Raw genomic sequence first — 121574 nt, 5'->3', positions numbered from 1 at the left:
TTCTATTTTACACATTCACTTTTACAAAACACCCACATCAGTTCATTTATTTTACAAGATTTTATAATAAAATATTCATTCTTCCCAATTTTTTTATTATTTCTCTCAACTTCCTATACATACGCGTTCTCTCTCTATCTCACTCTCTCTACCCATTTTTCTGATCTGTTGCTATCTCTCTCTACTCATCTCTTTCTTTATCTCCGTCTCTCCACAGCTTCACTTCTCAAACAACAAGACCCAATCTCCAAAAAAAACCGGTCAGATCTCCACAGCTTCACTCCTCAAACAACAAGACCCAAACAAGCACCGATCAGATCTCCAAGCATCGATCAGCTTCACTCCTCAAGCACCGATCGGTCAAATCTCCAGCAAGCACCGATTGGTCATCTCTCTCTTTATCTCCATCTCTATACCGGTCAGATTTCCATAGACAGCTTCACTTCTCAAACAAGACCCAATCTCCAAACAAAACCCAACTCTATACCTGATCAGATCTCCAGCAAGCACCGGTCAGATCTCCGAGCACCAATCTCCAACAAGCACCGATCTCCAGTAAGACCCACTCCCTCTCGGTCAAGCACCGATCGAGCAACTGTAGCGTGGGTTTGTCTGTGTTCTTTGTGTGTGGCTGTGTTTGTGTTTGTGTGCATTTGAGGAGAAGAAGATGAGGAGTTGATGTAGTTGTGCACGGAGAGAAGAGAGAGAAAAATTGGTGCGAATTTATATTAATAAAATAATAAATACATGAGCTACAGTAACCGTGTATATATACATGGTTATTGTAGCTCATGGATAAATATAGATGATTATACCAGACTTTGGAAGCATTGATGTGGAGCAATTTTGAGATAAAATGTGTAAAAATGATAGTTTTTTCTATTATACATGAGTTTCCATCCACTGATGTGAATGCTCTAATAGTGGGGAAATATAGATAATGAAGAAAGAGAGCCGCCACTCGGTGATATACTGAAATTGTTTATTAGGGGATATAGAATACCAACGTGGAAATTGTCTTATCAATTCTAAGAATTTTGGTAAACCACGGCTAGAAAGAATTAAATATAACATATAAAAATAAAAAAAATGATATATCCACAATATTTTTACAACAAATCCTAAATGACAGATTGTTACTGGTTGTTATTGTTGGGGCAAAAAAGTAATTTTAATGTTAGGTTCAAATTTGAATCAATAACAACTAACCACCTATGATTTATTGTGAAAATATTGTAAAAATATTGTAGACGTAGCATCTCTCATAAAAATATAATATTATTCTATTACATAGTATAATTTGAATAATTTGGCATTTATTCTATTACATAGCATGATTTTTTATAGTGCTTAATTTAGATGGGCCAAAATGGGGATATACCAATTTCAACCAAACTTTCTAGCAAAATACCCCCTGTCTAAAACTATTTAGGGATATGCCCTTATTTTAAACTTGATTTTCTAAAATTTGAGTTTCAATTAAAAACTCAATTTGGCAAAAATCGAGTTATAGGCAATCAAACTTAAAATATAAAAAAATAAAATAAAAAACTTGCATGGAACTCGAGTTCCATGCAAGTTTTTTCAAGCAACTCGATTTTCGCCAACTTGAGTTTTTCATTGAAATTCGATTTTCTAAAAATTGAGTTTCACAATAGGGGCATATCTCTAGTTTTAGATAGGAGACTATACGACCCCGTGATGTCCATGCCCCATTTTGGGCCGTGAACTGGAGTCAGCAATATGGCCCAAGGGCCCAACCATCGCCCTACCCAAGATCTCGGCCCAAGCCCACAAAAGCTACGAACCCAAGGCTAAGTGTCATTCTGAGGCCCAATGAGCAACCATCTGATGCTAGCTCAAACCTTGCCTTGCCGACATGGTCTCTGCTCGGCAAGTCGTCCCCGAGAAAGGCTGCGTAGTTCGACCTTACCACCCTCTACATACCCGGCAGTGTCTCAGTAAACGTCCATGCTGAGCATATCTCTGGGAGTGGGAACCAAGTTCCAAAGCCATTCTCACCGCTTTCCACTACCACCTAACCATCCACTTACGGTTAATAATATTGGACCTTACATTGCATTACCCATGAAATTAATCATGATCCTTCCACTAGTTTTGAGCTATAAATATGAGAGTTAGAAGAAGAAATGGGGGGGTAGGGTGGAAAAAGGAGAGAAAGAGAGTAGAGAGAAAAGTGGTCTCATTGAGTCTTAGTGTCGAGAACTACCTGAAGTAGGAAATCCTAACCCACCATACAAATAAGTTGTGAGCCCAAGTGAGATCTTAGCCCAATAGCCTCATTTTTGGTGTGCACAATTGGCGCTGTCTGTGGGAATCTCCTATAAAGCCGTGGTTCAGTTGAGACTTGCACACGAGAGGATGTCTGGGAGACATTCTGGGAGTGATGCTAAAAGTGGTTCAGTGGGATCTTCTCAGGGATCCTTCTGGCAAGAACGGAGGTAAAAGATGCGTGAAGATAGGAATCACGAATGGGAGGAAGAGAGGTCCGGCCTCGGAGAAGGTCGTACCAAATGCAGCGAATGGTATTCGTTGCTTCAAGGCACAGGCAACTCGACGAAAGGGACGAAAAGCTTGAGCGGCTGCACAGGTTGGTGAGAGATCTGGAGTTGGAAGCAGAGAACAAGCACCGTACAAGGGACAGAGACAATCGAGAAAAAAGACCTAATACAGGGGAAGATCGTCACGAGACGGGATCCAATCAATCTAGGTCCCACCACCGCCGAGAACGTTCCCATTCACAGGAATCTCGTCGACGAAGGGAATGTTCACATTCGTAGAAATCCCATCAACACTGAAATCGTTCGCGGTCACGGGAATATGCAGACCGAGGTTCAAATTCCCTAGAAGAACAACGGCCCCATAATGCGGCCATGGATACAATGAGCCGTGCACTACGTAGAGTTGCTCAGTCTCTATTTTCGGCTGACAGTGAGCGGGCCCCTATGCTGGATAGATTCATGCACCTTCCGTTCAACTCCTACGATGGAAAAATGGACCCGACAGAGCACATTAGTCACTATATCCAGATGATGTCTCTATATACCCACAATGACGCACTGATGTGTAAGGTTTTTCCCTCAAGCCTTGGCCCTACTGCTTTGAGATGGTTTAATGGGTTATGGAAAGGCTCCATCCACAATTTCACCGAGCTGATATAGGAGTTCGGAATCCGATTTGTAACTTGTAGCCAGGTGTCGCAACTGGTAGATGCATTGCTGTCCATGAAAATGAGGGTAGGGGAAACCCTTCGTAGTTATGCTAGTCGATACTAGGAGCTTTACAACGAGATCGGCGGAGGGAACGAGAAGATTGCTGCGAGCACTTTTAGAATGAGATTGGCCAAGGATTCCAGGCTGAGGGAATCACTAACTAAGAAGCCTCCCGAGGATATGTGGCAGCTGATGAAGTGCATTAAAGAATACAAGCAATTGGAAGATGACCAGCTTCAAAACAAAGGCAAAGCACCAATGGAAATCGTCCTCGGTAGGGTGGCTTTCAACCAAGGACCCGGGGGGATTTAAGGATTCATGAGCTAGAAGCGCCAGTAGGGGAGGTAAATGTGACGTTTAAGGAGCCTGTGCATAGGATTATTGACAAGATTAAACACGAGCCATACTTTAGGTGGCCAAACAGGATAGGTGGTGACCCCTCTAGGAGGAATCAAAACTTGTATTGCACTTACCATAAAGATAAAGGCCATACTATTGAGCAGTGTCGAGTGTTGAGAGACCATCTCGGACAGCTGGCCAAGGCAGGGCACTTAAAGGAATTTGTGGTAGACACAAGGGACCGAGGAACGGGGCAAGGCACTCCACAAAGGGGCAACCCTCTCCCACCCCCTCTCGGGATAATTGAGGTTGTCCATGCTCCTCTAAGGAACCTCACTACGGCAAGAAAGAAAAGGATGTTAACAGTAGTGCCGATTAAAGGTAACTCGGATACGCAGCCGTCTGGAAAAAGGATAAAACTCGCTCGGGAATCTATTGCTTTTGGTGATAACGTTTTGGAAGAAGCGATTCAACTGCATGATGATGCCTTAATAGTCACCGCCCGGATAAATGACTTCTTGGTGAAGAGAGTGATGATAGACTAGGGAAGCGAGGCCGATGTGATGTATCCGGATTTATTTAGGGGGCTTGGGTTAAAGAACGAGGATCTTTCCAAGTATACAACACCTTTGGTCGAGTTCGATGGCAGATTGGTAGTTCCCGAGGGGCAAGTTTTCCTGCCCGTGAATATGGAGGGCAGAGAGGTGGTGGTAATGTTTATAGTGGTCCTTCGTTCTCCCCATACACGGCGATACTAGAAAGGCCGTGGATCCATGCAATGGGGGCTGCATCGTCCACCCTGACGTGAAAGTCAAATTTCCTACCGAGCATGGTATTGCTGTAGTACAGGGAAGCTAGTAAATGGCCAGACAATGCTTAGTCGCCATAGTCAATTAGGAAAAAGGGCGAACTGGCTAAGGGGATTAAGCTGAGCAAAAGGACCCATCACATGGGACCTCTTTATAGCAATTATAGGATTTGTAGGAGGGAAAGGGGGGTGGAGTTGCCGAGGAGATGGTGAAGGTAAGGATATTACCAGATGTAGGTAGGTACTTCCAAGTAGGAGAAGGGCTAAAGGGTCAGGATAAGGTAGAGATGTTGCTATTCTTTATACAAAAATGTGGATGTGTTTGCATGGAGTCCATATGAGGTGCTCGGAGTAGATCCCGAGTTTATCGTTCATAGGCTTAACGTAGACTCCTCGTTCCCTTCTAAGAAGCAGAGGCCAAGAAGGTCAGCCAAAGAGCACGTTGAGGCAGTGAAGGCGGAGGTTCAACGCTGAAAGAGGCCGGGGCGATAAGGGAAATCTACTTCCCGGAAAGGTTAGCAAACATTGTGATGGGGAAGAAGAACGAAAAATGGAAGGTTTGCGTAGACTTTACAGATCTAAACCGAGCATGTCTGAAAGATCTGTTTCCCATGCCTAAGATTGACCAGTTGGTAGACAACACGTATGGACACCTACAAATGAGCTTTCTAGATGCCTTTCAGGGGTACCGCCAGATCACTCTGGCCTTCGAGGACCGAGAGAAGATAGCATTCATCTCCCTGGATGCCAATTATCATTATATGGTGATGCCTTTTGGGTTGAAAAATGCTGGAGCCACTTACCAGCGGATGATGACGATGATGTTCTGGGATAAAATAGGATGGACGGTTGAAGTGTACATTGATGATATGGTAGTGAAAAGTAGGTAGGAGTTGCAGCATATAAAGGACCTCCGGGGGGTGGTTGAAGTTCTTCGGTAGCATAAGTTACGCCTTAATGCCGAGAAGTGTGCTTTTGGGGTGGGGGCTGGTAAATTCTTGGGATATCTAATTACCAACTAGGGAATAGAGGTAAACCTGGACTAGATAGAACCTGTGAAGCGTCTAAAGCCGCCGAGCAATCCGAAAGAAGTGCAAGTATTGACCGGGATGCTGGCTGCCCTTAATCGATTCATCTCCAAATTCGCCGATCGCTGCTGACCATTCTATCAGCTTTTGAAGAAGTGGAAAGGATTCCAGTGGAATGAGGAATGTGATAGAGCTTTTCGAGATTTGAAGGAGTATTTAGCACAAGCGCCCATGTTGACAGCCTCGGAGCCCGGGGAGGATTTATTCATGTACCTGTTAGTGTCCGATCATGCAGTGAGTGCCATGCTACTCAAGGACAAGGGAGTGCAGCAACCCGTATATTACATCAGTAGGACTTTGGTTGATGCCGAGACAAGGTACTTACCTTTGGAAAAGCTAGTGCTAGCCCTAATACATGCTACAAGGAAGTTGCCGCATTATTTTCAAGCCCATATAATGTATGTCTTGACTGAATATCCCTTACAGTCATTACTGAAGAGATCAGATTTCACGGGTCGAATAGCTAAGTAGGGGACCAGATTGGGTCCTTTGACATATGGTATAGGCCACAAAATTCAGTAAAAGGGCAAGTCCTCGCTGATTTTGTCACCGAGTTTTCTCCTAAGGATGGCAGGGAGATGATTTGTCATGTGGAGAGTCGCCCATGGAAGGTGTTTGTGGACGGAGCTTCAAGTGCCCTAGGGTCTGGCCCCGAGATTGTCATTATCAACCCCGAAGGAATACATCTGGAGCATTCTTTTAGCCTGGAATTTCGAGCTTCTAATAACGAGGCTGAGTACGAGGCTTTACTTGCTGGATTAAGGGTTGTGTTAGAACTGGGAGCCCGGAATGTGGAGTCATATTTGGATTCTTGGCTGGTAGTTAACTAGATCCAGGGAACCTTCGAAGCCTGAGACCCCCAGATGAGGGCATACTTACAATCGGCAAGGCAGATTATGAACAAGTTTGGCATGACGAAGGTGTCCTAAGTGGACCGGACGCAAAATAGGCATGCTGATTCCTTAGCCATGCTAGCATCATCAACAACAGAAGAGGTTCCTCGATTGATCAAGGTAGAACTGATAGAAGAACCAAGCATTGCTATAACGGATGGCACAGGCGTTGAAGAAGTAGATGTTGCTGTAATTGCAATGACCGGACCCAGCTGGATGGATCCGATCATTGAGTTCCTTGTCGAGGATCGACTCCTGAACGACGAGAAGGAGGCCAACAGGGTTCGATGAATGGCGCCTTATTACTGGTTGTCGGCAGACCACCAGTTATACCGGAGGTCTTTCAAGGGGCTGTACCTTTTGTGTCTGCACCCAGATAAAATGAGCGGACTTCTTGTCGAGCTTCATGGTGGAGTGTGTGGCAGTCATGTAGGGGGCGTTCATTGGCGCATCGAGCGATGACTCAGGGATTTTGATGGCCACGGATGCAGAAAGATGCCATCGAATATGTACGAAAATGTGACCGGTGTCAAAAGCATGTCCCATTGATCCATCAGCCGGTAGGTCAGTTGAACTTAGTCAGTAGTCCATGGCCCTTTGCATAATAGGGGGCTAGACATTCTTAGCATGTTCCCCCGAGCAACAAGACCGATCTCATCATCCCCGCTGAAGATCGTCACTGCCGCTGAAGACCGATCTCTCTTTCCCGATCTATCTCTCTTTCCCTCAATCTCTCAATCTTTCTCTCTTTGATCTCTAATTTTTTTGTTGTTGTTGTGGTGGTGTTTTGGTGGTTTTTGTATTGTGTGGTGGTGGATTTTGTATGGATAGTGGTGGATTTTCTATGGGTGGTGGTGTGTGGGTGGTGGTGGATTTTCTGATATAAAATTTGTTTGGAAGTTGAGAAAATGGTTGAGAAAATGTGAAAAATTTGTAGGAAAATAGCATTTTCAGAATGTTACCAAACATTAGAAATCGTTTACCGGACTATTTTCCATTTCACACCCAAACGCTCGGATTTTAATTTTCTTACTGGTCTGTTTGGATGACATGAATTTGGATTTGGATTTGGATTTGGATTTGAGGGGGCCCAAATTCAAATCCTTTGTTTGGGTAAGTTAAAAGAAATGAATTTGGATTTGGTCCCAAATCCAATCAGAATTTGATAAGCTTAAATCCATTGATTTCAAATACTCATAGACATGGTGGAATTTGAAATCTCTCCCGCACTATGCTCTATTTCTCTCTCAGAGCAAAGCCCTCCTCCGACTGCATCTCCGACGGCGGAGGCAAGGTCGGGTCGTCCGATGCACCAAAACCTCCATCAAAGTACTTTCCGTTCTGCCCTGGCAAGAAATTAGAGAATCCTCTACCATAGATCGATGGTAGAGACAGAGTTTACGGCCTCGTTTGTGTAGAGAACATGTCGTCTATGTCGCCGGCGAGGAAAGACTGTTTGGCGAAGATCGGGGGTGAGGGTGAGTCTTAGGCTGAGTCCTTGACCGAGTTGGCGTTGAAGTTCGAGAACGATTCCAATTGCTGCGATGCGAGGTGTGGATTGTAGCTTGTGTATCCATCATCATCAAACGACAGGGTCGAAGTGAGTGAACTCGCCGCTCTGACCTCACCTCCGGTGACTTGGACGTACACGTCCACCACCTGTAAGGGATCGAGCTTTGGAGGCATTTTCAAGTCTCTAGTGGTGGAGCTTAGTGAAATGACCAAACTGTCCTTGGTTTTTGTAGGTTGAATGAAATTCTATTGGCTGGAGTTGGTGTACATCCAGTGATATATTGACACATGTGATGTAACTATGATGTTGAAGGATTAAGAAAGATAATAATTAAAAAATATATTTTATTGATCTTAAATTCAAATCTAAATCCAAATTCAAATTTAGGTATCCAAACAATGGAATTTCAAATGATGAATTTCAAATCCTTCATTGTTTAAAAAGATCCATGGATTTTAAATCAAGGCATTTCAAATCAATGGATTTCAAATCTAAATCCAAATTCAAATTTAGGTATCCAAACAATGGAATTTCAAATGATGAATTTCAAATCCTTCATTGTTTAAAAAGATCCATGGATTTTAAATCAAGGCATTTCAAATCAATGGATTTCAAATCTAAATCCAAATCCAAATATTGTCATTCAAATACAACCTACCAAAATTTATTTTTCTTCGTATTCATTTTACACTCGAAATTCGATTTACATATACATATGACCATACGCAACCTTAGTAAACCTATAAATACCCACAAAGAAATAAATTGTAAGCGAGAAGATAACCTTAAACCCAACAGTACCCATATATATATTCTGCTTGATTCAAAAACTTGAAGGCAGGCCGAGCAGCTCACACTCTCACTGTAAGTTTTGCAATTCACTTCTTTTTCCAACACTCACTCTAACACTTCTGCCAATCCTTTCCTTTGATTCTATTTTTCTTCTTTATCCTCTGCTTGGCTCCGAGAAAAATAAGGGAAAAAATAACATAAATTTGAAAACCACCTTTATCTTCCATTACTCATCATCCAGAAAACAGAAACCCATTCTCAATTAAGCTTAATACGTGCGTTGCCCCATTTTCTGAAAACCATAACAACATTGAATAGATGAAAATTTTATTTTCTTTTACCTTTTCTCCTCAATTTTCTCGGCGACCAAACAGGGTTCTACTCTTATCCTTGATGGGTTTGATTGGAAACAGCGTGAAGTTGTCTGGGTTTTGTATTTTTTTTTTTTGCAGAATTGTCTTGTTTATAGTTACGTGTAGAAGTGTTCTATATCATTCATATAACATAGTTGGGCTTATACTATGGTGAAGTTGTAATTTTGTTTGTCACCTACTAATACTGGAAGGAAATTATATTTTTGTGAATTTAAATTATATTTTAGCGTTGAGTTTTAAAGCTTGGTTGCTCTATTCACAGAGGGGGTTGCAACTAACATGTTGGGTTTTTGGGTGTAACAACTGTTTGATGAAATGCGTCAAAGAAAAGAAGCTTATAAATTTATGGATTTTTTTAAAGAAATTATTTATATATTATTTGTGATTGTTTTTGGTGTTTTGACAGTTGCTTTGAAGTTGAGGTAATACATATTGACAATGGAGAGTGAAGATGATGTAGTGAAGAAGACAAGGACGATGGAAGCCCGGGCAAGAAACATCAGTCACAATGTCCGGTGCACTGAATGTGGGAGTCAATCCATTGAAGATTCGCAAGCGGATATTGCAATTCTTCTTAGGAAGGTAGTTTGCTTACTTTAAATGATTATCTTTGCCTTTCTGAAAACAGACCAATAATATGCTTCTAATCCTTGGTGTTATAATATCACAAGGAATTACACTATGTTTGGATGGAGGGAGAGGAGAGGGCCCCCTCCTCCCCTCTCCTCTCCCTTCATTACAAAAAATTACCCTTGGTGTTATATTTAGGTTAATGTTTAGATTTTTTCTAAACTTCTAGCTGTAATCAAAGTTGTGAAATCTTTGAATTTGAGTAGGTACAAGTCTGGTTTGAGTTACACAAAGATTGGAGCACCTGCTAGTGTCTTTAAGTTGATTTCAATAAACTGTATATGCCTATGCGTGTCTGCAGGCACGCTAACCCCCACACACACACATATGAAAGCACATCTCTAAAGGGACCTATTGGATTGATAACCTGTGTGCAACTGGTAAAAAATTTTCTTTCTTTCTACCTCTTAACTTTTTGCTACATTTGATTAACCTCTGTAGATCACTGGTGGAGATTAATCAGGGGCATCCTGCAATAAGCCTCTTATTGGTATCAAGGTTTCCATTTCTTATTAGCATGAACAGGGGTTCCTTTTCTAATAGATCTCATTCTAGTGTCAACAACTGGATTCCTTTTGATTTCTTATTTTTTATGGAGACAATGCAATTCTTTCTTTTCCCAATCAAGTTATGAGTTTACATCAGATTTTGGTTTTCTTTGTCAAATACAAATAGAGCTTAAATTTTGATAGATGAGTATTTTAACAAAGAACAAACTTCCAGTTTTCAATTAGATATTAATTGTGACTTCCGACTTCTAATTTAGTTTTTCCGTGTAAAAATTTGAAGCATCGTAAAGAGGACCTGTTTTAGAAATTATAAAACACATAAAAAAGTCAACTAATTTCAGATAATTAAATAATAAACACCATTCTACTCGTATAAAGAAATTATCTTAAAGAGGACTTAATATTTCCTACATGAATTTTTCTGTCTTTATGCTCTTTTGATAATTTTTCTATGAACAACCTTGTAAATGAAAAATTCCAATTGGATACTCATGATGCTTGCAATGCAGTTAATTCGTGATGAGATTCAATCTGGGAAGACTGACAAAGAGATTTTTAAAAAGCTTGAGGATGATTTTGGGGAGACAGTACTTTATGCCCCAAAGTTTGACCTGCAGACTGCAGCACTGTGGCTCTCACCGGTTAGTTTAAGGGCCTAAAAGCAACATTGTCATAGTGCTTAAACTATTAATTTTACTGATATTAACCTGTTGAGTTTTTGGAGCAGCTTATAGTTGCAGGTGGTGCTGTAGGAGTATGGGCTTTCAACAAGCACAGGAAACAGACTAACGTACACATCATGGCTTTAAACCTTGTTAGAGGGGTTTCATTGACCCCAAAAGAGAAGGAAACAATGCTAGATCTCCTCACACCTCCTCCTTCAGAAGGAACTACTCGCTCCTGGTGGAGGAGATGGCAAGGTCAATGATGTCCATTGCTCCCATTGTTTTTTATTTGTCTTGGCTAGAAACTTTGTGCTGGAAATTTAGAAACCGTGGTTAGTCCCGGATTTGCAAAATCTGAGAAGCAACTTGTTGGAGAGTTTGTTTTGCTAGGCTGGAGTTGGTCATGACAAAGAAGTTTGATTGCTGTGCAATATTGTACTGCATAAGAGGACTTTGTACATTGAGGATATCATTCTATAGTTGATTTTATAATATAAAATATCTGATCCTTATCATGTTTGAAATATTTCATGTTTATCATGAGGTTTGAATATTTCAGCATTCTTGTCTGATTGAACTGTATGGACTACTGATATTCATTTTGTCAAACGTTATGTTATGCATGTAACCAAACTTCACAGACTGGGAACCTGTTTACTAAAAACTGTCACCTGATAAAGATTTCCTGATCATGGGATCAATTTAAAACTGCAATTAGCTTTTTTTTTTTTTTTTTTTTTTTTTCAAAATTAAATATATGTTTTTGTTAAAGGGAAATAGTCATCATCAACCGGTGGGTTCCATGGTTTTACATGCAATGGCATGGCCTAGATGCAGAATAGAATTGCAATATGGCTCATCATAGATAGCAGGGCCATAAGATAATGGAAGGCAAGCAGTTCAAGCCGCACTGTAAAGTCATAATTCAAAGATGGATGGGAAAGCAATGATGGATTGACTTGAAAAAATGGGATTTAGAAGTTTGTGAGGTACAATAGTCTAAATTGGTTTGCAGACCTTGGATGGGCTTTGGAATGTTGTCGAAGTACATTGGTCTATCCTCTGACAAATGGGAAAATGGGTCCCGTTAAGTATTGTTTTTCTAGCTGAACTTCCATTGGGGTAGTATTTCAAGCACATCCTATTGGGATCTGAAGTCAAGGATCTTAAAATTCTAGAAGGCTAATGTCATTTGGAATGGTAGGAACTGCACTTCAGTGTACACATCCTGTGTATCAAGAAAAAAGATATATAGGGAGGAGAACGTAGTGGGATCACTCAAATGAGGTTGGTTGACTTGACTGACTCTTCATACTTCAACTTGTGTTCAGAAGGGTTCTTCAAGTTTAAATCCTATTGCTTCCCTCTGAGTGTCCATTGTCCAGTAATCATTTGCAAGATTTCTTAAAAAATCAGGCTATTAATTACAAGCCTAGTACATTCCCACTCCTTGTCCTTCAGAAAGCAAAGCAACTCGGCAACTAAAGTACTGATCAAATGGGTAGGGTTGAAGCCACCCAGGATGGAGAAATACCCCAACTTGGTGAACCTATTGGTTCATTTACTCCTAAGTTTCAAGGACAGGAGAATCAGGCCATAGGAAGCCCCTGGAGCACGGGATTATTCGACTGTCATGAACACCAGACAAATGGTAATATTGTTCTATAGTTATATTTTTTGGTTTTGTTTTGTTGGTTTCTATATATCTATAGTTTGATGTGTCTGCTCAAAGCTTTTTGCTAAAGACAAACATGTCCAAATCTTAGAAACACTAGGAGAAGATTTTAAAACATCAAGTCGAACTCACTTTTTAGTAGGTTGGTCCAACTCATGCTTGGTCCAACTCTTTTTTTTTTTTGCTTGAAGGAAAGAGTGATTGGTATCATTAATCCATACTAATGGGTTCAGATCAAATGGAAAATAGCACATATATCAATAATTCGTTACACTCACCAAAAAAAATACTCGTATATTGTTACAGAAAGATCTGCTCATGATCCACCAATTTTTCAACTGGCCTATGTATGATATAGCAATATGGTACAAGGCAGAACGATCAATCTAACTCGTTATTTATTTATCTTGGCAGCCATTATGACAACCTTTTTACCTTGTGTGACATTTGGGCAGATAGCAGAAGTACTTGATGCTGGAGAAATGAGTAAGGATCCATTACCATTACCCTACCTTCCTTATTTCATACTTCTTTCTCATCATAAACACTCAATTAGTTACATGGTTATGTACTTCTATGCATAATAATGGCTAAAAATATTGTAGCTGTTGTTTTCCAATATTTCCTAATATAAGGCTGTATCATATTTCATGTTCTGTTTTTCACTTTCATCTTCATTTCAAGATAGTTGGCCACATAAATATTATATTCTGTCCATTATAACTTAAAACCATGGCAATAGTTAATTATGGTAGAGTCTCCCATTCACCCCCCCCCCCCCTACCCCCCCCCCCCCCCCCCTCCTCCCTCTTCCTTCTTTTTTTTTTTTTGCTTACAACAAGTGGGAGAAAGGGATTTGAACCCAAGTTCGTTTAATGAAATGAACTTGGTAGTTTGATTGAACTATAAAGCTCTTATCAAGTCCCCTATCAGTATGACTATTAATTCTATTTTGATAGGAGACATGGTTGCCACCTACTAATTAATGATGACATATTGGTGACTGCAGCTTGTCATTTGGGGAGTTTCATTTACCTCTTGATGATGCCTGCCTTGTGCTCTCAATGGATAATCGGCTCAAAATATAGAACAAAGCTGAGGAAGAAGTATGATTTGGTAGAAGCCCCATATACAGATGTGATCTCTCACATCTTTTGTCCATGCTGCTCCCTTTGTCAGGAGTTCAGAGAGCTCAAAAACAGAGGACTTGATCCTGCTCTAGGTAAAACATACCCTCTTCTCCTTCTTCTTTATTTATTTATAGGCCTCTCTTAGCATAAAAGTGCAAATGGAGTTTAAAAAGAGTGCTTAAAGACTGATTTCTCTAGAAGCTTTATTTTTATCTACAGTGAAGAATGACTCCTAAAAGGCACTAGAATGATTTAACAAAACTAGTTTTAAGTGCAAAATAAATATTAGCTTGCACTCGGAAGTATATTCAAGGGAGAGAGTGACATCTAATGACTTTGATATATGCTAATTCTTGACGACACATTTCATATTATTTTTCTTGAGAAAGTCTTTCTATGTCAACTTCCTTAGTTTAATTTGATGCAACTCCACCAGGAACATGCTGATGTGATTGGAGATAATATTAACCACATCAATTAGAACTAAGAAGTTTAAAATACACACTGACTCTGATTATAATTTAAATTTCTGATTAACTAAAGGAAACTTTTTTTCTCTCTTCATGTTGTTGAGGGGTCAGAGAAAGACAATTTACACAAAATAGTTGAATTGCCTTTTCAAGCTTCAAACTTTAATCAGTTTTACTTCTCAAAAGATTAAAGAAAAAAAAAATCACATTTCACATTCAAAGTGCCAAAAGAACCTCAACATCTACTTAGCATAACAAAGGTGGCGTTGCAAGTCACATCATTACTCAATGAGGCCAAAACATTAGAGCCTAAAGAAAATTTTGGTTTCAAAATATGTTATAAAATATTTTTTTTCAAAAATTTTCAAATGGAGTTAAATTGGAGTTTGATAATATTGTATGTAGGATGGAATGGAATTCTTGCTGAACAAGAAGGAAGAAGGTATCATGATCAAACCGTAGCTGTTCCTCCTCCAAAGCAAGCCATGTATACCTAAGAGTTACAAACTCACATGGAAAGTTGTCAAATCTCTATAATTGTTTTTATTTTGTATCTTGTATTTCCACATATTGAAGATTAAAAAGTTGTGTTGGGCTCGAGTTTAATTACGACCCCTTTTTAAGCTTGTGACCATCCTGTTGAATCAAAGAAGTTATCGAAATTTTTAGTGTGCCTTTTATACGGGTAATACCTAGAGTATGCAGATTTATGTGTGAACTTGGATGCACTAGGACTGTTTTGAGTTCTATTTCAAGCCTGTATTTAGTTCGATTTGTTTTTTAAATTGGAGTTTGATAATATTGTATGTAGGATGGAATGGAATTCTTGCTGAACAAGAAGGAAGAAGGTATCATGATCAAACCGTAGCTGTTCCTCCTCCAAAGCAAGCCATGTATACCTAAGAGTTACAAACTCACATGGAAAGTTGTCAAATCTCTATAATTGTTTTTATTTTGTATCTTGTATTTCCACATATTGAAGATTAAAAAGTTGTGTTGGGCTCGAGTTTAATTACGACCCCTTTTTAAGCTTGTGACCATCCTGTTGAATCAAAGAAGTTATCGAAATTTTTAGTGTGCCTTTTATACGGGTAATACCTAGAGTATGCAGATTTATGTGTGAACTTGGATGCACTAGGACTGTTTTGAGTTCTATTTCAAGCCTGTATTTAGTTCGATTTGTTTTTTGAAATTCATAAAAAAAAAAAATTTATAAAGAATTATTTTTAATTTCCTTAATTTTGAATCCTCCAATATAGAAGTTAGGGGTCTATTGGCCTAGGGTCTGCAGCTCCCCCACGGAGAGAGTACAAAATCCTTCAGGAGGGTAGGAGACCATCTTATAAAGTTATAAGGCATCTTTTTCATATTTGGTGGGCTCACACACGTGAAATCTTCATATTTTGAGAGGGGTGAGCTTTATGAGACTGTCCCATAAGGACATGAGACATTTCAACCATCAGCTCTGACAATTTTGTTGTTATTGAATATAAACAATAATCCTCTTTTTAGATATAATATATTTTCAATTTATGATATTTATTTCATGATTTATTTTTTGAGAGGTACTTAATGATAACACTTTATCGTTAGATCAAGATATTAATTGATTTTTTGTGTAAGTGAAAATTAAACCCCAAATCTCTTATTCAATTATAAAAATTTTTACCAGTTAAGCTAATTGAAACTCACGATATTTTTTATCATCAAGTCAAGACACTCATTGATTTTTTAGTATAAATAAGGTTTGAACCTTAATTTTCTTATTTGACCATAAAAAACTTTAGCAATTATATTGACTGAAATCCATATAAGCAATAATTTTAATAATTGATACATGGGTGATGCATGTGACAGGGCTCTCAATAATGTTGAAGGTCAAATGTAATGGAATCATGGTCCCCTAGTAGTGATGAGGCATGAAATCTCAATAACTTTGAAGGTACATTGAAATGGATTTATGGTTCCCGAGCGGGGATGAGATATGTATTAAAAATTAGAATTTTGCATTAAGTGATTTATGTGTACCAAGGCAATTCTAAGAAAATTATGGCATTTACATCCACGTTGAGAAGTTTCCTAGAAACCCCCCACAAAGTCCCCAAACCTGTTTTTTCTACTTCACTTTTTCAGTCATCATTTCCTTTCAATTGTCCTTAATGGGGGTTGCAAATTACAACTCAGTGGCATCCTTGCCCCCGTCCTGCCTTTACTTGCCAAACCCCGCTTCTCCTTAAATTATGATAACGTTAAGTCTGTAATATTTTTACAATATTTTTATGATAAATTATAGGAAGTAAGTTGTTACTAGTTTTAATTTTAATTTATAATTAAAAGTACTTTTTTGCTAACCAATAACAATCTACCACATAATATTTTTTGTAAAAGTATTGTAAAAATGTTATGACTTTAATATTTATTATATTTTCGATACGCCCTGTTTGTTTTGGCAATAATATTTTCTAGAAAATGAGTCATTTTCTAAAAATATTTTCTATAAAACTACCTCATTTTTCTATGTTTGGTAGTAACCTTAAATAAGTTAAAAAAAATCACTTAACTTCTCTTATTCAGCTTACTGTGAGATAAAGTTGTTTTTCAAAAAAAAAAAAAAAAAAATAGTGAAAAGCAATCTTTAAAAATAAGTCTTGTTTTTTATGTTGATAAAAAATAGTTTTCCTTTGACTAATTTTTTCTGATGCTATTAAACACTAGAAAACATGAAAATTATATTTACACAAAGTTTTCCATCGAAACAAATAAAGCGTATATTTTTTTGTGACTTTCATCCTCTGAAAGCTATTCCAATGTAACAAGGATAATATTATATACTTGGTACAAAATCATGCATATAAATGATCAATTTTTCTCTTTTCTTTTTTATGCTGTATAAAGAAAAAACAAGAACAAAACACCTGTACATTGTGTTTACTGGTTAGTGTGACTTCGTGAATTAAAAAAAAAAAAAAAAAAAAACTTCATGTAGGGTTAGGATTTGTGGCCCAAGCCCAAAAACAATAAATTTGTAAAGCGTGAGTGATAGAGTTAGGTTAACTATGGAGCTAACAACGGTTGATCACAGCTTACAAGTATAAACCAGCATAAAAGTGTACATAAAGACTAAGTAAGTTCAAGTCCGAAGAGGCTTATGATAGATTGAATACAGGTTACAATTCTTTTTTGTTCTCCCCCCCCCCATTCCTTCGGAACCCTTCTTTTTTATATATCTTCCTCCACTACCATCCCCATCGTCCACTTGTTCTTCATCCAGCTCCATACTTGAGTGCCTGTCATGTTATGTATCTCCCTTAGTTTTTGTGAATGACGGTAGCTCAAGTTGTACTGTTCAGAGGTCCTCTCCACATAAATGCAGCCAGAAAAGTTGCTGCTGTGCATTTTATACGGTGGTGGCAGCTTTTCCTTTTAGATATTTCATCATTCCTCTTATCTCCAAGCGTGTCTAAAGTTTATCCAAATTGCTGAAGTCACTAGTAAATTCATTTGGACCCCCCAGATATTTATATGACCTAAAAATCCTTTCATCCGAGAATGATCGTCTCTTCGGAACACTGAGGCTCTCTTCGGACAGAGTTTCTTCGTCCCCATGTATCCTTCTTTCACGCGAAACACCCCTCGACAATTTTATCCTCCTCGGACATACACTAATCTTCACCTTGGACTTTAGGCCCACTAGGTATGGTTGGGCTTTACCCCCCTACACTTCAGTCAACCTGTTATTTATTGTTATTAAATCAAATGATCCAATTATAATAAGAACGTGTCATTCACAAACAAAATATAAACAAATTTCTTCAATATCATAGGCTAATTTTTTTTTTTTTTAAGAGAGTTTCAACTTATGACGTTTGCTCCTAATGATAGCTTTTTATCATCAGACCAAGACACCAATAAGTTTTTGGTGTAAGCAGAGATTGAAACTCAGATCTCTTATTATATTATTAGAGATTTTGTCAATTGAGCTAATTAAAACCACATTTTGGTATCATAGGCTATTCCTATTCCAACTTCAAAGAATCATTGGTTAGCAAATTAAAAAGGAAAAAAAATCAAAAGCTACAAAGAATCCTGAATATATGCAAAGAGGAGGTACCTTTCTTTTTCAGTGGCCAAATTAATTTAGTCCCCTCATAAAAGAACCTTAAGCTTGAAGGCCCATATCAACTCCATTTTTTCTTACAACTAAAATAAGAAACCTTTCTTTTCTTTTCTTTTTCCCTTTTTCTCTCCTAATTTTTTTGATGTTTCAAAAATAACAATGGGGGAGCTTATTAAAAGAGGATTTTTATAAAGCAGATTTAAAAGAAAAGGTTTTTTGTAGGCTCAAAGCAAAACAACGCATAAGATCCATAAGAAAGAAGATTCAAAAGCTCATATTAAAGGTATGCATCATTATACTCATTTCAAAGAAGATTCAAAACTAGTTCTTTACGAATAAAATTCATCACATGCCTCCACAAATAGATATATTATGACATGATTGTCAAAATATTTTGTAAAATGCAAATAAATATAAACAATTAAATCGTATTTTAGAGCAAAGTAAATCAAATAATGATTTTATGGATTTATTGGAATTGATCCCAAATTCTCAATCTCATTGCCATCAAGCATGAAATTCATTCAAAAAAGTTTTTTTCCCCCTCTTGTGACAAAGGAGGAGGATTAAAACTAGGACTCTCTTCTTTAAGACAATAGCCATTAAATCTTGGCATAAGTTAGTAAAATTTGTTGAAACTTCTTTTAAATTTTAATGAAAAAGTTAAAAAAGAAAAACATCTGCAACCATTCCTTTTTACTAAAGAAAAGTCTTCATGAAACCACCTTACGTGGGACTTAACTTTATAATGTAATTTTCTTAATATTGAGAGAGTAATTTACTATCATCAGACAATTTTATAAGATAAATTTCTTATTTAAAAAAATATATATATATAAAAATTGAGAGTTTTTATAAGTTTGCATTATATTTGCGATCTAAATTTACATTGCAAGTAAAAAAAACTTTTCAAAATACTGTTAAAAAAAATTTTAAAATAAAAAACCTGAAATTCCTTTCCATGATTGCTATATCAAAAAAATTCCCTAGGGAAGTAGAACCATTTTTGTTGTTTACAGAGCCGTCAAAATCACACAAATGACAAAACATTAAAACCCCACCACCACCACCTTTGCTTTTCTGTTTTACTGTCAAGCTTCCCTTAATCCTTTCTTTCAATCAGGAACTAAGCACACAAACCCAACTTTGATACTGTCTGTCATTCATGATTGTGCCAAAAAAAAAAAAAAAAAAAAACACCAGCTACCGACTTGAAACAGTCACATGACACACCACACATAATAATATTGAAACCCAACCAAATCCCACACGCAAACCTATATTTTTCAGCACCCATTATTATCACACAAATGACAAAACATTAAAATCCCACCACCACCACCTTTGCTTTTCTGTTTTACTGTCAAGCTTCCCTTAATCCTTTGAATCAGGAACTAAGTTCACAAACCCAACTTTGATACTGTCTGTCATTCATTGATTGTGCCAAAAAAAAAAAAAACACCAACTACCGACTTGAAACAGTCACATGACACACCACACATAATAATATTGAAACCCAACCAAATCCCACACACAAACCTATATTTTTCAGCACCCATTATTAACTGTCAACTACTTTCTTCAGCAATGAATTGTTCATTAATAAATAAATCTTTCAACTACCAGTTATTTAGGCCCCCTTTTACTTCTTATTCGCGTTTGGGAACTACTTTGTGTTGTTGTCTTGCTCTCTCTGTAAGGCGTATCAGGAGCCAAGCTTGTTGTTGTCGTGTCTCTGCACCTCGGTCTTACTCCTGTGAGTGTTCTTTTACTTGGGTAATTATCAAAATGAAAACTTGGGTTAGTGAAAAATCATTGAAATGAATGCAAGGAATGCAAGGTTTTTTGGGTGTTATGCTTTGTGCTTGAAGAAATGACTGACTGGTCTTGTCTGATTGGATAACTATGCTTGATTGTTTTACTGTTGGTGTTTAATGTATGTGTTTGTATATATTTGTGTATGTATATGATGTTGTTAAAGACTTGAATATGTATGTGTATGTTGGTGGTCAAAGAAAGTTAAATTAGGAAGTGGTTTGTTGTGTTTGGAATTGAATGTTGAGAATGCGAGTGGTTGTGAAACATTTTTCTCATAAAATAAAAACATATAGCAAAATGTTGTCTCCTTTTCTTTTTCTTTTTTTTTTCCTTTTTTTTGTTATGTTGGTTTTGTTGTTTAAAATTCAATTTGGTTGAATTCTTGATAATGATAGAGAATATTTTTGGTTATGTACAATTTTATTAGATTAAAATGAAGTTATTGGTGAGGGAATGGGAGAATGGACAGGATAATTGAATGGCAACATTTTGTTTTACATTGCATTTAAAGGTGCAATTCAATTAAGAACAGCCATCAGAGTAGATAGCGATAAGGAAATCAGAAATGTGTTGTTTCATGGTATACTATCAATTATTGCGATGACTCCGCCTCCACCCAGGGTGCCTCAGCAGTAAGGGGGAGTGCCTAGACAAACTATGAACCCAGAAATCTCTGGTTTGTAGCTGAGACATTTTGCGATTTACCCGATGCCTGCTCAGTGGGGGGTGTGTAGGCATCCAGCCTGATTATTAGTTACACCATTCTGGACCTTGATTGCCATCATTAAACACAACGGAGGAATTTGATCTCTCTAGGGTCCAGATATGTATTTTGAGGTTTCCACTTAGTATTTTTTAGTGAAGTCAAAATCACATTAATATATGAGTGAATTTGATATATATATATATATATAAGATGAGCACTATGAAGTTGAATTATCAAAGGGGATTAATGACAGAAACATGTTGATGTGGCACCCATAAACAAATTACAAGCCCTTGTTTTGTGCTGGGGTATTCGGTTGCAAGGGCTAATGGGTTTGATGAACCATCTTTGTTATGCATGAATGCTTATATCTCACGAAATATGTTGCACTGATTTTTCTTCCATTCTACAGCGTCACCTTCTGGGACATTTATGGAGGTGGTCAAAGCAGTTGGTCGGCAGGGGTCTGCTGCCCCCAATAGTGTTGCTATTAGAGCTGATCAGCAAAGTTATAGTTACATACAAATCATTTCATCTGCAGTGAAGATATCTAATTTGTTAAACAACAGTGACATAAAAACTGTGAGTAGTTCACTTACTCTTATAACTTTAAAGATAGCATACCCCACTCTTGTGCATGAGACTTTTATATTAAGTTGGGAAGAAGTATGGAAGTTCAATAAGAATGTGGCTATTATGTTACACCAACCACTTAATCAGTAAATTTAATGTAAGAATTTCCAGTTTGGTTCATCGATTTTTCAGCTATATTCTTTTTAATATACCTGTAAAGAAATTAATATTAGACTTTTTACCTTATTCATGCAATATTTTGTACTCATTTATAATTATTGGGTGGTTACTCAGCCTTGTGAAGCAAGGAAAGATGAAATTCCTTCTCTTTCTATTGATGGCATGGGTAAACAAAGACATCTTGGTGGAGCTCGAATAGGAATTGTGGCCAAACCTTCAGCTGAGTTTGTTGCTGGAATATTAGGGACTTGGTTTAGTGGAGGCGTTGCAGTTCCGCTAGCACTCAGCTACCCAGAGGCTGAGCTCTTACATGTGATGAATGATTCGGTGTGTCCTTGAGTGCTTATTCTCTTTTGCCTTTAAATTGCAAATATTCATATTTCTTTCATATTTTTTTATTGTTAGAAGTGCTTCTAAGGGTCCTTCCCTAATTCTTTTGTTCGAATTTGCAAATGGAAATTAGTGAACTCAAACTTCATGTATTTGTGAAATTTATAAACCTAGAACATTTTTTAGTATCAACTGCCAACCCCGAAACAATAATATGATGCCATTTGACTTCAGAATTTATTTTATGGAGTTCACTATTATGATTTTTACCCTTTTTGAAGATAGTCATGCTAGCTGATGGCATCTTATTTTATAGGTGAATTAGAGGTACTATGATTGCTTAAACTTTATAGCAATATATGTGCTGAAAGGAGGTTGTAATTCATGCCAGCATCCATCATCTTCATTTTGTAATATATATATTTGTAATTTTCTGTATTCTTTTTTTTTTTGTTTGGACTTGTTTTTTTCCAACTCTTTCCACTATTTTTTATAGGATATCTCCATGGTACTAAGTACCAACGATCATCGTGAGTTACTGCAAGAAGTTGCTTCAAAATGTGCTGCTCAGTTTTCTATTATTCCACCTGTTCCTAGCACTTCTTCACTGAAAAATGCTCATGATCATTCACATCCTGGAGAAATAGATGAACTTGGAATTTTGCGTGGGAGTATTGAGAACTCAAGTAAGATGGCCATAAAACTTTGAGAAATTATAAAAAATTGTAGCTTGTTCAAACTTACAGAAGACATTTTTTTTTCCTTCTCAATCTACAGGTGAGGATCCGGCATTAATTATATATACAAGTGGTACAACAGGTAAACCTAAAGGAGTTGTTCACACTCACAGAAGCATCACTGCACAGGTATGCAGCATGTAGAAATCATTTTCAAGAAAAAATCTTCTTGTAGATAACTGTTCTTCCGAGCATTTACTCTGAACATTGATTTCTTTTTACCTGCTGTCAGACTCCATGGTAACAACCAATGCTAAAATCGTCTTGATCGAGCAATTACTTGAATTGAAACTATGCAATATTTTCTTATTTATATAGTATCTAATTTTTTTTTTAATGATTTTTAAATTGATATTTGCTGCACTATTGGGTCAATTTCAGGTACAAACATTGACAGAAGCTTGGGAGTATACATCGGCTGATCAATTTTTGCATTCCTTACCATTACATCATATCCATCATATTTTACATACTTAGATTGCAAAACTTTTATAGTTCTTCATATGATTACATCTTGAGTGTATGTATTTTTTGACTACTTTTGTGAGCTGCTGTATACAACTTGATTTGGAAATTCAGTGTTACAGTGATCCTTAACTTATAAGACACACGTTCATGGCCTTTTTAATGCTTTGCTAGCCCCTCTCTATGCGGGTTCAACGGTAATATATTCTACTATCTACTTTATGTTTCTATTAGACCCAATGATTGATCCCTTTTTCCTTTCCTCAAGCTCATGTTTTCTACTTTTTGTTCAGCTTAACTCTTAAAGTTCACTTTTCTTTTACCACTTTTGGTTTTAATATCTTTCATTGTGTTATTGAAGGTTGAGTTTATGCCAAAATTTAGTGTAAGTGGAATCTGGCAGAGATGGCGTGAGTCATATCCAGTTGATGGGACTAGGGCTGAAGATGCTATAACTGTATTTACAGGAGTAAGTTTCATCTTCATCTTAAGCTTGTTTATGTGAATGGACACTTTTTATGGTACCTATACTATTTTTGTGTACTCTAATCTTGTTAGAGTATGGTGCATTGTATTCTGTATATTAGTTACCCACTGCTTGATGGTTATTTTGTTTTATATCCTTCAGTCACTTAGAATATTACCTGGTTGGACTCTTTTATGTACCTCTTGAAATTGCAAATTTATGTTCTTGTACCACCACATTAACTTAGCGGACTATGCCGTGGATTATGTCGATTTCAATTTTCTTTGGTTCATACAGAGTCAAGAGTGGGCCTACTATTCAGCTTTATCTTGTCATAGGGTAATACTTAAAGACAGAAATAGTGAATCTTAGTTAGGTTCTAATGCACACTTTTTTTATTATAAGGTACTTATTCCTAATATAGAGTGTTTATAGTGTTTTAGTAGAATGGTCAAAGTTGAGAGTTGATGCAATGAATTAATTTGTAATATGTAGGTTCCAACTATGTATACTCGACTGATACAAGGTTATGAAGCAATGGATACAGAGTTACAAGTTGCTTCTGCCTCAGCAGCAAGAGAGTTGCGACTTATGGTAAGTAGAAAGGGGCATTTTCTACACTGTAAAATATTTTAGATTTTGCAGCTTTTGCTTATATTGTGGATTGTCGTATATATTCTTTTTGTTTTAATCCATTGACAGCAGATAAAGCTACTTTTATTTCCTCTTTTTTGTTTTTTGTTTTTTTGTTTTTCCTTTCCCAGATGTGTGGTTCCTCGGCACTCCCTCTACCTGTCATGCAACAATGGGAAACCATCACTGGGCACCGCCTTTTGGAACGATATGGCATGACTGAAGTAAATGAATTCTAGTTTAAGTCTCTCTTTTTTCAGGCTATCTATTAACTTTATGGAGGAGAGTATATACTATGTCTAATCAGCAGATGTTTAATGGTTTGTTGTTTTTAGTTTGTCATGTCAATATCAAATCCTTTAAAAGCTATGCGGAAGCCCGGGACTGTTGGGAAGCCATTTCCTGGTGTGCAGGTTAGTAAAGTTAAGGTTTTTTTTTTTTTTTTTTTTCCTCTTGGCTCTAGCGGGTTATTGGCCTTCATGATGAAGTGGATGATGTATTATAACCACTGAACAGAAACAATTATTGTAAAGATTTCATCTAAACATCTATGAATAGCATAGTGGAGTTATATTTTTCGATTTATTAGAATTATATAAATGAAATGGATTTCTCACCAGAATAGACATTAATATGAAAGAAATTATGTATGAATAATGAAATGATGCATTTGCGATAGGTCAAGATTCTAACGGAGGATGAGAATGGAGACAATACAGATGGGGTGGGTGAACTTTGCATTAAAAGCCCTTCATTGTTTAAGGAATACTGGAAACTTCCTGAGGTACTTTCTGATATCATATACTTATTTCCGTGCATCACTTATTATTCCTTCCTAATTGTTTAGTAGCTGATGCATTTTTCAAAGCCCACTCAGGATTATGGAGACAACTTCATTTTTCTTTTGTTGGTTAGTTACACATGCACTCAAGCAATTGAACCTGCGACCTCACCCTTCATCTCTTCTACTGGGGGTGTGGGTGCAATCTAAGCTTAAGCTGATTGGCAGCGAAAACGACTATTATCATTAGGTTTTTAAATTTTACTAAGATGTGTATCCATTCCAAATTTTTGTCTATGTTCTATGTTAGTGCCATCTTTTTTTCTTTTCTCAGATCATTTCTAACAACCAAAGTAGAGAAATACATGTTATTTGACCTTTATGTCTCTGCACACACCCCCAAACCCCCACCTGGACCCTTTTTTTTTTTTTTTTTCTGTGGAAGCCATGATCTAAGAATTTTGACAACATATACTCCATGTGCTTCAATCTAATAGGTCTCATTAATGTTTTAAATTTGGGTATACAATCATATTGAGATTCAAAACTAATTTAAATTCTGTAACATATGGCCTAGATGTCCTGCAACTTCAGAGTTTTAGTCTAAGAATGTCTTTGAATTGTACTTGTATGGATTGAAAGATGAAATATGCTTTAGAAAACAGGAATACGTAGAATAATGGAATAATGAAATTTGGAATGAGGAATACTCATACAAATTCACTTTTGCATTTTTTGGGTTATAGGTAACTAAGGAATCATTTATTGATGGTGGCTTCTTCAAGACTGGAGATGCTGGTAGAGTGGATGAAGATGGATATTACGTCATTTTGGGACGTAAGGACATTTAGAATCTATGTGCATTGTATTGTTCTTTATATTTTGCTAAATACTTTTTATCTCAGATTATGCCTGAGACAAACTTTTTACTTGAGATCCATTTATGCTCGATGTGTTCTTTTGGTTCCATGCAACATGCCATGTGTAATATATAAATAAACCTACTTATCAATATATATATACACACATAAATCTGGTACTGCTGGTTAGTGAACACATATATCTGGCTCTTTTAACTTGTCAAAAATATGCTCATGCCATTTTTGCTCTGGGTGGACTCACTCAGCGTAGTTAGAAGTTTTATAGTTTAAAACAAAAGACTAAAACTACTGTCATCCTATGTTGAAGAAGATGGCCCTGCAAGTCCCAGATGAAGAACTTATTAATTTATATATTTTTGAATTTTATGGGATTCAGTTCCAGTTTCACATATTAATTACCTCTTACACTGATAAATGGGCCCAAATTTCATGATTATCTGAATACTAATTACTAGTGCTATTGAGTTTAACATTGTTATAATATTCCATAAATCAATGATCACATATTTATACGCTACTACACTGTGTGGTGTGTTTATCAGGTACAAGTGCTGATATTATGAAGGTCGGTGGATACAAATTATCTGCATTAGAAATTGAGTCAGCTATTTTGGAGGTAATACTTCTTATCCACTCTCTTTCTGTGTATAGTCATGGTCCCTTTATTGCAGGACATTTATTCTTGTTCTTCTAAAAGTCATCACCCTCGGGTACAAACATTCAAAAAAGGGGATTTAAAAAAAAAAAAAAAAAAAAAATCACAATCAGAATATCTTTTGTGCAGCATCCTGTTGTTGCAGAATGTTGTGTGCTGGGCTTACCAGACAAAGATTATGGAGAAGCTGTTTGTGCAATTATTGTGCCTAAAGAGGATGCAAACGTAAAACAGGAGGAAGATTTGAAGCCCGCAATAAGCTTGAAAGAACTCCGCTCTTGGGCTAAAGAAAAACTTGCACCTTACAAGGTACTGGAGCATGTCCATCATTCACTTCTTCCCTGCTAGCTCCAATTTTCTTTAAAGAATGCCTTCTCTCTCCAGTTATTTGTATGTTGATTGATGGAATACTGAAGCATGCTCTTTACACTAACATAATTGATGATAAATAGATTTCGAGAGGATAGATTTTCTGGTGAGTTTGATACTCATTGCTAGACTTGGGGCTGTGTTTCACGGAGACTTCAAAATTGGGAAGTGGTTGAGGCTTAGGAAGGAAACGTCTGTGTTAATGATTGGGCATGCCATGTATACGAGCATACTGAATGTCTTCTCCAGTAGTAGATTTAGCCTGATGTGCTTGATTTATAAATCTGTCTATATATGCAGTGTCTTTAATTTTAGTAAATTTAAATAAATTCCTGTCTGTTAACTAAAAAATTTTGTTATTTCTCTCCAGCTACCAACCAGATTGTATCTATGGGACTCACTGCCCCGTAATGCTATGGGAAAGGTGAATTACTTTCACTCTATATTTTTGCAAGAAATAATTGTTTCGTTTCCATTTCTTACCATGAAAATTTCTGATGAGTATGTACGATTTTTTTGTTACACTTCCTTAATGTGATAATATCTGATTCCAGGTGAATAAAAAAGAGCTGAAGAAAGTGCTGGCTGCTAAACAATAAGTGTATATTGACTTTAGATCAAAATGAAGCATTTAATATTCAGCGTTCATTTGCCAATAGATGTTCGTGCGTTTTGCATTTTTTTTGGCTGGTCTCACGGCACTGTTCACAAACCAGCCAACTTTAGTAAAACATAGCAATAGTGTTTTGTCTTTTAAAAGTTATTTTGTTATAGTGTTTTCAGTAATAAGTTTTTAGTTTTCAGCAAAATAAGTGGTATCCAAACAGATTCTTAGTATAATATAAAGTAAATTGCTTTCTCTTTATACTTTTGCAAGACAAATATTGTTTCATTTCCATTTCTTATCATGAAAACTTCAGATGGGTATGTAAGAGTTATTTTTTTACATTTAGGTTGCGTTTGACATTGGCTTAAAAAGCCAGCTTTTTATACTATCTAATTTATTTTTGTTATTATTCATGGATTTCACTGCACTTTTTAGTACTATTCATGAGTCTCACTGTACTATTTCAGTTACCTTTAGCTTTATCTACAATACTTTCAGAAAAAAAAATTTAGTTTCAACTAAATAACCTATTCCTAAACAGACTTTTAGGTTGCGTTTGGTATTGGTTTAAAAAGTTAGTTTTTTTTTTACTATTCATCTTATTTTTGCTACTATTCATGGGTCTAATTGTACTTTTTGATAATATTCATGAGTCTCACTATATTATTTTAACTACTTTTTAGATTTATTTATAATATTTTCAGTAAAAAATTTTTAGTTTCAACTAAATAAATTGGGAGAAAATGGGCAAATGCCCCTTAAAAAAAAAAAATCCAGCATTTTGCTTAATTTCCCAAACTAATTAGGGAAATGTCATTTTTTAAAACTCGATTTTCTTAAAATTGAGTTAAAAAAAAAAAAAAATTCTGAAGCCCTATAGCGGTGTTTTTAAGGAGCCTATAATGACGTTTTAAAGACCTATAGTGATGTTTTGTAACTCGATTTCCATGAAGTCGAGATACATGCAAATTTTTTTCTTTTTTTAACATGTAACTTGACTTCATGGAAATCGAGTTTATAGGTCCTTAAAATGTCACTATAGGCTCCTTAAAAACGCCGCTATAGGGCTTAACTCGATTTTAAGAAAATCGATTTTCAAAAGAGGGGCATTTTCTTAATTAATTTGAGAGAGAAGAGAAAATGCTGAATTGTTTTTTTAAAAAGGGCAAAGGCCAATTTTTTCTAAATAAACTGTTTCCAAACAAACTTTTAATGTAATAATATCTTATCCTAGGTGAACAATAAAGAGCGGAAGAAAGTGCTGGCTGCTAAACAGTAAAGGCTTTTTTTTTTTTTTTTTTGATAAACTGCAATTTCATTAAACAAAAGTAGAACAACCAGGGAAATCTCCCTTACAGACAACCTCAAGAGGGGGGGGGGGTGTTGGGGGGGAGAGATTCCGTTTATTATAACAAAAGACATGAAAAGAGTTCAAGACAAGTCTAGCAGAGCAGTCACATGGGCTGCAGAATTACAAGTCCTCCGGACCCAACTAAATTTAAAAAACGAGAAATTAGCAGCCAAACTACTGATATTACTAATGATAGTGTTCATAGACCAGTCCGAGATATGATCTGAGCAAGACAGTGCATCAAAGCAGCAATTTGCATCTCCTTCAAACAAACAAGACACAACCCCAACGCTCTTGGATAGCTAGGTTCACTGCCCACAGGATTGCCTCAGCTTCAGCTTGGGCTGAGGTTCAGAGGTGATGCCTTGTTCCCCAAATGCGAATGACCTCACCATGATTGTCGCTTGCTACAGCAGCTAGTGCAGACCTGGTATCATTCAAGGTGGCATCCACATTGATCTTGATCCAGTCCTCAGGAGGGGGAGACCAAGCTGCTGCTGTGCTTTGTTCCGGTGAGGGGTGGATAACTGGAGAGAAAACCTTAGAGAATTCAATGAATTTAGTGTGAACGTTTTACTTGGCTTTTAACAGATCAGCTTTGCCATCTTGAAACAGAAAATGATTGACAAAACTACACTATTGGTCCCTGAAGTTTGCCCTATGTACACAATTGGTTCTTCAAGTTTAAAGTGAGCAAAATTAGTCCCTTAAGTTTTAAAACTAAGTTGTATTGGTCCTTTTACTAACGGGTGTTAACGGTGTTACTTACGTGGCCAACGGAACAATGACTTGGCACTTTTTTTAATGACGTGGCATGTTTTTAATTAAAAAATTACTAACTAAATTTACATGTTCAAACCCACTGGGGCCACCACTGATGCAACAACGACTTTGAGCAAACAGGATGGAGCCATTGGAGATGATATGCGTCTTACAACGACTTTGCAGCAAATCGGAAACGATGGCAAAGGCGCAGGACTTGCCTTTCCATCGATTAAAACACATGAACTTTTATTGATGGTGGGATTTATCTGTGAATTCTCATGCCCGAAACTCACATCAAATCTGATCCAACTCTCCAAAACCACCATCTATTAAAAAAGAAAAGCACTATCAACCCATGAAACCACCCACAACGCATATTCATTCTACCCATATTCGCAAATCTAGAGAAACCAAACCCACATTAAAAAAACCCAGCCTCTGCCATTGAACCAAACGGCCTAACTTATTTAGTTTCGCTCTACCGCAAGCTCATTGGAGGACCTCCGTTTTGTGCACCACTGCCGGACCTAGCTAGCCTCAACGGCTTCAACGCTCTAGCCACAACACTCATCGCCACATCAGTCCCAACTGCCACAGTTTCTTGGGTGTGTCCCTCGCAACCAAACTGCAACAAAAAATTTCCAACATGTTTTGAACTGAACACCTCTGATGCTCAGACCATGAGAGTGCTGACGGGAGAAAGAGGCAAAGAAGGGAAAAAGAGACAAAAAAAATTGAGAGAATGACATGGCATATTTTTAGCCTTTAGATTGTTTATCTACCATGTGTCCTTCATCTATATTAAAATGGGAGAGTTTTAAACGGGAGGAGAGCCTCTCCCAAAGAAATTAATGTCTGAATATTTTGGAATTTGACAGCTTTTCTATAATTTTTTAATTAAAAACATGCCATGTAATTAAAAAATATGCCACATCATTAAAAAAATTGTCCAGTTATTGTTCCGTTAGCCACGTAAATGACACCGTTAACAACAATTAGTAAAAGGACCAATACAACTCAATTTTAAAATTTAAGGGACTAATTGTGCTTACTTCAAATTTGAGGAACCAATTGCGCACATATGGCAAACTTCAGGGACTAATAGTGTAGTTTCACCAAAATGATTCCTAGCCCCCCAAATTTCGTCGATAATTAGGGCCATATCCAGCGATATGGTTCATTGCTCGTGTGCAGGAGCAAAATGTATGGACTGTAGATCAAAATGAAGCATTTAACATTCAGTTTTGGAATTTAAAATTTTTATGTGAAGGTGATCTCAATTACAAAATTTTGAACAGAATAAACCTTAATAATGATATATAGAGGAAAAGAAATGTTTTCTATATATTATATGCTTCATGCCATTGTAATTTGTTCATCAAGTTATCTTATCTGTTACATTTCTCCTAATGGATGCAATATGTCATTGCAATATTATGGACCTCGTGCCTGGTATTATATGGATGAAATTAGTCAAATTCTCTCTCTCTCTCTCTCTCTCTCTGATTGCTATTTGGGACTTTGGTTTTGTAAATAAATTGACCCACTTACAAAAAATTCAAACACCGTTCGTTATGGCAAGCAGAAGTGCTACACACCAAAACTTATGCTCAGTTTTAGGCTAAAATGGCCAAGTACCATTGTTTGGCCAAATATATATGGATATGCCATTATTTGTTAAATAATTAGGGATCTACCACTTTTTTAAAATTCGTGTTTGCCGTGACTCGAGTTTCACAAACTCAAGTTCCATAAAAAAAAAAATAGCACAGCAAATTTGAAGGCTATTTTTTCAAAGAACTCGAGTTTTTGAAACTCGAGTTACACGGCAAACTCGAGTTTCAAAAATGTGGTAAATTGCTAAATATTTCACAAATAGTGGTATATTGCTAAATATTTTGCCAAACAGTGTGCCATTTTAGCCCTCAGTTCTAATGTTTGCTACTCTTGTTGGGGCTATCTTCTTCCAAGCCAAACACATCAGTGCAAGGACAGGAGCTCAAAGATGGGGATGAATTGGTTTCAGCTCATGGAAACATTGGATTAGGATTCTTCATCCTTACAAGTGACAATTACTACTTGGAATATGGTGCAGCACCAACCATTAAGTATAGTATTCGGTGTTGCCAATCGAGACACTCCAATCTTCATTTAACAGTTATGCAAGTCTTATAACTTTTTTGTTTTTGAAAAGAAAAGAAAAGAAAAAGGTAATAAGGGATACAATAAACAATAAGAAATAGTGCGGTAATAGACTTATAGTACATTCCGGAACCAAACAAATTATAACAGGGGCAAGTTCCTCAAATGCTACATTGAAAACAAGTTTGCTCTAACATAGAGTCCTAACATAGTAAAAGTTCAATATGGGTATGAAACACCCTTGAACGTTTAGACCCAAAATTACACAAATACCAATTCAAGCTTTATATCAAATAATTAATGAGCGGAACATGATAATAAGCTTATAATAGAATTGATAGACAATTTAAGCCAAATATAAACACATTCACAGCAGTAAATATAAGGCAAAGATAAAGGGAAGAAAGATGTAAACACACGGACAATACACGATGTGTTATTGAAGAGAAAACCGAAGTCCTCGGCATAAAACATCTCCGCTGCCCTCCAAGCGGTCAATAATCCACTAGAAAATGTAGTTGGGATACATGAACAGCAATAGACCCTCCAAGTCTAATCTACCCAGGTATCTAAGCCCTCCAAGCTTCTTGCTCCAACGAGGTTGCGCCGAACTTTTTTCTTTTCTAGCTTACCGGATTCCACTACTTGACCATAGCATCAACCAATGTATATTGGTTCCTTCCAAACTGCTTCCCTTAGCACCAAATAAACCTTCTCGCAGACGTGGGTGTGGTGAGATAAGGATTTGGTAAAAGACCTCTCAAGGGTATGACAATGGAGAGGAAGAGAGTAGAGGAATTTGTAGAGTTTCTTAGATGAAGATTAGGAATGAGGCAATCTTGTTTTTCTTTAGGGTTTTCTCTCATAGAATTCTCTCTGGAAGCTCTCTACATTTAGTGAGTATAAGGGTCTATATATAGTGAGGTGAGATGAGAATACGAAGTGACAAATTTTTGCCAAACAGGGTAAATTGGTGGCTTGGTCTCGCGGCTTGTCCAAGTCGCGAAATCAAGTCGTGACGTAATGGCCTCGCCAGCCTGAGATTTTTGTCCTATAGTGCGATAGCTGGCGCGACCCTTCAGCTTCCCTGCGTGCATCTCACATGCCTGAAGTTGGCGACTTATAGTCGCGAGCCACCCGCGAGTCCTAGCTGCGAAGCTCTGCTTCTTTGCACATACTTGAGCTTTTCTTCACAACTTCTTACACACTACCCTTACAATAATCCCACCTAAATACAGGGTTACTAAGTGCTTAAATTACAAGCAAATTAGCACGAAATAAAGCCAACTAGATGGTTGATAAATTTCAACCTTACACATAGGATGGCAAAAACAATATGCGCCGCATGGCCCATCTCTGCCTTGCGTCCTAGAGTGAATTTTTTTTATTGCGAAAAGTTGATAGGGCAGGGACGTGCTTTGCTCGCCCCCATCCGAATGTATATGTATGTGTATACTACATTGAAAACAAGTTTACTCTAACATAGAGTCCTAACATAGGATGACAAAAACAATATGCGCCGCATGGCCCATCTTTGCCTCGTGTCCTAGAGTGAATTTTTCTCACTGCAAAAAGGTGATAGGGCATGCAGCGCATATTGTTTTTGCCATCTATATATATACACATACATATACATTCGGATGGGGGCAAGCAAAACACATCCCTGCCCTATCACCTTTTTGCAGTGAGAAAAATTCACTCTAAGACGCGAGGCAGAGATAGGCCATGTGGCGCATATTGTTTTTGCCACACACACACACACACACACATATATATATATATATTATTTAATATATATTTAACCTATTTATACATAAAATATATATAGGCCATGTGGCGCATATTGTTTTTGCCACACACACACACACACACACATATATATATATATATTATTTAATATATATTTAACCTATTTATACATAAAATATAATTTCTTTTTTCTATACATATCTTAGATATAATATCTTTTTTTCTACACTCTATTACTATCTTCATTTTTCTCTATTTCTCTCTTAAGTACTATCATAGTTGCCATTTCCCTTTATGCTTCATCTTTATCTCATTTTCACTCAAAAAAAAAAAAAAATCTTTATCTCATTAATGTCAGAACTAATCTCATTAGGATTAGTAAAACATCTCTAAGCTGCCCCCAACTCGACTTACCCAACTACTGTGCCAAGCAAGTTTTCCTCATTCCAAAGAGTAAATGGGGGTGGGGACAAGACACCCATGATCTGACACCCACCCACTTCATTGCCATCCCTTAGAGATCTTATTAATAAGAAGAAGAGCATAAGTATTCTCTCTTTGTGATAGAGGAATAGATTATACCTAGACTTACAATCATCTACAATTAATAAAATAACTGTTGGGGAGTTGATACCTTAGGAAGACTATAATTGAGAGGTTAATATAGTTAATATGTTTGTGCCATCAAAAGTTGTGTCATAAATACAAATTTGTTAATATTTTTGGGAAATTTAGACCCCGGTTGATAGAATTACCAAGTTTTACATGCAAGTTGTTAATTAAATCTATTATGAATAATCATTGTTTAAACAAACAAACATCAATATTATGTCAATATCATTCACAGTGGAATAGTAAATAAGACAAGATATGATGACTTAGGAAAACTAATGAAATAAAATAGTTTCACAGTAAAAAAAACTCAGGGGAAACCTTCCCCAAAAGCAATCCATTATAATAAAGAAAAGTTTCAGATTTAGTACAAAACTTTTGTTTCTAGATTGTACAAACCTAGTAAATGAACTTACAGCAGAAACTTTCTACCACTTCAGAACCTTTGAATTTTTCAATATATGAACGCTCCACCTACAATCACAATTGGAACCTCGAATCGATTTCAAGAACCTCTTGAAGGTATGACCTGGGAAAACCAATGAAACAAACTAGTTTCACAGTAAAAAAAATTGGGGAGAAACCTTCCCAGAAAGTAATCTACTATAATAAAGAGAAATTTTAGATCTAGTACAAAATCTTTGTCCCTAGATTTTACAAACCTAGTAGATAAACTTACAGCAGAAACTTTCTACTGTTTCAGAACCTCTGAACTCTCAAATATATGAACGCTCCACCCACAATTACAATTGGAACCTCCAATTGACTTTAAGAATCTCTTGAAGGATTTCTTCACAGTACCAAGTCTGTGGTGATTGCTATGACTTCAGCTTCTTCGTCAATAGAATCTTCAGATTTACTTTGCAACTCTTTGGTATGGTGAAATAGAGAAAACTTGGTTACAAAACCTTAGCTGCATAAAGGGAGTGTTTCTCTCTCTCTCTCTAAAAAAAGCCTTCTAATAGATGACTTATAATGTCCTTTAAATATCAGTTCAAATGGATCTTAATTTGGGCTTTAAACGAATAAGTTATGGGTTTTTCGTGTTGTTGATTTTTGTTGATTTGCAACGCTCGATTGATCGAGCTTGTGTCGAGACTTCTATCTAGGAGACAATAAGTTTCAAGCTTCTATCAAGAGATATTGAGCTTTTATCGAGTTGCTATTGAGGTATATATTGAAAATGTGTTTTTCTTGAGCTTTTCTTGAGCAAACTTTGTGTCTTCAACTTGGTTTTCAATTACAACTTTAAGACACATTAAAACTCAATAAAAGACACATAATTTAGCGTGATTTGACAATACCAAAACACATAACCCTAACAATCTCTCCCTTTGTCAACCTATGAAAAAACCTCAAGTACAATAGTAAGCCCAATACATTAATAACCCGAATACAATGAATGAATATATTCAAATAAACTAGTCTATCTAAAAACAACCAGTCCTGAGAAACCATAGCACGAACTAAGATCGACTGTTTTGATTGGCTCCATACCTGTCTTTCCTAAAAGTACTTAATAAACACGTTATGCATACCAGTGGAAAACAATGACATATAATAAACAAGTAAAATGCGTTTTGTAATAAGATATGCCAATTAGATAAATTAACAAACCTAACAAATATATTTCAAAATTTTGTTCACATGCAAGATCTCGTAGTTTGATAAATGCATTACTTTGAGGGAGTCCACTCTAGACCTCAAAAGTGAAACTTTCATTTAATAATAATAGTTTCAGCATGCTTTCTTATTAAGCGTTAGCTATATGAATAGATGGTTTTATAAGATAAAGTTAACATGTAATGGTAATAGACGGCCAATTACAGTCTGTCATTTGTCACATATGATCGTTTTAGTGGCAAAGTGTGCGTAAAATTGTGCACCACTAAGATAGGACTTCAATAGATTGGTCACACATGTTAGAACGTGAGAATAGTTTATTTATTTATTTTTTTTCTCTAATGGAGATCACAAACAGAACAAAATTTACTGAGTTCACCACCATATATAATAAGTTGACTATGAATAGAGATTCCTCTACAGATCCCGGAGATAGAGAGATGGAAGGCCATATTTCGGTGGAGACATCCCTGAAATGGCTTGAAGGTTTGTCAAAGGGCATGATTGGTGAAGAGCTTGAGACCATAACAATGGAGGGACTCAAGGTTGTTCAGGCTCAAAAGGGTTTCATTCGATGTCATTTTCTTGTCCCCAATAGCGTAGCAGTAAGTGTTACCTATTCCTCATTTATAAATCACTCACTTTAATCCTTCTCTTTTTCCCTAATATATATATATATATATATTTATATATATGTTATCGTTTTAGGATAAAGAAGGGAATTGGCACGTGGGTGCAATGGCAACGCTAATCGACACCATTGGAGCTGCCGCTGTGTTATCTTTAATTGGTCTTATCAACATTTCTGTACAGCTCAATATTTCATACTACTCCGCGCCTAAGATTCAAGTTCTCTCTCTCTTACCTTTCTTCACTTAATTTTTAATTTTTATTTTATAATTTAATGAATAGGGTGTTGGAATTGAAACTCCAGATGTCTTCTCCATGTTTTTATTAGAAACACAAGGAGAAGTCAACCCATTAATCTACAACGATCTTTGTCCCCCCCCAAAAAAAAAAAATTGATATTCACGATAGGAGAGGAGGCTTTAAATCTTGAATACTTTTATTATAAATATGAAAAGATGATACCAGTTAAGGTACAAAATTTTTGACATTTTTTATTACTTTTTTTTTTTGGGGTATTTGGAAGAGATAATTTGAACTTAGATACGTCCATCGGAAACATTAATTAATTTCATTAAACTCCCCTCCTTTCCATTATATTTCTTTTATAAACTCCAAAATGAAAGTGTTAGGGCACCAATTTAATTTTTTTTTTTTTTTTTTGGACGGGGTTGTTTTCAAAAATTATTCCCTCAAAAATCAAGATTATGTTTCTAATTTATTTTTATGACCTTGGTAACTGAACTATGAATCTATGACAGGAAGAGGTTGAGATAGAGGCAAAGGTTATGGCAGAGAAAGAAATATTAACATCTGTGGTGGTGGAGGTCAGACAGAAAGATAATGGAAAACTAATTGCTTTGGGTAAGCAATGGATGACCACACGGTCCACATCCAAGATTAAACTTAGTGAAAAGAGCAAGCTTTGAGCACAAACCAACATAATTCAGAATGTATTTTAGTTTCAGTTCTACAAATCAATACAAAGAATTTATACATTTGAAAAACGCAGGACTATGTCAAAATTCTGATCACGTACATTGCAATGCATTCCACTGATTCAACTTTACCGGTAATTTGTTCTCTCTCACATCAGTTGCCACCGCTTAGGACAGGAGGATTAATCAATTTCTCCGTGAGCAAATAATTATGAAAATGCACATTTCTTGGTTGAAAAAGTTCTTTCTTCTTCGTCTGTGTGTGCATATATATTAATCCTTATTCTGCTGTGATGTGAAGCTGAGCAACACTCCACAAAGGATGTATTTCTTATTGGAATAAGCGTAATATCTACTTATTTAGCAACAACCACTCATAGCCTTTGGAAACTTAAAAAGGGATTACATATATCCCTCAATAATAATATCCTCTTGCATTCTTAATGTTCATCAAATTTTCCATTGAGAAGTGGTTTGGCAATTCCATTGGTGACACTAAAGATGATACCTGTCTTAAGTTTTATAAAACCTAACTATCTGTCTTAAGTTTTATATAACCTAACTTTTTGATCTTTTTTCTCTTTATTTTTTTTTTAGTTTTTTATGTTTAGGGAGAAAAAAAGTAGCAAAAATACAAATTTATTCATATTTTTAATAGATGTGGGTAATTGGAAACAAATGAAGCTTACCTCAGGTGAGTAAAGTGTCAATTTTTAAATCACAGGTAGGCAAAACATTTTTTGGGCAAACCATAGGTGGAAAAAGTATAATTTCCCATTTTAAAAATTAAGTTAAATAGAAAGATTGTAACTTTCTTGTGATTTTTTTTTTCAAAAAATTTTAAACTATAAAAAGGGCTAAATTTCAATTCAGTCAGTTTTACCCAAAATTTTAAATTAATCTTTAAATTTGACTCTCCAAAAAATAAAATAAAATAAAATTTACTTTTTGTCAATTCACGAATTCAGTGCCATTTTGTAAAAAATAAGTCAAAAGTTTTATTTTTTTTTTCCAAATTTATAGCTAACACAACATTTAAATATTCTTTCTTTTTAGGCAAAAATACACTTACCTTATATTATAATCAATTGTGATTTTAGTCCACTAAATTTAAAAATTCTGTTTCTCAAAAAAATAAATAAAAAAAATAAATAAAAATTCTCATTTAATACATTATCTTTGATAACGTTGGTCCTTATGTTCATTACCGTTAAAAACTCTTTGTTAACTCCCTTAAATTGATGTTGTTTCACTTTTTTAATACTAAAAACAATTTTAGAGATTATTTTATTTAAACCTTTTTTTTTTTTTAACTTAGCATATTAAAAGGACAATTGTTCATTCATAAAAAAGGCAAAAAGGAAAAGAAAAAGAAAAAGAAAGAAAGAAAGATAATTGTTCAAAGTTAATGGACTACAATGACAACTGTTAAACTAGTATGTTGCCATGCGATACACAAATAATATTGTCATGTTTTATGTAAATTGATTTTGGAGAATGTTGTATGTATATTATAACATATTTGTTATAAAACTTTGTTATTAATAAGTTCATCATAGGAAACAACAATTGTAGATTTCATATGCATATCCATTATAATTATTCAGTTCAAATAATAGGCAAAAAAAAAAAAGGAGTAATATTATATAATAAAAGTTGATAAAAGTATATTAATTTATTCCATATTATAGACCTTTATTATGTGATGTAATAAAGAGCTTCATTATGAAATCATTTTTTTTTTTTTGGGTGGTTTCTTCAATGCTTTGTTATTGCAGCATGGTGACACTTGTAAAGCTTGTTGAGGGTAAAGCTGGTCGAGAGGTATGTTATCATCATCTGTTTCTTCATCTTCAACTTTTGAAGTTTGGCCCGTCCCTATTTGTTCAGTTTTTGAGTTTTCATCACTTTTTCCTTTTATTGTATCATTTGTGTTAATTTAATAACTAATGCATTGACACTAGAAGATTCTTGACTGGATCTTACAAAGTTTGAACTTGCAGATTTGTTGTCGTTAAGATTTTTCGTAAGTATTTGCACTTATGTTAAATTTTAGTGATGTGACAGTTTTTTGTAAAGGTTTTTATATTTTTTTTGTTAATTTAGGAATAGTGTAGCAAAATAATTAATATAACATATTGGATTGTGTACATATATTTTTTTCTTCCATATCTTTTATATAAAAAATCTTAGCAACTGTATAATTTTCAAAATTATTCTTTAGATTAAATTCATTCAAATGAAGTAGGAAAATGCATTTTTTTCCAAAAATTTTCTCCAAATAATGTGAGATTTTTTCTCCAATATCAATATGTATACGAGGAATCCAATATATATTATGATCAATAGTTTTACAATAATTTAATAATTTAAATAAGTTGTACCTCAGTTTGTTTTTTTAGCAAGATCTCTTGCAGATTTATTTAGAATTTTCTCAGCATCTTGATCAAATATCACAAAAGTTGTTTTGTTAGTTGCATCCAAAACTTCAATTTGAAGCTTTAATTTATGTCCTGTATCTGAAGTAGTTTGCAATTGTATATATAGTAGTTGTAGTGAGATAAATATGAGAAAATATCTCATGAGACCTATGTCTCAATGACATGTGGGTCCCACGCGTGTGGGACCCACATGTCATTGAGACATAAGTCTCATGAGCCATCTCATACAAGAATTTTCTGATGAATATATTATAAATATCTGGAGAGTCTTTAGTTAATGTGAGTACCTCTAAACTTGGGATAGGGAGATTTGTTTTTGTTTCACATTTTGCACACCAAAATGATCCTGATTGTGGTTTGACCTTCCTTCCACAAAGCACGCATGAAATGTAATCCCAATCAATTGTTGTATTAATGTTGTGTAATACCCCAGCAGTTCACATGTGGCAATGAACTTTGAAGTTAATATGTATTATTTTTTTTAATGTAAATAATATGGTGTATTATTATTATTTCATGTAAATGATGAGTATATTTTGAAATGATTAACAAACCTGTTTCGTAGGATCCCATTTAATGCATTTTCTGCTATTGTCTTCATATTCTTTAAAGATAAATTCTCCTATGAAAATTGTTTTGTATGTATTTTTGGTATTTTTGGTAGGATCATGTTTTTTTACCATTCCTATTATTGAATTTTTTAAAGAAAATATTATGTAAATGGCACTTTGTGAAGGGCAAAACTTAGATACAGTAATTGAGGTACCCCTTTTAAAATTGAAACACCTATCCACTTACTTAACAATGAAATTGCCGTTTTCTTCTCCATTTATTTCTTTTTCTTTCCCTTGTTTCTGTCTTTTTGACTCTTGAACTCCCGCCAAAAACTCTTCGCTCCTACCGTTCTCTCTCTCCCTTTCTGTTCTTCTCTTTCTCTCTTTCTTTCCTTCTCTTTCACTCAGATTAGATGAAATAGACAAATCCAGCTCTTTGAATTCTCGATCTCGCTCTGTTTTTGTAGATTGGTTGGCTAGCACTAAGAAAATTCGTTGGTATGTATTGGCTGAATCTCATTATAGGTTTTCAATTCTAGTTGTTGGGTTTGTGTTATTTTGAGGTTTGGTAGAGTTTTTCTTTGTTAATTATGATCTAGGTATCAATTTTTGTTATTGGGCCTGTGTTATTATTACTTTGGTTTGTTTTTATTTGGGTTTTCAATTCTAGCTACTGGGTTTGTGTTATTGTAAGCTTTGGTAGAGTTTTCCTTTGCCTATTTCTAATAAACGTTTCAATTTTGGTTAATGGGTGTGTCTTAGTATTGCTTTAGTTAATTTTGATTTGGGTTTTCAATTATAGTTGTTGAGTTTGTGTTATTTTGAGGTTTGGAAGAGTTTTCCTTTGGCTATTTTTGATGAAGTTTTCAATTTTGGTTAATGGGTCTGTCTTATTATTGCATTGGTTAATTTTAATTTGGGATTTCAATTCTAGTTGTTGGCTTTGTGTTATTTTGAGGTTTGGAAGAGTTTTCCAATGGCTTAGTTCACCTTGATGAAGCTGAGTTTTGCTTTTTTTTTTTTTTTCAATGTCTGATGTTTGTCTTTGGTGTTTGATTGATAGTTCAAATCAGAATTTTGAAATTGGAAAGGCAAAAGATTCTTAGAACAACAATCATATACTAATCTTAGAAAATTAAATTTAAATATCTTGATTTGCATATTTTGGAAGTTTCTGGATTGATATTAGCAATACCTAGAGATGTTTTAATGGCTAGTGAATTTTTTTGGCTTATTGGTCATATCTTTTGAGACTACTCTAGTGATTGGTCATTAACATTGTAGCTTGACTTTTAAATGTGGTACGGCATTGATTGGTTGCTAATTTAGAACACCAATCCATGTTACTCCTATTGATTCTTTCTTCATGCGTATACATTATTGATGTGATTAATAAATCATGAGCTTTTTTTTTTTTGGTAGACCACTGTGTTCTGTAGCATGGGCAAGGAGTTTAGCATGCAAGAAGTTTAGTGAGGCTTTAGATGCATCAATAATTTTTTGGCATGGGCAAGGAGTTTAGTGTGGCAGACCACTGTGTTCTATAGCATGAGCAAGGAGTTTTCTTGGCAGACCACTGTGTTCTGTAGCATGTGATCAATAATTTGTTTACTGATTGCTATAGGTGACATTACTTTGTTTTGTTGTTGTGTATCAGTTTATTTACTGATGTGTATTTTGGGTACTTTTATTGTTGTAACTTATTTGGTGTAACTTCTTTAATATTGGATGCTTTTTCTGGTCCAAATTCACTATTGGCCTTTTGATAATTTGAATTATTTTTGCCTTACTTTATTTATTACAATCATCTCAAACTTGAACTGTTTTTGCCCATACTTCAGGCACTACCATATTTTTCTTGATACACCGTGTCAGGTCTTGTTGCTGCATGCAGTGGAGTACTCCTGTTTTTTCCCTTTGTATTGGTTTCTCTACACTGGGTAGCTGCTGGATTTCTGCATTGGATAGCAACTACTTGCAGTGTGTGGGCTACTATTTTCTTGATGCAATTGATGTAATTGCCAGGTTTGCTTATGCATCTGATGGTGAAAGTGGTAATAACTACATATGTACATAATATTACAAATTGCATCAATGTACGTGTACAATTCTTTTGTGTGGATTATTTAATTAGTGTACTTGAAAATCTTAGGGTCTTCTTGGTTTTGGATGAGGGTTGTACTTGTTGAATCATAAATGAATGTAGCCAATTGCTGTACTAGTTATATGCTTTGCCTTCAAACTTTTGTGCCCATTGGATCATAAATGAACATAAAAAAACTTGAAGCATTTTTTTGAGAATAGTTAAAAACTTTAGACCTTAGGCCAATAGAGGGAGATTGCAGATATAGAGGAAGGGGCACCAAACCCCATCTAAGGGCTGATAATTTGTAGATAGGTTACCCAGTGATCAAGCCATTAAGGTTTTAGCAATTGAGGTATGAACATGTTATCATTTAGTTCAAGAGCAACCTTACATTTGTGGCTATCAAGAACAGATGCATATATATATATATATATATATATATATATATATATATATATATTATATTCCCATGGCATACATTTGAAGGGCTTCAGACACCCATCTTTCTTTGTTATTTCTTTCCTTGTTCTTGTGAATATGAATATGTGAATCTATTTTGTTTTTTCTTCAAAGCAGATAGAGAGCAGCCACTCTTGAATGGGCAATCTATAGGATGATAATGGAGAAACCAGCATTACGATGGAACCTATTGGGTACCAACTGCAAGGTTGGGCTATTTGAGGATTGATTGTTTTCAAGATAATAAGCAAATATGAAATGATGGTTGAGTTTAGGAATTAGATGACCAGCAAGTTGGTGATGTTGATACCATCTCATCATGTATAGTTTTTTGGGTTTTGTTAGGGACATATTTTGTGTAATTGGCTAATCCTTTGACAAAATGCACTTTACTTGTAATTAGGTAGATTTAGGATGGGTTTAGTACTTTAAAAAACGTATTGTTCAGGTCAAGTATTAAGACCATGAAGATTGGACCAAGAAACAAGTGAATAAAAGCTGTTCATTAAATCTCAATGGATACCTCGATAGAAACAGTATCTATCGAGATTTAAGAATAAAGCTCGACAGAATCTCAGCAAAAGCTGAATCTGTTGAGATCTACGAAATCAGAATTTTCAGATCTGACTTTCGCCCCTAGCTGACATGTATGTGTAGGGTTTCTTTTCTCACAACCCTAAACATATATAAGGCTTATTTTAAAGGCCATTATAGATGGAGAACACAGGTAGAAAATGACCTATTGCCTTATTCTCTCTACAAGAAGTTATTGTGTCCTTTGTGCTTCAGGGTTTTTTAACTAAGTACTTCTTGATCTTCATTGTTGATGAAGTGAAGAACTTTGCAGCCAACAACATCTTCAAGTTGTTGGAGTAAGTCACGTACTGGGATCCATACAAAAGGGTAGCATTCATATATTGAAGAGTTTAGAGGTTTTAAAGTGATAGAATGTTTCTGCTGTAAATTCATCTACGGGGATTGTAGAGTCTAGGGACAAAGGTTTTGTACTAGATCTAAAACTTCTCTTTACTATAGTGAATTGCTTTTTGGGAAGGTTTCCCCCAGGTTTTTTACTCTGAAACTAGTTTGTTTCATTGGTTTTGCTAGGTCATCATATTTTGTCTTATTTACTTTTTTGCTGTGCATAATATTGACATGATATTGATATTTGTTTGTTTTAACAAGGTTTATTCATAATAAATATAATTAACAACTTGGGTTTAAAACTTGTTAATTCTACCAACCGGAGTCTAAATTTCCCAACAAGTAGTATCAGAGTGTGTACATTTTGATTTGATTAATTTCCTGAGTGTGATCCTTGACCCCTGTTGTCATGGAAACTCTTGAGTTTTTTTATTTGCATGATCTTGTGTTGAATTATGATGATGATGATGATATTCAAGATGCCTATTGCAAGCTTTATAATTTTTTTTTTTTAATGAAATCTCGTGAATGTTCTACAAAATTAAAAGCTAATTTTAAAAAGATCAAACTTAAAAGAGATGAATTGATTGCAAAATTGGATGAAGCTAATAATTTGAATGAGAAATTTAAAAATAAAATTTCATCTCAGGTGGACAAAATTAAGAGTTTGGAAGAGCAACTAGTTGAATCTAAAACTGAAGTTGAAAAATAAACTAGTGCCAAACTTGTTGAGCCTAGGTCAAAAGAAAAAGATTTTTTTTTTTAATATATATTCCTCCATTTAAAAGGAATAATGAAGAGTTGAATGCTAATATTGCTAGGATAGACAAAGGTAAAAAATCTGATTTTAATGCTGAAATTTCTAAACCTATGTCTAAAACTTCTCCTAGGTTGAATAAAAATTATGAATTTGTCCCCATTTGTCATCATTGTCATATTGTTGGTCATACTAGGCCAAATTGTCCTAAGTTGTCAACCTCTAAGGTTAGACCTCCTTCTAGGAAGCCAAGTAGCTCTAAAACTACTCATGTTTTTCACCATTATGGTGGTTCTAGTCACACTCGCCCTAATTGCTTTAAGTTGTCATCCATAGCATCTTGCTTTATTACATTCATGCATTTATATGGATTCCTTGTGCCCCTTTGATCATCTTTATGTTTCTTGGGTGGAGTTTTATAGCTTCTTATACCATTTGTCAATCATGACAAAAAGGGGGAGAAAATGTGGTTTCATTTTAAGATTCTACATGTTAGGGAGAGAAATACATGCCTTTGTAAGGGGGAGTTGTGTTTCATCTTGTTAAGGGGAGTGTTTACCTCCTTGTTGTTTTAGGGGCTTTTTTTAGCTTTTTGTACACCGGTCTTATGACCATCTTATTACATACATTGTACTTTATTTTTATATATATGATGATAATGTATGTTTTCTTCACTTACCTCTACATGTGTTGTTTCTTTTCTCTCTTTATACACATGTTTCTTTATGTATGCAACTTTTATTTCTGTTTCACACATGACGCCTTGATGAGTTTTGTTTAAGTGATTCAGAAAGACAGGTTGTGAAAGTCTATCTTGCCATAACTCTCTTCTTGCAAAAATTTTCAAGAGTTTGTAGTATGGATAGATTTATTTTGTAATACAATAAGTGGTTATGAGTTTAGTGATTTAACACTTCTCTCATAATTTATTTGTTTGTTGTGGTTTTGTCACGGATTGCGAAAGAGGGAGATTGTTAGGGACATATTTTGTGTAATTGGCTAATCTTTTGACAAAATGCAATTTACTTGAAATTGGGTAGATCTAGAATGGGTTTAGTACTTCAAGAAACGTGTTATTCAAGCCAAGTATTAAAACCATGAAGATTGGACCAAGAAACAAGTGAAGAAAAACTATTCATTAAATCTCAACAGATACCTCGACAAAAACAGTATCTATTGAGACTTAAGAACGAAGCTCGACAGAAGTTGAATTTGTCGAGATTTACGAAATCAGAATTTCTAGATCTAATTTTTGGCCCTAGCTAACATGGATGTATAAGGTTTCTTTTCTCATAACCCTAGACATATATAAGGCTTATTTTAAAGGCTATTATAGATGGAGAACACTTGCAGAAAGTGACCTAGTGCCTTATTCTCTTTGCAAGAAGTTACTGCGTTCTTTGTGCCTTAGGGTTTTGTAACCAAGTACTTCTTGATCTTCATTGTTGATGAAGTGAAGAACTTTGCAGCCAACAACATCTTCAAGTTGCTAGAGTTAGTCACATACTGGGACCGGGTAAAAGGATGGCGTTCATATATTGAAGAGTTTAGATGTTCTGAAATGGTGGAAGGTTTCTATTGTAAGTTCATCTACAGGGATTGTAGAGTTTAGGGACAAAGGTTTTGTATTAGATCTGAAACTTTTCTTTACTATAGTGAATTGCTTTTCAGGAAGGTTTCTCCCTAGGTTTTTTACTGTGAAAATAGTTTGTTTCATTGTTTTTCTTGGGTCATCATATCTTGTCTTATTTACTTTTCCGCTATGCATGATATTGAAATGATATTGATGTTTGTTTGTTTTAACAAGATTTATTTATAATAAATCTAATTAACAACTTGAGTTTAAAATTTGTTAATTCTATCAACCAGGGTTTAAATTTCCCAACAGGTTTTTGCCTCCAAGATCATATCTCCACTTCATGCAAGACCTGCTTGGAAAAATAGTACTTGCTTTGGTATTTTGGATGTCAGAAACTTGAAAGCAAGCATTGATTTTTTTTTTTTTTCATTCATCAAATGAAATTTGCACCAACATGGACTCGGTTGTAAAAGAGTATTAGGGGAAGTGAACAACATGTAAGTATAAGATCTAAAGATTTTTTTGGTAATAATAGCTGTCTTTGATGTTAAAGGTTGTACTGAAATTGACTCCTTAGAAATCTCTATTTCAAATATCCAGGACATGCTAAATATTTGGTCTTCTGTGGTGATAGCTGCAAATTTAAAATTTTAAACCCTCTAAACAAAAACAGATAAACAAGTCAATGAGTGCATTCAATTTTCATTTTAACTCAAAAATCCAATTGATGGCTGGTATGAATAGGTGAAGAAATCATTGTTTCAGATAATAACTTACCTCATTGAGGTCCTTATGTTGATTTTTGCAATGGTATCCAAGCATTAAGCACATGTTTCACCAGTCAGGCCGTGGGAGTCTTGCATGATCAGATCCACCATTTGAAATTACACATGGAATGTACAAAGTATTGAGCAAACTATCCACCAGTCCTGAAATTGAAATGTATAAAATATTGAGCAAATTTTCCATGAAATACACGAAATAAGTCCATCACGTGCCTTTTTTTTTTAACCAAAGTAGGCAAGAATTCAATAAGTATCTCAAAAAAAAATTGCCAAAGAGAGAGAGAGAGAGATTCATCCCCACCACACAAACAGGGGGGGGGGGGGGTTTCAAAAAGAAATATTAAAACAGAAAACACAGGAACGTCAAATAACCCTGCTGCCGAATTCAATGACAAAGATGAAATTGGGGGAACATGGTAAAAATATTTCCACTAACGAGTTTTCCAATTCACAAAAACCTTTTGAAATTTTGCAAGTTATGTTTTATAAAGTTACTAATTTGGTAAATTTTTCTGAATAAATGTTGTAGGAACCCCAATCCAAATCATGTCTGTGTACATAAAATAGGTCAAATGAACAATTATCAAATATCAATCTTGGAAGTGTGTTTATGAACTAAATTAAAAACTGATATATTTCTTAGCTTAACAACATGTCCAACCAATACTAAACTAACAATATCATTTCACATCACGGAAATTTATTCTCATATACACAAATATGCACTTCCACACATAAATGTATTGCACATCTATACACATAGCCCTTAGTTCCCACTATTATCTTTAAGTTTAGGAAAATGAAGGCTAGCAGACTCTTTTTATAAAGGATGAGGCAACCTGTGGTGAAGATAGAGCCAAAACTCACAATAAATTCAAATGAAATGTGTAAATGTCCCACTTATTACTCAAAAAGAAAAAAAGAAAAAGGGATAATTACAGTAAACCCACCTGAGGTTAGGCCCGTTTTCACTTTGCCTACCCGTGGTTCAAAACTTATCACTTTACCCACCTGAGGTCCCTTCCGTTAGAGATCTGTTACCCACCTCTCCCTTTGCCGTTAGAAGAACACATTTTTAGAGAAAAACAAATATAACACGAATCAAAAAGTTAGGGTTTGAATTTTTTTGAAAGAGCTTGGAGGGTTTTTAGAGTTGAGTTCAAGGGTATGGTTCTGTGTAATGATCTCTGTTGTGAAATAAATGGCCAAACCAAAATAAAAAAAGAGGTATGAACACTCTTCACTTTTCAAAAAACGACCCAACCCAGAACACATGGGTGGTTCATAATCGTTTTTCCCCTTCAACGACCCAACCTAGAACACTCTTCACTCATCAACATGATCTTCCCCTTCAACATGATCTTCAAACAATGACCCAACCTAGAACACCAACGGCCAAACGGCCAAAAAACCAAACAGCAGCAACGACCCAACCCAGAACACATGATCAAAAAATTTTCAAACCCAGAACAGGGGCTTCTCGGCGATATGATTAGGGCTTCTTGCACCCATCCCGTTGAGAGTTCTTGGACATCTAGTGGCCTGAAAAGCCTTGGCGGCTTGTAGTAACTCCGACGTGGTGGTTCTCAGCTCTGTTAAGGTGGGTTTCTCGTTAGGCTCAGTCTCCAATGCCGAGGTTACTCATGGACGAGGCTATTGTGACTCTGGGTCCACCGGTGTTATGGTGGGTAGCTCGACGATGGCGGAAATTGAGGCTCCGAGTCTGACAGTGGTGTCGCCGATCCTTGGTCGGTATCCATGGGTGGTTCATAATCGTTTTTCTCCTCTCTCAGACCTGGGTGATTGGGTTGTTGATGAGTTTGTGGAAGGGGAAGATCATGTTGAAGTACAAAAGAGCCACCACCGGTGTAGTACTTGTTTTAATTTCAAACAATTTGATTTGTAGTTGATTGGAATTTTATTTCTTACATTCATATACATTTGTTTTTAATATCAAACTCTAACTTTTTGATTTGTGTTATGGTTGTTTTTCTCTAAAAATGTGTTCTTCTAATGGCAAAGGGAGAGATGGGTAACAGATCTCTAACGGAAGGGACTTTAGGTGGGTAAAGTGATAACGGAAGGGACCTCAGGTTGGTAAAGTGATAAGTTTTGAACCACAGGTAGGCAAAGTGAAAATGGGCCTAACCTCAGGTGGGTTTATTGTAATTATCCCAAAGAAAAAAAAAGAACTTAATAGCAGTAACCGACAATTGATTAAGCCAATGAATGATTAAACAAGATAAAACTTTAAAAAATTAGCAACCCATTTCGCAAATGAAGCAAAGAAAAGTCAGTTCCATTCAGCATTGATGTCTAAACAAACAAACAAAAAAGACTAAGCAAACCCAAACACTTCCTTCATTAAAACCATAGACTTCATATACACAAAGACCTAAACTTTTGTCTAAAAACAAACACCACTTATTTTTATCTAATTTATATAGACTCAAGCAATGGTCCTCTTGGCTCTCTTAGTAAGCAGGAGACTTAATCGATTTGGGCTATTTAGGCTTAGTAGGAGTCGATTTCTTCGTCTTCTTTGAAATTCTATAAAAAATTATTATAAAAAACCATATCTATCCTATCCAATTATCTATATCATATCCCATCTTGATCTTATAATCTTAATAAGATAAGTGCAAATTATACCTATTGATAAGTAAAATTATAGCATACAAGGCACTCCAAATCTAACCCATCGGCTTTTCTTGTAATATGAAGCCTACAGCTTAAGCTGACGGGATAAGTTAAGGGGGAAAGTTGAAGACCCTAAAGTTGGGGGGCAGAGATTTGATAGGGGTGTGAAAGGGAGTCTGCGAAGTACACCAAAAGGGCTGACACCATCAAAAAGCTAACGCCGATATGGCTGAAGGGAATAAGATAAGCTGACGGTTCAAGTGTAACCTTGACTTGGCTTGGCCACCATGCATGAGTATATAAAGAAATGACTTGTTAGTTTCCTACAAGGAAATGATTCCGCAATATACACTCATAAGGATTCCTATAATCAAAGGACTTCTAACCCAATGAAGAGATGGTCAACCCTCTACTACTATAAAAGCCCCAATACCCTTACAAATCAAGGTACGCATAATTAACTCCTCTCTAGCACTCTAGAGTAGTAAGAATTTCTAACTTGACCTTTGCAGGGTATTTGGCCGGCATCGTACTGGTGCTCTCTGTTAGGTCTTCTCTTTTTGTCGTGCAGGTGATATTTCGAGTGTGCGAGTATTGTATGGCTCACTGGTGATATTTTTAGCATCATCAGTTGGCGTTGTTTGTGGAAAACACATTTTGTTGCGATCTGCAAGCCATACTATAGTTTCCCGAACGAAAGAGTTGCATGGTGCTCACTTGCTCAATGGTAACCACAAACGACATTCGAGAAGAGGAACCACCAACAACCGCCCTCGAGAGACAAGTTCAAACTCTTGTCGCTACCGTGGAACGCCTCACCAAACAAAACTACGACTTGGAAGAGCAGCTGCGCCAGAAGAATGCAGCACCGAATAACCAAAGAGATAATTAAGAAGGGACTAGTGCTGAAAGAAGGAACTAGAAGGGACTTGAACGACAGGAAACCAGTCGTCCCTTCGGATTTGATACGGCTCCCCCCCTTACATGGTCACGGAGATGCAATTGATGAAGGAAAGGATGGACCTTATGATGAATGCCCTTAAAGGACGGGTGTCTAGCAACCTTGATGATTTAGTCCGCCGAACCAATTTGCCGTTCACCACCTCTGTCAACTCCTTCCCTCTACCGCAGAAGTTTCGCATGCCGCAAATTGAGAGCTACGATGGAGCCAAAGACCCATTTGATTACCTAGAGACCTTCAAGACCTTGATGCATCTTCAAGGAGTAGCGGACGAGATCATGTATAGGGCTTTCCCTACAACGTTGAAGGGCCCTGCGAGAATTTGGTTTAGCCAGTTGACACCCAACTCCATCAGCACCTTTAAAAAGCTAAGCACCTAATTCATTTCGCACTTTATTGGAGGGCACCGGTACAAGAAGTCTATTACATGCTTGATGAGTATCAAGCAACGAGAAGATGAAATGCTGAGATCTTACATAGCCTACTTTAATAAGGAAGCACTCTCGATTGACGAGGCTGACAACAAAATACTTGTAGCAGCATTTACGAATGGACTAAGGAAGGGTAAGTTCTTATTTTCACTATATAAGAATGACCCGAAAACTATGTCAGACGTGCTTTACAGGGCCACCAAGTACACGAATGCCAAAGACGCTTTACTAGCTCGCGAGGAAAAACCCAAGAAGAGAGAAAGGCAGGAAGATACCCGACAGGAAAGAGGGCAGAAAATGGCGAGAACCGGAGAGCGACGGAATGATAGGCGCTCTAAGCCCCCTATAGGGAGGTTCACAAGCTTCACTCCACTGACCACCCGAATCGACCAAGTCCTAATGCAATTCAAGGACGAAGGGACATTGACTTTCCCTAGAAACCTGAAGGGAGATCCCAACAAGCGGTCCAAAGACAACTACTGTCGCTTCCACCATGACCATGGACATGACATAACTGACTGCTATGACTTGAAACACCAAATTGAAGCTCTCATTAGGTAAGGGAAGTTGCAGAAGTTTGTTAGCAAGGAAAGTACAGATCTGCTCCCTCAATAGCAAGCTCCCCAATGAGACAATGAACACCCGAGACAGCCCTTGGGAGACATAAGGATGATTGTAAAGAGGCACAACCGCCAACGGCCTATCAAAAAGGGCTTGAAAGACTTAACTTAGAATGATCTAGAACGTCCAGCTCATAGGTGTCGTCCTGAAGATGCCGCGAGTCGATAACCCCCTTATTGGTTTCTCAAAAGAACATGCCTGACGTCTCCACCATCCGCATGATGATGCGCTTGTTGTTGGCATCCAGGTAGGAGACTATAACATGTACCGAGTCTTGGTTGATAACGAAAGCTCCACGGATATTCTTACTATTCATCGTTCCAACAGATGCAGATTAGCAGAAAGTAACTAGCCCCAACTAATGCTCCACTCATCGTGTTTGGAGGAACCAAAGTGTACCCTTTAGGCGCGGTCATATTATCGGTCACCATTGGAGATTATCCTCAACAAATCACTACGGATGTTACATTCCTTGTGGTCGATTGCTCCTCTGCCTACAATGCCATTATAGGGCGACCTACCCTTAACTCCTAGAAGGCCGTAGCTTCAACCTATTACCTGATGATCAAATTCCCCACTGAATACGGAGTAAGGGAATTGCAAGGGGACCAAATAGCCTTGCGCGAATGCTATATTGCAATGTTGGAAATGGACGACCATTTGCAAACCATGAGTATAGAAGAACAACGGATGGGGGCAGAACCTGTAAAGAGGCTTGAGGAGATACCCCTCGATAGCTCCAGGACGAATAGGACCACCAGGCTCGGTACTTTCGCCAGCCCAGCGGTTCGCTCAGCACTCGTAACTTTCCTTAAGGAAAATCAGGACGGGTTCGCCTAGAGCCATGAGGATATGCTAGGAATTGACCCTTCAGTCATGGTACATAGGCTGAATGTGTCGCCATCCTGTCTACCCGTCCGACAGAAGAAGCGAGTCTTTGCCCAAAAACGAGACCGAGCGATAGCAGAAGAAGTCGGTAAGCTACAAGAGGCAAGCTTCATTAGGGAAGTGTACTACCCTAACTGGTTAGCGAATGTGGTAATGGTCAAGAAAGCCAGCGAAAAGTGGAGGATGTGAGTGGACTTTACCGACCTGAACAAAGCATGCCCCAAAGGCAGCTATCCCCTCCCATGGGTTGACATTCTAGTAGATTCTACAGCTCAGCACAAGCTGTTAAGCTTTATGGACACTTTCTCTGGTTACAATCAAATTTGAATGCATGAAACTGATCAGGAGAAAACTTTGTTCATAACTAGCTAAGGCCTTTTATGTTATAAAGTGATGCCATTCGACCTAAAAAATGTAGGCGCGACGTATCAGAGGCTTATGAACAAGATGTTCGCGCAACAGATTGGGATGTCCAAGTCTACATTGACAATATGCTGGTGAAAGGTCGAAGGGAGGAAGATCTCTTGGAAGACCTCAAGGAAACATTCAACACTCTTTGCTCTTACAAAATGAAGCTTAATCCAGGAAAGTGCACCTTCAGAGTGACGGTAGGAAAATTCCTAGGATTCATGGTGTCGCAGAGGCGCATCTAGGCCAACTCGGACAAGATCCGAGCCATAATGGAGATTGCACCACCAAAAAATGTGAAGGAAGTACAAAGCCTCAATAGCAAAATAGCGACGCTGAATAGATTTGTGTCAAGGGCAACAGACAAATGCTTACCCTTCTTTCGCACACTGAAGAAATCTTTTGAGTGGACTGTCGAGTGTCAGCAAGCATTCGAGGAGTTAAAAACTTATCTCTCTTCCCCGCCATTACTAAGTCCCTCGCAGCCCAGTGAGGAACTTTTCCTCTATCTAGCCGTCTCCCCTGTTGCCATCAGTGCCGCCTTAGTCAGAGAAGAAGAAAGAGTGCAGAAGCTCGTGTATTACGCTAGCCGGGCACTTTGCGGTGCCAAAGAAAGATACCCACCCATGGAAAAACTCACCTTCGCATTGGTTACGGCGGCACGCAAACTCAAACCATATTTTCAAGCCCACACGGTGATTGTCCTAACCAACAAGCCCTTACAGCGGGCAATGAGCAACCCTAAAGTTGCTAGTCGATTAGCACTATGGGCCATAGAGTTGAGCGAGTTTAACATCCAGTATCTCCTACGAACTGCCATTAAAGGACAAATCGTCGCAGATTTCATAGCAGAGTTCACAAATGGTAAGGACAGGGGGGTAAAGGAGTCTCCTTAGTGGAGCATACATGTAGACGGATCATCCAACAAGTAAGTTGGGGGAGCCGGCATCATACTACTGTCACTTGAAGGGGACGTGGTCGAGCGTAAGGTCCGCCTCGATTTCCCTGCCACCAATAATGAAGCAGAGTACGAGGCTTTAATAGCGGGGCTTGATCTTGCCAAAGCTGCAGGAGTCGTAAACGTGGTCATTTACTGCGACTCTCAGGTCTTCGCCAACCAAATAAATGGGGACTACGAGTGTCGAGGCGAAAGAATAAAGAGGTATCTAGACCAAGCAAAGAAGAGGGTAGTCGAGCTGAAGGCCAAAATCATACAGATCCCCAGGGGAGAAAACGAGCAAGCCGACCACTTGGCCAAAGCCGCCTCAACTGAACATATGAATTCCCTGGATAATGTACTCTCTTTTGTTCAACCCTCTCCACTTATAGATTCCATCGATGTGCAGGAGATAGGCTCCAAAAGCAATTGGACCCTGCCATTAGTCTCTTACTTGAAGAACGGCGTATTGCCAGATGAAAAGGAGGCCACGAGAAAGCTAAAGGTCCAAGCAGCAAGATTTGTCTTAATAAGAGATGTCTTGTATAAAAGAGGTTTCTCCCACCCATACCTAAGATGCTTAGGTCCTGAAGAAGCAGACTACATCATGAGAGAGGTACACGCAGGAATCTACGAAAATCATTCAGGGTCAAGATCATTAGTGCATAAGCTAGTGCGAGTAGGGTACTTTTGGCCCACCAGGTAGAAGGTTGCCAAGGCTTATGTCAAGACCTGCGACAAGTGCCAAAGGTTCAGCAATATCATTAGATGACCAACCGAAGAATTGACCCTAATGACGGCCCCATGGCCGTTTGCTCAATGGGGACTAGACATTATGGGACCATTCCCTACAGCGATACAACAGCTGAAGTTCCTGGTAGTAGACATCAACTACTTTACAAAATGGGTGGAAGCTGAAGCCTTGGCCACCATTACGGAGAAGAACGTGCAGAGTTTCGTTTGGAGATGCATCATATGCAGGTTTGGCATCCCTAGAGTCTTAGTTTCAAACAACGGGAAGCAATTCGAAAACGACTCCTTCCGGGACTTTTGCTCGTAGTTGGGGATACGAAACCACTACTCCTCCCTCGCCCACCCTCAAGCTAACAGACAGGTCGAAGTCACGAACCGATCCTTACTCAAGATTATCAAGACTTGGCTCGAGGGGGCAAAGGGTATATGGCCTGAAGAGCTGCCAAGTATACTTTGGGCATACAGGACAATGAGAGGACGCCCACATGAGAGACACCATTTCGACTAACATACGAGAACAAAGTAGTCATCCTAGCTAAAGTTGGACTCACAAGCTACAGGGTGCACAACCATGACTAGAGCAAGAACGACGAGGCTATACGTCTATAACTCGATCTAGTAGACAAAGTCAAGGTGACAGCGGAACAAAGGCTCGTGAGGTACTAGGACTGCATGGCCAAGCACTGCAATTCCCGGGTCCGACATAGAAACTTCCAAGTTGGAGACCTCGTTCTGAGGAAAGTCATGGGCACTATAAGAGACCCAACCTAAGGGAAACTCGGCCCAAATTGGGAAGACTTTATCGAGTCACGGCATGGCAGAGGAGGGGCATCAACAACCTAGAGACGTTAGACGGACGGAAGCTGCCACATTCTTGGAATGCCGAGCACTTATGAAAGTACTACCAGTAGAAGTGACAACATGGGGAACAACACACCCTCTTTTTATTTACAGTTCGCCGTAGTGAATTTTAGTTACACTCCTCAAATTTATCATTTACTTTAGTTTTTGCTACAATAAGCCCAAAGGGCAGGTTTTTTTTAAGAACTACTTTTTTTTAAAAATTTTTTAATTTATTATATATATATATATATATAAGTTTATGGTTCACAAAAAATGGACGACCTTAAGTCCATAAAATGTGAAAGATTCAAAGTCCCTAAAGTGGGCGACCTTAAGCCCACAAAAGTGGGTGACTTTGAGTCCATAAGTTAGACGAATCCATCCTAAGAGGATGAAGTATGGTTGAAACCCTTTTAATGGGTGAAAAACCAAGTCCAAATACGGACAAATCCATAAGAAACAGATGACTTCATTGTCCAAAACTACATAGCATCAATTTATCCTAAAGGGATGAAAAAGTTTCAGCCAACAAAGCTGACGGGCTCATCAAAGTGACAAGATTATAAAAAGATCAGCTCACCGAGTCCACAATATGGACAAGGCTATAAAACTAACGGTCCCGTAAAAATGATGGGCTCATCAAAAGGATGGGATTATAAAAAGGATAAGTTCAGTCCATAACGTAGACAAGGTTATGAAGTCGACGGACTTATCATACCCTTAAAACAAATAAGTCCAACATTAGCCCATGACACGGACGACTTCACCCTAAAAGAATGAAATGATGATTAAAATCCCTTAAAAGGAAAATCAAAGTCTATTAAGTAAATGGGTTCGTTAGTCAATAAAATAGATGAACCCATTACTTAATAAAGTAGGCAAGGTCACTGGAGCTGACGGCTCCACTAGAGTACCCTTCACATAAAAATGGTCGCTGAAGCTAACGGCTTCACTAAGTTAACGGCATTATAAAAATAGACGGGTCCATAATCATGCATGAAAATGGCGAATCAGAACCATTAAATCGTGATCCACGCCTAGGCTGACGGGCCCAGCCTACGACTAGGAAATAGCCGTTAAGTCTACAAAGCAAACACCTCTAAGAAAGAGAAGCACAAAGACAAATGACAATGCATACATGTTAAAAACGATGGTTACCAAGCATCACAAACGAGAGCATTTCACTTACAAACAAACACCCCAAAAACAAAGGGGCACTTAGAAACATTGTTTGCAACTTAAACAAAATATAAAAAAGAAAAAAAGAGGAGCTATGGCCAGGCAGCAGGAGTGTCACTTGAAGTTTTTGGAACAAGAGAGTTTTCCACATTTAGATCCTCAATAGAAGGGTTGGAAGTAGTGACGGGAGGATTTGCAGCAAGTTGAGCTAAAACAACACCACTATCTTTAGGTAGAGGGGCATCTTTGGAGTCATCACCTTCAACAACGACAGCATCATCAGTAGGTGTCATCGGTAGGGGATCATCCAAGGTGATCCCAGATAGATCCAACTAAGGAAAGGCTGATACAACTTGCTTGAGGCAGTCATCAAATCCAGTACCGTAGTATCCACCACAAGAATAGATAAAGGAATCTAACACCTTGAATTTTTGGACCGCGTCAGCTCTAGCCGTCTCCACCTGCTCACAAAGGGTCGACAGCTCTTGTTCTAACTTTTCCTTCTGACGACCCGCCTTTTCCAACTTCTCCTTTGTCTCTTTCAACTCAATGTTCAGGTGACGGACGGCCTCCTTGTATTGCCCCTGCTGGTTCAACAAGTTGGCATTATGTTTCCAGACACGAGTGACGACACCTTCCTTGGTCACACACCGGTCCTAGAGTGCTTTTACACGTACCAAGGCCTAAGAAGGACATAGCCGTTAGTCAATAAACAAGAAAAAGATAAGAGGAAAGCTAGCTAGGGAAGACAGCTTACCCATGCTAGATCAAATAGAGCCGACACCCCCAAGTCCTCCGTCTCCAACTGAGCACAAAGATCTATATCCGTCGGTTTTATGAAAGATTCAACTTCTTCGATAGCATAATCTTTGTGCGTCAACAGGCAACGGGGTCCCTCAATGATGGGACCAGAAGAAGTCATCACTCCCTTTCCTACTTCACAGCCTGATTTAGGGGGTGACTTCTTTGGGGGCTCGTCTCCAGGAGTGATGGCCACCTTTTTAAGTGGATGGCCATCCTTCCCGTTGGGTTTCCTCTTCGACGAGCCCTTGGTGATGGCTTTGGGAGCTGACGAAGATGCCAACTCCCCCTTCGCCTTTTTTTCCTCCTTTTGACGAGCAGCAACAGCCCTTATCCGTTGCTTAGCTGCCTTAATCTCTACAAAGATAGCAGATACGCATGAGGAGAATTGACGGTAAGAGATTAAGTGACGGAACGATAGAAAAAACTACTTACGATGGCAAGAAAATTCTTCTAACTTGCGAGCTGTAGGCGTCAGACTTGGACCCCTGCATTATGTGTAAAGAGTGTAAAGAGTGATTAAGTCTCGACACTTTCGTTCCTCTAAGGGAATATCTAGAACCCGACGGATAAAATCCCTCTACTCGTCAGTTATAAGGGGGCAAATGTTGGCTGAAAAGAAAAACAACTTGAAGACATTAGAACACTTCCAAAAATAATAATAATAATATATATATATATATAAGCTGACAGGGTTAAGAGCAGTCGGCTAAAACCTGAATCTCCGTCACAATCCCTTTCCTCTTCCTCCTCAACTTCACCTTCATCACCTACTACTTCCTCCTGACCTACTACTCGACATGTCACTTAACATCTGACTACCTATAAGTAACAGATTCATTCTAAGCACCTAAGATGACGACCTCGCTATAGAGAAATTAATCGGAATAAAACATATAGAAAGAAAAAAAACCTTACGAATCTCTTAAAACGAGTGGCAGTTTTGAAAGCGACGGCAGCAATACAAGCAACGATGTAGGTGAATTGACAGAACAAAGGCGACAAGTCTTCTCTCAAGGAATCAGCAAAGATGAAATGGGAGAAATGAGGAGAAGAGCCGGGTTATATATAAAGGGGAAATGCACAGAAGACGAAGCAACACCCTCGTCCAGAAGCGGAGCCAACCAAAATGCGCCACGTATCCGAGCATTTAATAATGGCTGCTCGAGGAATCACCTATGAATGATTTTCTCTCTCCTGGCTAAAAGGAAAAATATAACTCTATAACCCGTCAGTTTAAACTAACGAGGATATGGATTAGGGGGCAACTAATAAGTAAAATAATAGCATACAAGGCACTCCAAATTTAACCCGTCGGCTTTGCTCATAATATGAAGCCTACAGCTTAAGTTGATAGGAAAAGTTAGGGGGGAAAGCTGAAGACCCTAAAGCTGGGGGGCAGAGATTTGATAGGGGTGTGAAAGGGAGTTCGTGAAGCACACCAAAGGGGCTGACACCATCAAAAAGCTAACACTGATATGGCTGAAGGGAATAAGATAAGCTGACGGTTCTAATGTAACCTTGACTTGGCTTAGCCACCACACATTAATATATAAGGAAATGACTTGTTAGTCTCCTATAAGGAAAAGATTCCGCAATATACGCTTATAAGGATTCCTATAAGAAAATGACTTCTACCTAAGGAAGAAATGGTCAACCCTCTACTACTATAAAAGCCCCAATACCCTCACAAATCAAGGTACGCATAATTAACCCCTCTCTAGCATTCTAGAGTTGTAAGAAGTTCTAACTTGACCTTCGGAGGGTATTTGGCCGACACTGCACCGGTGCTCTTTGTTAGGTCTTCTCTTTTTGTCGTGCAGGTGATATTTCAAGTGTGCGAGTATTGTGTGGCTCACTGGTGATATTTTCAGCATCATCACCTATAATGGCACATGAAAATGTTGAAAATTTTCCTCTTAGTAAAAATTTCAAATATATATATATATATATGTATATGTGCGTGTGTGTATATATATAGTTAAGCATTAAATCACTATTTAAATAGAAAATCTGTTAATGAAAAGTTGATATGAACCAAAAAAAAAAAAAAAATTACATTCTATGTATTTGTGGACGACTAAATTTCCCAGTTCGAAATAAATCAAATAAGTAAAATAGTTTCACAAATGCGAATTTGTATTGATGATTGTGTGGTACAATTCTCTGTGATTACAAAAAAGTGATCCTCTGATTCGATCTCTTTGAAATATTTGTTGATTGGAATTGTGATAATGTGATTTTGATTTGAACACCAAATATACTTCAATTTGGCTGAGGAATGGATCGAAGATCTTTGAAACGGAATTACAATTAATCTCTGGCTATGAGCTTATTAGAAATTCTTTGTTCTTCATGTTCTTTGTGTGTTCTTCGTGTTATTCATGTTCTTCATGTGTTCTTCCATTTTGAGGGTTTGTGGTGGAAGTTCTTTGGTGCTTTAGAGGCTTGAATTCGTAGAGCTTCACTAATTTGTGGTTTGTTGAGGTTTCTAGAGGCTTTTGAGCTTGATTCCAGTAAACTTTGAGATCTAGGAATATGATTCCTCTTCGAATGTTCTTCGTAGTTGAAGGTTTTGTGGTGGAAGTTCTTCGGTGCTTTAAAGGCTTGAGTCCATAAAGCTTCGTTGATTTGGAGTTTTCTGAGATTTCTGGAGGCTTTCGAGCTTGATTCCAGTGAACTTTGAGATCTAGGCAGGTAGTTTGGATGATTCTGCTTCGAATGCTCTTCGTATTTGAAGGTTGAAGTTCTTGAAGTTGCTGGAGGCTTCAGGGCTTGATTCCAGCAGAGCTTCTGGACTTCTGAACTCAAGATGTCTTCAAGGTCCTTCCTGAGATGTCTTGGTCTCCTCTTAAATGTTTTAGGAAGGCTTCTATTTATAGGAGTTTGGGGGTGGGTGAGCGACATGTGGCGGAGTCTGATTGGTGACACATGTCACAGCCTAATTGGTCTGCTTATGTTATCACTTACACGTGCGAGGCTGATTATGTCATCGCTTACATGTGTTGATGTGTGATTGGTTTTTGCATGACACTTGGCAAATTTCTATTGGTTTTTGAGTAGTAATAGCAAAACCTAGCACAATACATAGAGCTTTGTAATTGGTTGTATTTTGTGGATTTGGTAGTGTGACGTGTCAGCTTATGATAGGTTGGGAATTTTCCCTCTCTACAGTATTAATATGTTATTAATAATTTTAAAAAAATAAATGCTAAAATATTTTTATATGACTTAGTTAATATATATTAAAATGTCTAAAATTTTGCTAAACTAGTGGATGTCCTCATATGTTCGTTATTAGTTATTTTATAATACTCATATGTTTAATAATGTTTGGAAAATTAATTTCGATTATGTACTATATATGTCACTAAAATAATGAATGAAAAAAAATTGTAACACAATATATCCATAACCATAATTAATTAGACTCTAAAAATGTCACTATATGCCCTTTTTTGTTTGATCAGGTGTTTATTATTTGCCTTTTTTTTAGAAGTATTTATTTATTTTTTAAAAGAAAACATGTGAACTTTTGAAGGCTAAACATCTAAGATTTAAGGTTTATAATTTCTAATTCTTAAAACTAAATATACATGCCAAGAGATTAAAAATAAAATAATAATTGAACATGGAAATTGTAGGGGCAATGGGCCCAAAAATATATGTTGGGCCTTAGCCTTGTCCAGGGAGGCTTAGTGGTCTGAGAATAGATCAATAGTAAGGAAGACGTAAGACTTTGAACTTCTCGAGCTAGCTATAATGATAGAGGTAGGCCGAGGAGGAGTATCACCTCAACTGAACGAAGAAGGGGGCAAAAGGTGAGTTCTATTATCCGAAGTGACATTTCAGGTGGTTCTGCTGATAAGGATATGCACTGTAATCGTACAGGACAAAATGGGAGCTGAGAAATATTTGGGGGAAAGCTGTTACCACCGCATTAAATGTTCTATAGCTAACTCTCTGACCGCATTAATGAGGAAGTGATATTTGAACAGTGCTTTTCAGCCTTACAGTTACCCCCAAAGACTTCAGGAGGGTGCTGATGGGACAAGTATCAACACAAGTAATCTAATGTCCATGTGGAGGGTAGAGATGAGAGGGGAGTGTGGTATAAAATAGGAGGAAGGTCCTAAGAGAAGGGGATCGGGAAATAGAGAGAGAAACACTGTAACAATCAAAAACTGAACTTGTAATCAAACTTAAGAATCAATATATAAGAACTGATCTTCTCGGACTGTGCTGTGGACAATTTTCTTTAGATTAAACTAGTCTATCTACATTTTCTTGTCATCTGAATTCACTTTATTTGTTGATTGATTTATTAAAGCCCAATTTTCCAACCCACTCTCTACAAATTCATTGTATTGGGCTTTTTGGGCCTAAGTTCATTTATCATATGGGCTGGGGAACCAAATTGCGTCCTTACATAAATATAAACTTATACTATTTTGTATCTTACATTTAATTTTACTTACATCTGAGTACCTTAATCACTTACAAAGATTAAACACTTTACAAAAATATAAATAAAAACAAAAAACACACCTTTTAGAAACCCCATATGTTGTGAAAAGATTGTATCAAGCTTTGATAGTGTTGTTAATGTGTTTACTTACATCTGAGTATCTTAATCACTTACAAAGATTAAACATTTTTCAAAAATATAAATAAAAACAAAAAACACATACCTTTTAGAAATCCCATATGTTGTGAAAGCATTGTATCAAGCTTTGATAGTGTTGTTAAGGAGTTTACTTACACTTGAGTACCTTAATCACTTACAAAGATTAAACACTTTCCAAAAATATAAATAAAAACAAAAAACACACACCTTTGAGAAACCCCATATGTTTTGAAAGCATTGTATCAAGCTTTGATAGTGTTGTTAAGGAGTTTAGAGCATATGCACCTAAAACCAAAGGCAATTTCATACTCTTTTTTACACTAATTTCTCACTCTGTCTCTCTATCTCTCTAGTCTTATTTTTCTTTTGGCCTTTTGATATTTTGTGAAACTGGAATTTATATAAAAGAACATGAAAACTAATATTGAATGGAGAAAACCCATCATTTTTTAAATTAATGAAACTAAAAGTGGAAGAGTTTAAGAAGTTAGAAAAGGGAGTAGAACCAAATCTTTTAATTTTCTACATTTATGGCTTAAACTAATCATTGATAAAAAGATGGGAGGTGAAAGGCTAAACTAAAAAGTACCCATACAAAGTGCCACATGGCAGAACCTCATGCACTTTTGCATGAGGCCTCTGCTTTTATATATACTAGCATTTAACCCGCGCAATGCACGGGATCATTTTATGAATCAGGAAACAATCAACTTAATATATTATACTTAGATAAAACTAAAAGCTAATGATTAATTAAATGAATATAATTTTTTCCTATCAAGGGTCTTAAATTTAAGTATGAATTTCAAATTTGTGTGCTTTCTATAACAGGAAGTCTCAAACAATAGGTTGATTAAATAAAGATGGATTGAGTATAATATTATTATCAGAAATAGTTTAAAATAAATAAATAAATAAAACAATAGAATGGACCAAAAATGCAATTGTAATTAAGAGTTTAAAGTGAAATTTCAAGTTCTATTACAATCTCTCCAACATATTTGGTTCACAAACTACAATCATTGTTACTCATACAGAGTTTGGATTGTGCACCTATACTTGCAGTTTAGAATCTTGTCATTGAAATTGATAGATGGTAAATTCTCTTTAGAATCATGTATATCCTTTGAGACCTCAACTACTTCAAGTACTTTGTTTTATCCACATGACTCTGGAATCAAAACTCAAAATGAAATACTAAGGTCATCACCATAAAATATAAATGCATCTAATTTGACAATAATAAGATCTGAGAAACTAATCACTCACCAAATACAATTATTCCTACCAATCATAACCATATGAGCCAAATATCAAAACTAAAAATCATTTCGATGGAGACGGAGAAATCAAGAGTGAAACAAAATTCCTATAGAATGCAATATAGAAAGAGAGGCAGAGACAGACCAACTCTTAAGAACAAAAGTGCAAGAGCATGACAACAAAGGATTAAGACTTGAAGAGACGCCCAAAGAACCAAAAGAGAAGACCAGGTGCTTGTTTAAACTTAGGTTCCCTTACAACATTTACAAACCACTTAGCTCCAAGTGCCAATACTCACAACTTTCAACAAACACCTGCTGCCCACCAAATTGATACCAAGTGAAGGCCTAAGGCCTTGACATAGCAACTTTGAAAAGTATTATAGGTCCTATATAGTTTATGTTCAACAGTTTGTACCAATTTAAAAATAGGCCAAGGGGAGTACAACAAACATCTATTAGACAAAATAATACCTTACATGGAACCTAAGTCCAAAAGAAAAATATATAGAATAAAAAATAAAGAAGCTTGTTCTACAAATTCTCTCATGACTTTGATAGGGAGAACCCTCAAAGATAACAATATAGCAATAGTCTTCCTATGCACTTTTCAACTTTGACAGCCATGAACATATTGGAACTTCTTCAAATTCTTACACTGAAATGAAACACCAATCCATTTGCCTTTCTTAGACCCTGAAGCTTCCATGAGGACCATGATTTGCCTGAGAATAGGAAAATTTTTCATCTGCTTCAATGTTGTTGCAGACTCTGTTTCTTAGCACTTCTCTCCTTCCAAAAGCACTACATAAAGACAACATTCTATTAGACTTATTCTCAAATAAAATATGATCAATAAAAAAAATGTTTGCTTCTCCTTCCAAAGGCAGCAACAGAGAGGTACACCCCAATAAGAAATTGAACGATTAATAAAATTTCTTAGTTTCCGTTTAGTTAAGTTGTGCCCCCAATTATTGAATAATTGTTTAAGTCTATTGCCGGAGAAAAGAAGAAGCAACTATTAGACAATATTGAATAAAAATAAAAATGCTATATTTTTCATCTCAAAGATTCGACATACAACATTGTTCATTTTGCAAAGATGCTAAGTCCTTGACCCTAATTTCACAAAGATTAAACTCACATTGAATAAAGTTATGTAAGACCCACATTCTTTTTTGCTAAATAATCAAGTGAGAGTGGCCCTTACACACAATTCAATCATTGAATTTTTAATTCCATTTTAAAGAACAAACAACTTGAAAGATAAATATTCACATAAAAAATAGGCAGGAAGGGAGGAACAATAAGATCAAAATTAAAGGAAAAAAAATGTATAACCACGTCACTTCAAAAACATTTAAGGAGCAACATAATTGGCAAATCAAATATCAAATATAAATTAGAAGAAGAAAGATGTATATTAAGTAATGAAGCACACTTGCAGCCCATGCCTCAATTCCAATATGGCAACAAACAGAAGCCAAATTCTCAGCCTCAATGCTTAAATCAAGGAGCTAATTTACTACAGATAAAGCATGATAGATTGCCCCTAATATCATGCCCAATGTCTGACTTTGATCTTTGCAATTACCTTAGGAATATATTATGCATTTACTTTATAACTTTTCCTTGTACAAATTACTTTCTATAAATGATGTAAATAGAATTTCTCATAAACATATTTCAAGCCTGAATCACTGTCCATGATTCCAACAGTATTAAAAGCATGTAAAATTTTCAAATTGATCATACCCTTTCTGGCAGAAACAATGGTGTTTTTTGTATTGCATGAACATGGCAATCATCACTTGGACTTCTTTCTAGAGCTGCTAGGTACTGATTCATCAGATGGAGCCAATGACGCAAAAGCTAATTCGTCATATCAGCATAGTTGATTCCTGTTGCAAAAAGCATTGAATGTTTCTTCAAAGTTTTAAGTAAAAATTTATTTAAAATTGAAAGTGAATAAGAAAAACCTAAACAATGAGAGATGTGGATAAGGAATTCACCATCATTGTCTAGTTTGTGATTTTAATGGTGACCCAATCATCAGACCTGATAATGTTCATCATTGCTGTATCTTCATCATCAACTTAAGCCCTTGTATCACTATAACACATGGCATCAATTTAAAAGTAGAAAAAAAAAAAATTAAGACAAACAATTTAGAATGGCAGAAAAGAATACATGGCCGACCCTCTAAAGATCTATAGCCTCAGAAGCATGAACACTCCAAAATCCCTATACTTTAAATAAAAATAAAATACACCTAAATATATTAATTGATTTAATCCCTATATCCCCAACGTATCATTGCTTAATTTTTTTTTAAGAATCGACATATCACTGTGTGATCCATGTCCATATCAACCCCAAAATTTTGGGATTAATGCTTGGTTGATGTTGTTGTTTTAGTAAGAACACACAATTTATGTGCACTCGGTATGTCCATAATTACATCGAATTATCAGTTTTTGCTTTGCATATAACATAAAAATACCAACACATAAATGAACAAATCAATGTAGAATTTGATTATTAATATGAAACAAAAATTCATTTCAAAGATAAAACTTAAAGAAGGCCAAGATTAGATAAAAGTGAACATATATGTATATAACTTGCATTTCTAGGATTGGACCGTAGTTGAACATCATCAACAGTGCAATAGTGGTTGAGTTTTTGAATGCACTCATCGACTATCAATTGTACTCCAGGGGAACACTTTTTCCCTTCCGTTAATATCCGTAGGAACAACTCTCTGCCCAAAATAAAAAATCAATTAGCATTTAGTTAAACTCAAAATTTGAAGGAAAAATCAAAAATAGATTTTATTTACCACAGATTGGCCCGTGTATATGCCTCCTGAAATCTGAAAGAGTAAAGTAAAGAAGTGGAAATCATTAGTAATATAAGAAACGGTGGAAAATGTAAGAACCTGAAAGAGGAGCAGTCAGATTGGCATAGATTGAGATAACCATCCCGCTTTCCATTTGCTTTTGATTTTGCCTAAAAGGAGGAGGGGGAGGATAGAGGCGAAATTGAATCTAGTTTTTTTTATTTCATAATGGAATCAAGTTTTTCATACGGTAAAAAGACCTAAAATAAATATCAATGCAACATTCAATCCTATTCTTATTTAATCCCAACAATTTCCTTAAGATTAGAAACAGAAGTACCCAAACCAAAATCAATATTTTTAGTGATTTCTGTAATCTAAAAAAACTAACAAAAACAAAACAAAAGCAAATATCTAAAATTGAGAAAACAAACATTTTGATAGAGAATCCAAAAACCCAAAACAAAAACGAATCAAATCTAAACCTACCCAACAAAAAAACTTAATTAAAAGTAATGTTTTATACCCAAACCTACAAAATTGAGGAAAAAATTTACCTTTGTTGATGTCGGTTCGGCAATCTGATGGTCTAAGTCTGGCAAGGGATGTGATGATGACGATGACTGTTCCACACGTAAGTTTTTTTTCTTTCCTTCCCTTTCTCTAATCTCTAGGTTTCTCCTTCCCTTTTTTATTTTTTTTACGTTTTTTTTTTTAAATATATACACAAAGACTGCCAAACGGTGTTAATGCTGGGATACAATATAATGTAGGCAGTTACCCAAAACGAATGCAACCCAAATAGGCAAAGCAAAACCTATTCTCATCCAAATTCCTGAGTAAATTATTAAAAAATCTAAATCTAAACCAATCCAACCAAGAAATTCAAACCTAAATTATATTCAATTCCCAGATTTAAAAACGAAAAGGAAAAGGAAAAAAAACAAATACATTAACTTTACCAGTTATGGGTACACGGCCTGTCTCTCTGATGGTGGCAGATTTTTCCCTACCCAGTCCCCACTCCGTGCTTTCTCTGTTTACCGTTCTGCCAAGGTTTTGGGTCTGCAAAATTGTTTTTTGAAGCTTTTTGATTTCGTCGCCTCTCTCTTTCTCTGCTCTTTCTTTCTTCGTGTACTCATCGCCTTTCTCTGTTTCATCGCCTCTCTCTATTTCTGACCCAAAATACCAATCTATTAATCAAAACCAACTCTGACCCAAAATACCAATCTAAATCATAATTAACACCCAATTGATTCTCCAAATAAAACCAAAAACCCTATTTTTTAAATTTAAAACAGAACTTTACCGTGGAGGCTTACGGCGGTGGCAGAAGATCTGGTTGGCGCCTTATGGTGATGGCAGAAGATATGGGTGGCACCCTTCTCTCTATCTTTGTCTCTCTATTTTCTGTCTCTCTTTTTTCACGATCTCTCTCTCCTTTCTCCGTTCGCTATACACACACACAAAGATCGATTCAAATCTGATTTTTCAAAAAAATTTAAAATTTGAGGAATTCAATAATATAGAGAGCAAGAAACAAATACGTGAATCTTGAAATGGAAAAAGATTGAATTAAAGAACAAACCTGGAGCCTAGATTGAAGGGATTGAATATTCTTGAAGAAAAAGATTTGGGTTCGTGAGAAGAGAGAGAGTTTGGGGATATTGAAAGAGACTGTACGACTCTTCTTCATCTTGATCTATGTGATGTTTTCGGTTTAGTTTTTAATCTCTCGATCTCTCTCTCCTCCTTCGTTCTCAGTATCGCAAGTGTTTTTTTTGGGAGTATCGTAACCGGTTAGTTTTCCTTTTATAACCAGAGGCTTTTAAACGGTACTATAGCGTTGCTAAACGATACAATGTGTCGCTTTTTTAAGTGACGTCACTTTTCTGATTTGTCAACACGTCCTTAATTGTAGGCATTCACTTTCTCTCAGCTTTGTCATTTATATATATATAGATATATATATATATATATATATATTGATTGATGGTATAAGCTAAGCACCACATTTGCAAACCCCAAAAAAATCATTCACATGGGTTACATACAAAAGAAGAAATCCATCTAGGTAAAATAATTATATATATATATATATATTGGTAATTACCCTTAGTTCTTAATTAAAAAGAGTTTCAACAGTACCCAAAAAAATGACAATGCACTTAGACATGATCTTAATTAATAAGAAATTAAAATGAAGAGGTTTTTGTATAATCTATATATCTATCTATCTATATATTTATCTATCCATATATATATATATATATAATAGGTGAAGCTAAGAGAAACTCAAATTAGAATTTCAAATTAAAGTTCCAATTTTGTGGCATGTGTCTTAAATTATTTATTCTCAAAGAGTTTTGTTTCTTAATTTTAGAATCAAATAGGGGACCACATCATAAATATTCATCCAAGTGAGTTATTAAATACAAAAACTAAAGAGTCTAGAATAAATGAATTGTAAAAAAAAAAAAAAAAAGTGCTTCACAATAATTTTAAAAAAATGGATAATTTACATTTTATACCTAATAATATCCTTACAATTTTTTTTAAAGAGTTAACAAAATATAAAAATGACTATCAATAGTATTTAAATTATATATATAGGAATTATATTATGCATTTTATTGTATATCTTTAAATGTATCTATGTATATCCATGGGGTTACAAGCTAATGATGATTAGAGATAGATATCTAGGATAATTTATCTAATTGTCAAATCCAATACCAAACCCTTTGAGCAAAGCCAACAATATGTGCAGTGTACCGAGTATTCATTCCATCCAAAAAGAATCATAGTAGGCCTATACCTATATGAAATGAACATTAATGATATAAGAAAAAAATAGAAAAGATAATAGTACATAATATTGCTACAAAGAAATATTTTTACTATACCATGAGTTAGAGCTCGTTTGGATAGGCTGTTTCAAAAGCCTTAACGCGCGTTTTTATTAAAAACGCAAATACGTGTGCGTTTGGCACTGTGATCTTACTAGAAATTGCGATCTCTCAAACGCAAAATCTCATGTTTTGAAATTGGAGTTCCAGCCAACTTTTTGAAAACGGCACTTAAAACGCAGGTCTCATAATACTTTTTAAGGCTTGAATACCTGATATACCCTCACGCATTTGCTAAATGACAAATTTACCGACCAGCAAATAACCTCACCTCCCTGACTTTCCAGCGACTAGACTGTGCTCAAAGTCTCAGGTGGATGTTGGAACAGCAATGGAGAATGTTGACACAACAAAAAAGAGCTCAATCGTTGCGGTATTGAAAATGGAAATAAGAGAGCACCATCGCCAGTGGTTGTTTTCCCATGTTGTCAGTCATTCCCCCAGCCTTCTGTTTTATCCAGCCGCTTCTCTTTTTTTTTCTTCTTCTTCTTCTTCTTCTCTTCAGTTTTGACGGAGGCTGAACTTCTTTTCTTATGCCTTTTGTTTTAGTTGTGTGTGTGGGGGGCTCTTGTTTAATTGTTTTGTGTGGCTCTTGTTTAATTGCTTTTTGTGAGTTCTGACCCCCCACGTGAACTCTAATGAGTTCAAATTTCAATTGTACTTGGATAGCTTTGGGGAAAGAGAAAGTAATTGGGATTATTTTAATTTAGTTTTTATTTTTGATAATAATACTTTTTTTATTTATAGAAAAGGTTAGAAGAAAAGTAAATATTATTCTTATTATTATTTTCATGAGCTACTCTAAATATGATAGAAAAATATTATCAGAATTAAGTTATTTCCGGTCCTTTTTGGTAATTTGCACCAAAACAACAATTTTAGACTAATACTATACACAAATTTTACCAAACGTTATAATATAATTTTTAAAATTGTGTTTTCCAAACGCACATTTTAAAAACGCTATTTTTAAAAACGCTCATTTTTAAACAGCTTATCCAAACAGACCCTTAAACTCGCTTGGTAATGGTATAATGTTATCACAATACTGGGAGGATTTGTCAACAATAACAGTGGTCTATATACATAAAACACAAAAGTGAAGGGGCATATCGCAATTCGAAACGTATGGGTCACTAAATTATAATTTCTTAGTTTATCAACAACAAATCCATCTTCATCTATTATTAAAAAGATAAAAACTAAAAAGCACTCTAAGATGAATATTATCTTTAATTTACATATTACTTTTTTTTTATAAAAATTTTAAATGTGAGAGTTGTGGAAGGCATTAATTATTGGATTTATGTTAAACTCTATAAACTAAAAAGATAAAGATGACACTTTATTTTGAAATTTTATAAAAATATATGTGACAATTAATTAGTTGGCTGCATGATAAAAGTATAAAACAGTGGAGTAGAGAAAAGGTTGAATAGGTGGTCAAATTCTCTTAATCTTAATTGTAACAGGAAAACCTCATATGAAGATAGTTTTTTGCATCTTCCAGTGTATTTTAGTATTAAGAAAAATTAGTTAAAAGAAAATTATTTTTTAGTTTTATTTATTTAGCCTGACATGAGATATAGTTGTTTTCCGCTAATAGTTTTTTGGAAAACAACTCTATCTCACGTGAAGCTAGAAAAGGAAAAAGTATCTAAGGCAAAACTAAATAAAGAAAATTAAGAGATAATTTTTCAACTCATTTCAAGGGAGCTACCAAACAAAGGAAAATGACAAAATTTTCTTGAAAAAGTTGATGTCAAAACAAAAAACGTTGTGCTAGTGCAGACATCCTATTGCAAAACGTACCTAGGTAATATAATGTTGCCAAATTTGATGATTATAGCATTTAATGTGGGATAATATTTGGTTCTATAAAATGAGAGGCATTTAAAATGTCAATTTACCCAACAAAATTTGCATTGAAGAGTACACTATGATTTCGATCAATAGAATTGTATTGTTGCAAATTTTTCTTGTTCTGTTTTTTTTCTAGTTTTCACAAGGTTAAAGGAGGGCTTTTCAAAAGGAGTAGAGTATATGTAACATTGTTTAATGACTTGGGCATGAATGTTACTGTTCATTGTAAATCTGGGGATGGCAATCTTGGTCCTCATTTCATCCAGTATCCAACAGGCTTCTACGAATTCAACTTTAAACCAAATCCTAGGGGCACTACCGATTACTATTGTAATTTTCAATGGCCAAATAATTTCCAGTGATTTGATATCTACCTATTTGATAGAGATCACCCTCAATGCAGTCACTGTAATTGGAAGATTAGGCCTGATGGTGTTTGTAAGTTCAATTTCGAGACCAAAGATTATGATCTTTGCTATCCATGGAACCCAAATTAACTCAATGCCCAACCTCTATTTTCATAAATTAATGTCTACTACTTTGTCATGAAATAATTATTTCCCTTCTGTTTTGTGGGTTTTTCCCCCTTTTCTTGAAGCACGTTTCCTTCGTTGTTATGAGAAGCAACATTCAAAATGATGTGTTTGTTGAATCTTTCCTTGTGAACCATGCCTTTTACGGCTATATCATCTCTAAGCAAAATTAATACGATTAGTCCAAGTGTATGTGATTAACCAATTTTCAGCAACCAAGAGCTAGGCTAAACAAAGCATATCAAATATAAAGCAATATGGAAAAAAGGTAAAAGCATGCAAACAACACTAAACACTAAGATGTGTTTAGAGAGAATCAAGATCTTCTATACCATAAATTGTGTACCACTCCATGTACAACCAACAAAAACACTTCACTTAGCTGCTTTTTTAATTCTCAAACTAATGGGAGAGTCAAACAACAAATGTTAATTACTCACCGTTACAGCTGTGAATATGAGTGGTACCCTTGACTCCAGCCCTTTGTACCAACTCTCCCTCTCTCTCTCTCTCTCTCTCTCTCTCAACGGTTGCTCCACCACGAAGGAAACCCTCTTCGATTTAATCAGTGTTTGAACCCCAGTGGATGAGGTTTCAGGTAAAGGTAATATCTTGTTTTCTGGGATTCTGGTCCTTGTTGTGGTTAATGTCCCAATTTCTTCTCTTTTGCAGATTTTGGGGTTTGCCATAGGTAACACATTAATAACTTTTCTCTGATGGGGTATGGATGTTGATTTTTTTTTTTTTTTTGGCAAAGTTTGGAACTTTTTGGAGGTTTATTGTGTCTTTTGTACACACTAGATAGTAGCACAGATGAAAGACGCCCAACATGAGTTCAAGGGATAATTGTTTGACTATCCAAAATTAAATTCTAATTGAAATCTAATTTTTACACTAAATTAACTCTCTTGCCACAAAAATTTTAAAAGCTTAGATTAGATGAGACACATGGCGCAAAATTATACTCTAATTGAATTCCAATTTGAAATCTAATTAAATTTTCTCTCGGTTTTGACTATTAATATATATATATATATATAGATGAACATGATAAAAGTTCCAAGGTGGGCTCCAAAAACCTTTGATGAACACAATTTAGTTGTTGGGTTCATGAAAATTTGTTTACAACGGGAGAACTAAAGAAAAAGATTCAAGAAACCAAATAACCAAGTGATGATAAAAGGAACACAGTAATAGATTAGGACATGAGAATTAACACAAGAACGGATTGTTACATATTCATTCCTTTCTCATTGATACATTACATACTTAACCTCTCTATTTTTTTGAATCCTCTCTTAGATGGGGGTATTGCGCTATTTATAGTGGAGGAGTTCCCTTTTCAGTGGGTTGTGGTGATGGTGGTAGAGAGATACTTGTTCAATCAAGTGTCTCATCCCTGCTTATGTGGATCTTAATGAGATTTTAGATTTGAGACATTATTCAAGTCTATCATTTAGTAATAAATGCAACTGAAGTTAGGTGGGGTCACCTAATTAATGTGGAGGTGATTGTTGCCTCGTTTAGACGCTACCCCTTTCGGCTTCTCGACGTTGGTTGGGATGGCTGTGGTTCTCGGGTTTCTCCTTGGCCAAGAATCCAATGTTACTTCGGTCGAGGTGGGGAACATTATTCTTTTGATTTGGACCTTCAAAGGGGGATTTTTTGAAGTGGGCCTCTGGTTCCATTAGTTGCATCTAGACCTTTGTTTATTCCCTTCTCAAGCCTTTGGACCTTGGTCTGTGCCTAGGGAATCGCTACATACCCCTCCCATTAGACACACCGAGAAAACATCCCAACCTTTTCCACTTTGTTTCAAAACTTCCACACTATAGCAACCTGGCCAAGGGTATTTTGATCTTTTAAATCTACGTCACTTGTGCGAGTCATTAAATTAATACACATGTCACTTTATAATTGGGTGGGAGGACCACAAGTAGGGGTGTTCACCAAATCACAAAAACCGCACCAAAACTTCCTGCAAAATGGTATAACCTAACCACATCATAAGTAATAGTGCACCGCTCCGTTAGTGCAGTGAAATTTGCGGTTTTATAATAAGAAAAACTTACCACATTGCACCGCACCCTCTCTTTGTATTAATATATTTACTGTTTTTATTATGAAATATATTATAAAAAGTTTAGTAACCCTAGTTTTCAAAAAAAAAAAATTAATAACTCTAGTATGTGTTGATTAGGAAAGCCATCCTAAAACAAAGAAAAACTAGCTCAATAGTTTAAAACTTGACCCAAAACAAAGGGAATTTGGGCTGGGTAGGAAAAGCCCAAAATTTGAAAAATATATCGACTTTAAATTGCATCTTATACTGCACCGCATATTTGACCCCCCAAAAACGAGGTGCGGTGTGGTTATGGTTTTGGCTAAACTCTAAACTCTAAACTGCATCGCACCGCACTGTATATGTGACCGCAAAAATAAGGTATGGTATAGTAATGGTTTTGGCTAAACCGCAACACAAGATGCGGTGCTAAAAATAACCCAAAACCGCACCGCACCACGAACACCCTTAACCACAAGTATAACAATTGAGTAGCTTATGCACTTAACAAAAAAAAGAAAAAGAAAATTTAACCAATAGTTCATGTGAAAAAATATATATTGAAAACACTTGCAACCCAATTAATCCAATTCGTTTTTAACCCATTTAAAATACCATTTTTTATTCGAATTTGTTTTGCCCCGATCCAATTGACATGACCGGACCCGCACCTTTTGCCACATACTCGGTGATAGATTATGGCAGGGGTGGATCTAGTGTGATGACAAGGGGCCCATCAAGTTGATCAAGGCAGTGATTGGTGTAGATAGGAGGGAATCGACGGTCAGGATTTATGAGATGATGATGAGGAGTGGGTGGGGGTCCACTTTAGAGGCAAATGAGCATGTAGTTAAGGTTTTGGGTAAAGGGTTCAGAAGGCTTGGTGAACAGAGTTTGGCTGTGGATGTTAAGGGGCTCACCAAGGGAAATTTGGAGAAATTGAGAGTGTAGAGAATATTTTATGTACAATTTTGCTTCCAATTTGTTATAACATTAGGGACTAATTATATTAATTTATTTTAAGTACTTTAATAAATAATTTGAACTTGTGGTTGTGGTTTAATCTGAAAGAAAATAAATGAAAGAAAAAAAAAGGTATATGTATATATATATATATAACTTATGTGGGTTCTAGTTATCTCAAGAGGTTAAATCTCTAATGGTTGAATGATCTGAAATTCAATTTCCGCCTTCCAAAAACTAATTGATATCTTGGTTTGATGATAAGAAACCCAATCATCAGAAGCAAACGAGCTAGAGTTCAATTCCTACTTACACCAAAAATTGATTGATATCTTAATTTGATTATAAATAACATAGTCATCAAAAGTGGATGCCAACTCAGTTTTTTTTTTTTTTTCCCAAAAAAAAAAAAAAACTTATTTTTAATGATTCTATCGGAAGTTGTAGACTAATTGTAGTTAACTAGAAATGCATATACCCTTGTTGGAGACAAAATTGATTGTCATATGTGGTTTTTCTATTACCACTAGTTGAAGCATCATGCTTTTGATCATAAACATTACTGATCAATAAAATGAACTTTTTAAAACCATTTTTGATAAATGAATCTCTCACAAATGTATAAAAAAAAAAAAAAAAAGTCAAATTAAAAAATTATTCATAGAACTATTGAAATGAATTGGATAAGGGTGGCAAAATTTTATATAACTCAGTTTTGATTGTTATTTATTAAAATTGAAATTCTATCAAAAATTATTATGAAAAACCATATCTATCCTATCCAATTATCTATATCATTTCCCGTCTTATGATCTTAATAAGATAAGTGCAAATTATAACTATAATGGCACATGACAATGTTTCCTTTTAGTAAAAATTTCATATATACATACATACATATATATATATATATATATATGTATGTATATGTAGATGTATATGTGTGTGTATAGTTAAGCATTAAATCACTATTTAAATAGAAAAGCTGTTTCATAGAATTGCAATTCACATAGGCGTACCAATCAGAAAAGGGAAGTAGAGGTGGATGGCTTTCGATATGAGGATGAATCTGAGGTTACAGATAGGTAGTGGATTTCTATAAAAAATTATATCAGAACCGGAAGCTTGGAGGCCTACTATTGACGGGTTAGAATTTGCTTGTTTAGAGAATCTGAGAGGTCTTTGTTGGAGAGGGAGTTTGAGAAGGAGGAGATCATTGAGGCTCTCATGGAGGCGGAAGGGGATAAGGCCCCTGGGCCAGATGGGTTTTTATGGCTTTCTTTCAGAAATGCTGGATGTTTTGGAAGGGGATGTCTTGGCATTTTTCAAGGATTTTCATGCCAGTGTGTTTTCGAAAATCTCTTAATGCCACCTTTTTGTGTTTGATCCCCAAGAAGTCTAATGCAGTCAATATTAAAGACTTTCGCCCTATTAGTCTTGTGGGCAGCCTTTACAAGCTATTGGCTAAGGTTTGGCTCATAGACTCCGTGGGGTGTTGGATAAACTGATATCTGACTCTCAGAATTCTTTTGTGGGAGAAAGACGGATTCTTGATTCGGTTCTAATTGCTAATGAATGTTTAGATAGCAGGTTGAAGAGTGGCATCCCGGGTGTCATAGTTAAATTGGACATAGAGAAGGCTTATGATCAGTGAATTGAAATGCCTTATTCTACCTTATGGAAAGGATGGGCTTTGGGGCGAGGTGGAGAGGTTGGATTAAGGCGTGTATTTCTAAGTAAATTCTCAGTTTTGGTCAATGGGTCTCCTGCTGGTTTCTTTGGTAGTTCTCGTGGCCTACGCCAAGGGGATCCTTTGTCCCCCCTTTTATTCTATTAGTTATGGAAGTGCTGAGTAGACTACTGAAGAGAACGGAAATGGTGGTTTTCTTTGTGGTTTTCAAGTGGGGACCCATAGACAAGGGGGTGTGCGTATCTCTCATCTTCTTTTTGCTGACGATACTATTTTGTTCTGCGAAGCTTCTAGGGACCAGTTATTATACATTCGGATGGTGCTGATCTTCTTCGAAGCTATTACAGGCCTGAAAGTTAATGTAGGTAAGAGTGAGATTGTTCCTATTGGGGATGTTGGGAATTTGAATGCTTTGGCCCGTACCCTATGTTGCAAGGTGGGCACATTGCCTATGAGATATCTGGGCATGCCTCTTGGGCCCATTATAAGGATGTGTCGATATGGAATCCTATTATAGAAAAGATGGAGAAACGGCTTTCTGGTTGTAAAAGACTTTATTTGTCCAAAGGTGGCAGGCTTACTTTGTTAAAAAGTACTCTCTCAAGCCTTCCCACCTACTTTTTATCTTTGTTTACTATCCCTTAGGCGGTGGCAGCTAGGATAGAAAGAATTCAGAGGTATTTCCTTTGGGGGGCTCGGAGGATGTTTTTAAATACCCTTTAGTTGCTTGGGATAAGGTTTGTTTGCCTATTGAGAGTGGTGGCTTGGGGATTCGGAGGATTGAGTTGTTTAACAAGGCCTTACTCGGGAAGTGGTTGTGGCGTTTTGGAAATGAAAGTAACAGATTATGGCGTTAGGTTATAGCAGCCAAATATGGTGAGGGGAGAGGGGGCTGGTGCATTAGAGGGGTAAGAGGTTCTCACGGGTGTGGGATGTGGAGAAGTATTAAGGAAGGCATAGGGAAGTTCCTTAGTCAAATTCAGTTTAATGTGGGGGAGGGTTACTGGGTTAGTTTTTGGCATGACCCTTGGTGTGGGCCTATTCCTTTAAAGGAGCTTTTTCCTGCTATGTTTGCGTGCTCTCTTTCTAAAGAAGCATGGGTCTCCGACTTGGTTATATCTAATTCTGAAGGAAATAGGAGCTGGAATTTACTTTTCCGTCATGGTCCTAAGATTGGGAGGCAGTCACTGTTTATTCCTTTTTTGAGCTTATTTATTCCGCTATGCCGAGAGGTGAGGGGGAGGATCACTGGGTTTGGAGATTGACCACGTCTGGGGTTTTTGATGTGCGCTCTTTTTATAAGCTATTATATAGTCCTAACACTGATGATTTTCCTTGGAAGGGCATTTGGTGTGCAAAGGTGCCTAAACGGGTGTCTTTCTTCCTACGGGCAGCAGTTAATGATGAAAGAACCGCGTGTTGTTATCACCTTCTTTAATAAAAAGGGCCTTGGACTTCTGCCTCCAAGAAATCTCTTCCAAAGAAGCCAAGTAATCTATATCCGATTTAACCACCAACCTTCTAGCCCTGTCCTCTGGAGTCATCACCTGCATCTCTTCTCTCATGTCAATGTCTAAGAGCTCAGTCAGTAGACTCTTTTTTTTAAAAGCTACATCTCCAAAAACATGCTTGTTCCAATGCTTCAAATCCCCTTTCAAAGCTTTCAACTTACAAGCTAAAACATAACTAGGCAGCCCCACAAAGTGATAACTATTCCACCAAAGTCGCACCTTATCCAAAAAACCCTCCACCTTAAGCCACATATTTTCAAATCTAAAAGGGCTTTTCCCCCTTGAAACTCCACCCGCCTCCACTAGTAAAGGACAGTGATCGGACACCACCCTAGGGAGAGTCCTTTGGGATACATCTAAGAAATGCTCCTCCCAATCAGCTGACATCAAAACTCTATCAATTCTGGACATTGACGGATTATCTGAATCTCGAAACCAGGTATACTCACCTCCCACCAAAGGCAAATCCACTAGCAAATGATTTGCAATAAAATCCGAAAATTTAAACATAGCTGGACTAAAAGAATTACAGCCAAGTCTCTCAATTGGGTATCTAACAACATTGAAATCACCAACTAAGCACCAAGCCCCATCCCACCATGACCGCACAGAGTCCAGTTCTGCCCACATGGCATCCCTAAGGCTTCCGTTAGTCGGACCGTACACCCCTGAACAGATCCATTCAAAGCCATCTGACACTCCCTTTAATAAAACTGAAACTGAAAAACTACCAACCACTAGATCAATTTTCTCAAAAACCCTTCTATCCCACATCAGGATTATACCCCCAGCTGTATGCAAGGCATCTAAGGCCCCCCAGGCATCTAAGGCCCCCCAGATTCTTGAAGACAAACAATATCACACTTCCACTCCCTTAAGAGGTTCTTCACAACTACTCTCTTATGAGGATCATTCAGACCCCTCACATTCCAAGATAGAAGTTTCAAAATCATTGACCAACAGACAAACCCAAACCAGAGGATGTCAATCTGCCTCTAGTACCTCTACCAGAATGCCCATCATAATTAATAGAAGAAAACAAATTCCTTAATTCCCTCATACCTTTTTGGGTAGAGTTGCTTGTCTGGCGAGTAGCAGCAATAGTCTCTTGCTGCTCCCAAACCCTCTCAATTTTTTGGAAAAAATCAATACACTGTCTCTCGTGGCAAGCAATGGGGAATCCCACAAAAGTACCAAATCCTTTTATCATCGTTCTTACCCATTCTGAAGGCTCCAATTCCTCCTCCATAGAAGACCCAATTGAATCTTCTTCCAAAGTGACGAGATCACTGACATAATATGGGTCCCATAGAGCCAAAGGTGTAATGTCCACACAACCCACCTCAGTTACAGGAAAGGGCAAGTCTAAACCCACCTCGGGCTTCATGGCAACAGCAGGAGGGCAGCCCGATCCCTCACCGGAGCTCAAGATCACTCCTTCCTCTTCCTCATTAATCTGATCAGTACCCATCTCGTTACCCAGCTCAGACAAAGGGGAAAAACGATTTTGATTCTCCCACTATGACCCTTTATTCAGAATTGGAGACTCCATCTCTTCGATGACCCCAGAGGGTAGAGGATAAATCAGAATCGGAGACTCCAACTCTCCGGTGACCCCAAAGGGTAGTGGGAGGGCAGAAGCGACGATATCGCCTTCCATATCGGGGTGCAAAGCCACTGGGTTGGGTGCGAGCATCACCGGAGCTTGATCAGGACTTGGTAACGCCGATTTGACTCTCGTCGGAGCCTCAGGCATCTCCGAGACCGGCACCGCTGCTGTCATCGGTGACCCAGCATCGCCCTTTGTAAGTCCTTTTGGGCTCTCACCAACTTCCCACAAAGATTGACCCACGGAGACTCTTTTAAAGGACTTAGGTTTGACCGAAGTACCCTCACTAAGTGAGGGTACTGTAGCCACGGGTTGGGCTTTAACAAGCCCACCAGAAGGTGCTATAATATCAAGCCCACCACCAACAGCCCTAGGCCCTCTGAACTCCTTATCAACCAGACAGGTAACGTACCGTCTCCCACCCTCAGGCTTGAACACTCTCAAATTCAACACAGCTGGAGTCAACTTAAAAATGAAAGCCCACGTGGGTTTGCCATTTTTTATTGAAACTTTGCCATTTATAACTGTACCATTTTCTGTAGAGTCTCCATGAATCACGTTCTGCCCCGATATAGTTCCAAAATTTTCAAAATTTCTGAACTTTTGCTTATTACCAAAAACAGATAAAAATTTCCCACTCCGGCCACCACCAGCAGACTGACCTCCTCCACCACCTTTTATGGAGGATACTTCAGCCAAAGAAGCTGGTTTTGCACCAGAGAAAAAATGCTTTAACTCTCTCTGAAATAAAGACCAGCCTGCATGATTAGAGCTTGCTGGTATCATGATACAGCCTCTCCTAGAACCTCCAAAATATACTGCAATAACTACAAACAGACCAGCTTTGTTAGATCTCCCACAGAACTCTAACAACTTCCCATTTTCCCTGAATCTCTTACAGAGTAAAACATGGCTAGGCACCCAATCTCGTATATCTTCGAGACAAGTATATATCCACTCCATGCCCCTACGGCCAACCCAAATAGAGCTCTTAACATTCCGCCGTGTCTCATGTATAGCATACGAATCAGACCACCCCCCATCAAAAGAAAAAGAAAAAGATTTTGCATCAATATGAAATGACCTCTTGCTGCTCCCAAGAACAGAGGACTGAGGTTTAGGAGGGATGTTTAGAGAGGTTTCAATGGAGGGAGACCTTGGTATGGTTAAAGGTGCAGGTATAAGGGTAGGCTGTTTAGGCAAATCTTGGTTAGACCCTTGAGGTGGTGGGGAAGGGGAAGGCAAAGGTAGAGGTGGAGGAGGGTGGGGGGAGGGGGGGTGGGGGGAAGGATATGGGAAAAACCCAAACTGTGGAGGAAAGCATATGGAGGAGGGAGAAGGAAAATGTGAGGGTGGCAAAAAAGGAAAGAAAGAAGGTGAAGGTTGAGGAAGAGGGAGAGGGTGGGGTGGAGAGGGTGAGGAAGGGATGTCATCAGACCAAAGGATGATGTCCAAACACTACAGCTGCTCTCTCTCTCTCTCAATTCTCACTTCTCTCTCTCTCTCTCTCTCTCTCTCTCTCTCTCTCTCTCTCTCTCTCTCTCTAAAATATAGTAAAGAAGATAAAGATGATAACTATAGGGGAGAATTGCTTTACACCTTAGTCCCACATGTGTAGTAGTGGTAGATGAATCCTGTGAGATGCATTGAGCTCTACAGGCCTAATTTCAGCAAGATGCATTGAGCTTAAGTGACCCCTACCAAGAAAAGAAGATGAAGACATAAAGAGGACAATGATGTGAGTTTTGGTTTCAAGATTTTCTTCCTCCAGTTTTCTTTCCCTTCTACTTCTCCCTCTCCCTCTCCTTCCTCCTCTAACTTCCACCCATTACCTCGCTGTCTATAATTAGTTGTTTCCCAAGAAAGAGGAAAGCATATGGTAGCACACATTGCAGGCACTTAAGAAAAAGTAGTTTTATAGGAAGAGCACATTAAATCTGCCATCAATCCTGTGACTACTACTGGTTTCCAAGACTTGTCCAAGAAATTTTAATAGTTTCCACCTTGTAAGTGGGAGTCAACTATGAACCTTTCTTTCATGAACTTCTTTCCTTGAAATATTACCACTAATGGTTTGCTCCACGATCAACCATGCAAATTTCAATAGCCTATATGATCCACACCTACCAAACATTAGAACCTGCATTTGAATCTTAAATCTCCTCACTCCCCCCCCCCCCTTCCCCCACACCAACCCCACCCACCACCAAAAAAAAAAAAAAAAAAAAAAAAAAAAAAAAAAATCCTCTTTTACAAGTGGATCATAAACAAGTCTCCTCATACAGCTGGAGCTCCTCCAAAACTAAATCCTTGAATCTAACTCATGTTTAATGCCATTTGGTTGCCCAATATTAGAAAATACAAAGAGGAAAGGGCTTTGCCAATAGTCCAATGGGCCTTTTTTGGTTTTACTTGAGTTTACTTACTTAATTTGGACTTAATAGTAAAGCCCAACGAGTCCGAGTCCAAGTCCTTATTACTATTTTATTTTTAACTAAAGTCCTATTTCAACTAGGAATATGTATAAGTCTTCTATTTAAAGAGTTGTAATGCTTTCTAATGGAATTAATAATATATTTTCAGAACTTAAGAGCTATGAAGATTTCGTTTATATTTTGCGCGATGCAACCCTCTCCAAGGTGATGCCAAGGAACCCTAGGGGGATGTTTAGTTCGCCGTGATGTTACATTACATTATAATATTATATTATTGTAATCTTATTAATGTAATCTCAATATAAGAACAGAACATTACCTTGTTTAGGAAGGTGATGTGATATATTTTGTAATTTTAGATTATGGTAATGTTAGAAAAAAATAAAATAAATCATAAACCTTAATGTCACATTATCGTAATGTCCATCAAGGGCACATCACAACGAACCAAATGCCCCCTAGGTGTGATGCTTAGGAAGTCTAGGTGTGATACCTAGAATGTTATTTCTTCTTTAATTTACTGTTCACGAATTATTGTTCACAGCACTGGAACAGTGGCCCAAATTCTGATTTTTCTCCTTTGTTTCATCCCCAAACCCTACTAATCCTTGTCCCCTTTGGAAACCCTATAATCCCTACTATTTTCCAGCCTTTTCCTCACCAAAACCTAAACCATTTAGCCCAATTGGGTCTTTACCCATTTAACCTAAATTTTTAATTGAGTTGGATCAAGACTTACCCAAATTAAGTGGATCATGGGTGGGTTAATGGATATGGGTTAAAAAAAAAAAATTATGGTAGTTTTCTCTTTTTTTTTTTTAATGAAGCTTGCATGGCCACTAATAAAAGGATTTCGTATAAAATTAACATAAATGATATAACACACCACTAAGCAACTAAATTATATACAATGTTAGCAACAAATATTTGGTGAATTAAGTTTAAAATTCAAAGATTTTTATTTATTTATTTAATATAAAACCACTAAAAAAACCATCACGGCATCACCATTATATACCAATACCATAAATAGATACTTCCTTCAAACTAATTACCAATCTCTTTTTTTTTTTTTTTTTTAATATAAAATTAAACTGTCAGAATTTTCTTACTCCGAACATTAATAAGAGTGGCGTGCCTATACAACTCAATTGTTCCACCAAAATTAAAATAAATTAATAAAGTTGCAATTGAGTTATAATCTCAAATGCATAAAAATTCCTTCCACAAGGAATAATGATTAAGAAAACAATTTTTGTAATATGAGTATTGATAAAACAGCTGCACCTCTTGCCACATAAATAAGCAGAAAATTTAAAGAGCGCTATGCAATTAAAAATGAAGAATGCAGCAGTTGGAAATTATTACCTGGTAAGAAGGCCCAAAAGCAATTCCAGTTAGCTTGACCTGATCCTCTCTCGGCCGATTTTTCATCAACTCATCCTGCTTGACCTCAACTATTTCTTCCGTAGGAATCTCTTTTCTCCCTCTCTTCCCCAGCACAGTAACCGCACTTTGTGAGGTCGAGCTCCCCGACAAAGTATCACCCCAATTCCTCCCATAAATAGCATCATAACTCAAACTCTCACCACCGCTACTAACATATTGTGATTGATCATCCATGTTGACATTGAGATTGTGATGACTACCCAATTCGTAATTTGCATAACAGGATTCGGCAGGGGGTTGGGGGGCCTCAATGGTGGCTCGACGGCTCGAAAGAACGCCCAAAGTGATGGAGTTCTTGGGTGCCGGAATGCTGGACAAGAACGACTTCACAGACGGGGCTTGAGCAGCAGCCAAAGACTCGGATTCCTTTCGCCGATTGCTTTCCTTTTCTTCGTCTTCGTCATCCTCATCCTCATCGTGTGTTGATTTTATGGGAGGACGGAATTGGACAACCCTTTTGGGTTGATGTTGGTGTTGGTTGGGATTTGGATTTGGATTTGGGTTTAGGGATTTGGATTTGGGTTGGGGGAGGGATAGAAAGAGAGAGGAAGATTTAGGTTTAGGGAGAGAAAGGAAAGGAGATGATTTTGATTCTTCTTCTTCTTCTTCTTCTTCTGAAGAGCCGTAGCTAGCTAGCAAAGAGTCCATAGCGAAAGGGAGATCTTCTGTTTAAGAAACTATAATCTTCTGTTTGCTATATTTTTGGTTTTCGGGGGAGAAGTGAGGTGCTGGTGATTGTGGTTGTTTTGGGTCAACACTCAACACTCATCGCCAGATCTCTCTAATTACGAACACTTCGGTTTTCGCTTTATTTATTTATTTATTTATTTATTTATTTTTTTAATCTCTACCGCCTTGGCCGTAAATAAACCAAGTCGATTATGAACAATTTGGACTCGGCTTGATAGAAAGCTTATTTATATTTGTCTATTTATAAATAAACCAAACTTGAGCCTTAATTTTAGGCTCATTTAATAAATAAGCCGAGCCCAAGCAAAAAAATTTATTCACGAACAAACTTATGAGAGATATTAAGCTTGATTCATAATAATTCAAGTATAGATTCATTTATAAGTTTATATATGTTAGCTAAATATATTTATTACACATATCTTTATATCTATATCTATATATATATAATAGACAAAGCTGAGAGAAAGTAAGTGCTTACAATTAAGGACGCATTGACAAATCAAAAAAGTGACGTAACTTTAAAAAGTGACACATTGTATCGTTTAGCAACGCTATAGCACCGTTTAAAAGCCTTTGGTTATAAAAGGAAAACTAACCGGTTACAATACTCCCAAAAAAACACTTGCGATACTGAGAACGAAGGAGGAGAGAGAGATCGAGAGATTAAAAACTGAAACCCAAAACATCAGACATAGATCAAGATGAAGAAGAGTCGTACAGTCTCTTTCAATATCCCCAAACTCTCTCTCTTCTCACGAACCCAAATCTTTTTCTTCAAGAATATTCAATCCCTTCAATCTAGGCTCCAGGTTTGTTCTTTAATTCAATCTTTTTCCATTTCAAGATTCACGTATTTGTTTCTTCCTCTCTATATTATTGAATTCCTCAAATTTTTAAATTTTTCTGAAAAATCAGATTTGAATCGATCTTTGTGTGTGTGTGTATAGCGAACGGAGAAAGGAGAGAGAGATCGTGAAAAGAGAGAGACAGAGATAGAGAGAAGGGTGCCACCCATATCTTCTGCCATCACCATAAGGGCGCCAACCAGATCTTCTGCCACCGCCGTAAGCCTCCACGGTAAAGTTCTGTTTTAAATTTAAAAAATTAGGGTTTTTGGTTTTTATTTGGAGAATCAATTGGGTGTTAATTATGATTTAGATTGGTATTTTGGGTCAGAGTTGGTTTTGATTAATAAATTGGTATTTTGGGTCAAAAATAGAGAGAGGCAATGAAACAGAGAAAGGCGATGAGTACACGAAGAAAGAAGCAGAGAAAGAGAGAGGCGACGAAATCAAAAAGCTTCAAGAAACAATTTTGCAGACCCAAAACCTTGGCAGAACGGTAAACAGAGAAAGCACGGAGTGGGGACTGGGTAGGGAAAAATCTGCCACCATCAAAGAGACAGGCTGTGTACCCATAATGGTAAAGTTAATGTATTCGATTTTTTCCTTTTCCTTTTCGTTTTTAAATCTGGGAATTGAATATAATTTAGGTTTGAATTTCTTGGTTGGATTGGTTTAGATTTAGATTTTTTTAATAATTTACTCAGGAATTTGGATGAGAATAGGTTTTGCTTTGCCTATTTGGGTTGCATTCGTTTTGGGTAACTGCCTACATTATATTGTATCCCAGCATTAACACCGTTTGGCAGTCTTTGTGTATATATATTAAAAAAAAAACGGTTAAAGTCAAATAATAAAAAAAGGGAAGGAGAAACCTAGAGATGTAGAGAAAGGGAAGGAGAAAAAAAAAACGCTTACGATACAGTGGAGACAGAGTTCATACCGTCAGTCATCACCATCCCTTGCCAGACTTAGACCATCAGATTGCCGGAACCGACATCAACAAAGGTAAATTTTTTCCTCAATTTTGTAGGTTTGGGTATAAAACATTACTTTTAATTAAGTTTTTTTGTTGGGTAGGTTTAGATTTGATTCGTTTTTGTTTTGGGTTTTTGGATTCTCTATCAAAATGTTTGTTTTCTCAATTTTAGATATTTACTTTTGTTTTGTTTTTGTTAGTTTTTTTAGATTACAGAAATCACTAAAAATATTGATTTTGGTTTGGGTACTTCTGTTTCTAATCTTAAGGAAATTGTTGGGATTAAATAAGAATAGGATTGAATGTTGCATTGATATTTATTTTAGGTCTTTTTACCGTATGAAAAACTTGATTCCATTATGAAATAAAAAAACTAGATTCAATTTCTCCTCTATCCTCCCCCTCCTTCTTTTAGGCAAAATCAAAAGCAAATGGAAAGCGGGATGGTTATCTCAATCTATGCCAATCTGACTGCTCCTCTTTCAGGTTCTTACATTTTCCACCGTTTCTTATATTACTAATGATTTCCACTTCTTTACTTTACTCTTTCAGATTTCAGGAGGCATATACACGGGCCAATCTGTGGTAAATAAAATCTATTTTGATTTTTCCTTCAAATTTTGAGTTTAACTAAATGCTAATTGATTTTTTATTTTGGGCAGAGAGTTGTTCCTACGGATATTAACGGAAGGGAAAAAGTGTTCCCTCGGAGTACAATTGATAGTCGATGAGTGCATTCAAAAACTCAACCACTATTGCACTGTTGATGATGTTCAACTACGGTCCAATCCTAGAAATGCAAGTTATATACATATATGTTCACTTTTATCTAATCTTGGCCTTCTTTAAGTTTTATCTTTGAAATGAATTTTTGTTTCATATTAATAATCAAATTCTACATTGATTTGTTCATTTATGTGTTGGTATTTTTATGTTATATGCAAAGCAAAAACTGATAATTCGATGTAATTATGGACATACCGAGTGCACAAAAATTGTGTGTTCTTACTAAAACAACAACATCAACCAAGCATTAATCCCAAAATTTTGGGGTTGATATGGACATGGATCACACAGTGATATGTCGATTCTTAAAAAAAAAATTAAGCAATGATACATTGGGGATATAGGGATTAAATCAATTAATATATTTAGGTGTATTTTATTTTATTTAAAGTATAGGGATTTTGGAGTGTTCATGCTTCTAAGGCTATAGATCTTTAGAGGGTCGGCCATGTATTCTTTTCTGCCATTCTAAATTGTTTGTCTTAATTATTTTTTTTTTCTACTTTTAAATTGATGCCATGTGTTATAGTGATACAAGGGCTTAAGTTGATGATGAAGATACAGCAATGATGAACATTATCAGGTCTGATGATTGGGTCACCATTAAAATCACAAACTAGACAATGATGGTGAATTCCTTATCCACATCTCTCATTGCTTAGGTTTTTCTTATTCACTTTCAATTTTAAATAAATTTTTACTTAAAACTTTGAAGAAACATTCAATGCTTTTTGCAACAGGAATCAACTATGCTGATATGACGAATTAGCTTTTGCGTCATTGGCTCCATCTGATGAATCAGTACCTAGCAGCTCTAGAAAGAAGTCCAAGTGATGATTGCCATGTTCATGCAATACAAAAAACACCATTGTTTATGCCAGAAAGGGTATGATCAATTTGAAAATTTTACATGCTTTAATTACTGTTGGAATCATGGACAGTGATTCAGGCTTGAAATATGTTTATGAGAAATTCTATTTACATCATTTATAGAAAGTAATTCGTACAAGGAAAAGTTATAAAGTAAATGCATAATATATTCCTAAGGTAATTGCAAAGATCAAAGTCAGACATTGGGCATGATATTAGGGGGCAATCTATCATGCTTTATCTGTAGTAAATTAGCTCCTTGATTTAAGCATTGAGGCTGAGAATTTGGCTTCTGCTTGTTGCCATATTGGAATTGAGGCATGGGCTGCAAGTGTGCTTCATTACTTAATATACATCTTTCTTCTTCTAATTTATATTTGATATTTGATTTGCCAATTATGTTGCTCCTTAAATGTTTTTGAAGTGACGTGGTTATACTTTTTTTTTCCCTTTAATTTTGATCTTATTGTTCCNATTTAAAAAATTAGGGTTTTTGTTTTTATTTGGAGAATCAATTGGGTGTTAATTATGATTTAGATTGGTATTTTGGGTCAGAGTTGGTTTTGATTAATAAATTGGTATTTTGGGTCAAAAATAGAGAGAGGCAATGAAACAGAGAAAGGCGATGAGTACACGAAGAAAGAAGCAGAGAAAGAGAGAGGCGACGAAATCAAAAAGCTTCAAGAAACAATTTTGCAGACCCAAAACCTTGGCAGAACGGTAAACAGAGAAAGCACGGAGTGGGGACTGGGTAGGGAAAAATCTGCCACCATCAAAGAGACAGGCTGTGTACCCATAACTGGTAAAGTTAATGTATTCGATTTTTTCCTTTTCCTTTTCGTTTTTAAATCTGGGAATTGAATATAATTTAGGTTTGAATTTCTTGGTTGGATTGGTTTAGATTTAGATTTTTTTAATAATTTACTCAGGAATTTGGATGAGAATAGGTTTTGCTTTGCCTATTTGGGTTGCATTCGTTTTGGGTAACTGCCTACATTATATTGTATCCCAGCATTAACACCGTTTGGCAGTCTTTGTGTATATATATTAAAAAAAAAACGGTTAAAGTCAAATAATAAAAAAAAGGGAAGGAGAAACCTAGAGATGTAGAGAAAGGGAAGGAGAAAAAAAAAACGCTTACGATACAGTGGAGACAGAGTTCATACCGTCAGTCATCACCATCCCTTGCCAGACTTAGACCATCAGATTGCCGGAACCGACATCAACAAAGGTAAATTTTTTCCTCAATTTTGTAGGTTTGGGTATAAAACATTACTTTTAATTAAGTTTTTTTGTTGGGTAGGTTTAGATTTGATTCGTTTTTGTTTTGGGTTTTTGGATTCTCTATCAAAATGTTTGTTTTCTCAATTTTAGATATTTACTTTTGTTTTGTTTTTGTTAGTTTTTTTAGATTACAGAAATCACTAAAAATATTGATTTTGGTTTGGGTACTTCTGTTTCTAATCTTAAGGAAATTGTTGGGATTAAATAAGAATAGGATTGAATGTTGCATTGATATTTATTTTAGGTCTTTTTACCGTATGAAAAACTTGATTCCATTATGAAATAAAAAAACTAGATTCAATTTCTCCTCTATCCTCCCCCTCCTTCTTTTAGGCAAAATCAAAAGCAAATGGAAAGCGGGATGGTTATCTCAATCTATGCCAATCTGACTGCTCCTCTTTCAGGTTCTTACATTTTCCACCGTTTCTTATATTACTAATGATTTCCACTTCTTTACTTTACTCTTTCAGATTTCAGGAGGCATATACACGGGCCAATCTGTGGTAAATAAAATCTATTTTGATTTTTCCTTCAAATTTTGAGTTTAACTAAATGCTAATTGATTTTTTATTTTGGGCAGAGAGTTGTTCCTACGGATATTAACGGAAGGGAAAAAGTGTTCCCTCGGAGTACAATTGATAGTCGATGAGTGCATTCAAAAACTCAACCACTATTGCACTGTTGATGATGTTCAACTACGGTCCAATCCTAGAAATGCAAGTTATATACATATATGTTCACTTTTATCTAATCTTGGCCTTCTTTAAGTTTTATCTTTGAAATGAATTTTTGTTTCATATTAATAATCAAATTCTACATTGATTTGTTCATTTATGTGTTGGTATTTTTATGTTATATGCAAAGCAAAAACTGATAATTCGATGTAATTATGGACATACCGAGTGCACAAAAATTGTGTGTTCTTACTAAAACAACAACATCAACCAAGCATTAATCCCAAAATTTTGGGGTTGATATGGACATGGATCACACAGTGATATGTCGATTCTTAAAAAAAAATTAAGCAATGATACATTGGGGATATAGGGATTAAATCAATTAATATATTTAGGTGTATTTTATTTTTATTTAAAGTATAGGGATTTTGGAGTGTTCATGCTTCTAAGGCTATAGATCTTTAGAGGGTCGGCCATGTATTCTTTTCTGCCATTCTAAATTGTTTGTCTTAATTATTTTTTTTTTCTACTTTTAAATTGATGCCATGTGTTATAGTGATACAAGGGCTTAAGTTGATGATGAAGATACAGCAATGATGAACATTATCAGGTCTGATGATTGGGTCACCATTAAAATCACAAACTAGACAATGATGGTGAATTCCTTATCCACATCTCTCATTGCTTAGGTTTTTCTTATTCACTTTCAATTTTAAATAAATTTTTACTTAAAACTTTGAAGAAACATTCAATGCTTTTTGCAACAGGAATCAACTATGCTGATATGACGAATTAGCTTTTGCGTCATTGGCTCCATCTGATGAATCAGTACCTAGCAGCTCTAGAAAGAAGTCCAAGTGATGATTGCCATGTTCATGCAATACAAAAAACACCATTGTTTATGCCAGAAAGGGTATGATCAATTTGAAAATTTTACATGCTTTAATTACTGTTGGAATCATGGACAGTGATTCAGGCTTGAAATATGTTTATGAGAAATTCTATTTACATCATTTATAGAAAGTAATTCGTACAAGGAAAAGTTATAAAGTAAATGCATAATATATTCCTAAGGTAATTGCAAAGATCAAAGTCAGACATTGGGCATGATATTAGGGGGCAATCTATCATGCTTTATCTGTAGTAAATTAGCTCCTTGATTTAAGCATTGAGGCTGAGAATTTGGCTTCTGTTTGTTGCCATATTGGAATTGAGGCATGGGCTGCAAGTGTGCTTCATTACTTAATATACATCTTTCTTCTTCTAATTTATATTTGATATTTGATTTGCCAATTATGTTGCTCCTTAAATGTTTTTGAAGTGACGTGGTTATACATTTTTTTTCCTTTAATTTTGATCTTATTGTTCCTCCCTTCCCTGCCTATTTTTTATGTGAATATTTATCTTTCAAGTTGTTTGTTCTTTAAAATGGAATTAAAAATTCAATGATTGAATTGTGTTTAAGGGCCACTCTCACTTGATTATTTAGCAAAAAAGAATGTGGGTCTTACATAACTTTATTCAATGTGAGTTTAATCTTTGTGAAATTAGGGTCAAGGACTTAGCATCTTTGCAAAATGAACAATGTTGTATGTCGAATCTTTGAGATGAAAAATATAGCATTTTTATTTTTATTCAATATTGTCTAATAGTTGCTTCTTCTTTTCTCCGGCAATAGACTTAAACAATTATTCAATAATTGGGGGCACAACTTAACTAAACGGAAACTAAGAAATTTTATTAATCGTTCAATTTCTTATTGGGGTGTACCTCTCTGTTGCTGCCTTTGGAAGGAGAAGCAAACATTTTTTTATTGATCATATTTTATTTGAGAATAAGTCTAATAGAATGTTGTCTTTATGTAGTGCTTTTGGAAGGAGAGAAGTGCTAAGAAACAGAGTCTGCAACAACATTGAAGCAGATGAAAAATTTTCCTATTCTCAGGCAAATCATGGTCCTCATGGAAGCTTCAGGGTCTAAGAAAGGCAAATGGATTGGTGTTTCATTTCAGTGTAAGAATTTGAAGAAGTTCCAATATGTTCATAGGCTGTCAAAGTTGAAAAGTGCATAGGAAGACTATTGCTATATTGTTATCTTTGAGGGTTCTCCCTATCAAAGTCATGAGAGAATTTGTAGAACAAGCTTCTTTATTTTTTATTCTATATATTTTTCTTTTGGACTTAGGTTCCATGTAAGGTATTATTTTGTCTAATAGATGTTTGTTGTACTCCCCTTGGCCTATTTTTAAATTGGTACAAACTGTTGAAACATAAACTATATAGGACCTATAATACTTTTCAAAGTTGCTATGTCAAGGCCTTAGGCCTTCACTTGGTATCAATTTGGTGGGCAGCAGGTGTTTGTTGAAAGTTGTGAGTATTGGCACTTGGCAGCTAAGTGGTTTGAAATGTTGTAAGTGGAACCTAAGTTTAAACAAGCACCGTGGTCTTCTCTTTTGGTTCTTTGGGCGTCTCTTCAAGTCTTAATCCTTTGTTGTCATGCTCTTGCACTTTTGTTCTTAAGAGTTGGTCTGTCTCTGCTTCTTTTCTATATTGCATTCTATAGGAATTTTGTTTCACTCTTGATTTCTCCGTCTCATCGAAATGATTTTTAGTTTTGATATTTGGCTCAAATGGTTATGATTGGTAGGAATAATTGTATTTGGTGAGTGATTAGTTTCTCAGATCTTATTATTGTCAAATTAGATGCATTTATATTTTATGGTGATGACCTTAGTATTTCATTTTGAGTTTTGATTCCAGAGTCATGTGGATAAAACAAAGTACTTGAAGTAGTTGAGGTCTCAAAGGATATACATGATTCTAAAGAAAATTTACCATCTATCAATTTCAATGACAAGATTCTAAACTCAAGTGTAGGTGCACAATCCAAACTCTGTATGAGTAACAATGATTGTAGTTTGTGAACCAAATATGTTGGAGAGATTGTAATAGAACTTGAAATTTCACTTTTAACTCTTAATTACAATTGCATTTTTGGTCCATTCTATTGTTTTATTTATTTATTTTTTTAAACTATTTCTGATAATAATATTATACTCAATCCATCTTTATTTAATCATCCTATTGTTTGAGACTTCCTGTTATAGAAAGCACACAAATTTGAAATTCATACTTAAATTTAAGACCCTTGAAGGAAAAAATTATATTCGTTTAATTAATCATTAGCTTTTAGTTTTATCTAAGTATAATATATTAAGTTGATTGTTTCCTGATTCATAAAATGATCTCGTGCATTGCGCGGGTTAAATGCTAGTTTTAATAATGACATGGCCAACATGAGACCACTACCCATATTACCTTAATTTTTTTCCTTCCCTTTAAATTGATAAAGAACCACTTTAGATTATAATTACATTTAAAAATAAATAAATAATTAAGTAGGCCACATATGATCCTACCCTATCAATCATCTAAAGTAAAGTTATGAAACATGTTAATATTTTCTCATTCATAATAGTTACAAACAGGTATTTTTGTTCTAGTCCTTCACCATCTAAATTGAATGTAAAAATTGTATTTTGAATAATTGCTAAAACTGTAGATAAGGAATGATGAATGAATAAATGAATGAATTTAATTATGTAAATTATTAATTTGAATAATAGCTAATCATAAGTAAGACCAAATGCATGATAAAATGAGAATACTATTTTCTTTTTCTTTTTTCTTAATTTTAGAGATTTAAGTATTTAATGATGTAATTTTTTTAGATCTTAAGTTCAAAAACTTGACCTAAGCTCAAGTTTGAGCTTGATATTAAGCTTGAGTTTGGCTTGACTAATTAATCAAGTCAAGCCAAGCCAAGCTAAGCTAAGCTCAAACTTTTTAGCTTTCCCACAAACTTAAGCTCAAACACTATTTTCAGGCTTGTCACAAGCTCAAGCCAAGCTCGAGCTTTTGATTTTTCCTGTCAAGCCAAGCTTGAACATGCACTGCTCGACAAAACTCAGCTCATTTACAACCCTACATCTGTTAAATCCCTAGACCAAACCTAAACAGACAAGTCCAGTCTGAGCCTAATCAGTCTTGGTCAGTCTAATCCAAATTGAGGTTTTAGGGTCTTTTTGCTCATGCTAGGGGAATTGAGGGCATTTTGGTCATTTTGTGATTTTGGGGGTATCGTTTTAATCATTTTACAGGCTTTGGAATATTTTTGTCTTTTAGAGTTTTCGTGGTATTTTTGGTCATTTTTACTGTTTTCGAGAATTTTTGGCCATTTGAGAGGTTTCGAAATAATTTGGTCATTCAAGTGGTTTCGATGTATTTTTTGTTGTTATGAAGTTTTGGGGAATTTTGTTGATTTTAATGGTTTCAAGTGGGGGAGGGGTTATTTTGGTCATTCTAATGATTTCAGAGGTATTTTTGTTATTGTAGTGGTTTTAGGATTATTTTCTTCATTTTAGAGGTTTTAGAGGTGATGGGGACTAAGTTAAGGATGTTCGTCCATGATGATCATCCATAGTCACCGTGTCCATAACTTGACCATGTTTAGGAAACATAAAGAAGAGGAGAACAAGAACATTGTACTTAGGAAACAATACAAGTCCCTTGGTAATAAGACCAGGTAGGTCGTCCATAATACAAACATAAGGATGACCAAATTACACTTGGTGAATTCTACAAAAGGACTTCTCATAAACTTCCTTATGATCTGACCATAGTGTACTACTCTCAAAACATGGAAGGAGTTCCTTGTAATTCGCTCCACGTACTTCATTTACCCATTTTCTCCATTAACTATTCACATCACCCATGATGGTGGTGGATCCGAACAAGTAGACCCACTTCTAACTCTCTATAAAAGGAACAATTCCTATTCGCCTAAGGTAAGTACCACCATTCACTATTTTTCCCTTCCTTGTGTTCTAGAAAGAAAAATGACTTAACTGTTGGAGGGTCCTTCGCCGGGTTACACCAGTCACCCTTGACAATTCTTTATTTTCTTTTCAGGACCAAAAGCCATTAACATAATCCGAAGCATTCCAACCTATTGATTTTCATGCATCATTAGTTGGCGGTGTCTATGGGGATAGTAAGGAAAAAAGTTTCTATGTGATAACTTCTTTGCTCTTTCCAAGACAAAAAGGTTGCATGGTTCGGACTAGGTCAATGGCCACCAGTCTAGGACACCAGGAGAGTGGAAACACCTCCAGTCACGCAAATCATGCACCAATAACCCCGATGACCTTCCAACAACATTTGTAGTCCATGGCCGCTGTGCTGCAATGATGGACTTGACGCAACAAAGCCAAGAGTTAACTAGAGAAGTTAATAGACGACGTTAACAGCAACATGGTGGAGAACGAGGCCAAAATTCAGAGAATGAAGGGACTGAGAACAGTGTTGAAGGAAATCAGTCCAGAGGTATCGTCACTCGTAAAGTACCACATTTGGGGAGGGAGATGGACCAGATGAAAAGAGCTATGGAAGAGATGAAGGATTCCATGAAGAGAGCAAATCATATGGATGATCTCGTCCACATGACTGATTCCCCCTTCCAAGTTCAAAATGCCTACCTTGGATTCATATAATGGGACGCGTAACCCCTATGATCACATTGCCACTTTCAAAATAACCATGCATCTCCAAGGTGTTCTAGATGAAATCATATGTAGAACCTTTCTTACCATGTTGAAAGGCCCAACCAAAGTATGGTTTAGTAAGTTACCACTAAACACCATAACTTCATTCCAGGAGTTAAGTAAGTTGTTCATTAACAACTTTGTAGGAGGACAAAGGCAGAAACGTTCCTCATCCAGCTTGTTAAACATAAAACAAGGAGAAAACAAAAGTCTACACACCTTTATTAGGTGTTTCAACAAGGAAGCCTTATTGGTGGACAAGATAGATGATAAGATCCTCTTGGCAGCTTTTTACAATGGTGTTAGTTTAGATTTGTTTATTTATAGACCATACAACCAGAAGCCACAAACGATGGCTGAATTGATACATTCGGCCCTAAGTTTCATGAACGCAGAAGACACGATTATTGCCAAGAAAAAGAAGAAAGGTGAACAACTGGACAATAGTTATATACACCATCTAGAGCAAGGTCCTTGTCCAAAGAAAGCTAAAGTGGGAGAGAAAAGGGGTCGCAATGGCAAGAAGGCAAGGTCATCCTTAGGACAATATTCTAATCACACTCCCTTGAATACTCCACTTGACCAAGTGTTAATGCAGATCAAAGATGATCTATCCTTGAAGTGGTCTGAGAGGATGAAAGGAGACCTTAGCAAGCGAAACAAAAGCAAGTACTATCATTTTCACCGTGATCATGGACATGACACGAACAAATGCTATGACCTGAAGCAGCATATTGAAGCTCTTATTAAGTAGGGAAAGTTAAAAAAATTTCTTAGGCGAGACCACAAGAACGAGAGACAACCAATGAAGGGCAAAGCAAAATAGCCAGCACGCCAACCACTTGGAGAAATAAGGATCATAGTAGAAGATACATCAACAGGAAGCTCATCTAAAGATAAGAAGTCTTACCTGCGGGAAGTCCAAAATGTGCAAATATTTGGACGACCACTAAGGATGATCAGAGAAGATGAGCCGGCAATTATTTTCACAAATGAAGATGCGAGACAAATGCACCATCCTCATGACGATGCGATTGTCATTACTTTGACAATTGCAAATTATTCAACTAGAAGGGTGTTCATAGACAATGAGAGTTTAGCAGACATCCTTTACTATCCAGCCTTCCAGTAAATAAGGATTTGGAGGAATGAAGATTCTACCAGTAGGCACCATCTCCTTGCTAGTTGTAGTCGGCTCTTATCCACCGTAAATCAATAAGGAAGTGAATTTCCTTGTTGTAGACTATTCGTCTTCATACAATGCCATTATTGGATGATCAACTTTGAATAGTTTGAGGGCTGCAATGTCCACCTACCACTTATCTGTCAAGTTCCCATCAGAGTATGGCATTAGAGAGGTACAGGGAGATCAATTAGTTGCTAGAGAATGTTACTTAGCAATGTTGGCTATGGACGAGTAGATGCAGACAATGAACATTGAAGAAAGGAGAACATTGCCTAAACCAATTGAAGTATTGACAGATGTACTGCCGGACGAGTCCAACCTAGAGAAATTTACCAAGATTGGGATGAGTATGGGGGAGAAGACGAAGTAGGACCTTGTTGAATTCCTAAAAAAGAGCACAGATGTTTTTGCTTGGAGTCATGAAGATATGTCTAGGATTGACCCAAGTGTTCATCATTTAAACATGTCCCACAAGCCCGTTCATCAGAAGAAGAGAGTGTTTACCCTAGAACGAGATAATGACATTAAAGAAGAAGTTCATAAGTTAGTCACTACTAAAATCATCCGCAAAGTTTACTACCCTAATTGGCTAGCTAATGTAGTAATGGTTAAGAAGCCTAATGGCAAATTGAGGACGTGTGTGAATTTCATAGATTTTAAGGACAGCCATCCTCTTCTACGCATTGATTAGTTGGTGGATTCAACAGCTGGACATCAGTTGTTAAGTTTCATGGATGCATTCTCAAGGTACAACCAGATTAAGATGGGCGAGGCAAACTAGGAGAAAACATCCTTCATCATAAGCCAAGGTTTGTTTTGTTATAAAGTGATGCCATTTGGTTTGAAAAATGCAAGAGTTACCTACCAGAGGCTAGTCAACCATATGTTTCATCCACAAATTGGGAGAAACATTGAAGTGTACGAGGATAACATGCTGGTCAAAAGCACAAAGGAGACACAGCATTTAGATGATCTCCAAGAAACCTTTGATACACTTAGGCGATACAAGATGAAGTTGAATCCAAGTAAATGTGCCTTTGGAGTTGCATCAGGGAAATTCCTTGATTTTATGGTTTCACAAAGAGGGATTGAAGCAAACCTTGATGAAATCCAAGTGATTCTAAACATGGAGCCCCCGAAGAATATCAAGGACATCCAGAGCCTCACTGGACGAGTAGTTGCCCTTAACAGGTTTGTTTCGAAAGTAACTGACAAGTGTTTACCATTTTTCAAAGTGTTAAGGAAAGTGTTCGAATGGATGGACGAGTGCCAATAAGTGTTTGAAGACTTGAAGGCTTATCTTGCTTCAATTCTGCTGTTGAGCCCATCTTAACCAAGAGAAGAGTTGTATTTGTACCTAGCAGTGTCCCTTAATGCGGTAAGTTCAACCTTGATCAGAGAAGAGGGAAAGGGGAAAAGTATAGAAGCCCGTCTACTACATTAGAAAAGTTTTAAGGGGAGTTGAAGGACAATATCCGCCCATGGAAAAGCTTTCATTTTCATTAGTGATAGCAGCAAGGAAGCTTAGGCCTTATTTCCAAGCTTATGTAATCAATGTCTTGATAGATCACTTACTCAAAAAGGCCATGAACAAGCTGGAGGCTGCTAGACGACTACTCTAGTGGGCTGTAAAACTTAGTGAGTTTAATGTGTGGTATAGACCAAGAGAAGCAATAAAAGCTCAAGTCCTAGCATACTTCATTACCAAATCCACTCCTGCTAGTAGTTAGCAAAATGAAAACTAGGAGGCAAAGCAGTGGGTCGTCCATATGGATGGCTCGTCCACACAGCATGTTGGAGGAATTAGAATAGTTTTACGCTCACTAGAAAGGGATCATCTGGAGTATGCAGTCCGTCTACAGTTCCAGACAACCAATAATGAAGTTGAATATAAAACCCTACTTTAGGGTTTGGAGTTAGCTAAATCACTTGGAGCAGATTCAGTCCTTATCAAAGGAGACTCACTTTTAGTGATGGGCTAAGTAAATAGAGCATGTAAAGCCAAGGAAGAACGGATGAAGAAGTACTTGGGTAAAGTTAAGTAGTGCATCAAAAGCTTCACAACAGCTTAATTTCAACAAATACCAAGGGAGGATAATATGGAAGCTGACGTCCTAGCCAAGACAGCATCTGCAGATGAAATGATGAGTGATCACGTCAAAATCTAGTACATTCCAAGTATTGACATTCTAGAAGTATATCAAATAGACGGAGTATCCAACTGGACTACTCCAATTATGTCTTATCTTAAAGACGAACTCCTATTAGAGGATAAGAAAGGAACAAGGAAGCTAAGGATAAGAGCAATGAGGTTTGTCCTCATGGACGAGGTGTTATACAAGAGAGGTTTTTTTTCAACCTTACCTGAGGTGTTTAAATCCGGACAAGCCCCTTTATGTCTTTAGAGACGTCCATGAAAGAGCTTGTGGAAACCATTCAGGAGCCAGGTCCCTCGTCTATAAGATAGTCCACACAAGATATTACTGGTCATCCATGCAAGCAAATGCTAAAGCTTATGTTAAAGCATGTGGCAAATGTCAGCGCTACAGCAACATACTTAGGCAACCATTAGAGTATCTTACCCCGATGGTGGCCATTTGCTCAATTGGGGTTGGACGTCCTTGGTCCCTTTCCCGTAGGGACGAGGCAAATGAAGTTCTTAGTGGTAGGGATTGATTATTTCACTAAATAGGTGGAAGCAGAGCCATTGGCAAAGATCATCCAGCAGAACGTCAGAAGCTTCATCTGGAAGAATATTATGTGTGGGTTTGGATAGAAGGTTTAGTTGCGGCGCGTTTTCCTCCTGTGCATTTTCTCTTTTTTTTTTTTTTTTTTTTTTTTTTTTTTGGCGCGTTTTCCTCCTGTGCATTTTCTCTTTTTTTTTTTTTTTTTTTTTTTTTTTTTCCACACTTGTTGACTTTGGGGGACAAAATTCACTGTGCGTGCACTGTTCACGCAATATTTAATATTAAAAGTGGGTCCCATAACACTATTCACACATTTAAAAATTATTTTGCTACAGTGTTTTCAGTAACAATCAGTTTTTATCAACTTTCAGCAACAATAAGTGCTATCTAAACGGACCCTATATGTCGTTTTGGAATCCCGAGGGTGCTCATCTCAGATAACGGATGCCAATTTGATAACACACCTTTCAAAAAGTTCTGTGAGCAGTTGGGAATCAAGAATCACTATTCCTCACCATCCCACCCACAAGCTAATGGACAAGCAGAAGTTGCAAACTAATTCGTACTAAAGATCATCAAGACTCGGCTTAAGGGGGTAAAAGGGCTAAGGCTAGATGAATTACCCAGTGTCCTTTGGGCATACAGGACGACAATAAGGACTCCAACTGAAGAGACTCTTTTTAAGTTAGCATATGGAAGCGATGCAGTGACACCTGCAAAGGTTGGTCTGACTAGCTATAGGGTGGCCCATTATAACAATGATGAGAATGAGAAACAACTTCGTCTAAGCCTTGATCTTATTGATAAGGTAAGGATGGATGCGGAACAAAGGGTGCCACGTTACAAGAACCTGATGACTAAGCACTATGATGCATTGGTAAAGCCAAGACAATTCAACGTCAGAGATCTCATCCTTAAAAGGGTGTCCTTGGCTACAAAGGACCCCCACTTATTGAAAGTTAGGGCCTAATTGGGAAGGACCATATGGAGTCATCAATTCCAAAAGATGAGGTTTATACTACTTGGAAGCCTTGGATGGACAAAAGTTGGAGCACCCGTGGAATGTGGAACACTTGAGGAAGTACTACCAATAAAGAAGACTCGTTGAAAAGGTCAGCATGGACAAGTCTAAAGATTGCTAGTGATTGCTAGTAGTTTATCTATGTTATCTTTTAGCACTTATATTTTTCAACAGTATCTTATGTTTTCGAGCATTTGAATTCCCTAAAAAGCACTAGTTACTAGCGTTTACTATAGATGATTGTAACGCCCCAAACCCATACCAAGGATTTAGATGCATAACCTGTCTTAATAATACCCAGCACTAATATAATGGAACAGAGCGTAATTAAATATCCACAATAAACTTCAAATAATCAAAATCTTTTCCTATGAAATCCATAAAAATAAAAAGTTTAACAATAAAGTCTATAAATACAATCTCAAAGAGTTCCACAATTGCCAAATTTACTATCCTAAGAAAAAAATATTAAAACAATTCATCAACTAACATAACTCCAAAAGAAGTCTTCAATCTATGCCTCCAATGATCTACCACCAAAAGATATTCCACTGCTCTAATATGAAATTGTGGAAAAAAGGGGTGAGCTAGAAGCCCAATAAGAGACTACATAACATGAGGATGTCTTTCAAAACAAAACATGAGTACCATTGACAAAATATAGTCTTTACAAAACATTTACAAATAATTTTAACAGTAATACAATATATTCTATAAAACTGTCAAGAATAGAACATTTAACTATAACGCTGTAATCATTAAATAAAATAATAACCACTTTAATTAGCCAAAATACACCAAATAGGTAGAAACAATATATTATGACAATAAGCAATCTTTTTCCACTTATAAAGATCAGTAACAATAAAACAGTAGTTCGATATGGAAAACATTAGTCTGATAAAGACATAAGCTGCTAACACTCGGTGGGTGATTCCCATGGAGAACAATAACACTAACCTCAAAGAAGCAACATTGGCTCCGAAGAGCAAATGATAACACCGCACCACACTACAATAACACTACATCGGTCGAAGGCCAACACTTAACCCTGTGTTGGTACAGGTTGTAGATTGTCTAACTGACTATTTGAAAACATTTTTAGCATGTACAGTTTCATAATAATATACAATAAATAATAAAATTCTGGTATATATATTATGCATTTACAATGGTATAAGTTTTTGAAGCTTCACTTTTGCAATTTAGGTATATATAAATATATTTTTACCAAATATATATATATATATATACACGTCTTGAGAGACGTCATGTTCTGTAGTCCACTTACCTCTAGTTGCTAAATCAAACTTTACTTCAATTGTTCGAAATGATGTCAACTAGAACCTAAATAACACCAAAGATAGGTCCATCAATACACAATTTTCCACTTAAAATCAGTTTTCACACTTAAATAGATAGTGCTATAATATAGTTCTGCCGAATCAATCTTAGAGCCAATAAAGGACCATATGACTATACATACTATTCATACATATTCAATTTCAAAGCCTGGACCATACGGCTATATAAACAATTCCAATTATAATATTGTAATCATCAACCCACAGACCCTAAATCTAGTACACAGCTAAACTCGTGTGAATGCATATAGACTAGTCAACAATTGAGGCTTAAAAGGTGATGGTCAATCGGTCAACAATTGAGGCTATGTGTGAATGCGTATTAACCACAAGCACCCTTTGCCCATTAAAATAGTCATAGTTTAGATTTAGGATGGCCATATACAGATATACATATAAACCCACAAAGCAACATCTTCCCTTTCACATGATGACAAAGTCCAAGCCTATTACTCTATTTGGTTCAATTTCAAAGTCTTCCTAACATACAGCCATATTTACCCTTCTTAATCAAATATAATAACAAATCTAGGAGCCCTTTTTCTATTAGTATAATCATAGAAACCGTACCTGAAATCTCTACTCACAACCACAGTGAAGAGAAGGCAAAGTTCAGTAGTGTGATGCAGCTAAAGCAAAAAGAAGTCTCATAAGTATATGCACGTGTAACTTTAGGAGGTAAAAGACTAGGGTTTTATTTATTTATTTATGCCACCTCACTTGGGCTTCATATTCCAATAGCATTTACTTATTTTTAATATCTTAGGCCCAAAACAATTAAATCCATTTAATTGTGGGCCTCCTTTTTAACTTACGCATAATAATTAAATTGGTGTAAAAAATTATGGGGTGTTACAATGATGTCATGAACAAAGTCCTTGTATATAAAGTAATTTGAATCCCTAAAAAGGACTAAGTACTAGCATGGACGATGTCTTTGCACAATGCTACGTACTAAGTTCTCTGATGTTTATGGACTTATGTACAATTATTGTTTATAAAGTAGCTTGAATTCTCTAATTTAAGTGTTGATTGTGAAATTAATGTCCATATTAAATTAAAGGTATTTAAAATCTTTGGACACAGAGATGTATCGTCATGAGCCATCCTTAGACGAGAAAAAGGCAAATTGCCATAAAACCTAAGGCAATAATGATAAGTGCAAAGGGAAGGAATAAACCTTGCAATACATTCGTCCAAAAATAAAGGATAGAGAAAAGCATGCATGCAATACATCTTATATGGATGACACGTCCAATTTGTTGGGTAATCCAAGCTACAAGAAAATATATAGCTAAGTTGATAAGAATCAACAAGCATTCAAGGATCCATTGCATGTTCCAGTTGAGCCTATTACTAAAGCAAGATCCAAGAAGATCAAAGAAGCACTTAATGGGCTGATTCAAGAGATTTGGGCTGATTCTAACGGAGGACATTCCAAGCTTGGCCCAAAATAAGATGAAGGCATAATAAATTTAATCCAAGCTATTGAGGGCTAATTTAGCTTAATTAGGCATGATTTATGGCGTGGATTAGTGGCTGATTGATTTTCCAGCTCCATATCAGTTAATAGATATTTTTCCTAGTCTGGAGTGTCTAATTTTGGACCAGATCTACCTTAATTTTAGGCTTTTATTATTTAGAATCTTTTTAACTATTTTTCCTATTTTGGATCTGCTAATTTCAAACCAAATCAACTTTTTTTTAAGGTTTTATTATTTAGTACTTTTTTTTTATATATATTTTTCTATTTTTTCAGTCATGCCTTATAAATAGCATGCACTCATTGTAATAAGAGATTATGAAACAAAAATCAGAAAAGATGAGGCTTTGCTCTTCTTTTGGTTCTTCAAGAACTGTGAACTTATTAGGGATTCTTCCTTGTGGCGTTCAAACTTTATACCTTTGGTTCGTGATTCATTATAATCATTGGGTCAAGGTCTATTACTTATACCTTTGGTTCGTGTTTCGCTTATAAACGTTGGGTCAGGGTTCTATTAAAAATCTGAATTTTAGCTTTCTTGGGCAAGTATTCCAATATTTTTATTGGGTCTCAAAGCGTGTCGATTGAGATTCGCATCATTTGGTATCAGAGTACAGGTTCTAAAATCAGTTTTCTTTCCCTTTATCTTTTGTTTCCAGTTATTATCCTGTCTTGTTCCTTTTGTGTTCTTTATTCCTCGTTCTTATTTTGTGACGTGCACTAGGTTAAAATCATGCACCAAGCTCCAAGAAAAAAAAAAGTGAAAAAAAAAAGGAAAAAGAAAGAAAGAATAGACTTCAGAAAAGAAATAGAAAACAGAAGAAAAAAAATTGTGTGTAGTTTCAATTCTCTCAGACCAAAATATTATTTTCTTTAGTCCTCTTCCTTTAATTTAGTGTTTCTGTCATATTTTTCTTGCCATTGGTATTAGTTTAAATACTACAAGTTGAATTTCTTGATCAAGTTTATTAGTTTAAGTAGAACTGAAAAGGTGAAGCTACGAGTGGAAAAAGGCAAGAGAGCGTGAGACTAATATCGAGAAAAAGCCAATTTAAGAGTGAAACACGAGTGTGAGTGACATAATTTGAGTGTAAACATGTGAGGGAGTGTTGTGAGGAATTATTTCTAACATTTCTTTGTAGTTTCAAAATTATGTCTTCTAGGGCCGAAGCATCAAACAAAGGAGGGGAGGAGTCATCCATCATGTTGCAGGCTATGCAACAACAATTTGAACGTATGAACGTGGTGTTTAATGATATTCGAGATCGGATGAATAGGCGAGACACTGTTATTGCTTCTTTGCATGAGGAACGTCCTCAAAGAGCCCCTAATGTTAGAAGGCAAGGAAGGCATGCGCGCATGGATGATTCTGATGACTACCATGAGGATGAGTTTGAAGATGAAGAAGATCAAGCTTCATTGAACAATAAGGGCAGGTTTGTGCCAAGGGGAGAATGGCATGGTAGAGGTTTCCAAAGAGATCCAAGATGGCAAGATGGGACTGATAGACCTAGGAAACATCAAAATGAAGATACCATCGTTCCAAGGGAAAATGATCCAAAGTGTACTTGGAGTGGGAGAAGAAGGTGGAGTTCATCTTTGAGTGCCATAACTACTCTGAGGAGAAAAGGTAAAACTAGCTGTGATTGAGTTTACTGATTATGCTATTATATGGTGGGATCAACTTGTGATGAACATAAGGAGAAACTATGAGAAGCCTATTGAGACATGGGAGGAAATCTCCCAACAAGGACTAGGGACAAACCGCCTCTCATGGTGGCCTTCATTTCCTCCATGTCTCAATAGGCTTCTCATAGTTTCTCCTTATGTTCATCACAAGTTGATCCCACCATATAATAGCATAATCAGTAAACTCAATCACAGCTAGTTTTACCTTTTTCTCCTCAGAGTAGTTATGGCACTCAAAGATGAACTCCACCTTCTTCTCCCACTCCAAGTACACTTTTGGATCATTTTTCCCTTGGAACGATGGTATCTTCATTTTGATGTTTCCTAGGCTTCTATCAGTCCCATCTTGCCATCTTGGATCTCTTTGGAAACCTCTACCATGCCATTCTCCCCTTGGCACAAACCTGCCCTTATTGTTCAATGAAGCTTGATCCTCTTCATCTTCAAACTCATCCTCATGGTAGTCATCAGAATCATCCATGCGTGCATGCCTTCCTTGCCTTCTAACATTAGGGGCTCTTTGAGGACGTTCCTCATGCAAAGAAGCAATAACAGTGTCTTGCCTATTCATCCGATCTCGAATATCATTAAACACCACGTTCATACGTTCAAATTGTTGTTGCATAGCCTGCAACATGATGGATGACTCCTCCCCTCCTTTGTTTGATGCTTCGGCCCTAGAAGACATAATTTTGAAACTACAAAGAAATGTTAGAAATAATTCCTCACAACACTCCCTCACATGTTTACACTCAAATTATGTCACTCACACTCGTGTTTCACTCTTAAATTGGCTTTTTCTCGATATTAGTCTCACGCTCTCTTGCCTTTTCCACTCGTAGCTTCACCTTTTCAGTTTACTTAAACTAATAAACTTGATCAAGAAATTCAACTTGTAGTATTTAAACTAATACCAATGGCAAGAAAAATATGACAGAAACACTAAATTAAAGGAAGAGGACTAAAGAAATAATATTTTGGTCTGAGAGAATTGAAACTACACACAATTTTTTTCTTCTGTTTTCTATTTCTTTTCTGAAGTCTATTCTTTCTTTCTTTTTCCTTTTTTTTTCACTTTTTTTTTCTTGGAGCTTGGTGCATGATTTTAACCTAGTGCACGTCACAAAATAAGAACGAGGAATAAAGAACACAAAAGGAACAAGACAGGATAATAACTGGAAACAAAAGATAAAGGGAAAGAAAACTGATTTTAGAACCTGTCTCTGATACCAAATGATGCGAATCTCAATCGACACGCTTTGAGACCCAATAAAAATATTGGAATACTTGCCCAAGAAAGCTAAAATTCAGATTTTTAATAGAACCCTGACCCAACGTTTATAAGCGAAACACGAACCAAAGGTATAAGTAATAGACCTTGACCAATGATTATAATGAATCACGAACCAAAGGTATAAAGTTTGAACGCCACAAGGAAGAATCCCTAATAAGTTCACAGTTCTTGAAGAACCAAAAGAAGAGCAAAGCCTCATCTTTTCTGATTTTTGTTTCATAATCTCTTATTACAATGAGTGCATGCTATTTATAAGGCATGACTGAAAAAATAGAAAAATATATATAAAAAAAAAGTACTAAATAATAAAACCTTAAAAAAAAGTTGATTTGGTTTGAAATTAGCAGATCCAAAATAGGAAAAATAGTTAAAAAGATTCTAAATAATAAAAGCCTAAAATTAAGGTAGATCTGGTCCAAAATTAGACACTCCAGACTAGGAAAATATCTATTAACTGATATGGAGCTGGAAAATCAATCAGCCACTAATCCACGCCATAAATCATGCCTAATTAAGCTAAATTAGCCCTCAATAGCTTGGATTAAATTTATTATGCCTTCATCTTATTTTGGGCCAAGCTTGGAATGTCCTCCGTTAGAATCAGCCCAAATCTCTTGAATCAGCCCATTAAGTGCTTCTTTGATCTTCTTGGATCTTGCTTTAGTAATAGGCTCAACTGGAACATGCAATGGATCTTGAATGCTTGTTGATTCTTATCAACTTAGCTATATATTTTCTTTAGCTTGGATTACCCAACAAATTGGACGTGTCATCCATATAAGATGTATTGCATGCATGCTTTTCTCTATCCTTTATTTTTGGACGAATGTATTGCAAGGTTTATTCCTTCCCTTTGCACTTATCATTATTGCCTTAGGTTTTATGGCAATTTGCCTTTTTCTCGTCTAAGGATGGCTCATGACGATACATCTCTGTGTCCAAAGATTTTAAATACCTTTAATTTAATATGGACATTAATTTCACAATCAACACTTAAATTAGAGAATTCAAGCTACTTTATAAACAATAATTGTACATAAGTCCATAAACATCAGAGAACTTAGTACGTAGCATTGTGCAAAGACATCGTCCATGCTAGTACTTAGTCCTTTTTAGGGATTCAAATTACTTTATATACAAGGACTTTGTTCATGACATCATTGTAACACCCCATAATTTTTTACACCAATTTAATTATTATGCGTAAGTTAAAAAGGAGGCCCACAATTAAATGGATTTAATTGTTTTGGGCCTAAGATATTAAAAATAAGTAAATGCTATTGGAATATGAAGCCCAAGTGAGGTGGCATAAATAAATAAATAAAACCCTAGTCTTTTACCTCCTAAAGTTACACGTGCATATACTTATGAGACTTCTTTTTGCTTTAGCTGCATCACACTACTGAACTTTGCCTTCTCTTCACTGTGGTTGTGAGTAGAGATTTANAATTGAATTTACCTACCTTGAAACACCCTAGACCATATAAGTTGCAGTGGTTGAATGATTGTGGAGAGGTTAAGGTAAATAGGCAAGTACTGGTTTCTTTTTCAATTGGGAGGTACAAGGATGAAGTACTTTGTGATGTTGTTCCAATGTATGCAGGTCACAGTTTATGGGCAGGTCTGGCAGTTTGACAAAAAAGTTAATCATGACGGGTTCAAGAGTAGGTATTCTTTTGTAAAAGACAATAAAACATTACTCTTGTACCGTTGACTCCAAGAAAAGTGTATGAAGATCAAATGAAATTAAAAAGAGAATGACATGAAGAAAAATTGTGAGGCTGAGAGTTCAAAAAAGATGATGAGAAAGAGAGTGAAAGAAAAAGAGAGTGAACAGAAAAAAGAGAATGAACATAAAAGAGAGTGAAAAGACAATATAGAGTGAAAAAAAAAGAGAGAAAACAAAAAAATCAAGGAGTTTTTATGATAAGGCGAGTGATGTCAAGAGTGTATACAAATCAGCCTATATTTGTACTCTTGTATAAAAAGGTATGTTCTAATACTAACGAACTTGACAAATCTTTGCCTAGTGTTGTTGTCTCTTTGTTGCAGGAATATGAGGATGTGTTTCCTAATGATGTTCCTAGTGGATTGCCACCTATTAGAAGAATAGAGCATTAAATTGATTTCGTGCCAGGTGCGAGAATTCCTAACTGACCAGCCTATAGGAGTAATCCTGAGGAGACAAAGGAACTTCAAAGACAAGTTGAGGAGTTGCTGACCAAAGGACATGAGAGAAAGCATGAGTCCGTGCACGGTGCTGATGCTGGTTATGCCTAAAAAGGATGGAATTTGGAGAATGTGTGTTGATTATAAGGCTATCAACAACATTATGGAGAAGCGGCCAATAGCTTATTTTAGTGAAAAGCTAAATGGGGCAGCTTTGAACTACCCAACATATGACAAGGAGTTTTATGCACTGGTGAGAGCATTGAAGACTTGGCAACACTACCTTTGGCCGAAAGAATTTGTCATACATACTGAGCATAAGTCATTGAAGCACTTGAAAGGACAAGGTGACGATTTGAGGACGAATCCTTTTGAAGAGAGGGGGAATGATGAGAATCAACAAGCATTCAAAGATCCATTGCATGTTCTAGTTGGGCCTATTACTAAAGCAAGATTCAAGAAGATCAAAGAAGCACTTAATGGGCTGATTCAAGAGATTTGGGCTAATTCTAATAGAGGACATTCCAAGCTTGGCCCAAAATAAGATGAAGGCGTAATAAATTTAATCCAAGCTATTGAGGGCTAATTTGGCTTAATTGGGCGTGATTTATGGCGTGGATTAGTGGCTGATTAATTTTCCAGCTTCATATCAGTTAATAGATATTTTTCCTAGTCTGAAGCGTCTAATTTTGGACCAAGTCTACCTTAATTTTAGGCTTTTATTATTTAGAACATTTTTAGCTATTTTTCCTATTTTAGATCTGCTAATTTCAGACCAAATCAACTTTTATTTAAGGTTTTATTATTTAGTACTTTTTTTAAAATATATTTTTCTATTTTTTCAGTCATGCCTTAAAAATAGCATGCACTCATTGTAATAAGAGATTATGGAATAAAAATCAGAAAATGTGAGGCTTTGCTCTTCTTTTGGTTCTTCAAGAACTGTGAATTTATCAGGGATTCTTCCTTGTGGCGTTCAAACTTTATACCTTTGGTTTGTGATTCATTATAATCATTGGGTCAAGGTCTATTACTTATACCTTTGGTTCGTGTTTCGCTTATAAACGTTGGGTCAGGGTTCTATTAAAAATCTGAATTTTAGCTTTCTTGGGCAAGTATTCCAATATTTTTATTGGGTCTCAAAGCGTGTCGATTGAGGTTCGCATCATAAGTACTACTTCAAGAACAAGTCTAAGGACAAGAAAAATATTCATATTCCAAAATAAATTCTTATCTATATATGAAGAATACTTGGAATGGAAATTGGCAATAAAAATATGGACAAAAACATGTTCATAAATAAAAGGGTAGACGACTATTATCTAAAAACCCTACTGTAGTAAGCCCAAAAAAGCAATTGTATAAAATACTTGTCCTTAAACATGGACGCGTTAATGTACTTGCAGAAAATTAAAATGGTCCAAAACAATGGACCCAAAAAAAAAGGGAAAAATAAAAGCAAAACAACAAACAAGGAAATAGATAAAATAGAAACCATTTCAAATGGATAAACCACTAGGGGCGTTGCCACCAAACTTAGAGTCGTCTTTAGCAGGAAAATGAGTGAAAGTATCGTCTTCAACATTCAAATCTTCTAAAGAGCGTCCCTACGAAGCTTGATGGAATCGAAGTTCATTTCAGGGAACAGCTCAAGAGCGTCCCTACGAAAATCTTCAAAGTTTCTTCATAGTTCATGTCCAAAAGATTAGTGAATAGTTTACATCCAAAAGATCAGTGAATGCATTGGACGACTTGAATTCCCTGATCACTTCGTCTTTGGCTTGACTCGAGGACGATCTAAGCTCGTTTTGCTTTTGCAGATGGTCCGGACAAATGTCCTTTTCCACTATGTCCATCCTTAATTCTTCTACTAAATTCTTCAACTCCTCCACCTCAGCCTCAAGCTTCATCCTTTCCCTTGACCTATGGCTTGACTCCTTCTCCATATCATGGATTTTTGCCTCAAGCCTAACCCTGGTGTGGTCCAATTCATAGGCTTGCCTGAACGCCACCATAAACAAACATAACATGTATCAAAGGAATATAGACAGAAGAAAGTGATGAAACTTAGACCCAAAGATACAAAAATCAAGCTAAAGATGAATTACAATACCTTGAAGAGGTCATGAACAGTGGAATGTTCAAACTATTTCATGGACATGTTGTAGCAAATGGCAATGTCTTCATTAGTGACAGCCTGATTGAATTTCTCCGAAGCCCTTCACTTTCAAGAAGAGTTATGGGGGTAGTGTTGGAAGGCTTAGATATATTAACACTAGGACGAGTAGGCGAAGTGCCAGCTCCAAATTTGGTTGTGGTGGCAGGGTGGTGAAGAACCCTGACAAGGGTGAACTTTGTTGAAGGGTCAACCTTTTGCTACTTGTTGCCTTAACGACTAGGAAGGTTCCTAGTATCCACTTTTTTGGACACTGTCTTCTTTCACTCCGACGTGGCATGAAGGATGACCTTCACCATGAATAAAACTAGAGGACAACACTGTTTAATAGCCTCCTCAATCTCGTCTACAGCAACGCCTTTCCCTTTGTTCTCCTTCATGGTTGTCATTTCTAAAAAAAAAAAATGAAGAAAAAGGGGTTCAGGATTTAGACAACTTATAAATAAAAAAAGAAAAAGGGAGAAAACTCACGTCTTCGGGTGGTAAGCTTGTGGGCAAGCGCTTCTTCAGTGGGTTCAGGGCCAAGTCCCCAACTTGCAAGAAGGTAAAGTGTCACTAAGCAGTAAAATGTCCTATCGTCAAAAGAACAAGCTCGTTGGACGTAGTCTAGATGGAATTTGGATAGAGCAGGTCATCTCATAGCTGTACAAAAATAAAATAAAATAAAAGACAAGTATGATAAAAAGGGGGGGAAGTAACATACCATTTAGACGAAGATGACCCATTTCACCAATATAAGGAGGAAATGGATCCCTACTTACTTCATCAGGGTTCCTTGCCTAGAACTCAGAGACAAAGAAAAACTTCGTCTTTCCACCTCCTATCAGATGTGGGGAGAGACCTAACCAACCTACAATTGGAACTCCTTATTGAAAACTGATAAAAGACCGAAGACTGACTAATCTCAGAGGGCTTATAAGAATAAAGAAACCCGTCCACAGTAAGAGGACGATTTCCTTCAAAAACTTCTCTCCACAACACTTGCATAAACATAATGAGCCTCCATGCATTGGGGTTAAGCTGGTTTATACCTATACCCAACTTGTGAAGAATTTCCCTAGTAAAAGAGTTGAGAGGCAACCTAAGACCCCCCCAACAAATAAGCCTCATAAATACCAATTCCAAGACGAGGGGAATAACATCATTCACCTCGGACAGCTAGACGAGGATTTAGATCGTCTAGGATCTGATACCAACTTTTAATGGAACCTAGTTTTTTCTCCTCTATCTTAGAAGGAATACCTACTACGCAACAATATAAGATATCCTCCTTTTCATCTGAAGAGGGGATGGACGCTGATATATGAAAGGACGAGCCAGCTGATGAACTTGACGCCCATCCTCTGCCTTAACTCTTCTTGGAAAACCTCTAATAGGACCCCAAGAGTACTTGGAAACTTCTAGACGATGCACAGGACGGTTGGTGTCAAGGAAGGAAATATGGAAAATGTAAGAGGGTAAGAGGGGTATTCTCCTATTTATAGACAACAGGATGGGACACTGAAGCGACATAGACCAATTAAAATGTGCCATGTGGCACATTTTTAAAAAACAAAGCAACGCAACCTGAAGGCCTCTAAGATTGAGCCACGTGTCAACTTTCTTGTCACACCCCCTAAATAGTCCTTTAATAAATAATTAATGGTTGAAGAAAAAGATAATGGTGTGGATGACACAAGGACAAGGGGGCAATTGATGGGGACTAAGTTAAGGATGTTCGTCCATGATGATTGTCCACAATCACTGCATCCATAACTTGACCACGTTTAGGAAATCTTAAGAAGAGGAGAACAAGAACATTGTACTTAGGAAACAATACAAGTTCCTTTGTAACAAGACTAGGTAGGTCATCCATAATACAAGCATAAGGACAACCAAATAACACTTGGTGAATTCTACAAAAGGACTTCTCATAAACTTCCTTATGATCTGACCATAGTGTACTACTCTCAAAATGTGGAAGGAATTCCTCATAATTCGCTCCATGTACTCCGTTTACCCATTTTCTCTATTAACTACTCACATCACCCACGATGGTGGTGGATCCGAACAAGTAGATCTACTTCTAACTCTCTATAAAAGAAACAAGTCCTATTCGCCCAAGGTAAGTACCACCATTCACTATTTTTCCCTTCCTTGTGTTCTAGAAAGAAAACTAACTTAACCATTGGAGGGCACTTGGCTGGGTTATGCCGGTCACCCTTGACAATTCTTTCTTTTCTTTTCAAGACCAAAAGCCATTAACATAATCTGAAGCATTCTAGTCTTTGTGGTCATTTTGCTGGTTTTGGGGACATTTTGGTCATTTTATAGGTTTTTGGGATATTTTTAACATTCCTTGTGCATTTTAGTCATTTTGGGGTATTTAAAGGTTTTTAATTTTATTTTTTTTATATTTTGGTAATTCTCACGAATAAAATAAATTTTTTTTTAAGTGTGGGAAATTTTGACAAAAATGCCCTTGAAATCACTAGAATGGCCAATATACCCCCAAAATCTCCAAAACCATAAAAATACCCCCAAAATTGCAAAACGTCAAAGAAAACCTCCCTGAAACCACTTAATTGACCAAGATAGCCCCAAAATTTTTAAAATGACTAAAATAACCCAAAAACCTCTAAATTGACCACAACAACCTTGAAATAGAAGGAGTAGTCAAATCTTGATATCTCGTCATTTTAGTGGGTTCGAAAGTATTTTGGTCATTTTAGATGTTTTGGGAAATATTGGTTGTTTTATAGGTTTCATGGTATATTGGTCGTTTGAGAGGTTTTAGAGTTATTTGAGTAATTTATTTTGTTTTTTGGGTATTTTCATCATTTTAGAGGTTTTGGGGGTATTTTGGTCATTTTATGGTTTGAAGTGTATTTTTTTAGTTTGAGAGATTTCAAGTGTATTTTTGGCAGTTTTTTAGATTTAGGGGTATTTTTGGTCATTTTCAGAGGTTTCGAGGGTATTCTACTTATTTTTGAGGTTTCAAAGGTATTTTGATCATTTTAAAGTTTTTTTGGGTGGGGTTATTGTGGTCGTTTTATAGAATATAGCTGGGGAGTTTTCTTTATCACACAATGTGAGGAAATTAATTTATTATAATAATAAGTATGAAAAAAAATTATATTCTATATATATTTTTAATTTTTTTTTTAAGAACCCGAAACATCTTGAAACGGTACGCTGGAATATGCCGGTACTGAAATATTCCGTTCCACTAGACAAACTGAAACGAAGTCTGAAACGAAATTAATAACATTGGTCCCTACCCACCAATTGGCACCTCACCCTCTCCGCTAGGCATAGCGCCCTCAAGCCCGCTCCTTCAAGGGGTCGGGTGATCTCTGAAGCGATGAGAGTGGCAGGCTCTAAGTCTCTAGTAGCAGGAAGGGGCTGGCCGGCCCATGGGGTCCAATTAACCTATAATGGCACAATGTTCGAGGAAAGGTATTCTAAAGGAAATGCATGAGAGTGTCGAGGGTGTAGTAAAAATAAGCAAGACAGGCCTACCCCCAGTTGGCCCTCCGCGCCTCTCCAAAGTCCTGAAAGAGGGTTAACCACATCAAAGACATCGTTTGCCCACCATTGGTAAAGAGGTAGGTCCCCAACAAGTGAAGAAGGAAAGCCTTAGCCATACAGACACACTTCTCCATAGTCCTCTATGGGAGAAGCATATAATCCAACACCGAAGTAGCCAATGGTCTCAGTGGAGTTTTTCCTCCCCAACATGTCAAGACCCAGCTGGATGCCCGACACACCATCCAAACTGATGATAGCCCCTTTGAAGTTAAGGTCGATCATGTGGTAGAAGTCGTAGGGAGTCACCGCCATCTCCTGCTTAACGATATGAAAGGTGAGGGAAGTATCCCACCACCTCTCAATGAAATACTGCACCAAGGTAACAATTGTAGACTTCTTCAGAAGAAGACTAATGATAGGCTTAAAGCCCGCCTCTTGGATGTAGGCCCTGGTTTCAGGGACAAGAAGGTTGTACCACTCCATCACCTTGTTAGTACTCCCCTTACTAGCATAAGGGGATGGTGACTGCAAGAAAAAAAAAAAAAGATGACATTAGATTCCTGATTCAAGCATAATTCATGAAAAATGATGTTTTCGATTCAAGAATGGAGATAAAGAGAAGGATACAGTGATGTTTAAATGCAAAAATGACAAAAAGAGGTGCTAGGATTACATATAGAAGTGAAACAGGTTAAGAACAAGTGAAAATGGGCAGAGTAAGGCTTCTACCAAGTGTCTCATATACACAAGTCAAAGCCTGCATATGCAAACAGGACCCTACGTACGTAGGCCCACTCCCACATATGTGAAGCCTCAAGAACAGGCCCACATACGCAAGAACAAACTTACACAAGCATAATTCCAAGTTGCGCACACAAGCCCACGCACATAGGAACACAAACAGAAGCAGTTCTTCGACATTTTCAAGTAACATCACCCTAAATCAATCCTAAACATGTTCCTACCCCTCCTAAGATGTCAAGTTTTCATCTAAACTCACCCACAACAAAACCTAAGCATTTACATGGCCAAAAACACATTAAAACAGAAGATTAAAAAAAAAAATTGAAAATGAGAAAAAGTTTAAAAAACTTATAGGTTCAGCCATGGGAATGTAATTCCTTGGTTGGTATGTCAATGGTAGAGACCCCATTAACCTCATTGCCCCACTCCAACGGGTGAGATGGAATGCATTAGAAAATAAGACGTAGGAGGACTTCTTGGCCTTGGATGTCATTGGAAAGGATGATGAGAGAATGAGGGATTCAGGAAGTGGGGAAAAGAAAGAGGAGATGGATGATTTTGTAGAGAGAAAAAAAAAATGGAGCTATGGAGAATATATAGAGATGAGGGAGATAAAAAGAATGAAGAAGAAAAAGAAACAGTTGGTAACCATTGGGAAAAATGAAAAGGCAGGAACACACCTAATGGCTAAGCTACGTGTAGTTTAGGCCTCACCACTAAACTACGTGTAGTTTAGTCATGAACAGTAAAAAAAAAAAAAAAATACTTTTCTTCTTTCAAAAAAGGGAGGGACATCTCAAGATTGCCCTAATTAGGTACAAAAACATGTACATCCCAAAAACATCTCTAGTGGATCAACCACATCAAGAACACTATCCTCAGTAAGGAAGCAAAAGACTCTTTCTCAACGATTCAAGCACATCAAGAACACTATCCTTAGTAAGGAAGCAGAAGATTCTTCCTTAATGGATCAAAACACATCAAGCATCATCCCTAGAAAGGAAGTAGAAGATTCTTCCCTAATGAATAAACAATCTCCATGGAGGAGGTAGAAGATTCTTCCCCGATGGACCTAAGCATGTTTAAACAATTCTTAGTAAGAAAGCAGAAGATTCTTCCCCAAAGTATCTATAGTGAGGAAGTAGAATATTCTTCCCCAGTGAGTCCAATACACCAAAAAATCCCTAGCAAAGAAGTAGAAGATTCTTCTTCAAAGTCTTCAGAAAACCATGGAGGATGTAGAAGATTCTTTCCCTATGGATCACATATCTATACTACTCCTCAGCGAGTCCATCCATACTACTCCTCACCAAGTTTCTTATCACCAAGTAAGTCATGAAGGCAGAAGATTCCGCCCATGCACATCTACTCCTCAAGGAGTTTTCACCATTTCCAATGGGCCCAAAAATCAAAACTACTCGTGCACATATCCTTTGGGAATTGAACATGCAGGCATGGTAGCAAAATGTAGAGACAGTGATAGAGAAAGAGACCAAGGTCAACTTGAGGCAAAAGCCTCATCAGAAAAGGTAAAGAAAGAAATGAAGAAGACAAGAGGAACAAGTCACCTGGAGAAGTTTGAGGTAAGAGCCTTGGATGGACACCACAAAAACTATATCCTTTTGTTGTTTCTCAGGTTAGCTCATAAGAGCACCTTTGTTTGTTTTCTTTTTTCTTTTTAACTGACCCTAGGATAATGAGTCACTCATCGTTTGCTTGCAAGTAGCAAAATAAGTTCTGGGATAGTGAATCTATCATTGCTCGTTTCTCAAGCACTAAATGTGGGACTTCGAACATATAAATACCACGCAACTCTTCAGAGTTGCACCCGGCCCCATGTATGTGTAATGTGTTTTGTGTGCGTGGGTTGGACCCAACCGTATGTCGAAACATATGTACTGTCTCTTATTCTTTTAATTCCATTAGCAAAGCTCACGAATCAAAAGAATGGCATCTATAGACACCGCATTTTGTACCTTTTTTAACTTAGGCCCTTGTTCCTTAATGATGCTTGAACTCTAAGGCCAAGGCCAATTTAGAGCCTAATCAAATTTCAAATTAACTTGAAGAGTGTTAAAATGGAAAATATCACTTTTTAAATGCACAAAAATCTATTTTTGGAAATCAATGACCAAAGTGGCCCTTGGCCCACATACGTGGGCAGCGACCTGCATACGTGGGCCAAAGCATGCGTACGCAGGCACATTCCTACATACGCAACTAGGTTTTAAAAGTATGGAAAAGAAAAGTTTTTTGCAATAATGGCTGAGATTTGGAATGAATCCCACATCATCTGGGAGCAGTTTCGAACTCCATTTTTTCCACTATTAAAAGTCTTACATGGTACATTTTCAAACCACACAAAAATTCCACAAGAAAAACCTAAGATTCACTAGAAAATAATGAATTAAAAGGAATTTTTTTACGAAACACCCTCAAGTCAATTTTATTTGATTAGGGCCTTTTCTGGCCCCAATCTTTTGAGTTTAAGATTACTAATCACGTGTTTATTTAATGTGATAGATTTGACTGAGGGGAACAGTCAAAAATCAAGCCTAGGAGCTTTTTGTTTTAAGGTCTTCATTCTTGCTTCCTTTTTCTTTTCTATCTTTCTTTTTAGTTTTAATCCTGTTTCTTTGTGTAGTTTAGGTTTATGCATGTTTTCTTATGTTAGTTTTATAGTTCTTTTTATATTCTGAGCATGTTTAGTTGTTAGAATTAGGTTTTTTTTTTTTTTTTTTTTGGTTCATGTTCTATTTTTTGTTTTGTGCTTCTGGGTTAGGGTTCTTGAACTAGTCTTAAGCACACATGTCATGAGCATGTGCATGCAGGTTAAGTCTTGCGTACTCAGGCCTCAAGCCACATATGTAGGTACTTGCCCAGAAACCCTAATCTAGATTTCTCATGTTGTTTGGTTTGTTTGTTTCACATGTTTTACCTCCATTTAAGCCTTTTTCACATGTTTATGTTGGAAAACTGGTTTTGCATCTCATACAAAACCCACAGTGGAAGTAACACAAGGTTCTACTCCATTCATTAGAGATAACATATAACCTTGAGTTCTAGAACAAAGAAAAGAGAGAGTACCTTGATGCAGTGAGATTCAAAAACAAAACTTGAGAATACCTTTAATCTTCATCCCAATTCCACATGGTGCTCAAGATGAGTTATCTCTCAATCAGTTCTTGTGTACGTTGATTTCCTTTGGAAAAGTGTATTTCTAAGATTCTGTAGAGAAACTATTTTCTCTTCTTTTTATTATACATACATATTAACTGCCTTGGCAGTTACTTTATTTAATAACTCTTATTAAATAAAAACTGATTATCTAGTTAGGTTAGCCTTTTGGGCTAGCCCAATTAGGTTTTAGTGTGTGGCTTGGGATGGGACCAAAAAGACTAATAAGGCTCTAGCTCTAATGGGTTTTAGACTTATCTGTCAACTCATGACAAGCCCAAAGTTATTATTAATTATATAACAAGTACCACTATAGAAATATAACTACACTCTAGGCCTTATTAATAAATTATATCTCAAGACTCTAATATATCATTTGACCCCTCCATGAAATATCCATAGTGAACAAAGTCATAATTAAACTATCACTTTGTAAACAATTATTTTATTCCTTGAGTCCCCAGTTTAATCTTTTGGTTATTCATATTTATGTAATCTAATTTCATAAAATATGAACTTTAGTAACTCTTTACTAAAGTAGTCGACCCTGAATAACCAATTCCCATTAAACTTATCTCAAGGGGATATTTCTCGTGTCTTTATAGAAAGAGATTATGGATTTCATCTTGAGAATATGTGTTGTCCTTCAACACTATGTGTGGTTACCCAACATAGTAAGATTTTGACCGTTAAACTAGATCTCACTCCTGATATATCAGACTAACCTACATTTCATGATCGAGTTCACTATCCTCTCAGGATTAAGAGTCTATGAAATTAGAAGTCGTGAGATTAATTATTCATGTGACAGCTGTTAATTGAATAATTAATCTCATAGTGGTCCAGTTCAATATGTCTTACACACTTAAGACATATCAACACATTAACTAGAAGTCTCCACTTCCATGATCAAGATAAACCATCTAAATTGATGTGTTATAGTCTTCACAGATGAAACGCCCAATTTCATCATCGACTATGAACTACATTTTGAGTTTACAAGGAAATATCTTCTGTAACTAAATCACATAAATCACATACAATGCATCTTAAGGACTATGATAATGTCCAATTAGTTCATATACAAATAGTCTCATATAATTAAACAATTTAATAATTTATAATGTGCCAATAAATTGGATTTTAGTGCATAAACCCTAACAAATTATACATACCTGAGCCTCTAATTTGCATGCTTGTCTTTAACATGCTTAGACTAGGGCTTTTACGTTTGATGCCATGAACATGCATTCATATGCCCATTCATTATGCCATAGGTGTTGTGTTGCTAAAAGGTAAGTGAAGGTAAGCCATGCATAGGTATGAACATGCATTTTATGGTCAATTGTTGAATGTCTTGCTTTATGTCATTTAATTCCAATTACATGCTTTACATGATCTTGTGATTAATGATATGCTTGTTGCCATGTTTGGGGCTACTGCTTTGTTTAGATGTATGGTAGGGTTTTCATATGTTAGATGAATGCTAGGGTTTCTTATGTGTGTCTAGCTCTCTTTTGCTTTGTGGATAGATTTATTATTTTGGATAAAAGAAGTCATGTTGTATGTTTGATGCATGTTAGTGTGTGTGTGTGTGTGTGTGTGTGTGTGTGTGTGTGTGTGAGAGAGAGAGAGTTTAGAATGCAAGTGTTGAAGTCATTTTTTAATAAGGTTAAGATTAAGACACATTGATGGGAGGCCAACCTTAGGGTTGGGTGATCTTGGAANCATGAAAGGCAGAAGATTCCGCCTCATGCACATCTACTCCTCAAGGAGTTTTCACCATTTCCAATGGGCCCAAAAATCAAAACTACTCGTGCACATATCCTTTGGGAATTGAACATGCAGGCATGGTAGCAAAATGTAGAGACAGTGATAGAGAAAGAGACCAAGGTCAACTTGAGGCAAAAGCCTCATCAGAAAAGGTAAAGAAAGAAATGAAGAAGACAAGAGGAACAAGTCACCTGGAGAAGTTTGAGGTAAGAGCCTTGGATGGACACCACAAAAACTATATCCTTTTGTTGTTTCTCAGGTTAGCTCATAAGAGCACCTTTGTTTGTTTTCTTTTTTCTTTTTAACTGACCCTAGGATAATGAGTCACTCATCGTTTGCTTGCAAGTAGCAAAATAAGTTCTGGGATAGTGAATCTATCATTGCTCGTTTCTCAAGCACTAAATGTGGGACTTCGAACATATAAATACCACGCAACTCTTCAGAGTTGCACCCGGCCCCATGTATGTGTAATGTGTTTTGTGTGCGTGGGTTGGACCCAACCGTATGTCGAAACATAATGTACTGTCTCTTATTCTTTTAATTCCATTAGCAAAGCTCACGAATCAAAAGAATGGCATCTATAGACACCGCATTTTGTACCTTTTTTAACTTAGGCCCTTGTTCCTTAATGATGCTTGAACTCTAAGGCCCAAGGCCAATTTAGAGCCTAATCAAATTTCAAATTAACTTGAAGAGTGTTAAAATGGAAAATATCACTTTTTAAATGCACAAAAATCTATTTTTGGAAATCAATGACCAAAGTGGCCCTTGGCCCACATACGTGGGCAGCGACCTGCATACGTGGGCCAAAGCATGCGTACGCAGGCACATTCCTACATACGCAACTAGGGTTTTAAAAGTATGGAAAAGAAAAGTTTTTTGCAATAATGGCTGAGATTTGGAATGAATCCCACATCATCTGGGAGCAGTTTCGAACTCCATTTTTTCCACTATTAAAAGTCTTACATGGTACATTTTCAAACCACACAAAAATTCCACAAGAAAAACCTAAGATTCACTAGAAAATAATGAATTAAAAGGAATTTTTTTACGAAACACCCTCAAGTCAATTTTATTTGATTAGGGCCTTTTCTGGCCCCAATCTTTTGAGTTTAAGATTACTAATCACGTGTTTATTTAATGTGATAGATTTGACTGAGGGGAACAGTCAAAAATCAAGCCTAGGAGCTTTTTGTTTTAAGGTCTTCATTCTTGCTTCCTTTTTCTTTTCTATCTTTCTTTTTAGTTTTAATCCTGTTTCTTTGTGTAGTTTAGGTTTATGCATGTTTTCTTATGTTAGTTTTATAGTTCTTTTTATATTCTGAGCATGTTAGTTGTTAGAATTAGGTTTTTTTTTTTTTTTTTTTGGTTCATGTTCTATTTTTTGTTTTGTGCTTCTGGGTTAGGGTTCTTGAACTAGTCTTAAGCACACATGTCATGAGCATGTGCATGCAGGTTAAGTCTTGCGTACTCAGGCCTCAAGCCACATATGTAGGTACTTGCCCAGAAACCCTAATCTAGATTTCTCATGTTGTTTGGTTTGTTTGTTTCACATGTTTTACCTCCATTTAAGCCTTTTTCACATGTTTATGTTGGAAAACTGGTTTTGCATCTCATACAAAACCCACAGTGGAAGTAACACAAGGTTCTACTCCATTCATTAGAGATAACATATAACCTTGAGTTCTAGAACAAAGAAAAGAGAGAGTACCTTGATGCAGTGAGATTCAAAAACAAAACTTGAGAATACCTTTAATCTTCATCCCAATTCCACATGGTGCTCAAGATGAGTTATCTCTCAATCAGTTCTTGTGTACGTTGATTTTCCTTTGGAAAAGTGTATTTCTAAGATTCTGTAGAGAAACTATTTTCTCTTCTTTTTATTATACATACATATTAACTGCCTTGGCAGTTACTTTATTTAATAACTCTTATTAAATAAAAACTGATTATCTAGTTAGGTTAGCCTTTTGGGCTAGCCCAATTAGGTTTTAGTGTGTGGCTTGGGATGGGACCAAAAAGACTAATAAGGCTCTAGCTCTAATGGGTTTTAGACTTATCTGTCAACTCATGACAAGCCCAAAGTTATTATTAATTATATAACAAGTACCACTATAGAAATATAACTACACTCTAGGCCTTATTAATAAATATATCTCAAGACTCTAATATATCATTTGACCCCTCATGAAATATCCATAGTGAACAAAGTCATAATTAAACTATCACTTTGTAAACAATTATTTTATTCCTTGAGTCCCCAGTTTAATCTTTTGGTTATTCATATTTATGTAATCTAATTTCATAAAATATGAACTTTAGTAACTCTTTACTAAAGTAGTCGACCCTGAATAACCAATTCCCATTAAACTTATCTCAAGGGGATATTTCTCGTGTCTTTATAGAAAGAGATTATGGATTTCATCTTGAGAATATGTGTTGTCCTTCAACACTATGTGTGGTTACCCAACATAGTAAGATTTTGACCGTTAAACTAGATCTCACTCCTGATATATCAG

At 36.4% G+C, this 121574-nt stretch overlaps 7 protein-coding genes and 4 long non-coding RNA genes across 13 annotated transcripts; 9 read left to right on the top strand and 2 right to left on the bottom strand.

The window, feature by feature from the left end:
- Positions 1-4910: 4910 nt before the first annotated feature.
- LOC111988080 (uncharacterized) lies at positions 4911-6298 on the top strand. Its single transcript, XM_024019838.1, has 3 exons — positions 4911-5262; positions 5704-5785; positions 5974-6298. The coding sequence occupies exons 1-3, from the start codon at positions 4911-4913 to the stop codon at positions 6296-6298; spliced, it is 759 nt and encodes a 252-aa protein (XP_023875606.1).
- Positions 6299-8624: 2326 nt separating this feature from the next.
- LOC111988095 (cytochrome c-type biogenesis CcmH-like mitochondrial protein) lies at positions 8625-11368 on the top strand. The gene is made up of 4 exons (XM_024019857.2): positions 8625-8738; positions 9447-9622; positions 10689-10820; positions 10907-11368. Exons 2-4 carry the CDS (start codon positions 9479-9481, stop codon positions 11105-11107), a joined length of 477 nt encoding a protein of 158 aa, XP_023875625.1. The 5' UTR covers positions 8625-8738; positions 9447-9478; the 3' UTR covers positions 11108-11368.
- Positions 11369-11632: 264 nt separating this feature from the next.
- On the top strand, positions 11633-14781 carry LOC112019023 (protein PLANT CADMIUM RESISTANCE 8). Its single transcript, XM_024051560.2, has 4 exons — positions 11633-12495; positions 12934-13005; positions 13529-13741; positions 14525-14781. The coding sequence occupies exons 1-4, from the start codon at positions 12342-12344 to the stop codon at positions 14614-14616; spliced, it is 531 nt and encodes a 176-aa protein (XP_023907328.1). The 5' UTR covers positions 11633-12341; the 3' UTR covers positions 14617-14781.
- Positions 14782-19534: 4753 nt separating this feature from the next.
- On the top strand, positions 19535-27695 carry LOC111988084 (probable CoA ligase CCL8). 2 transcript variants are annotated; one of them, XM_065782962.1, is made up of 17 exons: positions 19537-19992; positions 21173-21342; positions 21628-21840; positions 22340-22529; positions 22621-22709; positions 22962-23033; positions 23192-23242; positions 23407-23514; positions 24007-24105; positions 24276-24368; positions 24480-24557; positions 24824-24928; positions 25672-25762; positions 26349-26422; positions 26591-26770; positions 27201-27254; positions 27385-27695. In XM_065782962.1, the coding sequence occupies exons 1-17, from the start codon at positions 19824-19826 to the stop codon at positions 27427-27429; spliced, it is 1881 nt and encodes a 626-aa protein (XP_065639034.1). In that variant the 5' UTR covers positions 19537-19823; the 3' UTR covers positions 27430-27695. The 2 variants fall into 2 exon arrangements, with proteins under 2 accessions (XP_065639035.1, XP_065639034.1); XM_065782963.1 differs by lacking the exon at positions 24276-24368 and having other exon boundaries at positions 19535-19992.
- An 8370-nt stretch (positions 27696-36065) lies between these two features.
- On the top strand, positions 36066-39040 carry LOC111988079 (uncharacterized). 2 transcript variants are annotated; one of them, XM_065782960.1, is made up of 5 exons: positions 36066-36284; positions 36388-36528; positions 37068-37170; positions 37319-37378; positions 39023-39040. In XM_065782960.1, the coding sequence occupies exons 1-4, from the start codon at positions 36081-36083 to the stop codon at positions 37363-37365; spliced, it is 495 nt and encodes a 164-aa protein (XP_065639032.1). In that variant the 5' UTR covers positions 36066-36080; the 3' UTR covers positions 37366-37378; positions 39023-39040. The 2 variants fall into 2 exon arrangements, with proteins under 2 accessions (XP_065639032.1, XP_023875605.2); XM_024019837.2 differs by lacking the exons at positions 37319-37378; positions 39023-39040 and having other exon boundaries at positions 37068-37296.
- A 14010-nt stretch (positions 39041-53050) lies between these two features.
- On the top strand, positions 53051-54421 carry LOC136071527 (uncharacterized). The gene is made up of 2 exons (XM_065782951.1): positions 53051-53642; positions 53748-54421. Exons 1-2 carry the CDS (start codon positions 53051-53053, stop codon positions 54419-54421), a joined length of 1266 nt encoding a protein of 421 aa, XP_065639023.1.
- Positions 54422-63809: 9388 nt separating this feature from the next.
- On the bottom strand, positions 63810-66545 carry LOC136071534 (uncharacterized). Its single transcript, XR_010632832.1, has 5 exons — positions 66023-66545; positions 65809-65944; positions 65193-65292; positions 64936-65081; positions 63810-63984 (listed from the first exon to the last, which is right to left on the bottom strand). It is a non-coding gene; the product is annotated as an uncharacterized LOC136071534 (long non-coding RNA).
- Positions 66546-82711: 16166 nt separating this feature from the next.
- On the bottom strand, positions 82712-83845 carry LOC136071539 (uncharacterized). The gene has a single exon (XM_065782961.1). The coding sequence runs from the start codon at positions 83692-83694 to the stop codon at positions 82930-82932; it is 765 nt and encodes a 254-aa protein (XP_065639033.1). The 5' UTR covers positions 83695-83845; the 3' UTR covers positions 82712-82929.
- Positions 83846-85449: 1604 nt separating this feature from the next.
- Positions 85450-86601, top strand: LOC136071537 (uncharacterized). Its single transcript, XR_010632836.1, has 3 exons — positions 85450-85589; positions 86113-86145; positions 86223-86601. It is a non-coding gene; the product is annotated as an uncharacterized LOC136071537 (long non-coding RNA).
- Positions 86602-87819: 1218 nt separating this feature from the next.
- Positions 87820-89459, top strand: LOC136071535 (uncharacterized). Its single transcript, XR_010632833.1, has 3 exons — positions 87820-88447; positions 88971-89003; positions 89081-89459. It is a non-coding gene; the product is annotated as an uncharacterized LOC136071535 (long non-coding RNA).
- Positions 89460-89624: 165 nt separating this feature from the next.
- LOC136071536 (uncharacterized) lies at positions 89625-91568 on the top strand. The gene is made up of 3 exons (XR_010632835.1): positions 89625-89833; positions 89945-90090; positions 91043-91568. It is a non-coding gene; the product is annotated as an uncharacterized LOC136071536 (long non-coding RNA).
- The last annotated feature ends 30006 nt before the right edge of the window (positions 91569-121574 follow it).

The sequence above is a fragment of the Quercus suber genome, unplaced genomic scaffold (assembly GCF_002906115.3).
Source record: "Quercus suber isolate HL8 unplaced genomic scaffold, Cork oak 2.0 scaffold_322, whole genome shotgun sequence".
Lineage (NCBI taxonomy): Eukaryota > Viridiplantae > Streptophyta > Magnoliopsida > Fagales > Fagaceae > Quercus > Quercus suber.
This window is presented reverse-complemented; position numbering and strand designations above follow the sequence as displayed.

Excerpts from the sequence above, each read along its gene's own strand:
- LOC111988080 (XM_024019838.1), top strand. The coding sequence starts at position 4,911 with ATGGGGAAGAAGAACGAAAAATGGAAGGTTTGCGTAGACTTTACAGAT. Across the intron at positions 5,263-5,703 it reads TGATGATATGGTAGTGAAAA|TGAGTGCCATGCTACTCAAG; the intron begins GTAGGTAGGAGT and ends CCGATCATGCAG. Across the intron at positions 5,786-5,973 it reads TTGGTTGATGCCGAGACAAG|GCCACAAAATTCAGTAAAAG; the intron begins GTACTTACCTTT and ends CATATGGTATAG.
- LOC111988095 (XM_024019857.2), top strand. The coding sequence starts at position 9,479 with ATGGAGAGTGAAGATGATGTAGTGAAGAAGACAAGGACGATGGAAGCC. Across the intron at positions 9,623-10,688 it reads TTGCAATTCTTCTTAGGAAG|TTAATTCGTGATGAGATTCA; the intron begins GTAGTTTGCTTA and ends CTTGCAATGCAG. Across the intron at positions 10,821-10,906 it reads CAGCACTGTGGCTCTCACCG|CTTATAGTTGCAGGTGGTGC; the intron begins GTTAGTTTAAGG and ends TTTTTGGAGCAG.
- LOC112019023 (XM_024051560.2), top strand. The coding sequence starts at position 12,342 with ATGGGTAGGGTTGAAGCCACCCAGGATGGAGAAATACCCCAACTTGGT. Across the intron at positions 12,496-12,933 it reads TCATGAACACCAGACAAATG|CCATTATGACAACCTTTTTA; the intron begins GTAATATTGTTC and ends TTATCTTGGCAG. Across the intron at positions 13,742-14,524 it reads AGGACTTGATCCTGCTCTAG|GATGGAATGGAATTCTTGCT; the intron begins GTAAAACATACC and ends TATTGTATGTAG.
- LOC111988084 (XM_065782962.1), top strand. The coding sequence starts at position 19,824 with ATGAATTGTTCATTAATAAATAAATCTTTCAACTACCAGTTATTTAGG. Across the intron at positions 23,034-23,191 it reads ATTCCTTACCATTACATCAT|GTTCATGGCCTTTTTAATGC; the intron begins ATCCATCATATT and ends TATAAGACACAC. Across the intron at positions 24,929-25,671 it reads AATACTGGAAACTTCCTGAG|GTAACTAAGGAATCATTTAT; the intron begins GTACTTTCTGAT and ends TTTGGGTTATAG.
- LOC111988079 (XM_024019837.2), top strand. The coding sequence starts at position 36,081 with ATGAATAGAGATTCCTCTACAGATCCCGGAGATAGAGAGATGGAAGGC. Across the intron at positions 36,285-36,387 it reads TTGTCCCCAATAGCGTAGCA|GATAAAGAAGGGAATTGGCA; the intron begins GTAAGTGTTACC and ends TTATCGTTTTAG. Across the intron at positions 36,529-37,067 it reads ACTCCGCGCCTAAGATTCAA|GAAGAGGTTGAGATAGAGGC; the intron begins GTTCTCTCTCTC and ends AATCTATGACAG.
- LOC136071527 (XM_065782951.1), top strand. The coding sequence starts at position 53,051 with ATGGAGATTGCACCACCAAAAAATGTGAAGGAAGTACAAAGCCTCAAT. Across the intron at positions 53,643-53,747 it reads CATAGCAGAGTTCACAAATG|GGGACGTGGTCGAGCGTAAG; the intron begins GTAAGGACAGGG and ends TGTCACTTGAAG.
- LOC136071539 (XM_065782961.1), bottom strand. The coding sequence starts at position 83,694 with ATGGACTCTTTGCTAGCTAGCTACGGCTCTTCAGAAGAAGAAGAAGAA.